Here is a 144,179-nt window from a genome sequence, read left to right as displayed (position 1 = left end):
TTTGTATTTCATGTATGGTGGCTTTAATTTTTGGCCAATAGGTCAATTTCTATATTGAAAACTTTTTTATTTATTTATTGAAATTTACATTTAAAAATATTGTAAGTGCTTCAACCTTTAAAATTCATTACAAAAATTATAACTTAATTTTCAAAAGGGATGTACAACAGGATAAGTGTGTTAAATTTATAAAAGTACTATATTTAGGTTGTTGAATAAAATGAGTCTTATTAATTTTCTATAAATGTTTTCTAAGAGAAAAGTAGAACGCTACTTTTATATTGTGAAAATGGAATTTAAGAAAAGTCTACAAGTTTTGTTTCGATAATACTACTCAAATTGTAATTTATTTATTAATTTATGTTCTTAGGAACAACAGTAGGAGGTCAGTTTTTACCCCTTTTTTTTTTTTTTTTTTTTTTAACTTTCAAGGAGTGACAAAAAATTATAAAATAAGAAAAGATAATAAATAATATCAGTAAAATTTGTTTTACTTATTTTTTAAACTTTATTATTTAAACATATGGGGGCCAGTTAGTCAGGAGGTATTATTAAGGCCGTACGAATTAGGCCTATGGCCCAATCTGAGGACATTATCCGAGAATGGCCAAATGAGGTTATAATGGGAATGGTATAAAAAGAAAAATAAAGATAGTATGAGACAAGTTCGACACACGTCCGAGGAGAAAAGCCATCTCGGAAACAAGGATCTGAGGTCAGTAGACAAGGGGTAAGTAAAGGGAGGCAACAAATATCTTCAAAAGCTGCTACCTCCACATTAAATGCCTCCCAACTAACTCTCTGGCCGCATTAATATGGAGGTGATATCTGAACAGATAAATCTGGGAGGTGTTGGATGAGACAAGAAGGAACTTCTAGAATCCAACCTACATGTGTATGGTAGGGATAACACCAAGATTGCAATATATAGCACGAGAAGGTGACCTAAAAGAGGGATCGGAAAAATCAAGAAATCTTTGTAAGAATACAGTGAACCCTTGTAACTTTGTCCAAATACTAGATATTATAACATAAGCTCCTCAAGCATTGCCGAGGATAGATTTTCTCATCTACTTGTGTTCAGTAATCTTAGTTCATCAACTTTTATTGTCCATCTTTTAGAGTAGAACTAGTTCTTTCACCCACGTTCTATAAATTCATTATTTGGGCTTGTTGGGCTTAAACCCAATCCTACACTGGGTCCAATCCAAATTCAGTCCTTACAAAACACATTGGTCACAAGGGAAAGAAAAACTAAAAAAATATATTACTTTGTTTAAAACTTAAAATAAATTTAAACTATACTTAAATAAAAAAATATTTATAAAAAAATATTATTTAATTAATTAATTGTCGTATCCTAAAAATATTATATCTTAGTTTAAAAAAAAATGTTGTGTTACTATATTGGGCGTCAGAGACAGAACTAGTAAGGGGCAGAGGGGGGCCATTCCCCCTCCCAATTTTTTTTTTTAATAGTAATAGTATACACATTTAATGAATAGTTTAACAATTGAGTCCAAAATAATTATTTTTGGCCCCCCTCCTCCCAATAAGTTACAAATTGGCCCATGAAAATAATAAAACCCAACTGGCAAACAATTATATTACAATATCTGTGTTGGCTGTTTCTTACTCTTTTTTCTTAGATCCAAGCTATTTTTTTTTATGAGTATTAAGATTAACTATTTGAATTTTCGTGAAAAAAGATATGACTATTTTTGCTGAAAAGAAAAAAAAAATGCGCAAAGAAAAAAAGAAGGAAGATAGATGAATACAAATTACAAACCAAGTTAACGTACTTGTAGTGAGTGAGAGTGGGGTGCGTTGGTGGCCATTAATCAATGTGTGGGGTGAGATGGCAGGTGTGTTTGGCTATTAATTTTTAACTTAAAATATTTAATTTTTTTTTTTTTAACTTACTACCTACTAGTTGGTTGTTTATTAGTAAATTAGTTTAATTTTATGTAGGGTAATATAGAATTGAATAGTTGCGTTAATAAATTGGTGCTAATGTGTAGTGTACAATCATTAATATTACAAATTTTATTATATAATTTTTATAAATTCATGTATCATTAATCAAAAGAAATTAGGATTGAAAGGGAGAATGTTGCGAATTTTAGTACAAAATCAACTATAGATGATTTTTGTTATTTAAAAGAATGTTGAATTCTATTTTAAAATTATTAATTTAAAATATATTAATAAACGGTTATTTTGTTTTTCCTCTCTTTTGTTGATATTTTCTTAACATTAAATATATGTTAATTTGTATTTTAAAGAATTTTTTTATTGAGGTTTTGGCCCCTCTCGTAAATTTTGATCCTAGTTCCGTCCTTGTTGGGCGTCATGTTTATTTATGTGCTACATAGGTGGCAAGTGCACAAAGACAAAAACTCTGTTTGGACTTTTTTTTTTTAGCTCAGTGTTTCTTGCACTGTTCATGTCTCATAAACAGTACCAATACCGGTTAAAAGTAAACCCTATATATGAACAGTACATTTATGCCAATGAACAGTAACCCACACCTCTACAATAACTTTTTTTATTGTTTTTAGTTTTTAAATTTCAGTTTTCTACAAAATACATGGTATCTAAATGCACACTAAATAAAAACTTCACCCATGTATTAATTGTTTCGTCAGCATTGTCATGTTAATTGGCTATAGTACCAATACCGGTTAAAAGCAGACCCTAGATACGATCGATCATGCCTTTCCATGGGCAGGACCCATTTCATTGTGCTAGCCAGCTAATTCAAAATATATTGTAACCTCGTTTTAGGGAATAGCCGAATAGGCAGGTCAAAAGTAATATCTCTTCCTGTCTTTTAGGGAACACCCACTAATTCTAGTTCTTGTACGTACTTTGGGCTGTTCCCTCCTTTTTAATGCAATTGTTATTCAATGCAAAAAAAGTTTTAGGATTAAAAATTATACTACAAAATTTTTATTACAACTTCGCCGTGATATATTGTAAATGGTTAATTACAGTATAACATACTCATAAATTTACTATTTTTTTCTTTTTCAATTATACTCTATCATGTCACATTTGTGGCAAAAAATTGTATAAATTTTTATGGTCTAGAAATTTTCAAAAAAATAAATCGTTACATAGGTGAGAGTGGTGGGAAAATATCAAAATATGAGGAAAAGAATGAAATCTTTATTCTCCGTGGACTAATGAAGTTTACTCTGGGATGTTTGAAATTTCAAATATAGTTATGAGAAACCAATGTTCAAGTTTTTCCACGCCATTAGTTTTATTGTGCAGTTAGAGGTATACTTTAGGGTAGTAAAGTACAATTTCTTTATTGTTTTTAAAGGACTAAGGAGGGGCAATTAGATATTTTTCACGTGATGTGATTTTTTTTCATCCAAATTAACAACAAACTTAATAATGATCATAGTTTTATGGTGCAAAGTGTAATAGGAGGTGATTGAAAAATGCAAAGTCTAGTTCGTCCATAAAGATCGTCCAAACCCAACAACATCCAAGATGAACCCTAAAGGAAAAATTAGAAAATAACAAGGAGCAAGTGCACAAAGACATTACAAGGGGCTCGACAATCGTGCTAGAGCACTATATACTCGTCCATACCACCCTTAGGTGTAGACGAGTATAAACACTTAGAAAATATTAAACATCCTAATTGTTCAACAAGAGTAACCAAATTTCAGTTTCCTAAACATGGGATAAACTCTTCAAAGTTCTCTCCCACATTCTACTAAGTCCACTTGTCTCTAATGCAATGCTCCACGAAATCCACATATCTCCATGACGTTAGTAGAACCAAACAAGTAGACCTACTCTAAGTTCTCTATAAAAGGGATCCACCCTCAACAAACTGAGTTATGTTCAACCAATTATACATTCTCCATACTTATTCCTTGAAAGAGAAAAACTAATTTAGCTATCGGAGGACTTTGGCCAGTACATCCCGATCTCTTTTGATAATTCTTTTCTTTTCAGGTCACGAAATTGTTGTTGAAACCTAGACCATTCAGCTTACTAATTTTTCAACATCATTAGGAGGTATAGTTTATAATTTAACTTTTATTTAAAAAAAAAAAAAAAAAAAAAAACTAGCTTTTTATTTTTTTTGTAATATATTTAACATAAAAGTCACAAAAATTATAATTATAACTTTTGATAAATACCATAAAAATAAGTTATTGAAAATAATCAAATTTCAAATAAACACTTTACATGGTAGGCTAAAAGGTTATTGTAGAATAAAAAATAATAAACAAATAAACTCGAAGGTGGTTCAATTAAAATCGCCTTTTAGATATGGAGATAGGTACCTTTAAAAAAAAATTTGTAAGTACTAATTTTTTTTAGAGAGTATTAACTTATAACGTTCACTTTTGTTGATAACTTTTTATTATCAGACCAAAATATTAATTGCTTTTTTAAGTAGGTGGAGATTGAATCTTAAATCTCTTATCCAACCATCAATGACTTTATTAATTGAATTAACTGAAATATTAACTAATTAGATATAAAAAAAAGAATAGCCTTCGTTAATATATACTTTTTAAAAATAATTATATTTTCATCCAAACATAGGACTTGTTTGGTACATATGTTTAAACACATGTTTTCAATTTTTAAACAATATTACACATTTTTTCATACATATTTTTATTCACACATATTTTCAAAAAATAAAAACAATATTACTAGAACAACATTGTCAAATCACTCCAGTATTTCCCTAAATTCAATAAACCAATTAAAATAATCTGAACAACAAACATTCAAAAAGCGGTAATCTCTTTCTCAAAATATAAAAGCGGTAATCTAAAAGTTTAAATTATACCTAACATAAGAGGAAAGTGAAAAGTTGAAAACTGTTGTCAGTGGCCCATAGATTGGATTGGGTATCAAGAAAGCCTAGTACTAGACTACTAGTAGGGAACACGAAATCTCTACCAAGCGAAGGGACCGGACCACCAAGCATTCACGTGCCTTGATTTTGAGACCAATTTAGTTAATTAATTATAAAAAGGTAGTGATCTGCTGGGGTCTTCTGTGTATATTATATGACTTGATGTTCATAGTTTGAATGACAGAATACCGTTCATCTCGTGATGAAGGGTCTGCATCGATGCACCCAAGTTAATATCATGTAGATCGTCGTCAAAACTTCCTTGTTCTCCCCTAAGTGCATATTGTAACCAAAAGATCAACAGAAGCGCGCGCTTTTCTAAAGCGCGTGAAGGATTTCCTATGGTAATTTTTTTTTTGGTTCCTATGTCACTAGTCAAGTATGCCACACCATATTTTACATAATTTTTGGTACGAATTGCCATAGAGTTGTGTAAAAATTATGTAAAATATTTATTATTAGATGAAAATATCAATTAATTTTAGTGTAAATATTAATAACTTTTTATTCTATATAATATACTAAAATTGTGATAAATATAATGTTATGAAAGTATAAATGAATGTATGATAGTTCTTTTTATTTGGATAAGCCTCAAAATATCAACGGATGGAAAAATTATTTACCCTTCACAAATGAAAGTCACTTTAACATTATGTTTGTTTCAGCAATGATATTTTCTAGAAAATGAGTTATTTTTCAAAAAATATTTTTTATAAAACTATCTCATTTTTTCTTTATTTGGTAGCAACCTTAAATGAGTTGAAAAATAATCTCATAAATTTCTTTATTTAGCTTGCTGTGAGATAGAGTTGTTTTCCAAAAAAAATTAGTAGAAAATAATCTCTTAAAATAAGTCATATTTTTTATGTTGATTAAAGATAGTTTTCCTTTAACTCATTTATTCTAATACTACCAACCACTAGAAAATACAGAAAACTATATTTACACAATGTTTTACTTCGAAACAAGCAGAGTGTAACATTCCTAATCCCATATATTTCATAAAATTGTGAATAATTCAAACTTTTTTAATCACTTTATTATAATATACCAAAAAAGAAAAATAAAAATTTCATAAAATAGAATAAATGGAAACACTATGGGTTATATTTATAACATCTTCACAAAAACAATCTCATGTATTTCATAAGTTCTCAAATTTTTGTTGTTGAGAATCCATTAAGTTCTTAAATTAAATTCAACTAGATAGTTGCATTGATTTTAATTTGTCACTAAAAAAATACTCTTTTTTTTATTATTATTATTTAGAATTATTTTGCTTAATGCAATTAGATGTTTGAATTTAAATTTTTTTTTAAATACTATAGTTAAGATAATACTTAATTTTACGGTAAGTGCACACAATTTCTTGGTGGTTTAAAAATTGTGAATGAGTTTCACATTTTATGTATGTAGGGATGAAAGGCTTGGATAAGGATATTGGGCTGTGGGCCGTACTCGAGGACGTCAAAGAGCCCGAGGATAGACAAGTATTAGTGAAGACAAGCAGATTGTTGGGGCCGAGGAAGAGGTCTGGTCATAATAAATAAGTGACGTTGTCTGAGGAGCCACCCTTCCTCGGCCAATAGAGTGGAAGCCTAAAGTCTGACCACCCATCAAGTACTGGGCAGTGGGCAACCGTGCTTGGGAGGATAAGTTTCAGAGAGAGGTGAGTCAACAAAAAATTGAGAAATATCTGGGAAGAAAGCTACCACCACCTCATTGAATGCTTTGCACCTAACCAACTGGCCGCATTAATGTGGAAGTGATGCCTGAATAGTGACTTCTAACCTTACAACTACCCACAAAGATTTCAAGAAGGTGCTGATGAGACAAATATCAAGGAGATGAAAGGCTCGGATAAGGATATTGGGCTGTGGGCCATACTCGAGGACGTCAAAGAGCCCGAGGATAGACAAGTATTAGTGAAGACAAGCAGATTGTTGGGGCCGAGGAAGAGGTCTGGTCATAATAAACAGGTGACGTTGTCCGAGGAGCCACCCTTCCTCGGCCAATAAAGTAAAAGCCTAAAGTCTGACCACCCATCAAGTTCTGGGTAGTGGGCAACCGTGCTTGGGAGGATAAGCTTTAGTTTAGAGAGAGGTGAGTCAACAGAAAATTGAGAAATATCTGGGAAGAAAGCTGCTACCACCTCATTCAATACTTTGCACCTAACCAACTAGCTGCATTAATGTTGGAAGTGATGCCTGAACAGTGACTTCTAACCTTACAACTACCCATAAAGATTTTAAGAAGGTGCTGATGGGACAAATATCAAGGAGTTAGCAATCTGATCTACACATGGAAGGCTAAGATAAAAGAAGGGAAGGAAGTATAAAAGGGGAGGATTCCATTACAGAAATGGCCAAGCTAAAGTAGTCAATAAAGTCATAGTGAATGGGCTTAAGAAGAGGTTAGATGAAGCAAAGGGTAGATGGGTGGAAGAGCTACCACACGTCCTTTGGACATATCGGATCACTCCTCGTTGGTTAACTGGGGAAACACCCTTTTCAATGACATATGGGTCCAAGGCCATGATCCCTCTAGAGTTTGGGTTTCCAACACTAAGGACAAACTTGTTCACCCCAGACAATAATGATTAGCTATTGGAGAGAAGTTTATATTTGGTTGATGAACGAAGAGAAGTAGCCATGGTTCAGCTAGCGTATTATTAGCAAAAGCTTAAACAGGAGTATGATAAAGGTGTGAGGGCAAGACCATTAGCACTAGGTGACCTGGTGTTGAGAAAAGTAGTGGGTACTGCAAAGAACCCATCATGGGGAAAGTTAGGGTCCAATTAAGAAGGGCCATATCGCATCACCTTGGTGGCTGGTGTAGGTGCCTACTTTTTGGAAGATTTAAATGAAAATATTGTACCACGTCCGTGGAATGTAAATAATCTATGAAGGTACTATTATTAATGAAACCATTTTCTGTTTCTACTATTATATGTTTTATTCCTATTCATTTAAGTGTTAAACAGAACCTCGATCATGCCTAATTCCTCGAACCACATACCCTGGGTAAATTAATACTTCCAATTATTCATTTTTATGTGTTAAACAAAATCTTGATCATGTCTGGTTTCTTGGACCACATACCTTAGGTAAATTAATACTTTTTACTCACCTAAGTGTTAAACAGAACATCGGTCATGTCTGGTTCCTCGGACCACATATTTTGGGTAAATTAATACTTTTGACTCACATAAGTGTTAAACAGAACCTCGGTCATGCCTGGTTTCTCGGACCACATACCTTGGGTAAATTAATGCTTTCTATATGACTAAGTGTTGAACGAAGTCCTGGCTATGTCTGGTTATTCAGACCATATGTCTTGAGCAGGTTAATGCCCTACACTTATGCGAAATTGTGAATGAAGCCTTAATCATATATAGCTTTTTGAGCTAAACATCTAAGGTACACTAATCCTAATTTCCGAGTTAGGTTGTTAGATTACCAATTGCATAGATGTTTGTCAAGGTTAAGAGCAGTATTATGCTCTAATTGGAGAGGCTTGTAATGGGTGCTTATAGTTGGGCAATTAAGCTATGTTCAACAATAAACAAATACATTGTAATTAACATAGAAATAGTGGTAATGTAAAGGAAGTTGGCATCTTTCATTAAATACAACCTTGAATAGGCTAAGGAAATACATGTAAAAAAAAAATCCTAATTAGTCTTGGATGGAGGAGGGTCGTCTGTGACTGCTGGTTGGGCAGAGGTTTCAGGCATTTTGGCTGGAGCCGCATCCTTCCCTTTGGAAACCTCCTTAGCCATCAAAGGAAGTTTAGCTGGTCCAGATGCTTGGCTTAGGGCTGCCCCTTTTTCCTTGGAGGATTCCTTGGGTGCAGGAAGGAGTTTGACTGGCTCAGAGGCCTTTTCCTTGGCTGGTTCCTTCTCCTTACCCACGGTGCTTGCTTGGTCAGCCTTTTTTGAAGGTTCAGTAGTGGCTGGAAGGGTGCTGGGGGGAGCAGCCTCACCATACTCAGGCCCTTTGGGAGTAATGTCTGCTCGAGAGCCAGGAGGGCCTATTATACGTTGGGCTGGGGGGTAGAAAACATTCTTTGCCCTTCTTAGTGCTGAAGAAGCGTCCATCCTAGCCCGGTTTAGCGCCTCAGTCCACACTTGGAGGGAGTAACCTCGACAGACACCAACGACTTAGGCCCTGAGTTTTTCTTCAGTTTCCTTCACCTCAGTGTTATAGCCTTCCTGCTCGGCTTGAGTTGCAGCCTCTTCTACCTTCTCCAACTTCTTCTTCAGAGCCTCTATCTGCCCCTTGGCAATGGCGAGCTAGTCCTCGTCTCCGTGTAGTTATAGGCGTTGGTCCTAGGCTTGTTTCTTAGCCCCAGCCAATGCAAACTCGGCGGTTTTCCTCTCCCTATCTGCCTCAGTCAATTTGGTGTTAAGGTCCTTTATTCTCTTTTCAGCCATCGTGAGCGTTTCGATGGTAGCTATGCACTGCCCCTCCTCGTCCTTCCATTTTTTGTGGGTATCATCTACCTACTCTTCAGTAATATTTGTCGTTTAGATCGCCTTTAAAAAAAAAAAGCGTTAAAGTGAATCCTTTAAAAGCAAAAATAGCATGTACACTTAGTAAAGATAAGGGGTTGAAAAACTTACCATGGCCAAGTCCCTTTTCAGGATTAGAAATACCTCGTGCTTCTTTAGTGTCCTCAAATCGACCATATCTTGAGGAAAAAGTAGGGGCTGCTCTAAAGTGTCTGCCATGTAGCTAGCTTTCTCCTTCTGAAAGTCTTCGATGGAGGAGTCCAAGAGGAGAGGAGCACCGTCCAACTCTAGGGGAGGGTTCCAGACCGGAACCCTAGGACGACGATTAGAAACCCTTTATGTGATTGCCCCTTCACCCGAAGACTTCCTTTGCGCCCCTTTGGCTATTTTTGCCCCTTTTTGGGGTTCAAGCTCTTTGAAGGGAATAACTTCACCCTCCTTGGCCACTTCCTTACCCTTCTTATCTCGCTTCCTCTTCTTATCTACCGGTTCAGAGGGTGAAGTATGTACGGGGAGGGGAGTTGGAGGTCGGGTCTGGATGGCTACCTCGGGGACAAACCCTCCTGCATATGATTCAAGGAGCTTTAGCAGGCTGGTCTTCAGCTTCCTTTGGAGCACCATAGCTTCAGGAATGTTGGATGTCTCTTGACTGCTGCTAACTTATGCGGGGGCAAGTGGGAGAAGAGATCGAGAAGGGACTCTGCAGTGGATGACTGGTTAAAAGCTCCAAAGCCCTCGTTGAAATCCTTGCTAGAGTCTGCGACCTCTATCACTTTGGTTATCTCTTCCTCGAGAGCTGGTTTTAAAGAGATCGCTTCTTCCTTGGGAGCTTGTTGAGCGGGCAATTCAACTAGATGAATGCCTGCGGGAGGAGGACCGGTGAGGAAATTGGGCATAGGGATATTAATTTGGTGCAGCCGAGGATCCTTTGCCTTTATGACGTACTTGGGAGCTTAGAAGCTTGTGGATATCGGCTTGTACCCAAGGATGAGGTGAGCTGCTCGTAGTTGCTCGTCGGTATGAACGAAGATCTCAGATTGAAGTATCCTCATCAGGTTAGGCTCGTTGACAAAATTAAAATTGGGGGCTGTAAAATGCTTATCTGCAAGAATCCCAAAAAGAAAAGTGTCATTAGAATGTGAGTTCATTAAATAAAGAATAGTTAGTATACGAATTACAAGAAGAGGAAAGGGAGACTGTGAGTTTACAATGTGCATTGTCAAAACAGGGAACTTAAGCCTAAGTACCCCACCTGGTTTCCCCTCTTGTGTTGGGTAATGAAGTCCATCATGTCATTCACTCGAGATAATCAGAAAATCTTGGTCCATGCCCTTGTTAGTTTCAGGAAGACACAAGATGAGTCTGACTTCAGGGAACCTAGTCTTAAGGTAGTAACCTGTGCTCTTAAGGAGCTGGCAGTTGTATGCCCAGTTAACATTGTGATGGGTGAGGTTTACACCCATCTTCTCGTTAAGGGAGTCTACGCTACCTAGTATCCTAAACATGTTTAGGGAACACTGGGTTAGGCAGAGTCTGTGGGCAATCAAGAAATCTCTAGTTACTCTACCCATAGGGATCCTCATCCCTCCTTCTATGAAGGCAATCATAGGAATTACCACCTCTCTTTCTGATCTCAAGGCATGCCATTCTCTTTGAAAGCAATGCCTGATGGAAACCCCGACTTGTATGTTATAACAAGCCTTAAATCTCTTTATGCCTTTTGGGGTGTTTATCAAGCTAGCAAATCTACCCATTTAAGACGTGAATGGAGGATGTTAGAACAATAAGGTGAAAATTAAGGCCGAGGAAGAAAAGGTCCTAAAAATAAGTACGTGTGCTAAAGGTTACTTACAAAAATATGGGGAAGAGCACCTCGGACTAGTTATTGAGAGTTGAAGATTCAAAAAGTGGGGCATCTGGATTCTTCGAGCAGTTTATATAGTAGGGGGATAGGGCGCCGTGTGGAGTAAATGCTGAAGCGTCCCAGATGCCGAAGCATTAGAAGCGTGCTTATTGCAGGTGAAAAGGCACTCACACGGGTGGAAACGTCATGAGTGTGGGAAGTGCAATAACACAAGGTCGAAACCCTATTTTTCTCTCGAGGGAAAGAAAGAACAGAGTTTTGAGGGACTATTGTAGGGATGAAAGGCCTAGATAAGGATATTGGGCTGTGGGCCATACCTGAGGACAGACAAGTATTAGTGAAGACAAGCATTTTGTTGGGCCGAGGAAGAGGTCTGGTCATAATAAACAGGTTACATTGTTCGAGGAGCCACCCTTCTTTAGCCAACAGAGTGGAAGCCTAAATTCCGACCACCCATCAAGTACTGGGCAATGGAAAATCGTGCTTTGGAGGATAAGCTTCAAAGAGAGGTGAGTCAACCGAGAATTGAGAAATATCTGGAAAGAAAGCTGCTACTACTACATTGAATGCTCTGCACCTAACCAATTGGCCACATTAATGTAGAATTGATATTTGAACAGTGACTTCTAGCCTTACAACTACCCACAAAAATTTCAGAAAAGTACTGATGGGACAAGTATCAAAGAAATTAGCAATCTAATCTACACGTGGAAGGCTAAGATGAAAGAAGGGAATGGAGTATAAAAGGGGAAGGATTCCATTACAGAAAGGATCATGAAAAACAAGAAAGAAAACTATTCAGTAACCAAGAACTTGAATATTTGTATAAGTCTAAGAGAAATATATATAAGAACATACCATCCTCGGACTTGATTGAGGAGTGTTTTTCTTTTCAACTTTTCGCTTTAGTCATCCCAACACCAACTAGCCTATTGTGATCAGCATTTTAACTCATTGGGCATTCAATAACAAATCCACTCTCTAACAAATCTATTGTTTTGTGCTTACTGGGCCATTGTCCAAATCTTTTGGGTTGTGGATTAAATCGGGTCCTTACAATGTACTTTTGTATTTTTATCTAAAATAAATGTACTTTTGTATTTGGCAGGATCCCAAAATGGTCACATTAAATAAGTAAATTGTTTATAAGTTATAACTAGAAACGGAGCCAAAACTTTAAGTTAGGGGGGCGGCTTTACTGTTGTCTATGTGCAAAGGTTTTAACCTTTGACTTTGCTACTACTTAGTTGTTGAGATTTTTTTTTTTTTTTTTTTTTTTTTTTTTGTGGGTAAGAACAAAATTATTTTTGTTTAGATTTTTGAAAAGGCAAGGTTGTTTATTTTAGATAAAATTGGTTAATTAAGCTTAATTTTTTTTTAGTTTTATTATTGATAATTTTTGTTGTTGAGCTTTTTTTTTTACTTGTATATTTTGTTTTAGATTTTAGATTTAGAAATTTTTTTATGGTCACTAAAATAAGGAAAATGTTAGAGCTACGAGCTTTTTTATAATTAATAATATGATAAGTGGTTACTTATAAGTAAAAAAATGATGTGAGTGGTGGGTCTATTAAGCGAACCAATAAGAATTTGCTACCAAAACAGTTTGTAAAAATGTTGTGGGGGCCATTGTCCCCCTAATCTAATGATGGCTTCGTCCCTGGTTATAACGCACTCTAATCTCACATATTTCATAAGATTGTGAACGACTCAAGCATTAATCGTGGACGCTATATTTTGAAACTCTATATAAAAATAAGTAAACATTTTTTTTAGAAACCAAAAAAAAAAAAAGCATTAATCTCTTGATTTAACATACTAGAGAGAGGAAAATTAACAATTCCTTAAAATAAAATAAATGGAAACTATATGGTCATATATAGAATATACTCACATTTAAAATTTAGATACAGTATTTTATGTACAATATATTATATTCTCCAATTAAATTTAAATACATAACTACATTAAATTTAATTATCTTCTTTATCATAATTTTTAAGTGGAGTTGTGGTGTACTTTTGTGTTAAAATTTATCTCCCTCTCCCTTATATAAGTTTGTTTCTTTAAAAAAAATAAATTATCTTTAAAAGGTATAACACTATCCATATTTTATTCATCTATACATGTTTCAATATATCTTGTTTGGTATACAATTTCAAATTCACATTTTATATAACATTATACACATTTTCATCCATACCAATTTCAAAAAACTACAAACAACATTACTCAAACTACTTTATCAAACAGCTCGTATTGTCTAAAAAAAAAAAAAAAAAAAAAAAAGGGGTTTGAATACAGTTATTTGTTCTGCACTCAAGATTCTCAACAGGTTAAAAAGGCGCGTGGTGTTTGTATTTTATGTTTTTTTTTTTTTCTTGGCGGCCCAAATAAATGAAGCTGTTGGGCAGGTTCAGATTCGCAGTCCCAAAGTCTTGTCCATGCCTTCTAGAATGTTGACCATTGAAAAATCCCATTTCGTTCTCCCCACTCAAACTCAACCGCTGACCGTTGTGTTGCCTGTTAGAAATACTGGAAGATTGTATTGTATTTCATAATAAGAGAATATACATCAGAGCCTTATATAGGAGGCGTAAGTGTGCGGTACAAGTAAAGTGTTGTACAAATAAGGTAATTGGGCCTAAAGCCCATAATATAATATAATATACATTCTTTCTTTCTCTCCGACACATATAAATCCCCAACGCTCTCTGCAACAAAGAAACAAACCTTACACCACAATCTACACACAAAACAGTACTAAACACACACACACACACACAAACACAATGCATAAGAGTGGTTCAGCATCATCACTTGGTCCAGGAGGGCTGGACCTAACCCCGACCTTCTTCAGGCAAATTCAACGCGCCGCCCCTCCTTCCCCAACTAAGCGACACACCAAAATCTCCGTCGTTGGAGCCGGCAACGTGGGCATGGCCATAGCTCAAACTATTCTGACCCAAGACGTAGCCGACGAGCTCGTCCTCATCGACGCCAAGGCCGACAAGCTACGTGGCGAGATGCTCGATCTTCAACACGCTGCTGCGTTTTTACCTCGCACCAAAATCCAGGCTTCTGTCGACTACGCACTCAGCGCTGGATCTGATCTCTGTATCGTCACTGCTGGGGCTCGCCAGATCCCAGGCGAGTCTAGGCTCAATCTGCTGCAGAGGAATGTGACTCTGTTTAGGAGTATTATTCCTCCGCTGGCGCGTTACTCGCCGGAGGCCATTTTGCTTATAGTTTCTAATCCCGTTGATGTGCTAACTTACGTGGCGTGGAAGCTATCCGGATTCCCTTCGAATCGGGTTATTGGGTCGGGTACGAACCTCGACTCCTCCAGGTTTCGGTTCCTCATCGCCGATCATCTCGACGTCAACGCTCAGGATGTGCAGGTCAGTCACTTGTCTTCTTCTTCTTTTTTTAAGATACTCTCACAAAAAAAAAGTAGTAATGCACTGATGCTTAGGGTTTGGCTAGAGTTTTGCGGATTATCTGCATTGGAGTTACAGAATTTCATATTGTATCTGGTTTATGTTATTCTTATTTTTTATATTTTATAACATATGTGATTAGGTTCTTCCTTAAAAAAAAAAGGAAAAAAAAAAAGGGGGTTAAGTTGTGAATTGAAAAGTGAAACATAAACGGACATGTCCGTATGTTGAAACTTGAAAGCCTTGTCCTAATTGAATAAACCTAGCTATCTCTAGCTGTAATTGGATTTTCTTTTTCCTCAGTCAACTTTCAAATTAACATCTGCTCAAAAAAAAAAAAAAAAAAAAAAACAATTATCAGCGAATTCAATTTACAATTATAGCCTCCAAATATATATATATATATATATATTTATTTATTGGTAATACTAATAGATTTGTTATTCTAACTTGTATTTTTTTATTGGGCCAACAGTCAACTATAAATTTAGTTAATTGACCATGCATTGACTATTAAGCGATAAATTTATTAGTCGATTTTCTTTCTCTCTCTCTCTCTCTCTCTCTCTCTCTCTCTCTCTCTTAATATATATATATATATATTTTAAAAATAAAAGAATGAAGGATATGAATGAGAGATTAACTAATTAAATTAATTTTGGTAATGCAATGGTACTTGCTTAATTTAGTAGACTCTACCTTGTTAATAAACTTGGTTGTAATAATTAATGCAGGCTTTCATAGTTGGGGAGCATGGTGATAGCTCAGTGGCACTATGGTCAAGCATTAGTGTCGGGGGCGTGCCGGTATTGAGCTTCCTAGAAAAGCAACAAATCGCATACGAAAAGGAGACCTTAGAGAATATCCACAAAGAAGTAATAGATAGTGCTTATGAAGTAATAAGCCTCAAAGGGTACACATCCTGGGCTATTGGGTACTCTGTGGCTAACTTGGCTCGATCCATACTAAGAGACCAGAGGAAGATCCACCCAGTCTCGGTCGTTGCTAGTGGGTTCTATGGGATTGAAGGTGGAGACGTGTTCTTGAGCTTGCCAGCCCAGCTTGCTAGGGGTGGAGTCTTGGGGGTGGCCAATGTGCATTTGACTGATGAGGAGGCTCACCAACTTAGGGACTCTGCTAAAACCATCTTGGAGGTGCAAAACCAGTTGGGAATATGAGTCACATCATAGTGGATCCCTACTTTTGAATCCCTTTCCATTTGAATGTTTTATTTTTAATTTTTTTTAGAGACGCAATATGCCTATTGTGTATGTTATCTTTTGGGGGTGGATTTCAAGTTTATGTTTAGTTGATCTAACTTTCTAAAGTAATGTTTTTATTTTAATCAATTAATTAGAATTAATAAAAGAAAGCGTATTGAATTTTTTAATGGTTTCCTAATCTATTTTACAGTATAGCAAGATTACTTGATATTGTGTATTTCATTTATATTGGCTTTAATTTTTGGCCAATAGGTCAATTTCTGTCTTGAAAACTTTTTTTTTTATTTTTATTGAAATTTATATTTAAAAATATTATAAGTGCTTTTTACAAAGGATCCGGACACACACTAACAAATCCATTTTAGGAAAAATTTTATTAGAAATTGAAAAAGTTGTCGATAAACTTTTTTCCAAAATTGGTTTACTATTGTGTGCTCTAAGGGCACACATTAGTAAAATTCTTTTTACAAAAGTTATAACTTTTCTAAAGGGATGTGCAACAGGTCCAGTGTGGTATAAAATATAGAAGGACTATATTGCAAACATTTGAATAAAATGAGTCTTTTTAATTTTATAAAGGCGAAAACACCATTTTAGTCCATACATTTTGAGGTTATGGTCAATTTGGTCCTTGTTATTTTTAACTTGTAGTTAATTTAGTCCCTACCGTTAATTCACCAACGGAAAATGTTTACGTGGCAAATAGTTTGCCTTGTTGGCGCACATGTAGCTAACATAATAATATAAAATCAATTAATTAAATATTATAAATGCCACATCAGCATTTTAATAATAAAAGAAATCCATGTCAGACAAAAAAATTCTGAAAAGATTAATTAAAAGAAAATGATTTTTTAAAAGAATCCTCACTTTCTTTTATTTTCTTTAGAATTCTTACACTTTCTTATTTTCCAAACACAATATACCGAGCAACACCCAACAACCAGCAACAACACAATATGAAATCAAATCCCAATACTGGGCCCGTTTGGTATATGTGTTTAAAAACTGAAAATTGTTGTTTGAAAACATTTGTGGAAATACGTGTGGGTGAAAAAGTGCGTTGAAATGCGTGAAATGTTGTTTAAAAACTGAAAATGGTTGTTTAAAAACACAAACCAAACACCCCCTGAGTGTTTAGCCAAAAAAAATCTCAACAATATTGGACCCGTTAAGATGATGACATGTGCCTATTTTTAGACACGTGTCATCATCTGACTGGGTCCAGTGCACTGGACCTAAACCAAGTCCGATATAGAATTCTATTTTAGAATATTTTAAGTATATATGTGTTCGAGTCTCACTTAAACTTCGCCCCTTATTTTTCATACTTCACAAAAATTTATACTTATAAACTGAACAAAAAGCATTCTAAAAGCAGTAATCTAATAAAATCTAAATTATACAAATTTCATAATGGAAAAGGAAAGTGAAAACTGTTGTTAGTCGCCCATAGACTAAATTGGGTATCAAGAAAAAGCTGGATCATCAATCATTTACTCCTTTGATATAGAAGGGTCAAATTTAGATCCAGTGTTTAGTAGTAATGGACTCGTTAAAATAATGACATGTGTCCATTTTTAGACATGTATCACCATCTGATTGGGTCTAATGCACTGGACCTAAAGTCCTAAACCCAGTCTGATATAGAATTATATTTTAAAATAATTTAAGTATATATATATATATATGTGTTCAAATCTCACTTAAACTTCGCCTCTTATTTTTCACATTTCACAAAAATTTATATTTATAAAATAACTATCGAACTATAAATAATATATACTTGTATAACAACTGCCACACTAAAAATAAGTGCTGATATGTCTCTTTGATTTGATGAGCAATGATCCAAGTTAGTACAAATTGATGTATCACAGTTCACATTTTCACTAATTATAATTTTTTTTAATATTTATTTATTTAGAAACGGTTGAACCGTTGAATAGTCCACCAGTCACACGTTTATTGTCCACTCAACACTAAAAACTTTCCTGATAGTCAGCAGCATCTACATAGAACAGGAAGAATAAAAGGAAAACATTGGGCCATTTCTTTGACCACTGAAAAACCCATTACGCAGCTCAACCATTGTTTTGCCAGCCTTCTTTCTTTTTTCTCGCTCTCCGTCTCCGACACATATAGAACCCCATAACCCCCTCTGCAACAAACAAAAGTTGGATCAGAATGCACCCCAGTGGTTCATCTTCGTCACTGGGTCCAGGAGGGCTGGACCTAACCCAGGCCTTCTTCAAGCCCATCCAACGCGCCGGCCTCCCATCCCCAGCTAAGCGCCACACCAAAATCTCCGTCATTGGAGCCGGCAACGTTGGCATGGCCATAGCTCAAACCATTCTGACCCAAGACTTAGCCGACGAGATCGTCCTCATCGACGCCAAGCCCGACAAGCTACGTGGCGAGATGCTCGACCTCCAACACGCTGCTGCGTTTTTACCTCGCACCAAAATCCATGCCTCTGTCGACTACGAGCTCACCGTTGGATCTGATCTCTGTATCGTCACTGCTGGGGCCCGCCAGAACCCGGGCGAGTCTAGGCTCGATCTGCTGCAGAGGAATGTGGCCCTGTTTAAGAATATCATTCCCCCTTTGGCTCGTTTCTCGCCTGACACTATTTTGCTTATCGTTTCCAATCCCGTTGATGTGCTCACTTACGTGTCCTGGAAGCTATCTGGGTTCCCTTCGAATCGGGTTATTGGGTCGGGCACCAATCTTGACTCCTCCAGGTTTCGGTTCCTCATCGCCGATCATCTTGACGTCAACGCTCAGGATGTGCAGGTCAGTCACTTGTCCCTCTTTTTTATTATAAATTTCTTAAGGAAAATTATTGAACAGTGAGAGTATACCATAATATGTTACTACCTAATAATTATCCCTTTCTTAATACTACCTACATTTATGGTACGCATTAAGGTGCTCTGACAAAAAAGTGGTTGAATTTTTAATCCATGTCCATTACATCATGTGAATAGCAGTTTCAAGAAAGAAACCATTACGTGGAGAGTCCCTTTGGAAAATGGAAATGGTGCTTTATAGTGGATGATCTGCATTGGATTAGAGTTTTTTTTTGTTGTTACAGAATTTTATATTGTAATTTGTTTATGTTATTCTTAATCTGATTCCATTAACTGTGATTAGGTTCTTCTTTATTACAGTATTAATTAACAAAACGTTAGGTGTTTTTTTTTTTTAATAATTATTATTATTAAAAACCTGTAATTGGAAATTCTTTTTCTAAAGTTATATTATTTATTGGACCAAGAGCCAAGTATAAATTGAGTCAACTGACCATGTATTGAATGCTAAATTTAGTACTAGGTCTTTTTGTTCTTTCCTATAGTTTGTAGGTAATAAAATAATGAGGAATGAGAATGCCAGGCCAACTAATTATCTTAATTGTTGTAATTCAATGTTACTTGCTTAATTTAGTAGACTGGACCTTGTTAATAATAAACTTGGTTGTAATAATTAATGCAGGCTTACATAGTTGGGGAGCATGGCGATAGCTCAGTGGCACTATGGTCAAGCATTAGTGTTGGAGGTGTGCCGATATTGAGCTTCCTAAAAAATCAACAAATTGCATACGAAAAGGCGACCTTGGAGAAGATCCACAAAGAAGTAATAGATAGTGCTTATGAAGTGATAAGCCTGAAAGGGTACACATCCTGGGCTATTGGGTACTCAGTGGCTAACCTGGCTCGATCCATACTGAGAGACCAGAGGAAGATCCACCCAGTCTCGGTTTTTGCTAAGGGCTTCTATGGGATTGAAGGTGGAGACGTGTTCTTGAGCTTGCCAGCCCAGCTTGGTAGGGGTGGAGTCCTGGGTGTGACCAATGTGCATCTCACGGATGAGGAGGCCGAACGGTTTAGAGACTCTGCTAATACCATCCTGGATGTGCAAAGCCAGTTGGGAATATGAGGCACATCATGGTTGACCTTTACTTCTAATTTGCATATTTGCATGTCTTTTGGGCCTTTCTGAACTTCTTTGGCTTGCTTTTATTTCACTATTGTCTAGTTTACTTATGATAGTCCTGTGTTTTTCTTAGAGACCCAATATGCCTATTGTGTATGTTATCTTTTGGGAGTGGATTTCAGGTTTATGTTTAGTAAACCCATTTAGTGCTTTTATTTTAATCAATTAATTAGTATTAAAAAGAAGGAAGGCTATTGAATTTTTTAATGGTGTACTGAACCTTTTATCCTTTGGGGTATTAAAAATTCATTGAACACCGATTAGAAAGAAGTAGACCAATATACAATCAAAATTCTACAGAGCCATGAAGCATACTACCTAACACTATTTCTCAGTCTTTCACAAGGGGTACAAGTATTAGAAACCTGTATTAAAGGTAATATACAAAATGTTTTAAAGCATCTTTGAGACTGAACTATCATTAGTGTTGAATCATTAGTTTGTAAGTTGCTAACAGGTTACACAGAATAACATTTTGGTGGATTTGGAGATTCACAAGAAATAAAAGATGCTCTCTGTTTCTCTACAACACAAAAAAATAACTACAGATTTACACCCTAAAAGCGCTTTTGATATGGTGATTTCAATCTGGGAGTATTGATCTACTAAAGTGTAACAAAATTATAACTTTTGATATTCTCAAAAAAGAAAGAGAGAAACAAAAAAAAGAGGAATTTGCTAACCTCAAAAAAATCTTTAAAAAAATTAAAAGAAAAGTTCCCCACTTATGTAAAGAATGGGATTGCCAAATTAGTGATGTTTCGAGTGCTATCATACTTGGTACTCTCTGCAATTTCCTTCAAACCAGTCCAAGTTTTTTTTCTTCGTTTATTTGACATGCTCACAGTTTTTTCTGCATCTATTGGGGTAGAATTGTTTTCAGCTCCAGGTGGTTTCTTGGATGCTGATCGGTTCCTCTTTCTCCTTCTTGACTCCAACAAGGTAGTACCAGTTTTCACCAATGGAGTTACAGGACTATCTGTAGTTGGAATTTCCTTAGCTAGTGCTGGTGAAGAAATCTCATCTGTTTTATTGACACCATCCTTGTCTCCGGTAACCTTCTCCAAGTTAGTGCACTTCCGAAGCCTGGATTTTGCAGGTTCTGATTTTAAAGATGTTTTGGCTTTTGAGGGACATATCTCTTTCATATGTCCTTTTGGGGTCCCTCTCTTCAGATTCCAATGTGAACAGAAGTGACATTTGTACACCACGTTGTTCTGTGTGAAATCATTAGTTTTCTTGCGTCTATGCCTTGCCCTTGCCCTATTCTTTTCAATTCGAACGGTGCAGTTAAACCCGGGCTGAAGAATTGTTTCACATCTGCAATTCAATTATGTGGCAATCAAGGCCACTCTACATGTTATTTACTATGAAAGAGGAGCTCAAAATTAAATTAAGTGCAAACCAGTGTTGGTGACATATTTTGCCACTAGAATTAACTCATAATAAGCACATGTTAGTGTAACATGAAAGTGGTAGAAAAAAATCCTTTTACCAAGTATATTGCATGGTTCTTGCTTCTATGTAAATAGGTAATCAACAAAAAAAATAAAGAAAGAAAGAAAGAGAAAATCATACAATCCATACAGTGGGAAGTAAAAACTGTTTGATGCTTCATATTTGCTAATCAATTTGAGACCAATGTTTTTATTTAAATTTCATAATCTTACATCTTACATGATATTATACTCTAAATGCAAGTCTTTTAATGAAAAAATCACCAAACTAATTAAAGCCACATTGAAAGAATAAGAAAGGAAGATCACTACAAAAATTTCTAGTCAAATCATATGTTCTAGCAAAAAACAAGAGGATGATGAATTAGGAAATGAGGCATTAATGCTTTATACTTCCAGTAGGCAGGAAACACACACCAATTCCATTTTTCGGGGAGTTTCCAGCAAGGTTGACTTAGCATTGTCATGGTAATGTGCATCTAATTTATCATTTCTAGATAAAGGTTGAGTAGTGACTCATAAAAAATGTTACTAAGATAAGTCAACACTGAACTAAGAAAACTTTGCACCAAAGAGACTTTGCTTTGCAAATGGGACAATGCTAGAAGTTCATTTGTTCATGATTAGAGATGCAAAACCCCAGGTGCATGTTCTAGTTGATGCCATGAAGCTTCATGATTTGCTTATTTTGATGGATGAGCCTGGGCACTGGGGATTGGACAGTAATTCCAGATGCCTATTTCCTCCATAGTCTTAGGGTGTTACGGAATTTCAAGATTCCCATGCAAGTTCTCACATAAACTTCATTTGCATTTGGGAATGGTTGTAATTCCAAATACTCTGCAAGTAACTGAAGGTGATGGAGACAATACCAACCACTTATCATATCAGTTTTCTCTAACCTATTTGAAGGCTAACTGCAAAAGAACATTCTCATTTAATCCAGTCTTTCAAACTTCATTAAAATGTCTTGCTATTTATGCACAGTAGAATGCCTAAAGCATACCTACTCCATACCTCCACCATATTTAATTTTTTAGCATTATCATTAGCTTGTACAACAAATAAACAAAATCTCTATTACAACCCTCCTCAATGCACAAAGACATAGGCCATGCATTGAAAGGTTCTTTTGCCAAAATCTCATAAGTATTTCAGTGTGTTTGAAAAGTTAGCATATATGCACCTCCATCCTCCATACACAAATAGAAAAGCATATTGTTCATTTGATAATTGAAACATGCACATTAACACTAATGGAACTTATATATGTTTGAAATCAGGTCAGTTTGGTCAGGCAGTTACTCATCCATCAGCTCCTCTAGTAGATCAGAGCAATTTTATTAAGTGTCTAAACATGGTTCACTTGCGATACTCACACACACACATAGAAACCTTCATTCTAACTACCAAAATTCTACATAGACAGCAAGTTGAACTCTAGGCATGAAAAATGTCTCTTTCTTATTATAAAATCCCTTTTACTGTACAGTGTACAACCTACACTAATTAAAACACAATACAGTTGCTCTCAGTTATCTATTTAGTAACACTTCAAAATTCAAACAAACAACAAACTCGTAGTGCAAAGAAGACCTTTCCATAAAATATCTCATATGTTCTTTAACTCCAAGCTCTACTTTTGCATTAACAAAAATATGGAAACAGTTTACCATTCAACAAGAAAAATTTTAAACTTCAGGCAAATGTAATTACAAGAAATATGTATGCATCCATCTATGCAAGAGCTAACCATCAAATAATCTTCAAACTGAGCTCAAGCCCCTACAAGCAATTACCAACTAAAAAAAAAAAAATAACTACAGTATAAATGCAAGTTAGATACAAACCTCTCACATGAAAACAGAGAAGGGTCAGCACGCTCCCCCATGGCCTCTGTTACAGTGGCCAAACGTTGCCCAAAAAAAGCACCTAATGAAGGAATAGCAGCCTCCCCACTGGCCCATGTCGCTAGCTTCTGCAAGTGCTCAAGTTTTAACATGGATTTAGCATTCTTAGAGCCAGCTTTGGTTTGCTTTCTTCCAGTAGCTTCTTCCCTCAGTGAGATTGGATTGTGTAACCCAGGTGACGACACATTTGGTGTTTTATTAGTCCTTCCTCTCTTGCCCATGTTTTCTCTTATTTTGTGCTCTCTCTCAATAATTTTATCAAGTAATTTTATCAAGCACCTGGTGAAGTAGCTTATTGGGGGTAAAACAAATCTAAACGGGTTTTGATAACTGGGGGTTTTAATAAAATAATATATTCAATTCAATAAACAACCACAACCATCACAAACCACAGCCACAAACCACCACCGCTTCAGCACAACCATAGCCAACAACCAACATAAACCACCACAGCGCAGTCATAGCCACCATCACCGGCACCCACAACCTTTACAAATCGGAACCCTCAACACCCAAAAACCAAGTCACAAACTCACCGAACCCACGTCACTAACACCACAAATCACAAATCACAAACCCACATTAAAAATCACAAAGTCACGCCACACCTTGGCCGAGATGAGCAGCGACAAGTCACTCTGAAAACCCAGCTGGGCGAAACGGAGGAGCTGGGCGAAGGGAGAGGGGGCAAGGCGGAGGGAGGGCTGGGCGAAGGGGAGAGAGGGCTAGGCGGAGGGAGGGCTAGGCGATGGTGGCATTGGCGTGAGAGAGGCACTGAAATAGGAGGCTGAGGGAGGGACGCTGCGTTTGTTTCTTCTGCGTGAGAGAGGGTACTTGTTACTGTTGTGGGGGAGGCTGAGCGTGTGTGAGAACTATCAGATACAGTGGGCAGCAAGCGTGTTGTTACTTGTTACTTGTTACTTGTTAGCGTTTGGGTTGCTAAAATGCAACCTCACGCTCTAAATTAAAAAAAAAAAAAAAAAAAAAAAAAAAAAAAAAAAAAAAAAAACCCCTAAAATGGGACTTTTTTTAATTAATTTTATTTTTATTTTTGTTTTTGAGAACTAAAACAAGTCGCTAAAATTCAAAAGCTATAAATATAAATGAGTCATGTTTATTTGATAAGTATGAAATAATTAAGAAAATGTGAAATTAGAAAATTCCAAAAAATTAACTTACCTAATTTAATTAATATATATTTATTCCAAATGAATTCAAGTTATGGTTTATATTAATTTTTGTAATTTGGAAAATACTATGGTTCTTAATATGTCTTACCACACATAATAGTTTATAAGGTAATGAGTTACAGTCTAATTTTTGAATGCTTTCAATGAAATGGTTTTGGAGAAGACAATTAAAAAGAGAATTACACAATAGATATTGAAGGATGGAAAACATGTTGTACTTGTGTATAGCATGTGTACTTGGGTAGTACCCTTTTTAGAGCATTTTCTTCAAGAGTTTTAAAAATTTTAGCATTTAGCACTTAAAAAACTAACTTTATAGTATTTAACACATCACTTTACAATACACTTAACATCAAAATTTCTATTTTTTTACCACTTCCTTAAAATATTATTTATTTATCATTTTTTATTCTATTTTATTCTCACCACACAAGCCACCACAGACCCACACAACCAATGCCCTCCACCACCAGCACAACCCATAGCACCAATCACGACACAACCAACCACCGGCCTCCACCCACGACACAACCCTTGCTTTTCCCTCTCATCCTCTCTCTGCCTCAACCTACGGCACACCAACCACCAAACCCACCTATTTCTTCTCAACCCAGCAAAACCCACATCCTCACACCCACTGCTAGCCACCAATAACCAACACCATTGAAAAAAAAAAAAAAAAAAAAAAAAAAAACCCACTCAACCACCGCCATAGCCACAACAACCACAACCACTGTCACCACCACCCATAACCTTAACCCCCAACCACCAAAATCACAACAAAATCTCAAACCTAAACCCACAACCGCATCATTAACAACAATTGGAAAAACATAAACAAAAGCCAATCAGGGATCAAAACACCATAAAAAATCAGAGAGAGGGATGTGGGTTGATTTGGGTTTCTAGATTCAACAATTTCACTATACATGGGTTAGGTTGATGGAAGTAGTGACTTCATGGAATGTGTGGTGAAGAAACGGTGGTTAAGAGAGATAGAGATGTAGATTGGGTTTTGAAGGAGAGAGGGGGCTGAGAGGGAGAGAGCGACAGAGGGAAATTTGAGACAAAGAGAGAGAGCAGAGAGCGTGAGATTTGAGAGGAGAGAGAGAAGGGGAATACCTCCAACATATTTAATTATTTAGCATTACCATTAGCTTGTACAACAAATAAACAAAATCTCTATTACAACTCTCCCCAATGCATAAAGACATAAGCTATGCATTGAAAGGTTCTTTTGCAAAAATCTCATAAGTATTTAAGTGAATTTAAAGAGCTTGCATGTATGCACCTCCATCCTCCATACACAAATAGAAAAGCATATTGTTCATTTGATGATTGAAACATGCAAATTAACGTTAATAATGCTTATATATGTTTGGATTAGGCCAGTTTGGTCAGGCCATTACTTGGGCTCTAAAGAAATGTAGTCATTAGAGAGTCAGTTATTGTTGATGACTCTAACGCCTCTTACAAAAACTAACTTATACATAATAAATTAATGTAAAACAAGGACATAGAACATCTTCTTCTCGCCCCCCTTTTCTCTATCTATTGCTTCTCTAAAAGGTTCTATATTGGACTCTAATATCTGATGTCATCAATAGGAATAAGGATATACATGTTTGTGTGTGTTTATGTTTAAACTTGCCTCATGTCCCAGATCAGTGCAATTCTATTAAGTGTCTAAACATGGTTCACTTGCTACACACACACACACACACACGTATATATAAAAACCTTCATTCTAACTACCAAAATTCTACGTAGACAGCAAGTTGAACTCTAGGCATGAAAAATGTATCTTTCTTATTATAAAATCCCTTTTAATGTACAGTGTACAACCTACAATAATTAAAACATAATAATGTTGCTCTCAGTTATCTATTTAGTAACACTTCAAAATTCAAACAAACAACAAACTCGTAATGCAAAGAAGACCTTTCCAAAAAATATCTCATATGTTCTCTAACTCAAAGCTCTACTTTTGCATTAACAAAAATATGGAAACAATTTACTATTCAACAAAAATTTTTTTAATCTTCAAGTGAATGTGATTGCAAGAAATATGTATGCATCCATCTATGCAAGAGCTAACCATAAAATAATCTTCAAATTGAGCTCAAGCCCCTACAAGCAATTACCAACTAAAAAAAAAAAAAAAAACTACAGCATAAATACGAGTTAGATACAAACCTTTCACATGAAAATAGAGAAGGGTCAACATGCTCCCCTATAGCATCTGTTACAGTGGCCAAACGTTACCCAAAAAAGGCACCTAATGAAGGAATAGTAGCCCCCCCACTGGCCTATGTCGCTAGCTACTGCAAGTGCTCATGTTTTAACATGGAATTAGCATTCTTAGAGCTGGCTTTGGTTTGCTTTCTCTTAATAAGATTGGATTATGAAACCTAGGTGACACATTTGGTGTTTTATTAGTCCTTCCCCTCTTGCTCATGTTTTCTCTTATTTTGTACTTTCTCGCAAGAATTTTATCAAGCACTAGGTGGAGTAGCTTATTGGAGGTAAAACAAGTCTACAAGGGTTTTGGTAACTGGGGACTCCTTAAACTAGATGCAAAAAAACAAGCTTTATGTGCTCCACACAATGGAGAAGGACTTCTCTGCACAAAACTAAACAAAACAGTATTGACCCTTTAAGTTCAGTCATAGTTTAATTGATCCTTAAAATTTAAAGAACTACAATCAAATCTCTAAAATTATAAAATTTTTATAATGGGAAATTCCTCCATGAAACAGAATTAAGGTTTTGAGGGATGAGGTTATATATAAAATCATAAAACAGTAGAAAAATGAATAATAACCAAACCCAAGGAATTAAAACAAACTCTTAGCACAAAAGAATAAAAAAGAAAGTAGTTACATGAAGGTTAAGCTGGATTGCATGAACAGAGATGGTTGAGGCTGCATAAAGAGGATGGTGGGTATGAGGACAAAGCTACACGACATGTCGTCGAAGAGGCAACGTCAAGCTCGAGTCCAGGGTGCTTTGCCTTTGCTGCTTTGTAAGTCCTTTTTGGGTGATAATTTGATTTGTTTGTTAGTAGTAAGACTGATAATAGTTTTACAAGTCGGATAGTCGAATTTTGGTTCTCTTTGTATTCTTTTGTAAAACAAAGAGATAGAACATCTTCTTCTCCCCCCCTCTTTTTTCTATCTATTGCTTCTCTAAAAGGTTCAATCTTGGATTCTAATATTTGATGTCATCAATGGGAATAAGGATATATGTGTTTGTGTGTGTTTATGTTTAAACTTGCTTCATGTCCCAGATCAAATTCAATGAATTGAAAGGGAAGCCTACTCATCCATCAGCTACTCTAGTAGATTAGTGCAATTCTATTAAGTGTCTAAACATGGTTCACTTGCTACACACACACACACACACACATATAAAAACCTTCATTCTAACTACCAAAATTATACGTAGTTAGCAAGTTGAACTCTAGGCATGAAAAATGTCTCTTTCTTATTATAAAATCCCTTTTACTGTATAGTGTACAACCTACACTAATTAAAACACAATACAGTTGCTCTCAATTATCCATTTAGTAGCACTTCAAAATTCGAACAAAAATCAAACTCGTAATGCAAAGAAGACCTTTCGATAAAATATCTCATATGTTCTCTAACTCAAAGCTCTACTTTTGCATTAACAAAAATATGGAAATAGTTTACTATTCAACAACAAAAATGTTAATCTTGAAGTGAATGTGATTGCAAGAAATATGTATGCATCCATCTATGTAAGAGCTAACCATCATATAATCTTCAAACTAAGCTCAAGCCCTTACAAGCAATTACCAACTAAAAAAAAAAAAAAGATAATTGCAGCATAAATGCGAGTTAGATACAAACCTCTCGCATGAAAACAGAGGAAGGTTAGCACTCTCCCCTATGGCCTCTATTACAGTGGCCAAACGCGGCCTAAAAAAGGTACCTAATGAAGGAATAGTACCGCCCCCCCCCCCCCCCCCACCCCCCCACTGGCCCATGTTGCTTGCTTTTGCAAGTGTTCATGTTTTAACATGGATTTAGCATTCTTAGAGCTGGTGTTGGTTTGCTTTCTCCCAATAGCTTCTTCCCTCATTGAGATTGGATTGTGAAACGCCGGTAACACAATTGGTGTTTTATTAGTCCTTCCTCTATTGCCCTTGTTTTCTCTTATTTTGTGCTCTCTCTCAGGAATTTTATCAAGCACCTGGTGGAGTAGCTCATTAGGGGTAAAGCAAATCTACAAAGGTTTTGGTAACTAGGGTCTCCTTCTTAAACTAGATGGGGAAAAAAAAAGGCTTTATATGCTCCACACAATGGGGAAAGACTTCTCTGCACAAAACTAAACAAAATAGTATTGATCCTTCAAATTTAGTCAGAGTTTAATTGATCCTTAAAATTTAAGGAACTACAATCAAATCTCTAAAATTATAAAATTGTTATAATGGGCAATTCCTCCATGAAACAAAATTAAGGTTTTAAGGGATGATGTTATATATAAAATCGTAAAATAGTAGGAAAATAAATAATAACCAAACCCTAAGAATCAAAACAAACTCTTAGCGCAAAAGAATAAAAAAGAAAGTAGTTACATGAAGGTTAAACTGAATTGCACGAATGAAGATGGTTAAGGCTGCATAAAGAGGATGGTGGGTACAAGGACAAAGCTACATGACGTGTTGTTGAAGAGGTAACGTCGAGCTTGAGTCCAAGGTGCTCAACCTCTGTTGCTCTATAAGTCCTTTTTGGATGATAATCTAATTTGTTTGTTAGCAGTAAGACCCATATTAGTTTTACAGGTCTGATGGTCGGATTCTGGGTCTCTTTATTTTCTTTTCTTTTGTTTTGTCTTTGTTTTTGTTTTTGTTTTTGTTTTTTTTTTTTTTTTTTTTTTTTTCCCGAAGTAAATGGTTTCCTGGAGAATGCACTGCTTGGTGCTTCTTTGATGTATATTGTGGTTGAAATACTCTATACCTCCAACATATTTAATTATTTAGCATTACCATTAGCTTGTACACAAATAAACAAAAGCTTTATTACAACTCTCCCCAATTCACAAAGACATAGGCCATGCATTGAAAGGTTCTTTTGACAAAATCTCATAAGTATTTCAATGAATTTAAAGGGTTTGCATATATGCACCTCCATCCTCCATACACAAACGGAAAAGCATATTGTTCATTTGATGATTGAAACATGCAAATTAATACTAATGGAACTTATATATGAATCGAATCAGGTCAGTTTGGTTAAGCAATTACTTGGGCTCTAAAGAAATGTAGTCATTGGAGAGTCAGTTATTGCTGATGACTCTAACACGCCTTACAAAAACTAACTTAAACATAATAAATTAATGTAAAAAGGGAGATAGAACATCTTCTTCTCCACCCTCTTTTCTCTATCTATTGCTTCTCTAAAAGGTTCCATCTTGGACTCTAATATTTGATGCCATCAATGGGAATAAGGATATACGTGTTTGTGCGTGTTTATGGTTAAACTTGCCTCATGTCCCACATCACATTCCATGAATTGAAAGGGGAAGCCTACTCATCCATCCGCTCCTCTAGTAGATTAGTGCAATTTTATTAAGTGTCTAAACATGGTTCACTTGCTATACATACACACATGCACACACACGCACGCATACACACACACGCACATACATACAGAAACCTTCATTTTAACTACCAAAATTCTACATAGACAACAAGTTGAAATCTAGGCATGAAAAATGTCGATTTCTTATTATAGAATCCCTTTAACTGTACAGTGTATAATTTACACTAATTAAAACACAATACAGTTACTCTTAGTTATCTACTTAGTAACATTTCAAAATTCAAACAAACATCAAACTCATAATGCAAAGAAGACATTTCTAGAAAATATCTCATATGTTCTCTAACTCCAAGCTCTAGTTTTGCATTCAAAAAAATATGGAAACAATTTACTATTCAACAAGAAAAATTTTAATCTTTAGGTGAATGTGATTGCATGAAATATGTTTGTATCCATCTATGCAAGAGCTAACCATCAAATAATCTTCAAACTAAGCTCAAGCCCTTTACAAGCAATTACCAACTAAAAAAAATAAAATAACTACAACATAAATGTGAGTTCGATACAAACCTCTCGCATGAAAACAGAGAAGGGTCAGTAGACTCCCCCATGGCCTCTGTTATAGTGGCCAAACACTGTCCAAAAAAGGCACTTAATGAAGGAATAACAGGCCCCCCATTGGCCCATGTTGCTAGTTACTGCAAGTGTTCAAGTTTTAACATGAATTTAGCATTCTTAGAGCTGGCTTTGGTTTGCTTTCTCCTAGTAGCTTCTTCCCTCAATGAGATTGGATTATGAAACCCAGGTGACACATTTGGTGTTTTGTTAGTTTTTCCTCTCTTACCCATGTTTTCTTTCATCTTGTGCTCTCTCTTAGGAATTTTATCAAGCACTTGGTGGAGTAGCTTATTGGGGGTAAAGCAAGTCTACAAGGGTTTTGATAATTGAGGCCTCCTTAGACTAGATGCAAAAAAACAAGTTTTATATGCTCTACACAATGGAGAAAGACTTCTTTGCACAAAACAAAATAAAATAGTATTGATCCTTCAAGTTTAGTCATAGTTTAATTGATTTTTAAAATTTAAAGAACTACAATGAAATCTCTAAAATTATAAAATTATTATAATAGGCAATTCCTCCATGAAACAGAATTAAGATTTTGAGGGATAATGTTATATATAAAATCATAAAATAGTAGGAAAATGAATAATAACCAAACCCTAGGAATTAAAACAAACTCTTAGCATAAAAGATTAAAAAAGAAAGTAGTTACATGAAGGTTAAGCTTGATTGCACAAACAAAGATGGTTGAAGTTGCACAAGGAGGATGGTGGGTATGAGGACAAAGCTGCACAACGTGTCGTCGAAGAGGTAACTTCAAGCTCGAGTCTAGGGTGCTCTACCTTTGTTGCTTTGTAAGTCCTTTTTGGGTGATAATCTGATTTGTTTGTTAGTAGTAGGACCCATAATAGTTTTACAGGTTGGATAATCGAATTCTGGGCCTCTTTGTTTTCTTTTATTTTTTTCGAAGTAAATGGTTTTCTAGAGAACGCACTGCTTGGTGCTTCTTTGATGTATATTGTGGTTGAAATACTCCATACCTCCAACATATTTAATTAATTAGCTATACCATTAGCTTGTACAACAAATAAACAAAATCTCTATTACAACTCTCCCCAATGCACAAGGACGTAGGCCATGCATTGAAAGGTTCTTTGGCCAAAATCTCATAAGTATTGCAATGAATTTAAAGAGTTTGCATATATGCACCTCCATCCTCCATACACAACAGAAAAGCATATTGTTCATTTGATGATTGAAACTTGCAAATTAAGGCTAATGAAACTTATATATGTTTGGAATCGAGTCAGTTTGGTCAGGCAGTTACTTGGGCTCTAAAGAAATGTAGTTACTGGAGATTCAGTTATTGCTGATGACTCTAACACCTCTTACAAAAACTAACTTATACATAATAAATTAATGTAAAACAAGGAGATAGAACATCTTCTTCTCTCCCTTCTTTTCTCTATCTATTGCTTCTTTAAAAGGTTCCATCTTGGACTCTAATATCTGATGTCATCAATCGGAATAAGGATATATGTGTTTGTGTGTGTTTATGTTTAAACTTGTCTCATGTCCGGATCACATTCAATGAATTGAAAGGGGAAGCCTACCCATCCATTAGCTCCTCTAGCAAACCAGTGCAATTTTATTAAGTGTCTAAACATGGTTCACTTGCTATATCCATGAGTTTGTTGCTAAATTCTTTGGGCTTCCTCGACCCTTTTACTACACCTTAACCTCTCATTACCTTTTTTGGCTTATTGGCCATTAAGCCAACCTATTGTGTTTACCAATTCATTCCTTGGGCTTTTCTGGCCCATTTACTTTTTCTTTACCTCTTATTATTTCCATGAGCTTACTATTTTATTCCTTGGGCTTCCTCTGCCCATTTACCCCTTCTTTACCTCTTTTTATTTTCATTGGATTGTTGGCTATCAATCCTGTTGCTTCAGCCTGCTAGGCTTGTTTCCTTGTTTCTTTACCATTTTGCCCCTCATTTCCTTCTCATCTTCTCTATTGTTGGGCCCTTTGTCAAAAGTGGGCATCAACAACGCTCATGTTAAAAATTAATATTATATTGGCATTTTAATTCTTGCATTAGGATGGAAGAAAAGAATCTCCTCTCTTTGACCTTGAACTATAAATTAAAAGAATTAGTACATATTGTTTCACTGAAATTTTAACCTCTTTTTTAAGAAACAAACTCACTGCTAAACATGCACACACACACTTAATTACACTCTCTTACTAAACTTAAACACATTACTTAATCTAAATTACTACTACAAAATGGCCTACTGAAAATTTAACCTAATTCCTTTATATTTTGTATTTTAGTGGATACTAATGAAATAAGTTTGTGAGAGAGAGTAGAATCTATAGCAGAATTGAAATTAGGATATTTTAGTGGATCCTAAAGAAATGAGTTTGTGAGAGAGTAGTATCTATAGCAGAATCGAAATTAAGATGGTTTTAAAGCCTTGTAGGTTGTAGCTTAATTAGATATTTAAGATTTAAATCTTTATTGATTTTTTTTTTTAAATTTATTTTTTGGACTGCCGTAAATTGAAGCGGGCCGGTTCACCTTGGACACGAGCCCAATACGGAGGAGAATGAAGATAGCTTCAGACGCTGTCGTTTAGACCGCTTTTCCTTTGATCACAATATATACAAATAGAAAAGAAAAGAAAAGCGAGTGTTTGGTGCTAGAGAGCAGAGAAAGAAGCAAATCAGGGGGAAAAGAACAAAAAAGAAAGGAAAATGGCAGGGAGATTGAGCAACGTAGCTTCTAGAATCATGGGCGGAAACGGTGTCGTATGCCGCTCCGTCGCCTCCTCTCTTCGCCTCCGCGCCGGTATGGGCCTCCCCGTCGGCAAACACATCGTCCCTGACAAACCGGTCAGTACCTCCGAAAATCACTAGATTTTCACTCTCTCTCACACACTTCAATAATATATATATATATATATATATTTTTTTTTTTTTTTTCCCTTCAAAATAGTTTTGAAAAGCATTGGAAACGAAGCCCTAAAAACATGATACTGTGTGTGTGTGTTGATGTTTCAGCTTCCAGTGAATGACGAACTAGTTTGGGACAACGGGACCCCATTTCCCGAGCCTTGCATAGATCGCATTGCTGATACTGTTGGAAAGGTAACACTATTGTCTTACCCAATTATCATATCCATTTCTTATTATCTATTTCAACATGGTTCAATTGTATTGTATTGTATTGGTCAATGCAGTCATAAGTTTTGCCCTTTTAGGATTTGGGTTAATTATTCGCAAAATCCATCCTATACTGTAAATTTTGAGCTGATTGGCAACAGATCAGTGGGCTAATTGGATGGTGGGATGCACTAATATGTCAGAATCAACTGATTAGTTTTCATTAAGCAACTATATCCACTCCAATCAGTCCATTAATTTTTGTTAATTTTAATGTTGATTTTGGATTGCGTGTTGGAAGTTGTGAAAAATCTTGAAAGTTTATAGCTTGGGGTGGGTATTGTAATTTGCAAATGACCCTATAGTTTAGGGTGGATAGCTACAATTAACCGTTTTCGTTTTTGTGGTTTTGGAAACAGTATGAAGCATTGGCTTGGCTTTGTGGAGGTTTGAGCTGTTTCGCAGGTTTGGGACTGTTGGCTGTGTGGAACGATAAAGCTTCTAAGATACCATTTGTAAGTCAAGAAGCTTGGATTTGATCTTTCATTTTGTGTTTTGAATTTGCAGAATACAGTGATTTTCTATGATATTTTGTAAGGTTATTATTTTATAATTTTGAACTTAGTTATGCTTTGCTATATCTTTATTGATCTCTTTTTGAATAACAAATAAAGAGGAAGTGAGTTTGTTGCCTTGTGTAGTCATTGGATGAGTTTCTTGCCATTTTTGATGGTGTAAAGGGTTAGTAATCCTTTTGTGAGTAATGGAATAGGTTGGAGAATCCCAAAGAGGGGTGCAATCAGGTACATGAGAAATATGCAAAAAATGGTTTTAGATGCTGTAAAAGATAGGTCTTTCCTCAATTACAATGATTTGAACAATTAGAAGGGTTCATGTAGCTGACCTGGATTAGCTGGGTCTAAGACTTCATTTACTAATTAGTCTGTAATTTTTTTTTTTTTTGGGAAAATAGGTTCCAATTTGAAATGGTAGAAATTGGAAAAAAAATCTTAATTTAATGCTAATATTAACGTGAACATCCAAGAAAATTCAATAGTCTTTTAAGCACTCCTTTTAGTTAATGTTTGTGATAAATTAGAGCTCCTGCATAGAGCCTTGAACAGAAATGTTATGTACTTGAAATATTTTTTAGATATCTTGGATTGTTATAGAATAGAAGAAAGGAAAACATGTGGCTGACCCTAACTAATATGTTGAGGATTCACAAAATTTTGGGATTAAGGCTTTGTTGTTGTTGTTGGATTGTTAACTTTAAATTTCATGCTCATGTGCTTAGTGTAGCAGTTTTTAACTTTGCTTTAATGTTCATATATTAACAGAGCTAAAAATATAGCAAAATTTGTGTTTGCTGTGACCCAAGTGAATCAATTTGGGACCAGATATTATGCATAATATATACTCTAAAATTATGGAACAAAATCAAGTCATCCACTTCTCTCCTTACTTATTGAACATAATGTACAAGTTGGGTTGATCTTTCTAATGAAAAAAGGATGATCAAGTACAATAATCTAATGTTATGAAGGTGATCTCCAACTCCTACACATTGAAATGTGACACTTCAGGAAAAAGAAAGGAATGAAGCTGGTCTTCGTAATTAGAACCTCTTGAAATGTGCCATCTTGGGCAAAAGAAAGGAATGAGTGGTTGGATTCAATAAACAATTCATTTTAAATTAAATTAAATAAAAAATTACCTTGAATTCCATTTTATTTTCTTCTTCTTCTTCTTCGTCTCTCTCTCTCTCTCTCTCTCTCTCTCTGTGGGCCAAGAAATTACAAAACAATAGACAAGGTTGATGGCTAGGCAATTATGTGTCATGTGCCGTTGGATTTACGGTGGTGCTCTGTTGGTTGATGGTGTTTATTTTATTTATTTATCATAATTATTTTTTTCACCTGATGGGATTGATTTGAAGGATTTTGACTTTGAAATTGTCTCATGCTTGAGTATTTTGGTTGGATTGTTGTGGTTGGTGAAGGAGGGCTTGGTAGGCGTCTAGGCGATCATTGAGGTTGCTTAATGAAGGATTAGAAGCCCAAGGTGGTAGTGGCATTGAATGGCACAACTGGCAATTGTGCCTTTTGGGTGGCAATTTGGATGATTTGGGATGTTGACTGTGGCTTGGGGTGTCATGGGTGCTCGGTGTTGGTTGGATTGTGGTAGTTTTTTTTTTTTTTTTTTTTTGTAGGCATAGGCTGGTGGCAGAGATTTCTTATGGCTGGCTGATTTGATGGAATTCCATGGTAGGGGTCTTGTGGTGAATGAGTCTTGGGCATGATGGTTTTGGACATGGTGTTTGTGGGTTTGATTGGTGAGACAATAGTGTGGCTAAAATTGGTGTGGTGGTGGTGTTGTTGCTGTGGGTGTGATTATTCAGCGATGTGCTGCTGTGGGGGTGTAATTTGGTTAGTTTTGTGTGGTGTTCGGTGTGGGAGGATTTGGCCAAGGGAGAAAGTGCTCAAGTGAATGGAGGAAGCCGGTTGTGTGGTGGTGAATTAATGGTGATGAGCTTATTGGGCTGTCAGTGGGGTTAGAGAAAGGTGGCTGTTTGGCAACTAGTTGGCCATAGAGGGTGGTGGTTGTTGGTGGTTTTAAAATTGGGCCATGGTGGCACCAGACGGAGGAAGACGAAGAAAGGAAGAAAAATTTTTAAGCAATTTTTTAAAATTATATTTGAATTTAAAAAGACATGTTTATTGAAATGCTGTCATGTGCACAGAGTGCGATAGTGTTCTTCCAGTAATCAATGGAATGATAACAAAAGGGTCAATTTTCTCAAAGTTTAGGGGTTTATAATTTCACATTGGAAGGATAGGAGGTTAGTTTGATTTTGACCTAGAAGTTCAGCGTGTGTTTTTGCATTTTTCCAAATAAAAAGAGAAAAAAGCCTAATTTCAAGTGCATCACTAGATCCAACACCAATTATCTTGCTAAAACTAGTTCAACGTGAAGGGAGTGTACTTCGTCTTTGAAGTAGTCTGGTGTCAGCGTTTGGTCGTCTTAAATCTTGTCTGTATATTCTATTCTATTTGACATTGTATATGTTTTACTCATTTCCTGATGTTTTTGTAGATCGTTTAATGCTTTCTGATGTTGAATTGTGACATTTCCCGTTTCTATTGAGCAGGCGCCAAAAGTCTATCCATACGACAACCTACGAGTGGAACTTGGCGGTGAACCATAGTTGGGTGCACGGGCAACTAATTGAACAGTTATTGTTGTTCCAGTTGTGCGTACTTTTTGTTTATTTGTATGGTTTTGGAGTTTGATTGGTTGAAATAATGCACCATGTTTATGTGTCGGCAAAACAAACATCTTCAGACAACTGGCAAAGTTTTCTTTTCTTCGTTATTATGTTGATTCTCATGACAAGATGCATAAATTCCATATTTTATTTGTGTTTGTTGCATAATGTAATGATTGCAGTACCGTAGTGTAGGGTACCATGTATTAAGGAAATGAAAATGATGGAAAAAGTAAAGGGTAAATTACAACTTATCCACTGTGGTTTGGCCTGAATTTAAGTTGCTTACTTTTGGTTTGAAATTTGACACTTTACTCACTTGAACTTTGCTCTATTAGGCTTTCATAACCCACTTCTTTATTTGCAGTTAGAAAAACACATTTTAATTTGAAAATATAACATTAAACGAATCAAAAGGATAGGGTTTGGAATTTTACAAAAAAATGGATGAACATTAGCCTTTTAATTTGTAACGTTCACATACATTACACCATCTCCCCAAGAAACCCATAAAGCAAACCCAGAATTCATATAGAAAGGAAAAAAAAAAAAATTGAGAACAAGTTTATAGAATAACCACATTCTACTTCGTCATCTTTGTACTCATTTTTAACAATAAACTCATTGCAAAAGCAAAACACAACCCAACTCAAAAATTTTATCTTTATTCTCTTAATCCAAGATGACCAATTCCTAAACCAAACCCAAATTTCTTTTAAATAAAACAGAAAGAAACAATGAAAACCCATATTCATGTAGGAAAAAAGAACCAACCAGACTTCATATTGAAAGGAAAAAGATAAAGCAAGAAAAAGAAACACCCTGATATTAAATATGGAAAAGAATTGAGAAGAAAGAGCAAAATTGTCCTAGTATAAGAAGGTTGTACTATGGCCGCTCAATTCCAAAGAGAAATCGACCATGACCACATACATCATGGGCTTTTAATGCACTCAAGCTTCTTCCTCTACCTTTGAAATTTCAAAATGTTCATAACCCTAGCTTTTTGATCTATCTTATTTTATGTTTTTGAATTAAAATGTGTTTTCTAACAATAAATGGAGAGGTGGGTTACGGAAGCCCAACAGAGTTTAGCTTAGGTGGGCAAAATGCCAAATTTCAAATCATATATAGAGAACTTAAATTCGGACCAAACCACAGGTGGGTAAATTGTAATTTAACCAAAAGTAAAATACTTAAATGCACAATTGGATAAAATGGAAGACCTATATTTGTTCTGAAGATTTACTTGGTGTGGCATGAATCAAGAGCAGCTGGTATGCTTTGGTCTCCACACATGGTCACCAATTCTATCTTTGAGGCGTTTTTATTTTTGATACCATGATGGTTAGTTAAAATTAGTTATTTTCTGATGATATCTACTTACCTGCATACTTAGCCTTTAATGTACTTCCGAATGTTTCATTCAAAACTCGGCAAAATTGTGAGAAGCATTTCTAATTACGTTGTGATTGGTTTTTTTTTTTTTTTTGATTGTTAATAATAGGGTTTGACTTATCTTTAGGTTTTTTTATTTTTATTTTTTTAACTGGACATATTATTTTGTTTTAAATATACAATGATAAGTAGTAGTGAGTTTTAATCTCAACATTTTATTTAGTTAGTGGATGACCTGACAGTCTCTTATTAAAACAAAAGAAGATTCTAATTAAAAAGTACTGAAAGTAAATCAAACACTTAATAATAAAGCAGCAATGGTTTTTGCTCTAAGAATGGTTTGTGCTCTGAAAATGGTTAATGATCCTCGGAGCTGATACAAATCGTGTTAATTTGGAACCTTAGAATGCAGAGAAAAGAACACGTTTGATTGACTAATGAAATGAAAGAGGATCTATTTCAAGCTGGAAGCCATTAATATAGAATTAAACAAAAATTGTCTTCTTGTAAACACATGCACAAACGCACAGACAGAGTACTTGAAACTTGAAAGAGATGGGACGAAACCAGAAACGGCAACAGTGCCATTGGTGAAAACTATGGCGACAAGAGATTGTTCGTTGCTTGGAAGGGAGGCTTTGGTTCCTAGATTTGTTTCAAATTGTTGTAATTGGTAGATATGAATGCTGCAAATTCTTGCAAGCCAAAAGTGTCAAACTCCACCGTTATGTCAACTTAAGCTCTTGCTTTAATTGATTTTCCTTTTCATTTAAAAAAAAAAAAAAAGCCCAAACAAACAAACAAACTACTTCAGCGTTAGTTTATTTTCTGTTCTGCCATTCATTACTTCATTTACCGACTGATTACCTCCATGTTCCTTCATTGACACTAATGCTCCGGAATGAGACCTTGATAAAGAAGGTCACAATGCAGCATTCAATGTCAAATCTAACTATGCTAGACCTTGACAATTGATTAACACCACCACGGATAGGTTTGTCATATTATATTGTAGCTACTAGCAAGTGTGTGGATATTAATCCATATTGAGCCTCCCATAGCTAGAATTGAAAATTGAGGTCAAAGTTATCGGTGTCACAGGATCATGTCTGAACTATGTGTAACATCAGTGCCCAAATCATCTCATTGGTGCATGAATAGTAGTGTGTCGACATAAGAATAATTGGTGGTGTGTCGACATAAGAATAATATAATAACAATAGAATTAGAGTCATGTTTGTTATATTAAGAGCCTTGTAATTCAATTGATTAGAATTTTTTGGTATTTCTTGTAAAGACATTTAGAGTTTAAATTTTCATCTCCCAATTATCAAATTATGAAAGAGTGAAGTATTAATCTTGATGGTTTCACACCTTTTTTTTTACCCTCATTGGATTAGGAGATTATGCCTACCAATTATTTGTCTTGATATTTGATGTGGTTCCATCTCGATGAAATGAAACCAAATATATGTTTAAACCTTTATGTTTCACTGCTTTTTTTAGCATCACATAGCTTGTACTTATCCCTAATCTGTGCATTTAGTCCTGAAAAGAGGCGAAAACCTACTCATTTTTTGTTGCTGTTTATTTTGGTTCTCGTTTTCTGTAGCATTTCACTTTTGCTATTCTTTTATCTTGTTTTCGCTATTACCTTCTTCCACCTTCAGTTTCAATCAATCACACATGTTTTCACATGGGTTTGCCGTTTTCTCTGAAAATTTTGAAAATATAAAATTGAATAGTCCCTCTATACTAGATCACTAAGATTCTTTGCATCAATTGGGTTGCTGTAAATCCAAGTGTAAATGACTCCAGCTTGGCATGACTCAGTAAGTTCCCAGTGAACTATGGCTTTCTTATTCTTCTTCCTTTTTTTTTTTTGTGTGACTGCATCCAGTGTCAATGAAGCATAAGAAAGCTACTACTTCAAAGTTAATCTTGAGCATGTACAGAGTACCATGACATGTGCTTCGCTGGCCAATTACAGCACACAACAAAGTGGGTTCCTACATTCCCATTTCTGCAAACTCATCAGTCATCAGTCACCAGTCACCATCCAATTTCCATTTTCACTACTTAGCTAAGTGACAAGAACAGCACCAGAGGCTCACATGCTTAATGATTTGGACGCATCTAGCTAGCATTCTGAATTGTAGTCAATATAACCGGTTTTGAGTGAGCAACGTTTTTTGTTTTTTGAGCAGCGAGTGAACCGCTAATAACCAGTAGCCATAATCACATGATAGATCGAGGTCCTAAATTTAGCCATAATTATCTTATAGGTTTGCAGTTTTTTTATACATGTGTATCGTTCGTGACTCCCTAGCTGCCAAATATCGCAACAAGTAAATTTTTTTGTGAGTTGATATCGACTAGTAATTGAAACATGCTTTAGTATATACTATATATGTTGGGAGTTTAGACCCATATTGATTCTTTTTACGAGAAAAACTGAATTGATTTTTTTTTTTTTTTTTTTTTTTTTTGGGGAAGGAAAAGCTGAATTGATTAATTAACCAATTATGTGTAATTGAATTAAATTATGGTTAATTTCACTACATAAATAAACATAAATAATATAACTAAAAGTAAAGTGTAGAAAATGAATAACAAATCAAAATATTTATGATATGAAAAATAAATCGCCAGCAACAACCAATGTAAAAAACACACCAAATTAAGGTTTATCTACCAACCCCAAGGAAAAATTCACTAAGTAGAATTGAATTTCGTACAATAAGAATCATTTGACCCTAATTTGTAATGCTATCTCCAATATTGATTTACTTACATGATCACACGCAACTCTAACCCGATTGGATTCTTTTACTTTGAATTCCACCACATGAACTCCCTATTCTTGACTTTAAGGACCATCTTGAGGTTTGCACATCAATTGCACTGTGATTATATAGTGGCTTTAGCTTCTTCATCAATTTTTTAGGAACTGATATTAATATTTTCAGTATCTTTGGTTTAATGGTGAATTGAAAGAACGTTGGTATAGAAACCCTAGTGTACACAAACAACTCTCTCTTCACTTTGTTTAGGTCAACTTTAATCAACCCTTATATACTCTAAGAAATAGGGCTTGAATTCCCAATTAGAAGTTGACTTGTAGGCCTAATAAAAATAATGTTTGACGCATCTCAATCGATCGAGACTTAATTGAGGTGGCTATCGCTAGCTTATCTCTATTGATCAAGTTAGCTATTGCTAGGACAAAAACATCATTTCTCTTCGGCTATTCTTTTGTCTTCAATCTTGATCTTAAAACGCACATCTTCAACAAACAAGACTTGAGCTTTATTTATTTATTTATTTTATTTTTAACATGATTTTTAGAACAAATTCATTAGTTAGCATGCTTATGAAACATATTTGTAAACTAGCATCTTTAATCTTTTAGACTTGAGATTGCTTATCAAACTCGAGCCTTTAAGGCTCGAGTTCTATACCAAAAACTCCACTGGTGGAAAGCCCCAACACCACAACCAACTAAGGTAAAAGAGAAAGTCCAAGGTATGAGAGAAAGAAAAGAGTCAGCCAAAAACAAACCCAATGTTAGCCAAAAACTTAGCCGGTGACAAGCCCCAACACCACAACCATCATTGCTGCTCGCCACCACTCCGTTGCCGAGATCGAAACCATAAAAAAAGGTCCGCTGCTTCATTATTGTGGGGTTGTGTTTTGATTTAGGTTTGGAAAAATTGGTATTTTCTGATTTTTGGGTTTATATATTTGAGAATTGGGTTTGGATGTTTGAAAAAGGAGAAGAAGAGATCTGGAGAAAGAAGAAAGAAGGAAGAAGAAAGCTGGAGAAAGAAGAAAGAAAAGAAAGAAGGAAGAAGAAAGCTGAGGAAGAAAGCAGAGGATTTAAGACTCAAGTTCCTTTAAGCAACTTGAGACCCACATACTCGAGATGCTACTTTGCAAAATAGTTTGCAATACTTGTTAACTTACGATATTGTTAGTAATTTTATGTTAAATGGAAAAAAACCCCCACAAGACTTATAGTTTGAGTTACAATTTGACACCGTTGCAAATACACTAAACTAAGGACCTAACAATGTATATGTCTAGCTAATTTGTTGCTTCCCTTACGAATGAGACTAATTGATGGCTTCTCTAGGGTTAGAGTTTCCCCTAAAAAAGAATACTATTGAATCATGTGATGTCGCGGTAGCTTAAAGAGAGCACACACAATACTCTCTTGATGGAACAGAAACTAAACTATTAGCTTTTGGTAATAAACCTCGAATCTACGAAAGAATTTCCCTAAATCTACAAGGAGATAAACTGGAATTCACCAGAGAAAGAATTTGACAAAATTCTGTGTTTATTGTTAATAGTATAATTTGCCTCTAACGGCTACAAAACATATAAACACTGAGAAAAAGTTCGAAACCCTAATTTGCACTAATTATGTGATTAGGTGACAAAATACCAAAATTTACCAAAAATAGAAAAATTGAGTTAAATACAGAATCATAAACTACTGACTTTAAGGGTCGTCCCAAAACAACCGGGACTTTATTCTGACTTTTGAGCAAAAAGTTATCAAGGAAACAAAAATTACTATAAACGGCAAAATTGCAATTTTTGGGGCCTAAATGAAGGAATTTGCCATTTTCAAGAGGTATCTTGTAGCAAAGTAATGACTATTGTTCAAAAGGCCGTTTTTCTTTGGCCTGCCAAATTTCATGCGATTCCAACTTTGAGGCCCATAATTTTTAATAATGTTTTTTTGCTTTGCGCGATGATTTCAAGTGCGTGTGAGAGTCCAAGAAGGTTATAGCGGTCTGTTCTGCTGTTCTACATCATCATGTGTACAGAATCTAATTTGATATGGTTTAGTCAATTATTTTGTTTTTCATATTCATCATAAGAGAACAAAGTACCAAATGCCAAAGATCAAGAAAACAGGAAACTATTAGCTATCAAATTTCAAATGTGATCTTCATCATTTAGTTAAAGTACAAAATATTATTTTTCACCCACTGACATTATTTTCTTTGTTAGAGAGTGAATTGACAACTACGAATTGCAGCACCAGAGGCCGACGCACCAAAAGTTTATTTCTTTAGGCCATGATAAAGAAAAAAAAAAGAGAAGGAAATAAAGTCACGAGCTCCCCCTATAAAACCCCTAGCTCACTTCATCAATTTCATCATTCACATTTCCTCTATACACCTTCCCTTATTTCACAACCCATCAAAAACTGTTGGTGTACGTCTTTGTGAAATATGGCTTCTAAGGCTCTAGCTTCCGCTGCCCTCCTCTCCCTCAACCTCCTTTTCTTCACCATGGTCAGCTCTAATTGTGTCCCTTGCTCATCACCCCCATCAAAGGGTCATAAACACCAACCCCCCCCGAAGAACCCACCATCAACTAAGCCCACTCCGCCCAAGAATCCACCATCAACTACTCCGCCCAAGAATCCACCATCAACTAAGCCCACTCCCCCCAAGAATCCACCATCAACTAAGCCCACTTGTCCCAAGGACGCCCTTAAGTTGGGTGTGTGTGCTGGCTTGTTGAATGACTTGATACACCTTGTTGTTGGTACTCCTCCTAACACCCCTTGCTGCAGCCTCATTGGGGGTCTTGTTGATCTTGAAGCCGCTGTTTGCCTTTGCACTGCCATCAAAGCTAATGTCCTGGGGATCAACCTAAACGTTCCTTTGTCATTGAGCTTGCTGCTAAACTTCTGTGGAAAGAAGGTCCCCTCTGGCTTCCAGTGCGCATAAATTTACACTAGATCTTACCATCGTTCTATCCTATAGCTGTTTTCCTATTTCACTTTTCCACTGGTGTGTTTGGAAATTTGCTTGTTTATTGGCGCACGCTATAAACATTTATCAATAATTTCCTTTTGGTGTTTTCGTTGTTTTGATCGATGGAATAAGGTCCCTCACCTTCTTCTGCTTTAGTAGAAATTGGGGCAATAAAGCTTTTAAAATAAACTCAGATATTGTTTCAAAAAGAAATGAATTTTTGTTCATTGTGTAACCTACTTGCTCTCTTTATATGGCTAATGATTACTTCTGATTAAATAAAAAGTAAATTATTCTTTGGAGGAGATTATGAGCAATTCTTGCATTTGCTTTAATTTTGGTACTACGGAAAGCAAGATCAATTAATGGTCACCAAGGGAGTGTCACCACTCCTGTGTTCCATCCAATCAAGAAAAGAGGAGAAAATTTGTTGTCCCCCCATGATGGAAGAGAGAAGCATTTATACATTTACATATTTTTTCATCGTTAACATTTGTTTCAGCTAGCTAACCGCTTCCCAACAGCTATCAATGAAAAAGTACTTTATTGATAGGATTGTTTAGACCTCAATGATTGATTTTAGCAGAATTCAACCAACTTTATTAAGTTCACCAATTATGATGTTCAATGGAATTCCAGTTAACTAGCCACAGTAAACAAATCACAAAAATAAAGGGTCTAATTGGTATATCAATTTAAATGGAAATGCTAATAAGTGTCCTTAGAACACTAGTTAAGAATCCAGTTAAAGAAAGTTTTTATGGGAAAAGAAAACAAAAATTAATGTTTGGACAATTTTTTTCATTTCCCATAAAAATGATGTTAAAACTTTCTTAAAATGAATTCTTAACCAGTGTCCTAAGGACACTCGTTAGCATGATCCCAATTTAAATACTTGTTTTTAGTTTTTAATCAATATTACACATATTTTCATACACTTTTTCACCAATATATATTTCAAAAAAAAAAACTGAAAACTGTTGTTTAAACACACGTACTAAGTGGACCCAAAGTAATGCATGGTAGAGTAAATAACACCAGTGATTTGTTGATGAAGTGAAATTAATGGACTAATTTAAAGGAAAAAAAAAAAATACTTCAAGGGTTACCACCAACCCTAAAGAAAATTTCATTATTAGAATTGAAATTTTACAATTAAAATAAACAAACCCTTATTTCTAACTGCTAATTATAGTAGAACTTATAGATGTGAACACACACTACTCTAGAGTAAATAACACCAGTGATTTGTTGATGAAGTGAAAAACCAACGGACTAATCCAAAGGAAAAAAAATACTTTGAGGGTTACCACCAACCCTAAAGAAAATTCCATTATTAGAATTGAAGTTTTACAATTAAAATAAACAAACCCTTATTTCCAATAATTGCTAATTATAGTAGAACTTATAGATGTGAACACATATTGCTCTAATCCACTTGGACTCTTCTAATTTGAAGTTCTCGACATGAATCTTACCTGTGATTTCAAGAACTGCCTTGAAAAATTCTTCTTTGCTATAAGCATGTAACACACTGAAGTTGTTGTTGCTTTAGCCTTGATCACTCACGCGAACAACCAATTTTTAAATTCACTTGATAATCTCATGATAGTGGTGAATTCAAAAGTTAAGGGTTTCTTTTGATGTCTCCAAAAATCTTTTTTTAGTTGACACTTACAGTGGCGGCTTTAGGAATTTTTTTTAAAGTGGTCATCAAGAAATTTAAATTATACAAAATTTAATAAAGCGATAACTTGAATATTTGCTACAATTGCGAGTCGAGTCACTAAGGAGGGCAAACTTGTCGTGATTGCAAAGCCAAAAAGAGTATAAACATCGTCACCATCAAAGAGAACTCACAACCACAATATTTTTCTTAGTACTATTTTTTAAGAAAAAATGAAATTAGAAATTATTTTATTGAATAGGTTGAACGATCTACAAATTTAAATAATTAGTGTAAGGACTGAGATTGAGCACTTCTGCTACTAGATGAGTGGACTTAAGCCCAATTAGCCCAATACAATAAATTTATAGAGAGCAGGTTTAGGAACTAGGTCTTAGTGAGGATTACAATAACTAGACACGGTTATGAATGGATTGAATAACAAGGATATGGACTAAAGTATGAAATTCTGTCCTTGGGCATTTTGTCCGAGGAACTTAGTGTTCTTCTCCTTTCTTTAGTGCTAGGTTACAAAGGTTTCCAAGATCATGCAAATTGCTACCGTATTCTCCTTTTTTCTCTCCCCCCTTTTTCCTGGAGGGGCTCTCACATTATATATCCCCTTCCAGTCGATCTTGGCCTTACATTTGTTGATCATGCAGGTCACTACTCGAGTGTTTGTCCCATCAGCCACCTTCCTAAACCTTCTGTGAGTTACGGCAACCAAGACTGCACTGTTCAGGGGTCATTTCCTCATTAATGCGGTCAGAACGTTAGTTGTGGGCATTTAATGCGGAGGTGACAGTTTCTCCTTGAACTGTTCCTACACCATGCTCCTATGGCTATCCTATGGTACTTGTCCTTTTTTCTTTGGACGCTCTGGTAGGCTGCCTTCGATAGTGTGCCGTTCTTCTCTTCTAGGATCTGGGTTGGCCGAGAACAGGATTGTCCTCGGCGATGTTTCTAGGCCATTTGGGCTTCCATCATTCATCCTTGGGCATTTCTTCCTCCTCAGCGTGGGTCTTGGGCTTAGTGTAAAGTGGGCCGGGGTTGCCAAATTCTCTGACCCCACAATTAGAAATTTTTATCTTTTTGTTTTATAATAGGCTTTTTGTTGAACAATTTGTTCACTTGTTGTTGTTTGGTCTTGTCTTATTTTTGTTTGGTTTATGTTTGTTGTTATTTGGGCTAATATTTTGAAAGTTCAAATATATGTATAAACACTCTTGAACGTTTAGACCCCCAAATTACAACTTAACCAATTCAAGCATTATGTCAAACAACTAGTGTGCGGAAAATTAACATAAGCTATAATATGGAATTGGTAAAACTATCTAAGCCAAATTAAAATCACAACCCACAGCAGATAATAAAAGGCAAAGATAAAAGGGAAGGAAGATGCAAACACAAAGACAACACGCGATGTGTTATCGAAGAGGAAACTGAAGCCCTCGGCGAAAAACCTCTCCGTCGCCCTCCAAGCGGTAAACAATCCACTAGAAAATATAGTTGGGATACATGGACAGCAATAGACCCTCCAAGCCTAATCTACCCAGTGCACCTAAGCCCTCCAAGGTTCTTGCTCCAACAAGGTTGCGCCGAACCTTTTTCTTTTCTAGCTTCCCGGATTCCGCTACTAGACCGTAGCATCAACCAATGAAGATTGGTTCCTTCCTAACTGCTTCCCAGAAATCCAAACAGCTTTCTCACAGTAATGAAAATGGTGAGAACAAGGTTTGGTAAGATACCTCTCAAGGATTTGACAATGGAGAGGAAGAGAGTTGAGGAATTTGAAGAGACTCTAATGTATAGATTGTGGATGAATCAATCTTGTTTTTCTTTAGGGTTTCTCTCTCAAAATTCTCTCTGGAAGCTCCCTTACATTTGTGGGTAAAAGGGGTATTTATACTGGAGTGAGAGAGGAATGTGAAACGTCAGGTTTTACAAAACAAGGGTGGCTCGCGGCTTGACCTCGCGGCTTGACTAAGTCACGAGATCCAGTCGCAAGATAACTGTATGGCCAGTTGTCCTGTTTTGTCTTGTAGTGCTTGTTAGGAATCCGGTGGTTCCTAATGAAGATTGATGAGAATTATAGGGGAATGGATGGGGATTGTAGGGAAATTGACTTAATTCGAGGTAATCACCCTCCATAGAGAAAGAGAGAGATTAAGAGAGAGAAATGCACTAACAAATTGGTTTATTCTTCATTGATTCCTCATATTGGATTACAATCATGTATTTATAGGAGACTAGCTCTAATCTCATTGGTCCACATGGCCTCATCCTATTGTTTCTATTATTCCCCATGTGCATTAATAATTCCAACATGTGCTAAATGTGATTAACATGCTTGGAATTGTAACTAACTAACTAACTAAATCTCAATACAACAATTATTATCCATATGCTTATAGCATTCCTAACATTTCCCTCCCCTTGAAAACACCTTGCCCACAAGGTGTTGTTGTGAAATAGCATCTTCATCAAAGGAGATCTTCCAATGGACCAATACCGTAGTGACATTTTGATCACCATATTCATGCATTTCTCTTTGACAAGCGGTCCGGTGCACATGAAGGTTTCTTCTTCGTAGATCTTCAAACTTTGCTCAAATTCTTGAGCCTTCAATGGTTCTTCAATCTTCAAGGTCTCATTGGTTCTTTGAACCTTGAAATGTTCTAGTATCCTCAAGACCTCATTTGATTCTAGAACCATTAGAATTCTTGGAGCTTGTATCTTGGATTCTTGGATCACCGACACTTGGATTGCCAATTCTTGAATCATAGACTCTTGAATGGAAGCCTCCATTGGTGCATCAAGAATGGGTTCTTGGAAGATCATCATCACCTTCTTTGTTGATTCTTTCGACTGAACTTCAAGGGCAGCATGTACATGTATATCATCATCCACTTTGACACAAAAATCAACATTTCAGCTTACAACAACAGTAGTAGATTCTTGGAACTTGATTTGTTCTTCGAGTTTCATTGAATCAAGAGATTGTAACTCCTCTTCCGTCATGTTCTCGAGACCCTCTTGCAATCTTGAGAGCTCCTCCTTCATGGCCATGTTAGATTCATCCAAGGCCTTCATCTTCTTTGAAATATCCTTAGCTTCTTCTAAGGCTTTGTTCAACATTCCTTGTATTTTTTTCAAAAGTTTTCTTTGATCACAATTGCTCGTCTCTGGATCAACAGCTCTGATACCACTTGTTAGGAACCCAGTGGTTCCTAATGGAGATTGATGGGAATTATAAGGGAATGGATGGGGATTGTAGGGAAATTGACTTAATTCGAGGTAGTCACCCTCCATAGAGAAAGAGAGAGATTAAGAGAGAGAAATGCACTAACAAATTGGTTTATTCTTCATTGATTCCTCATATTGGATTACAATCATGTATTTATAGGAGACTAGCTCTAATCTCATTGGTCCACATGGCCTCATCCTATTGGTTCTATTATTCCCCATGTGCATTAATAATTCCAACATGTGCTAAATGTGATTAACATGCTTGGAACTGTAACTAACTAACTAAATCTCAATACAACAATTATTATCCATATGCTTATAGTATTCCTAACAGTGCTCCAGCTAGCATGACTGTTCACCTTCCGGCATGCTTGGCACGTGTGCTGCGTCTGGCGGCTCGCAGCCGCGAGTTACCCGCGAGGCCAAACCGCGAGTCTTTGTTTTCTTGCACACTCTTGAGCAAACTTCACTCTATCTCACTCACTACCTTTACATCAAGCCCACCTAAATACAGGGTTACTAAATGCTGAAATACAAGCAAATTTGGCACGGAATAAAGCCAATTAGATGGTTGAATAAATTCAACCTTATAATCTCCCCCTTTGGCTATTCCGTGACAAAACCCTAAAACAGACTCTAGACTTAACATGTGAGTTGGGAACAGTTGAACAAAACTCACTCACATCTAACTCTAGAAGCTGTGAAGCACTTGAATCATATAAACATAATACTCTTGAAACACAACAATACACCATGATCATTGTAAGCAGAAAATTGTAAAATGCATATGAAACAGGCAATATGTGATCAAGCAAAGATGGAGTTAAGAAACAAACCATGGCTTGATCAACCAAGTAATCACTACAAATTAGTGACCATAATGCTCATTCACACTTGGAATGAACACAAGGACATACAAGCTAACAAGCACAAGGCAAGATACTTGTATGCTCAACACTCAACCAATGCATAATACACAAGGTATATGCATCTAGGAACAATCCTACAAGGGCACAAGAGTGACAGTACATAAATCAAAATGCAAGACATTTAGATTGAAGTACTGATTTCAACATAGCATAAAAGGCTGCATTAAGCAAGGTACATACCATAAAGCCTACAAACTATGTATAAAAACATTAACCCTAAAAGTTTACATAAGCACATGGGTACAAAGCACATTATATTGAATAAAAACTTAAACAATATAAACTAAAAGTGCTTAAAGTTTCTCCCCTTCAAAATGATGAGAAGCTGTGATGCACTAGGAACATATATACTTGTAACCTGAAACACTTACACAAAATACATTAGACCCTCAAGGTAAAGTAAGTAATAAAAGGACAAGTATAATGTAACAAGTAAATTGCGATCAAGTAAACATGATGTGAAACATGTGAGCAACTTGATCATACACCAAAACAGTTATATAGAAATGACTACAATGATCACATAGTAAAGCAAATGATCATCCGAACATGCATTCAATGAAGCACAATAGCATAGGAATATATGCATGTCCAAAACACAAACACGATGCAATACAAGAAAACAAACACAATAAAGTTTTATTGTTAACACAATGTCTTCTCCCCCTTGGTATATGCATCTCCCCTATGGAATATCTCTCCCCCTACAAATGTGCATGAGAAATAGAATTTCTCCCCCTAAGGATGTGCACAAGAGTCATATAGAAATGACAAAATACTCCGGTATATTCTCTAGAGTATACTCTCCCCCTTTTTGTCAGGAATAGACAAAGGGTCAAGAAGAAACGAGGGTAAGAGATGAAGGTACGAACAATGCTAATGATGCATGAGGGGTGCGAGATGAATGAGAAAATGAAGCTCAAACCCAAGACAAAGTAAAATGCTACAAAGCATAAGGTAAACATGACATGCTAGGATGAATAAGCAAGGTCTAGACCAATGCATGACAAGGGTAGCAAAGGTGTGTGCAAGAGGTGGCTAAGTGCAATGCATGACCAATGCATGAAAAATGCACATGTGGGGCAAAGTGTGCTAAATATACAACCAATGAACCAAACATGTTCCTAATGAGGAAACATGAGAAACCCCAAAATTTGGTACTCATTGGAGTCCAAACAAGCGAGAAAATGTCTAAGTGGTATTTTATCAAACACCTAGCATGCACACAATGAACAATAATGTGAAACAATGCATGAACATCATGAAATCCACCCTTAATACATGTTCTTTCTGCCACAAGGGGCCAACAACCAATGCAAATCAACAAAAGAAACCAATCCCATGAAGAAATTTGACAAAAATTACGTTTTCCCAACCCCTATGATAAAAATCCCAAGCAAGAGCACAAAACTCTCCAAAACATAATCCAAAGATCAAAATTAATGAAAAGAATTTATAATTACCTTAGAAATGTTAATGGAATGAAAAACCATTCAAATTGGTTGGGTTTTGATGTAAAAATATTGAAAGAGGGGTTTTAGAGAGGATGGGAGAGGTTTAAAACAAGTTTCCTACAAAAAGCCCTTTAAAAAGCTATTTCTGGGCGTTTCGCGACTGGGCGAGTCGCGAGGTTCAGTCGCGAAAATTTTCGCGAGTCGCGAGTGAGTCGCGAGCAAGCCACGAGTGAGTTGCCAAAAGCTTCTGGATGAACTCGCGATTGGGATTTCGCGACTGGCGAGTTGCTAGCTGAGCCGCGAAAAATTCTGACACCTGTTTTTCAATACAGAACATGGTTAATCAATGAAAAACAAAGTAAACACTAAACAAGAACACAAAGAGTGATAAAAATCACTTCCAAAAACATATAAAATGATCAAAAATCCTTTTGGATTGAACCATATATGATTGAGCACACACACATCACATTTATACAAGTACAATCTAACAAATGAATAAGACATTTATTGAACATTAGGCATGTGTGTTGTGTGTGTGTATCAAATGTGGAATAGTCCTTAGTCTAGAGTGAAGTTTCAATGATCAATTCAATCAAGTCATACACAACTAGTATTAAGTCAAGTGGTCTATCTCAATTATAGAAATGAACATATATGACCTCCCACAAGAAAATGATTACATAAGATTGAAGCTTTTCATTTGGCTTCTTACAATTCATATCATTTGATCATTTTGAATCAATACAACTCATTTTGAGCAATACATCTCATTTTTGAGATTGATGCCTGAAATTTTTGATATTTCAATTTGATGAACAAGCCTTTGGCTTTTGGGCATCAAACATTTTCAATACAAGTCGCTTTCCCTTTTTCCTAGTCAAATACTAATATATGCGACGGCTTTTGCAGCTCATTATCTCTTTTCATTTTGAGATTTACATTTATTGAGCTCTTTAAGCAATAAAAATAAAAGAGTGGGAAGAGATATAAGCACAAGTCTACGCATGTATCAAAACCAACATGACTATTGACAAATCATTCATGACAAGCTTGAAGATCGATTTACAATAATCACACAAAGATGTCAAGATTTTTCCCACAAAGATATAAGTGCAAAAATAACAAGCTAAGCTCGTAAATGCACAAAGCCATTTGTACAAAGGTACAAGGCCAAACTCACATGTGATATGTGCTCAAACATATACGATCAAACTTTTTAAATTTTTCACTTTTTATGTGGTTTTGGATTTTTACTCACACAAAATAGAAACATAAAAGTAAGATCAAAAACGAAACAATGCATAGAAATAAATGCAAGATGCACAAAATGCATGAAGTTATGACATTTAATGCATGAAGGGTCCTACAAAGATAGAAAGAATTAGATCAAGGACTAAAAGAGCAAAAGCTCAACCATAGGAACCCTTCCTCATCCAAACGGAATGATTGTTTGGAATGAGTGTCTCATGGGAAGTGAGACGAGGGTTGGAAGAATGAGAACCGGAGATGCACATAGACAAGGAGGTAAGAGCATTAACCACTTTTTTCAACAACTTACCATTTTCCATCCAATCCGGTTTAGCTTTCAAAGCACAACTTCCAAAAAGCTCAAGTTTCTCTTTTCTTTTGATTCTCTTAAGAACTTGAAACTTAGAGCAATGAGGTCTTAGATGACCAAAGGCACCACAATGGTGACAAACAATGTATTTAAGTCCATTAGGCTTTTTGGGAAGGGATCTAACAACAAAGGTTTGTTCTCTTTTTAACTTGGGGCATTGGGGTCTTATGTGATCGATCACACTGCAATTGTGACAAGTAGGAACAAACTTAGATTCACTCAATTCCCTAGATTGGGACCTAAACAGAGGCTTAGGCTTAAGAGCCTTTCTCTCCACTGTTTGATTTCTTTTGTGTGGAGGAATGTACATCGATTTGTCCTTTGTGGTAGAACACACAATAGGCACAACATCGGGTACCACAACATGATTGCAACATATATTTTCTTCCATTTTAGCAACAGGTTCAGCAATCAAACACTTGGCATGCATCTTAAGAGATTCATTTTCAGATTTAAGATCATCAACAAGTTTGTTAGACAAAACAAGTTTAGCATCCAAGTCCTTATTTAAACATTCAAACTCTTTCAGCTTTTCAAGAGAAATTTCAGCAAGGTTCTTATATTTCTCAACCAATTTGTTGGATTCATTGAGTTTAGCAATCAAATCATCATTTTCACAAACTAACTTGCTCAAATTCTTTTGAAACTTCTTAGCTCCTTTCTTCAAGAGTTTGTCAACAACACCCATAGATTCAAGTAACATGTCATCACAATTATGAGGATTAACACTCATAGAGGCATTTTCACAAACATATGGCATGTTACAATCAACAATATCCATAGAAGCATACAAAGCATTATCCATGGCAAAACACACAAGGGGTCAAGGATCACACTTAGGTAATAAAACCAAAACAAGTGTACCCGCTCTGATACCAATTGAAAGTTCAAATATGTGTATAAACACTCTTGAACGTTTAGACCCCCAAATTACAACTTAACCAATTCAAGCATTATGTCAAACAACTAGTGTGCGGAAAATTAACATAAGCTATAATATGGAATTGGTAAAACTATCTAAGCCAAATTAAAATCACAGCCCACAGCAGATAATAAAAGGCGAAGATAAAAGGGAAGGAAGATGCAAACACAAAGACAATATGCGATGTGTTATCGAAGAGGAAATCGAAACCCTCGGCGAAAAACCTCTCCGCCGCCCTCCAAGCGGTAAACAATCCACTAGAAAATATAGTTGGGATACATGGACAGCAATAGACCCTCCAAGCCTAATCTACCTAGTGCACCTAAGCCCTCCAAACTTCTTGCTCCAACGAGGTTGCGCCGAACTTTTTTCTTTTCTAGCTTCCCGGATTTCGCTACTAGACCGTAGCATCAACCAATGAAGATTGGTTCCTTCCTAACTGCTTCCCAGAAATCCAAACAGCTCTCTCACAGTAATGAAAATGGTGAGAACAAGGTTTGATAAGATGCCTCTCAAGGATTTGACAATGGAGAGGAAGAGAGTTAAGGAATTTGAAGAGACTCTAATGTATAGATTGTGGGTGAATCAATCTTGTTTTTCTTTAGGGTTTCTCTCTCAAAATTCTCTCTGGAAGCTCCCTTACATTTGTGGGTAAAAGGGGTATTTATACTGGAGTGGGAGAGGAATGTGAAACGTTAGGTTTTACAAAACAGGGGTGGCTCGCGGCTTGACCTCGCGGCTTGACTAAGTCGCGAGATCCAGTCGCAAGATAACCGTATGGCCAGTTGTCCTGTTTTGTCCTGTAGTGCTCCAGCTAGCATAACTGTTCACCTTCCGGCATGCTTGGCACGTGTGCTGCGTCTGGCGGCTTGCAGCCGCGAGTTACCCGTGAGGCCAAGCCGCGAGTTACCCATGAGGCCAAGCCGCAAGTCTCTATTTTCTTGCACACTCTTGAGCAAACTTCACTTTATCTCACTCACTACCCTTACATCAAACCCACCTAAATACAGGGTTACTAAATGTTGAAATACAAGCAAATTTGGCACGGAATAAAGCCAATTAGATGGTTGAATAAATTCAACCTTACATATTTATTGTTGTTATTTATTTATTTTTTAATTTATAAAAGGTATTAAGAATATGTTTGGGGGGGGGGGGAATTAATTTTGGAGTAATGCTACGTCCACAAAATTTTTACAATAAATCTTATACAAAAAACTATTATTGGTGGGTAAAAACATAATATCGGTATTTGGGTCAAATTAGAATTAGTAACAACTTACTACATTGAATTTGTTGTGAAATCATTGTAAAAATGTTGTGAATATAACATTATTCTTATTTTTATTGAACCCAAAATTTTGTAATTCTCAAGTCAGGATGTTTAATATTTTTATTAGGGTGGTCATAATAAATTAGTTTAGCATATAATATTTTTTAACAAGTGTGTATATATACATTTTTTTGCAAGTCAGGTGCAAGTCAGGGTGGTCCTGTGACTGCCTTGGCTTGCATGTGGAGCCGCCAGTGGACACTTTTGTACCCTTATATAGTTTTGCATCTGGAGTACTAAATCCCACTTAAACAGCTGACTTAATGGATTTGTTTAGAATTCTCAATTCTCAAACGATTGAGACTTGGTCGAGAGTTGATCGATTGATCTAGCTAGAGTCGATTGAGAGATTGTAGAGAAATCTGAGACTACCTTAATTAACTTGAGCAGAATCTTGGACTTGGTCTTGCACTTGAATATCTACATTACAACTCAAACAAACTAACATTGTCATGGATTTATCAACACTGTACCTAAAAAAAAAATCTCTCACAGCTATAATTTTTTTTGTTTGTTTGTTGAGAATAATCAAGTTAGGAGTTGAAGTAAAATTCACTGACAGCTATAATTTGTTTTTTGTTTGTTTGTTGCGAATCAAGTTAGGAGTCGAAATAAGATTGTAGGTTGTTGACGATTATAGAAGAAACATGAATTGCAAAAACTAGAAACTCTCTATGTGTATATGTATAAAATCAACTTGACTGCCCCTTGGTGGCTTCTCCGCCACAGATTATGACTGATATAATTATAACAGTAAGGTAATGAGTCTTTGACAGTCCACCATTAAGTTTGTTGATGATCAAAATAGTGGTCCATGTCTAGTTTTAGTCATTAATGTTAATGTCTAATTACGAATTAGTTGAATTAGCTAGGTTGAGTTGAAGTGAAGAGTTATCCTCACTAGTTAATCGTCATTACAAAAATATTTGTCCCGGTTTGATTGCTACAAGGATAGGACCCTTACGTGTGTGTGAGCTGGAGTGCATAGAATGGGAGGTCTAGACTCTAGAGGGGTTGAACTGTCCTTTACAGATGAAGTACTGACTTAATTAAAAAATTACCCTAGCCAATGCGTCGTTTGTTTGAAGGTTCATGCACAGAATCCTCCTATGCCAAACAGGGTGTCAGGTTGCCATTCATGAAGCCATGGGACTTTTAGTGTCGATGTAGAAAAACAATCGCTGGACTTTCGTATATGAGTTCTTGAAATGCGAAGCAATTGTCCTTTGGTATATAGGATGGAAAGATGCTATCATTATGTGAAATTTGTAACTTTGCTGCTTTTGTAATTTTCAAGCCCCCCTCAATTTGTAATAGAAATGTGATCTTATGTAGTTGGATTTGGACGATTCAATTCTCTTTTGTAGTTGGGAGAGGTTGGCATTGTTAGAGATAGTGTACAATTGGTGAAGACAAAGAACGTGGAGCCTTTGAAATCTAAGAATAAAGAGAAAGATGAAGTCTAACGGCTACTTCCCAATGGTAACTTAAATAGAATCAAAACGGTGTCATGTGGTTTAATGACTTAAATAGAAGGAAACACATTTAGTGAAACGGTGCGTTTCCATTAAATACAAACGCCATCGTTTTGATTCTATCTTCCTCAGAGTTCCAGCTTCCAGCTTCAAGACTCACTCTGTTCTTCCAAGAGTTCAAGGCAGAGGGGAAGTTACAGACTTTGATCATAACTGCCTTCCTTGATTTCAGGAGATGGTTATTGGGTTGTTACAATACAGTTAGGATTGAGCTTCTAGAAGGTTTAGATCTTTATGTATTCCCAGGCTCTATAAATTAGAGCTCCGTGTTATGTATTGCTCTCTGAGCTTGTATAATCAATTTTACTCAGTTTCCAAAAATTCTCTCTCTTCTCTCTCTCTCTCTCTCTCTCTCTCTCTCTCTCTCTCTCTCTCTCTCTCTCTCTCTCTCTCTCTCTCTCTCTCTCTCATTGATTCTTCACCATTGTTAAGCACCTTTAAGCTCCAAATTTTTCATGGTATCAAAGCCACAGATCCATGGCTTCAGCTACACCTACAGAATCTTCTCAATCCACTTCAATTCCATTATCCTCTACTCACACAACTCCATCTCTGTTACTGTTACTCTCCAATATGTCAAACCTAATGTCCATTAAGTTGGATTACACCAACTACATACCATGGAAACACCAGCTGATCACGATATTGGAAGCTTACTCATTGATTGAGCACATTGATGGTACAACTCTAAAACCATCTCCTTTTGTGCTTGATGCTACAGGAAATCCAACTTCAGTTGTGAATCCTGAGTTTCAATCTTGGAATATCAAAGATAACGCCTTGCTCTCTTTGATCAATTCTACTCTCACTCCTTAAGTTTTCTCATTTGTTGTTGGGATCACAAGCTCAAGGGAGTTTGGAATACTCTTGAATAGAGGTTCACCTCCACATCCAGAGCTAACATACTAAATCTCAAACTTGAGCTTCAAAGTCTCAAGAAAGGAAATGAGTCAGTAAATAGTTTTCTGCAGAAGATTAAAGTTGCTCGTGACAAGCTTCTTGCAATTGGAGTGGTTGTTGACAATGAAGAATTGATTTGCATTGTTCTTAGAGGACTTCATAGGGATTTTGCTCACTTTTGTTCTGCAATTCGCACTAGGAGTGGTCTTATCACTTATGAGTAACTAGCTATTATGTTGCAAAGTGAAGAACAAGCAATTATGGAGCACTCAGATTCGATTCCTCACTTTTTGGCCATGTTTGCCTCTAATAGCAAACCAAATGGCAATTCTCAGAATCCATCTCATAATCATGGATCTGGAAGAGGAAGGGGTAGAAACAACTCTAATAGAGGAAGAGGTGGTGGTAGATTCAACTCTAATGGAGGTCAACAGTTCATATCTTAGACACTTTAAGGTTTTTCTCCTCATAACAATCAAAATTCAACCTATCAGAGTCATGCACCTACTCATGCTCTTAAGGCTGATCGTCCTACATGTCAGATCTGTTGGAAATCTGGACATTCTGCTTTGGATTGTTACCACATAATGAATTTTGCTTATCAGGGAAAGAATCCCTCTAGCTAAACTAGTTGCCATGGCTAGTGCTACTAATGCTGCTATTACTGATAATCAGGATCCTTGGCTTACTGACTCTGGCACATCAGATCATCTTACTGCCAATCTTAACAACCTTGTAACTCAATCTCAATACAAAGGACCCAAACAAGTCACTATTGGCAATGGTTAGGCTCTACCAATCAATTACATAAGTAATACTACCCTTCCCACTAAATATCACAACTTTATACTTAAAGATGTCTTACATGTCCCTAGAATAGCCATGAATCTCCTTTCTGTTCATAAGTTTTGCCTTCACAATAATTTCTCTTGCTACTTTGATGCAAATGAACTTAAAATTCAAGATATACCTATAGGGAGACTCCTGTACATGGGCTTGAGTAAAAATGGAGTCTATCCAATTTACTCAAAGAATTTCCTCAAGCCAACTGTCTTCCACTCTACTTCAGTCCCACAATCTTCTTAATCTGCTCAACCTTCTTGTTTTCTTGCCGCTTTGCATGTAAATAAGGTTAATAAATGGCTGCTATGGCATCATAGGCTAGGGCACCCCAGTAATAAAGTGCTTACCAAAGCACTTTCTTTAGTTGATGCATCTTGTATTTTACCAATCAATGATTCTGTTACACATTGTAAACATTGTCTCAATGGAAAAATGCATCAATTACCTTTTGATAAATCTGAATTTAAAGCTTCTAAACCTCTTTAATTGATTCACTTTGATGTTTGGGGTCCAACACCCACTACTTCTATTAATGATTTTCAGTATTATGTTCTATTTGTTGATGATTACTCCAAATTTACCTGGCTTTTCCTTTTAAAGTTCAAGTTTGATGTGTTTGAAGTTTTAAATACTTTAAAGCTACAGTAGAAAATCAACTTGACTCCAAAATAAATATTTTGAGAACTGATAGAGGTGGTGAATTTACTTCAAATGTGTTTAAAAGATTTTGTTCCTCAAATGGTATTATCCAGCATCTCACCTGTCCTCATACTCTTTAGCAAAATGGGGTAGTTGAGAGGAAACACAGGCATTTAGTTGAATGTGCTCTGACTATGTTATCACACTCTCAACTACCATCCTTATATTGGTCCTATGCCATATCCACAGCAGTTCATATTATTAATAGACTTCCTACACTTAATTTTGAAAATCAAACTCCTTGGGAATTGTTATTCCTCACCAAACCTGACATTTCACATCTAAAGACCTTTGGCTGTATTTGCTTCCTTTTGCTTAAACCATACAATTCCAACAAGCTTTAACCACATACCACTTCCTGCATATTTCTTGGTTACCCTACTTATACCAAAGGTTACATTTGTTTGAATCCTGTTACCTCACAGATATATATATCCAGACATGTCTTATTCAATGAACAGGAATTTCTTCCCTCATTGTCTGTACCTACTAACTCCACTACACCACATCTCTCTGCCTAGTCACCTACACCTTCTTTTCTGTTTCCTGTGTCAGATAACACTATCCCAACCTCATCCATCCCATCTCAACCTAGTCTTCCTACACCTGCATCTATCACTCTTACCCCTACCCCTAATGACCCTACCTCTATTCCTACTGAACTAGTCACTGCACCAGTCACTGCATCTATACCTGAACTAGTCACTGCATCTATACCTGAACCAATCTCTGCACCTAGCCCTCATACTTTTGTATCTCGACCTACTCAGTCCTTATCCATTCCTACACTTGTTTCTCTTGTCTGCCCTTCTGTTCCACAGGTGGCTTCTATGTTTCAGGTTCCTTTTGTTACCAATACACATTCTATGGTTACAAGGTCTAAGGTTGGTACTTTTAAGCCAAAAGCACTTGCTGCTCAGGCAATTTCTGATGAGCCTCAGCCAGTGGTCAAGCCTGCAAAGCCCTCCAAGACTTCTTCTAAGGGCATTAAACCTGATTATACCTTGACTAAACCTCCCTCTTACAAGGTTGCAGTCCAATATCCTCAGTGGTGTGCTGTAATGGCTGAGGAGTTTGCTACCTTGAAAAGACAAGGGACTTGGTCTTTAGTCCCTTATTCTCCTTCTCAAAATGTGGTTGGTTGCAATTGGGTTTTCAAAATTAAACTCAATAGTGATGGTAGTATTAATAGGTATAAGGCTAGATTGGTTGCCAAGGGCTTTCATCAACAATATGGTATGGATTTTGAGGAGACTTTCAGCCCTGTTATTAAACCTCCCACAGTTAGAATCGTTCTTTCCCTTACTGTTCAGTTTGATTGGCCTTTGAGACAGTTGGATGTTAGGAATGCTTTTCTTCATGGTTATTTAAGGGAAGAAGTGTATATGGTGCAGCCTCCAGGGTATGTTGATCCCTTATGTCCTACTTATGTGTGCAGACTTTGGAAGTCTCTCTATGGGCTTAAACAGGCACCCAGGGCCTGGTTTGAAAGGTTTTCCACCCAACTGTTGCACATGGGGCTTCAAGCTTCTCTTGCTGATTCCTCTTTGTTCATTTTTCATCATGGCAAGCTTGTGGTTTATCTCTTGGTCTATGTAGATGACATAGTAATCACTGGGAACAATCCTAGGTTCTTAGATTCTTTGGTTGCTTAATTAAGTCAAGCCTTTAAGCTTAAAGATTTGGGTCCTCTTCACTACTTTATTGGGCTTCAAATAACCAGATCATCCAAAGGCCTGTTTCTTACTCAGACCAAATATGCTCAAGATTTGCTTCTTAGGCTCCAAATGTAGTCTTCCAAACCTGCCAGATCTCCTTGTGCTCCTTACCTCAGATTGGTGCCCAATGAGGGCTCTCTACTTTCAAATCCACATGAATATCGAAGCTTGGTTGGTTCTCTCCATTATTTAACTTTCACCAGACCTGATTTAAGTTTTGCTATAAACTAGGTTTGTTAGTTTATGTCTTTCCCTATAGACATTCACCTTACTGCTGCTAAGTGCATCCTCAGATACATTAATGGCACTCTCAATTTTGGCATTCTTCTTCAACCTGGTCCTATCTCTCTCTCTACCTTTTCTGACTTAGATTGGGTAGGTGATCCCTTTGATAGGCGATCTACTACTGGCTTCATTGCCTATCTTGGGTACAACCCTATTACCTAGAGTGCTAAGAAGCAAGACACAGTGTCCAGATCTTCTACTGAATCTGAGTACCGTGCCTTAGCTTCTACTGTTGTTGAGCTGTGCTGGCTTTGTCAAGTGTTCAAAGATCTGGGCATCTTCCTTCCTTTTGCTCCCAAGCTTTGGTGTGATAATGTATCTGCCGTAGCAATTGCCTCTAATCCTATCTTCCACGCCCGCACCAAACATTTGGAGGTTGATTACCATTTTGTTTGTGAGAAAGTTTTGTGTAGGGATCTTTAAGTTAAGTATATTGCCACTGGGGATCAACTCGTTGACATTTTCACTAAAAGCCTCTCTACCTCTTAGTTTGTTTTTCTCAGGTCCAAAATCATGGTGTCTGTTGACCCCATGGCTTTGATGGGGGATGCTAGAGATAGTGTACAATTGGTGAAGACAAAGGAGAAAGATGAAGTCTAATGGCTACTTCCCAACGATAACTTAAATAGAATCAAAACGGTGTTGTGTGGTTTAATGACTTAAATAGAAGGAAACACATTTAGTGAAATGGTGCGTTTCCAGTAAATACAAACGCCATCGTTTTGATTCTATCTTCCTCAGAGTTCCAGCTTCCAGCTTCAAGACTTACTTTGTTCTTCCAAGAGTTCAAGGCAGAGGGGAAGTTACAGACTTCGATCATAACTGCCTTCCTTGATTTCAGGAGATAGTTATTGGGTTGTTACAATACAGTTAGGATTGAGCTTCTAGAGGGTTTAGATCTTTATGTATTCCCCAGGCTCTATAAATTAGAGCTCTGTGTTATGTATTGCTCTCTGAGCTTGTATAATCAATTGTACTCAGTTTCCAGAAATTCTCTCTCTCTCTCTCTCTCTCTCTCTCTCTCTCTCTCTCTCTCTCTCTCTCTCTCTCTCTCTCTCTCTCTCTCTCTCTCTCTCTCTCTCTCTCTCTCTCTCTCTCTCTCTCTCTCTCTGTGTTATTGATTCTTCACCATTGTTAAGCACCTTCAAGCTCCAAATTTTGCAGGCATCGCATAACATCAAAATGGAAATTTTTTAATGTATTGGACAAATACTAAAAAAACAAGTGCCTTTTGTTTTATTATATTTTGAGTGATGTTAGAGATATATATACAACAAATTTGACTAACATAATCCTTATAAACTAATGTATTACAAAGCATACAAAATTAATTAACTCATACATTTATTTATTAGGTTTTTGAAATTTACCAATTATATTAATTCACTGTCACATACGTTTTTAAACGTACTTTCCTTTTCATTTTTTCCCCCATCGTACACGAACTATAGTGGAGCTCTATGACTAGGAAAGTCCCATAAAAAACAATGATCAACATGTGAAAACCATATAGAATATAGTGCACAAGTTACATTTTTTAATCATCATGGCAAATTCTACAAGAAACAAAATACTTTGTTTGAAGAAGAAACTTTTACGTTTACAAGGAAAACTCCAAAAAATTTGTCAATTAAAGCTCTAATGCCTTTGGGCTACAACCACTAATTTATATACAGAAACATTAGAGTAACTCTAGAAAGTCTAGGAAATTCTACAAGAAACAAAATACTTTGTTTGAACTTTGAAGAAGAAACTTTTACGATTACAAGGAAAACTCCAAAAAATTTGTCAATTAAAGCTCGAATGCCTTTGGGCTACAACCACTAATTTATATACAAAAACATTAGAGTAACTCTAGAAAGTCTAGGAAATTTTAAAGGAACCCATATTGTAGGCATGAAAATAGACTTAAAAGGAAGAAGGGAAAAATCATGAAAAAATATCTTAACAGGTTCTAATGAATACCCTGCCATGTAAGGAATCAAGTTTGACTAAAATAATCCTAAAAACCCTCTAAAACAAGGAAAATAAAATTATATTCTAGGAAATTTCGAAAATTACAAAAATATTAAAAATAATAAATAACAAAAATTAAACAATATATTCTATCCTACATCAAATTTCTCTCTTTAGTAAAACATGTCCTTTAGCTCATATTTGGGAAAAAATTGGCCTTTGCCCTTTTAAAAAAAAAAATCCAGCATTTTGCCCTCTTTCCCAAATTAATTAGGGAAATGCCCATTTTTTGAAATTCGATTTTCTCAAAATTGAGTTAAGCTCTATCGTGGTGTTTTTAAGGAGCCTATAATGACGTTTTAAGGACATATAGTGGCGTTTTGAAACTTGAGCTCCTTGAAATTGAGTTATAGGCAAAAAAAAAGAAAAAAAAATTGCATGTAACTCAACTTCATGGAGATCGAGTTACAAAATGCCACTACAGGTTCTTAAAACGTCACTATAGGCTCCTTAAAACGCCACTATAGGGCTCCAGATTTTTTTATTTTTTATTTTATTTTTTTAACTTGATTTTGAGAAAATCGAGTTTCAAAAGAGGGCATTTCCCTAATTAGTCAGGAAAGAGAGTAAAATGCTGGATATTTTTTTTGAAAGGGGCATTTGCCCATTTTCTCCCTCATATTTGGGATCCGTAATCTTTCATTCTATGAAAACAAATACCTTGAATATCTTAACTTTTTTTGACTTCTTCAGGCAACTGACAAGTTTCAACAAATAGAAATTGACAACCCAATTAAATATTTCAACCCCAATAAAATTAATAAACTTTGGTATGTTGCTTCCTACTAAAATAATAGGATCTTCATTTTTGAAATCATTTGATTTGATTTCATCAAGACCTTTGACATTTTTCTCAACAATTTCCACCTCTTGATCTTTTGCTTCACTATGATGTTCATCATTTGTCTCAAGAACATCCATTCTATCCTCTTTGACTTCAAAATAATTTTTATGCAAATAATTTTATTTTGCACAAAATTATTCGACTTGTGATACTAAGGCAATATTGTTTTTAGGAATGCATCTATAAATAGGTTTACCATTGTTGCCATGACTCTGATTTGCCTCTAATGTTGTCTTCCTAGCAAAGGAGATTGGTGAGTTCTCGCTACGTACACATTAACTTCAATTTACATCACGTATGGCTTGCTGGGTGTAACGTTGAAACTAAAGGAAATTGTTTCTCGTAAGAAGTTCTTTTTTGAGATCTTCGTTAATGGAATTGCTACGGTAACATTCATCAACCATCAGACTAGGATAAGGAACCAAACTTTGATATATATTGAAGTGGGTAAAATGGATACAACCTATTGAACCAGCCACTAGCGACAGTACATTTGGTTCATTTGGTTCATGATCAAGACGAGGGAAGAAGATGGGGGGCTTGTGCACAAGAGGACGGACCCAACATGACGGCTGGATCGGAAAGTCGACGGTAGCAAGGCCATGTGGCATCCCCATGGTTTAAGTAGTCCTCAAGAAACTTTAGAAGGAAATATCTTGCACCCCACGATCAACCCTAGCCAATGAACTCTTTATATGGAAAGAATCCCGTAAAATGTGTGCTCTAAAAAGGATCTTCTTTATAAGGAAAAATTCCCCTTCCCCAAAAAAGGGAAAAGTCAGTTCTACACTACTATAAAAACCCCAGAAGCACTCCCAAACGAAGGTACGCATAATTGACCCCAGCTCTAACACTCTAGGGTTGTGAGAAGATTTCTAATTTAACCTTTGGAGGGTCTTTGGCCGGTGCCACACTGGTACTCTCCTAAGGTCTCCTTGTTCTGTATTGTGCAGGTGTTGTTTCGAGTACGTAAGGACTGTGTGACTTACTGACGATTTTCGACATCATCAGTTGGCACTGTCTGTGGGAAAGAGGAGATAAGCCATACTTACTGCTTCTCGGGCAAAAAGTTGTATGGTACTTACTCGTTCGATGACAACAACCACTAACAATTAGGGTGACAAACTGCGCACCACTGCCCTGGAGAGATAGGTTCAAACTCTCGCAGTAGCAGTGGAACGCCTCACCAAGCAGAATCATGACTTATAGGAGCAGTTGCGATAGAAGAACATAGTGCTTAACACCTAGGAGGAGGACTAGGAAGGAACCAATGCTGAAAGAAGGAACCAAGAAGGGCTGGAAGGAAGTAATGCCCCATTCAGACAAGAGCGGCAGAATACATGCCGTCCATCCGCCACAGATATGGCTCCGCCTCACATAGTAGCAGAGATGCAGATGATGAAGGAACGGATGGACTTCATGATAAATGCCCTCAGAGGACGGGTGTTTAGTGACCTCGATGACTTGGTCCATCGAACTGATTCACCATTCATTGCAACTGTCACGTCATTTCCCTTTCCACCAAAGTTCCGTATGCCTCAGGTGGAAAGCTATGATGAATCAAAGGACCCCCTAGATCACTTGGAGTCCTTTAAGACTCTGATGCACCTACAAGGAGTGGTAGACAGGATTATGTGTAGGTTTTCCTCACTACGTTGAAAGGCCTCGCAAGGATTTGGTTCAGCAGGTTGACACCCAATTCCATTAGTACCTTTAAGGAGCTGAACGCCCAATTTGCCTTACATTTTATCGGGGAACACAGGTATAAGAAGTCCACTGAATGCCTAATGAACATTAAGCAACGGGAAGATGAGATGCTGAGGTCTTACATAGCTTGCTTTAACAAGGAGGTGCTCTCGATTGATAAAGTTGACGACAAGATACTTGTGGCTGCGTTCACGAATGGGCTGCGGAAGGGTAAGTTTCTATTTTCCTTGTATAAGAATGACCCAAAAACCATGTCGGATGTGCTTTACAGGGCTACTAAGTACATGAACGCGGAAGACGCACTGCTGACCTGCGAAGAGAAGCCTAAAAAGAGAGAGAGACATGAGGAAGCATGATAGGATAGGGGGTGAAAGATGGCCAGGACAGGAGGAGATAGAAGGGAAGATAGACGCTCCAAGCCTCTCATTGGAAGATTCACAAGCTTTACCCCTCTGAACACCTTAATTAATCAAGTCCTGATGCGGATTAAGGACGAAGGAGCCCTGATATTGCCTGGCAAGTTGAAGGGACACCCTAGCAAAAGGTCTAGAGACAAGTACTTCTGTTTCAACCGCGATCATGGTCATGATATGTCCGAGTGCTATGACTTAAAGTAGCAGATGGAAGCTCTTATCAGGTAAGGGAAGTTGCAAAGGTTCATCGGTAAGGAAGGGACGGAATAGCCCCAATGATAGCCTGCCTAAATAGAAAATGAATGCCCTAGGCCACATTTGGGAGACATAGGGATGATTATAGGAGGCAGTGTGGCTTCTAGTTCTTCGAAGAAGGCACGCAAGACCTACCTATGGATGGTTCAGAACGTCCAGCTGACGGGGAACGTCCCAAAGATGACACGAATTGACAACCCCATAATTGGGTTCACGGAGGAAGATGCTCGACGTCTCCATCACCCACATGATGACGCACTTGTAGTTAGCATACGTGTAGGGGATTACAACACACACCTAGTCCTTGTAGACAACAGGAGCTCTGCCAACATCCTCTACTACCTAGTGTTCCAGCAGATGAGGATTGATAGGGAACGATTGATCCCAGTTAATGTGCCGCTTGTCGTATTCGGAGGAACAAGGGTACACCTACTAGGAGTAGTCACTTTGTCCATAACAGTTGGGGATTACCCGCAATAGATCACCAAGGATGTCACGTTCCTAGTTTTCGACTGTTCATTCGCTTACAATACCATTTTGGGTCGTCCAACCCTTAACTCATAGAAGGCTGTAACTTTGACTTACCACCTAATGATAAAATTCCCAACCAAGTACGGAGTGGGGGAAGTACGGGGAGATCAAGTGGCGGTGCACGAGTGCTACATTGCCATGTTGGAGATGGATGACCATTTGCAGACTATGTGTGATGTGCATTGATAATAGCTTAATTTTGCATATTTATATCATTATTAGAAATTATTATCATACTTATTTTGAGTTAATTCATGCATTTTATATTTGGTTTTGGAATAGTGTTGAATAATCAATTTTGTGTTTAATTGAATCTTATTGCATGAATTTGTCTTTTGTAGGAGAATGGAATTAAATAAGTGGATTTGTGCAAAGAAGAAAGCTAATGGAATTTACTTTTACAAGGGCCATGATGAAGTTAAAGAAGGCCAACACAATTAAATTTAAGTCTAATTGGAGCAGGGAATCAAAGAAAATTTGCATCAAATCCAAGTCCAATTTGGATTAGGATTCCGGCCTGCACATCAGTTAGTATTTTTAGCATAACTTTCAGCTTAGATGTATAATTGAGATGATTCAAGTTGGGCTGGAAAGTTAACTTAAAGGTCTACAACTTTATAGTTTACCAAAATTCCTAATTCTGATATTAAATGGGCCAAAATAGTCAGTTAAGTGAAGCCTAAAAATTTGAGATTTTCTCCAAACGGGAATTCAACTTGTAATAGGATTCCTTGACCTATTTAAAGGCTCTTTAGGGAAAAATTCAGAGGAGGCTAGTGCTAGGTAGGGGTCTGAACATAGAGAGTGCGGCTACTTCTTTGGTTTTCTTCCATGAAAGTTAGTTTTATTTATTTGTCTAGTTTAATGCTTAGTATTTTATTTTTGTGTTTTCTTTCAATTACTATGAGTAGCTAAATTTATAATTAAGGTTGAGGATGAAACATTGTTAAGGATTATCAGTAATATTTATGTGATTTGATTTTTCCCACAATAGTTGTTTTTTAGTGATTTAAATTGTTCTTACTTCATATCAATTGACTAAGATGGGATTTTAGATATGAGTTCAATAATGTTTTTCTCATGATTTAGGATTTGTCTTAATTAATTGAATGCTTGGATTATTAATTCTTGATTATAAAATTGGATATTGTTTGTGATTTGTCTACCAATGGATACAATTTATGATTTGATTTTTAGAATTGGATATATCTTGTTGTAGGGTCACAATTTGGGGCCCAAGCCCAACAGGTATGGGGTCTTGGTCCAAGGAGCCTAGAAACAATGAATTTGTAGAGAGTGGGCTATAGAACTAGGCCTTAGCGAAGTGGACAATAGTTAAGGTTGGGCTATACAACAATTAAACAAAAGCAGATCCTCTTAACGTCCATAGATTCTCAGTCCGAGGAGATGAGATGGATGTATGTTTGAGCCACACTTGTCACGTCCAAGGAGACGTTTCTCCTCGAACCGCCCTTTAAATGTCTTCATGTCCACGAGAACTGGGCTGGGAGCCCTTTTGGCACCCACTTCTTCTCCTCGGATGTGGTTGATCTTCCTGTATGGGGCCCAAGGCCCATTGTTTGATTTTGGGCCTTTGCCCCTACACTTGTGATTTGTTTGGCTTCGGATACAATTGATGATTTGATTTTATACTTCAGAAGAGAAGAAGAACATGCTTTTGATTTTTAAAATAAGGATTTTAATGAGAATATTTTCCATGATAGCAAGATTGATTTCTAGATTATCATGTAGTGAGTTGGGAAAAATTAATGATCATAAATATATGTTGATATGACTTACAATGTGGATTCCAAAACCTTAAGTCCTTTCTCTTGATTGTTTACATCTTTTTAGTGCTTTATATCTTTTGCTTAGTTTAACTATTTGCTTAATTTTATTATTTGTTTAGTATATTTAATTGCAAACAACCAATTTTTATTAAACTAGGATTAATTTGGTTAAGGTTTAATTAATTTTCCTATGTTCATACAAGTCCCTGTGAGTTCGACCTCGTTCTTATCCCACTATACTTCGGTACGGTTTGTACACTTGCGAGTACTTTAAAATTTCACAAGAAGTTTTTGGCGCCGTTGCCGAGGATTTGGTTAGGAAAATAAACTAGGTCTTAATTGAATTTTTCCTTCTACTAGTTGTAGTTAAAATTTATATATTTTTTAAAATAGAAAAAAAAAACAATATATTTTTTTTAAATTTCTTTGTGCATGGTGTATGAGAACTTGGATACGTGATAAAGAAAATCATTTTGTTAGTTTTGATTTTTCATTCGCCATGGGAGAAATAGGAGATGATTCAAAAACTCTTAGAGAGTTGTTCTCACCTATTACCATCAATCCTTCATCTTACATAGTATTGCCTGCAACCTGCTACACATTTTGAGTTGAAGCCACAAATAATTCACCTTCTTCCTACTTTTCATGGATTGGATAGAGAAGACCCTTATATGCATGTAAAGGATTTCTTGAGATTTGTGCTACTAGTAAGTTCCAAAATTTCACTGATGACTTTGTTTGCTTGCATTTATTCCCTTTTTCCTTGAAGGATAAGGCAAAAGCATGGCTTAATTCTCTTTCACCTGGATCTATCACTTCATGGGTACTGTTGGTCACAAAATTCCTCTCTAAATTTTTCCAAATGGCCAAGACCAATGCTTTGAGGAGAGAAATTGCAGATTTTTATCAGGATGAACAAGAGAAATTTTATGAGAGTTGGGAGAGATTTAAGGACTTGATCTTAAAGTGTCCTCATCATGGTTTTGAAACATGGAGACTAGTACAATATTTTTATAATGTTTTGACTTAGACAAATCGTAACATGATTGAGTCCATGAATGGTGGTGGATTTTTGAGTCTTATGGATGATGAGGCATACAAATTTCTTGAGAATTTATCCGAAAGCTCACAAAAATGGGATTTTTCCAATTGTAGAGAGAGATCTATCCCTACAATTAAGAAAGGAGGATTGTATGAAATTAGTGAAGATTTAGACATAAAAGTTAGTTTGGACAATATCACTCGTAAGGTTGAAGCTTTAGCTTTAGGTAGAGGGATGAATTCTATCAATCAACTTCAAAGAGAAGCATGCTCTATTTGTGCAAGTCCTATGCATACAACACAAATGTGTCCTTCCATAGCTGGTTACCCTAATTTTTATACTAAGCAAGCAAATGCACTGAATAATTGTGGAAAACCACTTGCTAGTCCATTTTTAGAGACACACAATCCAAATTGGCAAAATCATCCTAATTTCTCTTGGAGGCAGAACCATTCCCCCACAAATATAGGTGGACAACAAGTGCATCAACAAAGTCAATTTCATCCACCTACTGAAGCATTTCCTCCCATTCTTCAACCAACTCCTCAATTTATGGCACCACCAAGAAAAAATCATCTTTGGAGGAGTCTCTCAAAACTTTCATGCAATCAACTAGTCAAGACATTCAAGAGATAAAAAGTTCCACCCATTTGAATACTCAAGCTATTTCAAAGTTGGAAAATCAAGTTGGCCAGTTAGCAACCCAAGTTGGAGAGAGGGAAAATGGAAAGTTTCCTAGCCAACCTATACCTAACCCAAAAGGGCAGTATGCAATTAATGGTTCTTCTAGTTCTACTCATGCACATGAATCTATTCAGTCTATTACTACCCTTAGGTTTGGTAAACAAGTTGATAATCAAGTGAAAATGCCAGAAGTGGAGGATAATGAAAATACTGTGTTAGAGGAAAAAGGAGTTCATAGTTCACAAGATGATCATAAAGAAAAGAAGGGCAACTCAACCTCAATTCCAATTCAGGATCTTAGTTCTCCCCTTGATAGGAGGTTTGTTCCTAAAGCTCCATTCCCTCAAAGTTTAATCAGTCCTTAGAAAAGTGCACAATTTGGAGATATTTTAGAGGTTTTTAAGCAAGTGCAAATAAACATTTCATTTCTTGATGCAATTCAACAAGTTCCTGCTTATGCCAAGTTTCTAAAAGATCTTGTGACAACGAAGAGAAAGACAAATGTCCCTAAAAGGCATTTTTGACAGAGCAAGTCAGTTCAATCATTCAGAATAAATATTCAGTGAAATGTAAGGACCTTGGATCTCCTACAATTTCATGCAAGATTGGGGATCATCTCATTGAGCGAGCTTTATTAGATTTGGGGGCAAGTGTGAACCTAATGCCATATTCAGTTTATTTACAACTAGGTTTGGGGGAGCTGAAACCCACAACCATGATACTCAAGTTAGCTGACAGATCTGTGAAAATTCCTAAAGGTATTGTTGAGGATGTGTTGATTAAGGTGGATGCATTCTATTTTCCTGTTGATTTTGTTGTGTTAGACACTGAGCCTGCTTTCAATGGCAATACACAAATCCATGTCATTTTGGGTCGCCCTTTCTTAGCGACATCCAATGCTTTGATCAATTGTGGGAGTGGTGTGATGAAGATTTCTTTTAAGAATATGACTGTTGAGCTTAATATCTTTGAAATAAGTAAGCAAGTACTAGACAATAAGGATATATGCGAGGTTAACATGATTGGGAGCCTAGTCCATGATACTTTCATACAATCAAGTTGTGAGGATCCCCTAAAGGCTTGCTTAACCCTTCTTTTTTTTGAAATTTGGATATTGAAAAATCAATTGAGGAGGTCAATGCATTGTTGGATTCTGTTCCTCTCTTAAGTATTGATAGCTGGCAGCCAAAAGTGGTCCCTTTTCCACTTTCTTCATCCCCATTCCTATCTATTGCACCAAAGTTGGATGACTTTTGGGAACACCAATTGAAAAGTGTACTTCAAGAGCATAAGGAAGCTATGGATTGGAAAATTGTTGATATTAAGGGTATTAGTTTCTCTGTGGTTATGCAAAGAATTCACTTGGAAGACACTGCAAAAGCTTCCTAACATGTTTTTGACCTAGGTAAGTTACAATCTCATTGGACTAGTCCATTCATAATATGCATTATTTATCTCCATGGTGTTGTTGAGGTTTGGATGGTCCTGTTTATCAGGATTGATCTCCAATTGTGTTAAATCTTTTTGCAACCAAAAAAATAATATATATATATATATATATATATATATATTTTCTTGTTTATTTTCTGCTTTTAGATTAAAATTTGTGTTTATTTTCTTGTTTATTTTCTAGCTGATATTTGACAGAAATTAATTTTATAACAATCAGCTTGATCAAGGTACGTCTCCTCCTTCTCCTTACCTTACTTGTTTCTACTTGATTCTCATGTTGCATATTAATAGTTTTCTCTCTTTTCATTCAAGACATATATTTGAGAGTATCATTTTTAACATTGAGGACAATGTTTGGTTTAGGTTTTTTTGGGGGGGGGGGGGGGGGTGGGGAGGGGGGATGTATATAGATTTCTATCTTTTTGTTTTGTTTTGTTTAGTTGTGTTAAAAAAAAAAAAAATTTTGCCTAGCTTGAGGTTTATGTTTGGAGTTCATTATACTACTCTTGCTTAAAGAATTTCATTGCTTTCATGCTCAATTCATTGTACATGCATGTAGCCACTCAGACACAACTTATTGTTGAAGGATAAAAGTGATTAGAAAATCTTGAAGATAACAATGTGGAGATTGTAACCCTTGTGAGTTTTGAGCCAATCATTATTTTTGGAGGGTTATTTATTGTTCCTAATCTTAAAGTTCATTTGGAAGTGCGTAACATATTTCCCTTGTTGTAGTCTCACTATTCTTTCTTTTGGCCAATAATTTTTTTTTTTTTTTTTAATTTTATGCCACACTAGAATCTTTTGAAGTCATTGATGTTGAATGAACTATACTAGTCTTTGAGAGATGAGATTAGGCCATTTTTGTCTACTTTGAGCCATATATGTGTTTTTCTTTTTTGATACATTATCGCTAGTCACCCCGTTGAGCCTTTTAATTGGCCTTTCGCTTCTTAAAGCCCTCATCTAGTGTTTCATGATGGAATTTGATCAATTTGTTTCAATATGGTGGTTTGTGTGAGAATTCAAAGAAAAAAAAAATTCAAAAAAATTCAAAAAAAGAGGAAAAATGTCAAAAAGAAGAAAATAAAAAGGGTTCTCATCAAATTTTGAGAAGTGAAATGGAAGGAAGGAGTACTGCTTTGAAGAAGAAGAGATGGAAAAAAAAAATAGTTGAATGGAAATTCCAAAAAGAATTGACATTCCAACTAATCTTGAAAACACTTCTTATATTTACATTCACCCATTTTTATTTCATTCCCTTTGCTTTTACCCTACATTACGTCCTAATAAAGTCCTTATTTGATCTTGAAGATTGTGTAGTTCAGATATTGATATGACTGAATAAAAAGTGTGGTATAAATTCTTTTTGGCATCCTTTCATGAGACTACTTGTTTTTTTTTGATTGAGCGTTTTTTATGTGATTTATATGTGAGGTGTTTGATTTTGCTTACATTATTCTACTCACATATATTGTTGAGAGTGTTACATCCCATTTCAAAGTGATTTCATTTGTTGATTGATAACACCGGAAATATTTGAGTTGAAGCATACTTTCAAATAGAGATTCGAGTCAAGTTTATTCTAAAACTAAGAGTATGTTTGGGTTGGCTACCACTTTTCACTCACATTGAGTTTTGATGGCATGAGAAATTTCTTTAGCATTTGTAGTGTTTTTGAACTTGAACTAATCCTCTTTGCAAAAGGCAATTGAAAAAAAAAGTTTGATTTTCTTTGTTTTGTTTATTTTTTTAGTATTCATTCTCAGAATTTTGTGGGTATATTCCCTGCAAACTCTCACGAGACTACAACTCATCCACTAGTGTAAGCTAGGGGTTTAAAGGCTTGTTGCATATGATAAATGCAATCGAAAATTCCAGCGAAAGTGGATTAGTTAGGATTTCATTTTTCTTTATTTTGTTTTACTCTTTATCTCGTTGTCGACTGTTCATCCGCTTACAATGCCATATTGGGTCGTCCAATCCTTAACTCATGGAAGGCTGTAACTTTGACTTGCCACCTAATGATAAAATTCCCAACTGAGTATGGAGTGGGGGAAGTACGGGGAGATCAAGTGGTGGTGCACGAGTGCTACATTGCCATGTTGGAGATGGATGACCATTTGCAGACTATGTGTATAGAGGAATAGCGGACCGTGGTGGAATTGGTAAAGGAGTTGGAAGAGGTAATCTTGGACGATGCCTGGCCCGAACGAGTGACCAGGGTCGGAACTCTGGCTAGCTTGCCGATTCGTTAGGCACTTACGATATTTCTGAGGGAGAACCAGGACGTATTCGCCTAGAGCCATGAGGACATGCCCGGAATTGATCCTTCAATTATAGTCCACAAGTTAAATGTATCGCTTTCCTTCTCTCCAGTCTGTTAGAAGAAGTGAGTGTTCACAGGAATGGGACAAGGCCATATCTAAAAAAGTTCGTAAGCTACAGGAACCAGACTTCATTCGAGAAGTATTCTACCCCGACTGGTTGGCCAACGTAGTGATGGTTAAAAAGGCCAACATAAAGTGGAGGATATGCGTAGACTTCACAAACTTGAACAAGGCATGCCTCAAAGATAGCTACTTTCTTTTGTGGATTGATGTTTTGGTAGAATTGACTACAAGACACCGGTTGTTGAGCTTCACGGATGCATTCTCTAGGTATAACTAGATCAAGCTGGACACAGCTGACCAGGAGAAAACTTCATTCGTTACCAGCTAGGGCCTTTTCTGTTACAAGGTGATGCCATTTGGACTAAAGATCGCAGGCGCTACGTATCAAAGGTTGATGAACAAAATGTTCGCGCACCAGATTGGGAAGAATGGGGAGGTCTACGTGGATGACATGTTGGTAAAAGGCATATGGGAGGACAACCACCTGAACGACCTCCAAGATACCTTTGACACCCTCCGATCTTATAACATGAAATTGAACCTAGGAAAATGTGCGTTTGGAGTAACGATAGGAAAATTCCTAGGGTTCATGGTATCCTAAAGGGGTATTGAGGTCAACCTGGACAAGATTTAGGCCATAATAAAGTTAGCTCCACCAAAGACTGTCAAGGAGGTACAGTGCCTGAACGGTAAGGTTGCTGCCCTAAACAGGTTTGTCTCAAGAGCAACGGATAAGTGCCTACCTTTCTTCCGTACATTGAAGAAATCATTTGAATGGACGACTGAGTGCTAGCAAGTTTTCGAAGACCTGAAGACGTATCTTTTTTCCCCGCCGTTACTAAGTCCATCAAAACCAGGGGAAGTATTATTCCTATGCCTAGCCGTCTCCCCCGTCGCTGTTAGCGTGGCCTTAGTTAGAGAAGAGAACAGAGTGTAGAAACCAGTGTATTTCACAAGCCGAGTATTTTGAAGAGCGGAAGAAAGATACCCCTCGATGGAAAAGCTTGCCTTTGCATTAGTAATTGCGGCCTGAAAGCTCAAACCATATTTCCAGGCACATATTGTGATTGTCCTAATAGACAAACCCCTTTGAAGGGCAATGAGCAGCCCTGAAGCCGTTGGACGGGTGGCACTATGGGCAATAGAGTTGAGTAAATTTGATATACAGTACCAACCACATATGGCTATAAAGGGACAAGTTATTGCTGACTTCATTGCAGAATTCACCCTCGCGAAAGAACAGGGGGCACAAGAGATTCCCCAATGGAGCATCCACACGGACGGATCATCCAATAAGCAAGCAAGCAAAGCTGGTGTAGTACTCCAAAGCCTAGAATGGGATAAAGTCGAATGCATGATCCGTCTTGATTTCCCTAAAACTAATAACGAGGCAGAGTACAAAGCTCTAATAGCAGGGGTGGATCTTGCCAAAGCGGTAGGAGCTACAAATACGGTCGTATACTGCGATTCCCAAATAGTAACCAACTAGGTCAATGGTGACTACGAATGCAAGAATGTGCGGATGAAGAAGTATCCTGAGCAAGTGAAGGATCGAGTTAATGACCTCCAAGTGAAGTTTGTTCAAATACCAAGGGAGGAGAACAAGCACGTCGACTGCCTTGCCAAAGCTACCTGAGCAGAGCACATGCTCATCCCTGGTTAGGTACTATCCTTTGTTCAAATTTCATCCTTGATAGACGGCATCAGTGTGCAGGAAATAGATTCCGAGAGCTATTGGATGACACCGATAACCTCTTACCTGAAGGACGGAGTGTTGCCTGAAGGTAAGGAGGCTACAAAGAAGCTGAAGGTTCAAGCAGCGCGCTTCGTTTTGATTAAAGGCGTTCTATACAAAAGGGGCTTCTTTAGACCGTATATGAGGTGTCTCATCCTCGAAATGGCAGACTATGTAATGCGAGAGGTCCACAAAGGAGTTTGTGGGAACCATTCTAGGTCTCAATCATTGGTGCACAAACTCATCCAGGCAGGATACTACTGGCCTACCATGCAGAACGATGCCATTGCATATGTTAAAGCCTGTGACAAGTGCTAGAGGTTTACTAACCTCATCCGGCAACTAGCGGGAGAACTCACTCCATTAACGGCCTCATGACCTTTCGCATAGTGGGGGTTGGACATCATGGGTCCGTTCCCAATAACAGTTAGACAGTTGAAGTTTCTTGTAGTCAGAATAGACTACTTCATGAAATGGGTAGAAGTCGAAGCCCTAGCCTCCATCATGGGAAGGAATGTGCGAAGCTTTGTATGGAAGAACATCATTTGCAGGTACGGTATACTTAGAGTATTGGTCTCAGACAACGGGAAGCAGTTCAACAATGACGCATTCAGAGACTTTTGTTCACAACTAGGGGTCAAGAATCACTACTCATCACCTGCCCACCCTCAAGCCAACGGATAGGTTGAGGTTATGAACTGATCCTTGCTTAAAATCATCAAGACTCGGCTTGAGGGGGCAAAATGTATCTAGCCTGAAGTACTACCCAGCGTCCTATGGGCTTACAGGACGACTGTAAGGACACCTACAGGAGATACGCCGTTTCGTTTAGCGTATGGAAGCGAGGCAGTCATCTCGGTCGAAGTGGGACTCACAAGCTATCGAGTAGAAAACCATGACGAGGGAAGGAACGATGAAGCACTACGTGTTCAGCTTGATCTAGTGGACGAGGTCAGAGCAACGACCGAGTAAAGCTTAGCACGGTACCAAGATCTCATGGCTAAGTACTACAACTCCAGGGTTAGGCATAAGGGCTTCAAGGTTGGAGATCTTGTCTTGAGAAAGGTGATGGGCGCCATAAAAGACACCTCCCAAGGGAAGTTAGGATCTAATTGGGAAGGACCGTATAGAATTGCCTTATGGCATAGGAAAGGGACCTTCCACCTAGAGACACTGGACGAACAAAGGCTACAGCGCCTATGAAACACAGAACACCTGAAGAAGTACTACCAGTAGATAGTAACAAAGTGATGCCATTCGGACTCAAGAACGCAGGCGCTACATATCAAAGGCTGATGAACAAAATGTTCGCACACCAGATTGGGAGGAATGTGGAGGTCTACGTGGATGACATGTTGGTAAAAAGCATATGGGAGGACGACCACCTGAACGACCTTTAAGAGACCTTTGACACCCTCCAATCTTATAACATGAAATTGAACCTAGGAAAATGTGCGTTTGGGGTAACGACAGGAAAATTCTTAGGGTTCATGGTATACCAAAGGGGTATTGAGGTCAACCTGGACAAGATTCAGGCCATAATGAAGTTAGCCCTTCCAAAGACTGTCAAGGAGGTACAGAGCTTGAACGGTAAGGTTGCTGCCCTAAACAGGTTTGTCTTAAGAGCAACAGATAAGTGCCTACCTTTCTTCCGTACATTGAAGAAATCATTCGAATGGACGACCAAGTGCCAGCAAGCTTTCGAAGACCTGAAGACGTATCTTTCTTCCCAGCTGTTACTAAGTCCATCAAAACTTTTGCGGTAATTATCTATTTATATATAACTGAAACCTTTGAAACTCCCACAATTTTTCACGTCAGCACAATATTAAAAAAAAAAAAAACGTAATAAAACTTTTCCAAACCCGATGTTTTGCCTCCCGATGCAAACCAACAGCAGAGCATTGCATTGCATAAAGACCCACAGATTCCTCAATTAAAACCCACCATACCCCCCATACCCACAAACCAATAGCCATCTTCTTCCTTAGAACAGAGGTCGATCTCCTTCCTCAGACCACCCATTTGCCACAAACCACCCACATCCAACTTCTACAACCCAAAAACGGCGCCCCATTTTCTGTGGGTCTCATCCAGCCCATGGCCACCAATTCCTTAATCAAAACCCACCAATGGAGCTTACAGTCCCATAAAAACCAAACCCATTTTTATTTTTTTCAACTCCACTCACACACAACTCTGAAATTCTCATTCTTCTCAAGCTTCCTAAGAACCCCAGGTCCAAAAATTCCCACCACATACCCAATTTTCGTGTTCTAGCTTCTGCGAACCCAATGGGTCTGATGGGCTTTCATGGCTGAGTCTGACTCGGTCTGTCCGGCGTGGCTCTATTGTAGGGAAAAGAAAAGAAAAATTAAAAAAATGGAAAAGATAGGAGAGCGATACGGAGTGACAGCTAGAGAGAAACTTCTTGACAATGTATATGTAAATATCATTTCAACTGTCTCCCAATAGTCTTAATAAAATATGTGTTATTTATTTATTTATAACTTCTACTCCAACAATAACTCTAACCCCAACGTGACTCTATTTATTATTTTTTTTTCTTTCTTTTATCTCCAACAACAACACTAACCCCCAGCGTGATTCTATTTAGTATTTTTTTTTAATCTTTTATCTCAAATTTTTATTTTTATTTTATTTTATTATTATTATTTTTTTTTTTTTACAGTTACTTGAATTTGGTGTGGCTTAATTTCTAAACATTTTCACTATTTAACAAAAAAAAAAAAAAAAAAAAAACTTACAAAAAAAGAACAGCCCAAACTGTTGGAAATTTAGATGACATTTCATTTTTCAATAGGCACATTTTAATATATCTATTATTATGAAGAGTTATGACATTTCAATAAGAATCTTTTGGTAGGCACCTTTTTATTCAATAAACACATTTTCATTCAATATGCACATTTTCGGCTAATAGACACTTTTTCGGTTAACAAGCACATTTTCAGCCAATAGACACTTTTTGGCATATATATTAACCTATCTTTTATATATCTATATATACAACACAAACTAAACTAGAGACGCAACATTCTATCTTTTATTCATTTCCACAAAAGAAAAAAAAAAAAAAACTAATAAATAAAACAACATTACTTCCTTCTATCTAACTAATAAAACTTTATGCTATTTCTTTCAATATCATTTTTTTTTTTTAATTTCATGCATTTTTACTTATTACTCCAACTCAAAAATAATGGCTTTTCCTTTTTTTCTTGAAACTCATTCAGTAACTATTCTCGTGCATCGCACAAATTAGTAACTAGTTGAATTAGTGACTAGTTGAATTAAAAAAGAATTTTTTTTTGGACTGCCATAACTTGAAGTGGGCCGGTTCACCTTGTACACGTGCCCAATACGAAGGGGAATGAAGATAACTTCGGATGCTGTCGTTTAGACCGCTTTTCCTTTGATCATAATATATACAAATAGAAAAGAAAAGAAAAGCGAGTGTTTGGTGCTAGAGAGTAGAGAAACAAGCAAATCAGGGGGAAAAGAACAAAAAAGAAAGGAAAATGGCAGGGAGATTGAGCAACGTAGCTTCTAGAATCATGGGCGGAAACGGCATCGTATGCCGCTCCATCGCCTCCTCTCTTCGCCTCTGCGTCGGTATGGGCCTCCCCGTCGGTGGACAAGTCTTGGGCATGATGGTTTTGGACATGGTGTTTGTGGGTTTGATTGGTGAGACAATAAAGTGTGGCTAAAATTGGTGTGGTGGTGGTGTTGTTGCTGTGGGTGTGATTATTCAGCGATGTGTTGCTGTGGGGGTGTAATTTGGTTAGTTTTGTGTGGTGTTCGGTGTGGTAGGATTTGGCCAAGGGAGAAAGTGCTCAAGTGAATGGAGGAAGCCGGTTGTGTAGTGGTGAATGGCGATGAGCTTAATGGGTTGTCAGTGGGGTTAGCAAAAGGTGGCTGTTTGGCAACTAGTTGGCCATAGAGGGTGGTGGTTTTAAAATTGGGCCATGGTGGCACCAGACGGAAGAAGACGAAGAAAGGAAGAAAAATTTTTAAGCAATTTTTTAAAATTATATTTGAATTTAAAAAGACATGTTTATTGAAATGCTGTCATGTGCACAGAGTGCGATAGTGTTCTGCCAATAATCAATGGTGTTAGAGATATATTAGCCCATTAGCATAGGCCCAAGCCTAATTCTACTTTGTGTGCAAGTCAAGTTTCCTACTTGTACTAAAAGTCTATTAGTCTAGGGTTTAGTCTACTATATATACACATGTTATGATTCATTGTAACACAAGATTTGTACTACACTATAATATATTATTGATGTAGCCCTTTAGGGTTTCCTCCATGAATGTAGGCTGTTAGGCTAAACCACGTAACTCTCATGTGTTACTGTGTTCTATACTTTATGCTTTTGCTTCTGCATTTATACTAGCATATTCAATATGGTGTATCAATGCTAATATTTAACATGATATCAGAGCTAGGTTCCTATGGCTATGGTTTTCTGTCCTTACGGTATATTTAAGAGCAATCTTTGTATTCCTCGGTGTTTTTTTTCTCGCTGCGTTCATCTTCTTTGGCTTCCTACTGCTGCTGTCAAAACTCTCCGGTATAGTCAAGCCACTGTTAGAAGTCGCATCAACACTACAAGACCATTGCCTTCCTCAAACTACCATCACAGAGCCAAATTTCATTCAAGGGATCTTGTCAACCTTATCAAATCTCAAGATTTCATCAAGCTTCCATCTTGAGTTTGAGAGGGGGTGTTAGAGATATATTAGCCCATTAGCATAGGCCCAAGCCTAATTCTACTTTATGTGCAAACCAAGTCTCCTACTTATACTAAAAGTCTATTAGTCTAGGGTTTAGTCTACCTCACCTTGAGCCTGGGTCCCCTGCTCCTGCTTCGCCTGAAGATCCTCCACAAGACATTCCACCTCGCCACTCAACCCGGGTAAGATCCATTCCTGCACATTTACTTGACTATCATTGTTACACTGCCCTTGCTACTCTTCACAAGCCTCAAACCTATCGTGAGGCCTCCACTGACCATTTATGACAGATTGCAATGAAAGAGGAACTTGATGCATTAACCAAAAACCATATTTGGGATCTGGTCACTCTCCTTCCTGGACAGTCTATGGTTGGTTGTAAGTGGATCTATAAGATCAAGACTCGCTTTGATAGGTCCATTGAGCGCTACAAGGCTCGTCTTGTTGCAAAAGGTTTTACATAGGAGTATGGGATTGATTATGAAGAAACTTTTGCTCCAGTGGCTCGTATCTCATCTGTTCGTGCCCTCTTAGCTGTTGCTGCTACTAGTAAATGGGATCTTTTTCAGATAGATGTTAAAAATGCCTTCCTTAAGAGGGATTTGAGTGAAGAAGTCTATATGCAACCTCCTCCTAGTCTCTTTGTTGAATCAAACAAGGTTTGTCACCTTCGACGTGCACTTTATGGCCTTAAACAAGCTCCACAAGCTTGGTTTGCCAAGTTCAGCTCCACTATCTTTCGCTTGGGTTACACTGCCAGTCCATATGATTTTACCTTATTTCTTCGTCGTACTGATAAAGGCACCATTTTGCTTCTTCTATATGTGGATAATATGATCATAACTGGTGATGACCTCAGTGGCATTCAAGAACTCAAGGATTTTCTCAATTAGTAGTTTGAGATGAAAGATCTTGGACATCTCAGCTATTTCTTAGGTCTTGAAATTACTCACTCCACAGATGGTCTTTATATTACTCAAGCCAAGTATGCCTCTGACCTTTTGTCTTGAGTTGGACTCACTGACAGCAAAACTGTTGACACTCTAGTTGAGCTTAATGCGCATTTGACACCATCGGGGGGGTGGGGGGGGGGGGGAAACCATTGTCTAATCCTTCTCTTTAAAGATGATTGGTTGGCAGCCTAGTTTATCTCACAATTACTCGTCTAGACATCTCTTATGCTGTTCATCAGGTGAGCCAGTATCTGTCTGCCCCACGATCAACTCACTATGCTATAGTTCTGCGCATTCTTCGATACCTAAAGGGCACTCTCTTCCATGGCCTTTTCTACTCAGCTCAGTCTCCTCTTGTACTTCGTGCATTCTCTGATGCTGATTGGGTAGGAGATCCTATTGATCGCAGGACCACTACAGGTTATTGCTTTCTCCTTGGTTCTTCTTTGATTTCTTGGTGAAGTAAGAAACAAACTTTCGTTGGCCCGTTCCAGTACTGAAGCAAAATATCGTGCTCTTGTTGATACCACATCTTAGCTCCTTTGGCTACGATGGCTTCTTAAGGATTTGGGTGTGTCCACATCCTCTGCTACTCCCCTTTATTGTGACAACCAAAGTGCCATTCATATTGCTCACAATGATGTTTTCCGTGAATGGACTAAACACATCGAGATTGATTGTCATTTTATCTGTTATCATCTTGTCTATGGTGCTCTCAAGCTTTTCTCCGTCTCCTCCAAAGATCAACTGGCAGATATTTTCACCAAGTCACTTCCTAAGGGATGCACTCGTGATTTGGTTGACAACCTCAAGTTGGTCTCACATCCACCTTGAGTTTGAGGGGGGCTGTTAATGTATTTTATGTTATGGGCTTTAGGCCCAGCTAGTTTACTTGTACTTGTACTACACTTGTACCGCACACATATGCTTACTTGTACTGCACACATATGCCTCCTATATAAAGGCACTCATGTATATTCTTTTATTCATGAAATACAATACAATCATTCTGTATTGTAAAAAAAAAAAAAAATGTTAGAGATATATTAGCCCATTAGCATAGGCTCAAGCCTAATTCTACTTTTAGTACAAGTAGGAGACTTGGCTTACACACAAAGTAGAATTAGGCTTGGACCTATGCTAATGGGCTAATATATCTCTAACAAATGGATGATAACAAAAGGGTCAATTTTCTCAAAGTTTAGGGGTTTATAATTTCACATTGGAAGGATAGGAGGTTAGTTTGATTTTGACCTAGATGTTCAGCGTGTGTTTTTGTATTTTTCCAAATAAAAAGAGAAAAAAGCCTAATTTCAAGTGCATCACTAGATCCAACACCAATTATCTTGCTAAAACTAGTTCAACGTGAAGGGAGTGTACTTCGTCTTTGAAGTAGTCTGGTGTCAGCGTTTGGTCGTCTTAAATCTTGTCTGTATATTCCTCTCTATTTGACATTGTATATGTTTTACTCATTTCCTGATGTTTTTGTAGATCATTTAATGCTTTCTAATGCTGAATTGTGACATTTCCCTTTTCTGTTGAGCAGGCGCCAAAAGTCTATCCATACGACAACCTACGAGTGGAGCTTGGCGGTGAACCATAGTTGGTTTTGAAACATTGTATATGTTTTACTCATAGTTATTGTTGTTCCAGTTGTGCGTACTTTTTGTTTATTTGTATGGTTTTGGAGTTTGATTGGTTGAAATAATGCAACATGTTTATGTGTCGGCAAAACAAACATCTTTAGACAACTGGCAAAGTTTTCTTTTCTTCGTCATTATGTTGATTCTCATGACAAGATGCATAAATTCCATGTTTTATTTGTGTTTGTTGCATAATGTAATGATTGCAGTACCGTAGTGTAGGGTACCATGTATTAAGGAAATGAAAATGAAGGAAAAAGTAAAGGGCAAATTATAACTTACCCACTATGATTTGACCCGAATTTAAGTTGCTTACCTTTGTTTTGATATTTGACACCTTATCCACTTGAGCTTTGATCCGTTAAGTTTTTGTAACCCACTTCTTTATTTGCAGTTAGAAAAACACATTTTAAATTGAAAATATAACATTAAACGAATCAAAAGGTTAGGGTTTGAAATTTTACAAAAAAAAATGTATGAACATTAGCCTTTTAATTTGTAACATTCACATACATTACACCATCTCCCCAAGAAACCCACAAAGCAAACCCATAATTCATATAGAACAAAAAAAAAAAAAAAAAAAAAAAAAAAAAAAAAATTGAGAACAAGTTTATAGAATAACCACATTTTACTTCATCATCTTTGTACTCATTTTTAACAATAAACTCATTGCAAAAGCAAAACACAACCCAACTCAAAATTTTTATCTCTATTCTCTTAATCCAAGATGACCAATTCCTAAACCAAACCCAAATTTCTTTCATATAAAACAGAAAGAAACAATGAAAACCCATATTCTTTTAGGAAAAAAGAACCAACCAGACTTCATATTGCAAGGAAAAAGATAAAGTAAGAAAAAGAAACACCCTGATATTAAATATGGAAAAGAATTGAGAAGAAAGAGCAAAATTGTCCTAGTATTTGAAGGTTGTACTATGCCCGCTCAATTCCAAAGAGAAATCGACCATGACCACATACCTCATGGGCTTTTCATGCACTCAAGCTTTTTTCTCTACCTTTGAAATTTCAAAATGTTCATAACCCTAGCTTTTTGATCTATCTTACTTTATGTTTTTGAGTTAAAATGTGTTTCCTAACAATAAATGGAGAGGTGGGTTACGGAAGCCCAACAGAGTTAAGTTTAGGTGGGCAAAGTGCCAAATTTCAAACCACAAGTAGAGAACTTAAATTCGGGCCAAATCATAAGTAGATAAGTTGTAATTTACCCAAAAGTAAAACACTCAAATGTGCAACTGGATAAAATGGAAGACCTATATTTTTTTTGAAGATTTACATGGTGTGGCATGAATCAAGAGCAGTTAGTATGCTTTGGTCTCCACACATGGTCACCAATTCTATCTTTGAGGTTATTTTAATTTTGATACCATGATGGTTAGTTAAAATAGTTATTTTCTGATGATATCTGCTTACCTGCATACTTAGCCTTTAATGTACTTCGAATGTTTTGTTCAAAACTCAACAAAATTGTGAGAAGCATTTCCAATTACATTGTGATTGTTAATAATAGGGTTTGACTTATCTTTAGTGCCTTTTCAACTGGACATATCATTTTGTTTTAAATATACAATGACAAGTAGTAGTGAGTTTTAATCTTAACATTTTATTTAGTTAGTGGATGACCTGACAGTCTTTCATTAAAACAAAAGGAGATTCCAGTTAAAAAAGTACTGGAGGTAAGTAAAACCCTTAATCCCAATAAGTAGTAGATATGAATGCTACTAATTCTAAAAGTGTCAAACTTCACTGTTATGTCAACTTAAGCTCTTGCTTTAATTGATTTTCCTTTTCATTAAAAAAAAAAAAAAAAAAAAAAACCCAAACAAACAAGCAAACTACTTCAACGTTAGTTTTTTTTCTGTTCTGCCATTCATTACTTCATTTATCGACTGATTACCTCCATGTTCCTTCATTGACACTGAAGGGGATAAAAATCAAAGCGTGACAGATACATGAGCCTGACGACACTAAATTAGGTAAGATGACGGATTGCGGTTTTGGACGGAAAGAATGCATGACGGGTAGTCCTATGTGGATGGAATCCTTGGTGTATGGATATGAGGGTGATTGATGTGAAGACCACGTGGCACCCACATGGCTTAAGTGAACTCCAAGGAATCCTAAATAGAAATATCTTGCACTATACGTTTGACCTTGGTCAAGGAACCCCTATATGGGAAGAATCCCACAAAATACGCACATTTATTGGGATTCTCTCCATACGGAGATACCTTCTTGCCTAAGAAACAGAAATTGATTCTACTCTACTATAAAAACCTCAAGCCCTCAAAAAACAAGGTACGCATAATTTTCTCCAACTCTAGCACTCTAGAGTTGTGAAAGTTTTCTAACTTAACTTTTGGAGGGTCTTTGGCCGGTACCACACCGGTACTCTCCTAAGATCTTCTTGTTCTGTGTCGCGCAAGTGTCATTTCGAGTATGTGAGGATTGTGTGAATTACTGACGATTTTCAGCATCATCAGTTGGTGCCATTTGTAGGAAAAAAACTAAGGTACACTACCACTTCCTGGACAAAAAGTTGTATGATACTTACTCGCTCGATGGCGATCACCAACAACATTCAAGGTGACGAACCACGCACCACTGCCCTTGAGAGACAGGTTCAGACTCTCGCTACAGCAGTGGAATGCCTCACTAAGCAAAATCATGACCTAGAGGAGCAGCTGTGCCAGAAGAACGCAGTACTTAACATCCAGGAGGAGGACTTGGAAGGAACCAGCATTGAGAGAAGGAACTAGGAGGGGCCGGAAGGCAGCAACGCCTCGAGCAGACAAGAATGATAGGATGCCAGCCATTTGTTTGCCACAGATATTGTTCCATCGCATGTGGTCGCGGAGATGCAAATGATGAAAGAGAGGATGGGCCTCATGATGAACGCCTTTAGAGGATGGGTGTCAAGCGACCTTGATGAGCTAGTTCATAGGATGGACTTGCCCTTGACTGCACCAGTCACATCATTCCCCCTTCCACCGAAATTCCGCATGCCACAGGTAGAAACTTACTACAGTTCCAAGGATCCCTTGGATTACGTAGAGTCTTTCAAGACCCTAATGCACCTGTAAGGAGTGGCAGATGAGATTATGTGTAGGGCCTTCCCCACTATGTTGAAACGCCCAACTCTATCAATACCTTTAAGGAGTTAAGCGCTCAGTTTGCCTCACACTTTATCGAGGGGCATAGGTACAAGAAGTCTACTGCGTGCCTGATGAACATTAAGCAATGGAAGGACGAGACGCTGAGGTCTTACATAACCTGCTTTAACAAAGAGACCCTCTCCATCAATGAAACTGACGACAAAATACTTATGGCTACATTCACGAATGGACTACGGAAGGGTAAGTTTCTATTCTCTTTATGCAAGGAGTGGCGGTGAGATCATGTGTAGGGCCTTCCCCACTACGCTGAAGGGCCCTGCAAGGATTTGGTTTAGCAGGTTGACACCCAACTCCATCGATACCTTTAAGGAGTTAAGCGCCTAGTTTGCCTCACACTTTATCGAGGGGCATAGGTACAAGAAGTCCACTACGTGCCTGATGAACATTAAGCAACGAAAGGACGAGACGTTGAGGTCTTATATAACCTGCTTTAACAAAGAGGCCCTCTCCATCGATGAAGCTGACGACAAAATACTTGTGGCTGCATTCACGAATGGACTACGGAAAGGTAAGTTCCTATTTTCTTTATACAAAAACGACCCAAAAACCATGTCGGATGTACTTTACAAGGCTACTAAGTATATGAACGTGGAGGATGCCCTACTAGCTCATGAAGAGAAGCTCAAGAAGAGGGAAAGACAAGAGGACCCATGACAGGATAGGGGGCGGAAGATGGCTAGGATCAGAGAATAGTGGGAGGATAGGCGTTCCAAACTCCCCGTAGGGAGGTTCACAAGCTTTATTTTGTTGAACACCCTGATTGATCAAGTCTTGATGCAAATCAAGGACGAAGGAGCCCTAACCTTCCTTGGTAAGTTGAAGGGTGACCTTAGTAAACGATCCAAAGACAAGTACTGCCATTTCCACCACAATCATGGTCATGATACATCTGATTGCTATGACTTGAAGTAGCAGATAGAAGCTTTTATCAGGCAAGGGAAGTTGCATAGATTCGTCGGTAAGGAAAGAACAGACCAGCTTTAGGAGCAACATCCAAGGAAAGAAAACGAGCGTCCCAAACCTCCCCTACGAGACATAAGGATGATCGTAGGGGGAACCACAACATTCAATTCGTCCAAGAAGGCACGAAAAACCTATCTACAGATTGTTCAGAATGTCCAGTTGATGGGCTTCGTCCCGAAGATGGCACGAATCGACAACTCTGTCGTTAGGTTCATAAAGGAAGATGCCAGGCATCTCCATCACCCACACGACGATGCGCTTGTAATTAGCATGCGGGTGGGGAACTACAACACCCACCAAGTCCTGGTGGATAATGGGAGTTCTACTAACATCCTCTACTACCCAGCGTTCCAACAGGTGAGAATTGATAGAGAGCGGCTGGTCCCAGTTAACGCACCCGTCGTTGGATTCAGAGGAACAAGAGTACATCCCCTCGGTGTGGTCACTTTGTTTGTAATGGTTGGTGACTACCCTTAGCGGATTACCAAGGATGTCACCTTCTTGGTTGTCGACTGTTCATTTGCTTACAATGCCATCCTGGGTCGTCTTACCCTTAACTCTTGGAAGGCCATGACTTCAATTTACCACCTAATGATCAAGTTCCCAACCGAGTATGGAGTGGGAGAGGTAGAGATCAAGTGGTAGCGCGTGAGTGCTACATCATTATGCTGAACAAGGACGATCATTTACAAACCATGTGTATAGAAGAACAATAGATGGTGGTGGAACTAGTGGAAGGATTGGAAGAGGTAATCCTGGACGACGCTAGACCTGAGATAACAACTAGGATCGGAACTCTGGCTAGCTCCCTAGTCCATCAGGTGCTCACAACGTTTCTAAGGGAGAACCAGGACGTGTTTGCCTGGAGCCATGAAGACATGCCCGAAATTGACCCTTCGATCATAGTCCACCAGTTGAATGTGTCACCCTCCTTCCCTCCCATTCGTCAGAAAAAACGAGTTTTCGCACATGAGCAAGATAAAGCCATAGCAAACAAGGTTCGCAAATTACAAGAAACATAGTTCATACGTGAAGTGTATTACCCTGACTGGTTGGCTAACGTAGTAATGGTTAAGAAAGCCAATGGGAAGTGGAGAATGTGTATGGGCTTCACAGACCTTAACAGGACTTGCCCTAAGGAGAACTATCCTCTCCCACAGATTGATATCTTGGTAAACTCAATTGCAAGGCACTAGTTGCTAAGCTTCATGGACGTGTTCTCTGGTTATAACCAGATCAAGTTGGACGAGGCCGACCAAGAGAAAAATTTATTTGTCACCAGTTAAGGTCTCTTTTGCTACAAGGTAATGCCGTTTGGACTCAAGAATGTAGGCGCCATGTACCAAAGACTGATGAATAAAATGTTCGCGCATCAGATTGGGAGGAATGTGCAAGTCTACATGGACGACATGTTGGTGAAAAGCGCATGAGAGGACGACCACTTGAGTGACCTCAAAGAGACCTTTGACACCCTTCGATCTTATAACATGAAGCTGAACCCAAACAACTGCGCGTTCGAGGTGACAGAAGGAAAATTCCTGGGGTTCATGGTGTCCTAAAAAGGTGTTGAGGTCAACCCAGATAAAGTGCAGGCCATAATGAATTTAGCCCCACTGAAGATTGTCAAAGTGGTGCAGATCCTGAATGGCAAGGTCACTGCGTTGAATAGGTTTGTCTCAAGAGCAATGGATAAGTGCCTACCTTTCTTCTGCACATTAAAAAAGTCCTTTAAGTGGACGACTGAGTGTCAGCAAGCATTTGAAGACCTGAAGGCCTACCTTTCTTCCCTGCCGTTACTGAGCCCGTAAAAATTAGGGGAAGAATTATTCTTATACGTAGCCGTCTCCCTAGCCGCTGTGAGTGTAGCTTTAGTTAGAGAGGAGGATGGGGTGCAAAAACCTATATACTTCACGAGCCGAGCACTACGAGGAGTAGAAGAGAGATACCCCCCGATGGAGAAACTCGCTTTTGCATTGGTAATAGCGGCACAAAAGCTCAAGCCATACTTCCTGGCGCACACTGTGATCGTCCTTACAAACAAGCCCCTACGGAGAGCAATGAGCAGCCTTGAAGCTACTAGACAGATGGCACTATGGTCGATTGAGTTAAGTGAATTTGACATACAGTATTGACCATGTACGGCTATAAAAAGACAAGTTATCGCCGACTTCATCGTAGAATTCAACATCTTGGAAGGCCAGGGGGTAGGCGATAACCAACAATGGATCGTCCATACAGATGGATCTTTTAATAGGCAAGCCGGTGGAGCTGGTGTGATACTCCACATCTCGGAAGGGGATAAGGTTGAATGCATGGTTCTACTTGATTTCTTTACAACAAAAAACGAGGCAGAATATGAAGCCTTGATAGCAGGGTTGGATCTAGCAAAAGCGGCAGGAGCCATGGATGTGGTAGTATACTGTGACTCTCAAGTAGTCACCAGTCAGGTTAATGGCGACTACGAATGCAAGGGCGAACGCATGAAGAAGTACCTGGAGCAAGTAAAGGATCGAGTGAATAACCTCCAAGCGAAGTTCGTTCAAGTCCCAAGGGAATAGAAGGAGCCAACCGATCGTTTCTCCAAGGCTACATCAGCAGAGCCTATGATTATCCTTAGACAGGTACTATTCTTCGTTCAAATCTCACAGCTAATAGATGGCAACAGTGTGGAGGAGGCAGGTTCTAAGAACTATTAGTCGACACCAATAACATTCTACCTGAAGGATGGAGTGCTACATGACGATAAGGAGGTTGCAAGGAAATTGAAGGTTTAAGCAGCGTGCTTCATTCTGATTAAAGACACTTCTCCCGACCGTACTTGAGGTGCCTCATCCCTAAAGAAGCAGATTATGTCATGCGAGAAGTCCACGAAGGGGTTTGTGGAAACCATTTGGGATCACGATTATTAGTGCACAATCTAATTTGTGCAGGATACTATTGGCCTACCATGCAGAAGGATGCCCACGTATAAGTCAAAGCTTGCGACAAGTGCCAGAGATCTGGCAACCTCATTAGGCAACCAACAGAGGATCTCACCCCAATGATAGCCCCATGGCCTTTCGTTCAATGGGGGCTGGATATCATGGGCCCATTCCCAATAGCAGCTAGACAATTGAAGTTCCTAGTTGTCGGCATAGACTACTTCACCAAGTGGGTGGAAGCCGAAGCCCTGACCACCATCACGGAAAAGAATGTACGAAGCTTCGTATGGAAGAACATCATCTGCAGGTACGGTATACCTAGACTACTGGTCTCAGACAATGGAAAACAGTTCGACAACGACGCCTTTAAAGACTTCTGCTCGCAGCTAAGGATTAAGAATCATTACTCGTCACCCGCCCACCCCCTAAGCCAATGGGCAAGTTGAGGTCACAAACCGATCCTTGCTTAAAATCACCAAGATTTGGCTCAAGGGGGTGAAGGGTATATGGCCGAAAGAATTGCCAAGCGTCTTATAGGTGTACAGGACAATGGCTAGGACGCTTACAAGAGAGACACCATTTTGACTAGCGTATGGTAGCAAGGTAGTCATCCCGGCTGAAGTAGGACTTACAAGCTACAGAGTGGGAAATCATGACGGAGGTAGGAATGACGAAGCTATGTGCATGCAGCTGGATTTGTTGGACTAGGTCAGAGCAACGGTTGAGCAAAGTCTAGCACGGTACTAGAACCTCATGGCCAAACACTTTAACTCCAGAGTCAGACACCAAGACTTCCAGGTTGGAGATTTTGTCTTGTGAAAGGTGATAGGCGCCACAAAAGATGCTTCCCAAGGGAAGCTAGGACCGAATTGGGAGGGATCATATAGAATCGCCTCATGGTACATGAAGGGAACTTACCACCTAGAAACATTGGACGGACAAAGTTTGTGCCACCCATGGAACATAGAGCACCTAAAGAAGTACTACTAGTAGGCAACAACATGGACAATAATAATACTCCTCATTTCCAGTTTATTGCTTTCTAGTTAAATTTTTATTATCTACAGTTTCTTTTAAGGCCGAAGGGCAGGTTTTTTAAGAACAATTTTTACATGTATGTTTACCACAATAAGAGGAGTTATTCAGAAATGTCATATGTATGCTATCTACGTGTCTACATGTTCATTATAAAGTCCAAAGTGGACGGGCTCATCCCACAAGGGATGATTTGAAATTTTAAAGTCCACACACTGGATGGGTTCATCCTAAAGGGGTGATTTAAAAATATTAAGTCCACACAGTGGACAGGTTCATCCACAAGGGATGATTTGAAGTTGTTAAGTCCACACAGTGGACGGGTTCATCTCACAAAGGGTGATTTGAAATTATTAAGCCCAAAGTGGACAGGCTCATCCCAAAAGGGATGATTGAAAATTTTGAGTCCAAAATAGATGGGCTCATCCCATAAGGGATGATTTGAAATTATTAACTCCAAAGTGGATGGGCCCATCCCAAAAGGGATGATCTAAAATATTGAGTCCAAAATAGACCGGCTCATCCCACAAGGGATGTTTGAAATTGTTAAGTCCAGAGTGGACGGGCTCATCCCAAAAGGGATGATTGAAAACATTGAGTCCAAAATGGACGGGTTCACCCAAAGGGGGTGATTTGAGATTATTAATGCCCACAAGGTAGACGGGTCCAACCTAGACGCCATCTTGGAGGGTTGACTTATATCAATCAAGTCAGCAAAGAGAATGAATTCACCATAAATGGATCACTTATATTTGTCAATTCCATGCTAGGACGGATTCATCTCAAAGGGTGGGCCAAAAAGTGTTAAGTAAACGAGTTCATATTAAGTCCAAATGTGGACGGGTTCATACTAGATCCACACATGGACGGGCTCATCTCAATTGCGACCAAAATTGTCACTAAGATACGAAGGCACCCCAAGGAAAGATTCAAGAGTTGACCCACAAAACGGACGGATCCAACTAATGACTCCATCCCATGAAACTGACGGAAGCATTAAGATATCTAAATTGGTATATATATAAATGGAAGAAACAAGGAGAAATAAGTAAATAGCTTGTGAAAGGCAAATTGTTTACAAACACCCAAAAACAAGGGTGACGAAAGGAATAAAAATTGTTTTCTCCACATAAACAAAAAGTGATAATACACAAAGTAAAGAGGTAACAATAAAAACTACTGCTGAATATTAGGGGTTTCATCATGCCTCTCTTCAATCGTCTGGTCCCCATCAAGTGGACGTGCCTCCTCTCCTTAAGCTTCGACTTGGCCTTTGAAAGAAGCAGTCTCTTTATCACCATGAGGGTCGTCAACAAAGGTATCATCAGCAAATAATTCATCAGTGCTCTCGAAATGGACGGGCTGAGCTGGAGTCTGGGCCTGGGCATCTATGGAAACACAGGACAGGTTCAAGTCTGGGAAAGAAGTTTTGACTTGACGGAAGCAGTCGTCAAAGCTGTCTACAAAAGAGCCATCAAGCTCTGCTAGGAGGGCGTCGGAGTCGCAATACTCCCGTATCGCGTCTTCCTTGGCCTGACAGAGCTAATCCTTGACAGTTTTAATCTCCTTTTCTTTATCCTCAAGGACTTGTTTCACCACCTTCGTCTGCTTCTCCAGCTCACCTTGGACTTGCTCCAACAAGGCAAGTTTCTTTTCCTGGACCGTCTTCCAGGCTTTCAACTCCCCCAGCTTCGCCTTTGTTGCCTGTTCCTTTTCCCTGACATGGTCTAGTGCCGTCTCGTGGGATAGGCAACAACCCATTAACCCTTTCATCATTAGCATCACCTGGAAACAAAAGAGGGTTTAAATATGGCAATTTGAAAGAAAGAGAAGGAAGACGGACACAGTTACCTACGCAATGCTAAAAAGACCCGTCTCCCTCATAGCTTTAGTTGCATGGTTGCTTAAGTACTTATAATCGCCAGTTGTGATGATGGATGAAAGCTGTTCAAGCGCATACCGAGAATCCTCGTAGAGGAGGATAGGTGGTTTTTCAGTGACTGAAACATGACTCATCATAAGTCCTTTGCCCCTCCCTTGGGCAGGCGGAGTAGTCATCTTTTTTGTCTCAGCCTTCAACTAGATGGTTGACTCTGGTGTAACTTTGGGCTTTTTTGGAGGACGGTCGGTCTTCACCGACGGGTTAGCTTGACCCCCAACTTTAGGAGGCAAACTTCCCTCCTGTTTTTTCTTCGCAGTAGTTTACTACTTTATGAAGGCCCTTCTCTTGCTTTCCTCCATTTCTGCATAAAGATGGACAGGTGAAAAGAGTTAGGTAATTTACCTAAAAGCAAAAAAGAAAACAAGTATGAGGTGACGAACTCACGTGTGTTTACTCGTTCGTCGTAGCGACAGGCAACCTTGGTTGGTTTGGGACCGTCACAGTACTAGCGGAGGGTATCCAAAGTTACCAGTTTCGACCATAACCTTTCTGACAACTTAGTGGTCATGAAGATCCTCTCCAAAAAGCTCCACTCTTCAAGAGTGACTTGAGGATGGTCCCTAGCTGCAAAAAGAAATGGTTAGAATATCAAATAAACATAAGGGAATAAAAGCCTAATATAGACGGACACATACCAAATGGGGGCATGATATCCCAGGTTTTGTCTACTGGCATGTACTCTTCGTCACTTGGGTGACACATCCAATTGTTCCCTTGAATAAAGAAATAACGACTCTTCCAGTTTCTGTTAGAGTCCGGGGTGTCACACACCAGCTTGAGCAATGGACTCCTTGGCACGAAATTGTACATACTTTTTGATTGAGTAATCTCGGATTGACGATAGAAGAACTCTTCCACCGTCATCCTGCGTGCCCTGTCAGACATGACTTCGTACAGGACTTCCGCACCTAGGAAGACTCTCCAAGCGTTTGGAGAGATTTGGGTGACGACCAGTCCAAGGTACTATAGTAGATGACGGTGAAGAGCACTTAAGGGGAACCTAAGTCCCACTTTCAGGTGTTGCTCATACACTCCTACGTCTTTTACACCCTTGTAGTAACACTTTTCACACTTAAAAGGTAGATGCATTGGGATGTTGACTGATATTTGGTACTTCTCCCTAAGCATGTTGAAGTATGTTTGTTTGACGGAGGAGTTGAAGTCATTTATTGTCCACAATAGTAGCATAATGAACTTCCTAAATCCATTAGGGCCTACGACAGGCCGAATAGGTGGTTCACCAATATCTACATCATCACTGTTTGAGTCTCCCTTCAACCCATCCACGTCCATGTCCTCATCCCCTGTGGAAGGAGATGTGGCCGACGGTTCCCTTTCATCACTTGAGGTGTCGGGGTCATCAAGACCTGACAGAAACGCCTCATCATAGCCCATTCCCTCGCGGACACACGATTGTTCACTCGACACACTAGACATCTGTCACCTACGCGTGATGGATAAACCCTAAAACTCTGACGGTCTACATAGACGACGGGGGTGCAAAAGTTTAAATAAGTAGTAAAGAAATTCAACATAAGGTAAAAATACTTACTAGCTGGAGAAAGTAACAAGGAGTGGCTGACGATTGCAAGGAGTAGACGATATGCCAATTTAGTAAGGATGACGGTAGCGCTTTGGTTGTAAATTCGTTGAGGAAAGTAAAAATGAAAGGTAAAGGAGTGTGTATATATAGAGGGAACGACATAGAAGACGAAGGGACGCTTCGGTCCGAGTGATTAACCACTAAAAACATGCCATGTGCCCCTACAACATTTATGGCCCTAGGCTAGTCTAGTTTGTCAATCAAAGTACGTTCCTCAAAAGATGAGTTAGACCGTCACTCCACAGGTCCGTCCGTAAAGGAAAGTGATGGACCTATGGAGTGAGGAGGTAGTTGAAGGGGATAAAAATAAAAGCATGACAGATAGATGAGCCTGATGGCACTAACTTATGTAAGACGACGGATCGAGGTTTTGGGACAGAAAGAATGCATGATGGGTAGTCCTATGCGGACGGAATCCTTGGTGTATGGGCATGAAGGCGATTGATGTTAAGGCCACGTGGCACCCACATGACTTAAGTGAACTCCAAGGAATCCTAAATGGAAATATCTTGCACTATACATTTGACCCTAGTCAAGGAACCCCTATATGGGAAGAATCCTACAAAATACGTATATTTATTGGGATCCTCTCCATAAGGAGATACCTTCTTGCCCAAGAAATAGAAGTCAATTCTACTATACTATAAAAACCTCAAGCCCTCAAAAAATAAGGTACGCATAATTTTCCTCAGCTCTAGCACTCTAGAGTTGTGAAAGTTTTCTAACTTAACCTTTAGAGGGTATTTGACCAGTACCACACCGGTACTCTCCTAAAATCTTCTTGTTCTATGTTACACAGGTGTCGTTTCGAGCACGTAAGGATTGTGTGACTTTGCTGATGATTTTCAGCATCATCAGACACTAATGCTCCAGAATGAGACTTTGATAAGGAAGGTCACAATGCAGCATTCAATGTCAAATCTAACTATGCTAGACCTTGACAATTGATTAACACCACCACGGATAGGTTTATCATATTATATTGTAGCTACTAGCTAGTGGGTGGATATTAATGCATATTGAGCCTCCCATAGCTAGAATTGAAAATTGAGGTCAAAGTTATCGGTGCCACAGGATCATGTCTAAACTATGTGTAACATCAATGCCCATAGCATCTCAAAGAGGACATCTTGATTCTTGGTGCATGAATAGTAGTGTGTCGACATAAGAATAATTGGCTATGTGTCGACATAAGAACAATATAATTACAATAGAATTAGAGTCATGTTTATTATATCAAGACAAGAGCCTTGTAATTTAATTGATTAGAATTTTTTGGTATTTCTTGTAAAGACATTTAGAGTTTAAATTTCCATGTTCCAACTATTGAATTATAAAAGAGTGATGTATTAATCTTGATGGTTTCACACTTTTTTTTACCCTCATTGGATTAGGAGATTATGCCTACCACTTATTTGTCTTGATATTTGATGTGGTTCCATCTCGATGAAATGAAACCGAATATATGTTTAAACCTTTATATTTCACTGCTTTTTTTAGCATCACATACCTTGTACTTATCCCTAGTCTGTGCATTTAGTCCTGAAAAGAGGCGAAAACCTACTCATTTGTTTTGTTGTTTATTTTGGTTCTCGTTTTCTGTAGCATTTCTCTTTTTGCTTCTCTTTTATCTTGTTTTGGCTATTACCTCCTTCCACCTTCAGTTTCAATCAATCACACATGTTTTCTCATGGGTTTGCCGTTTTCTCTAAAAATTTTGAAAATATAAAATTGAATAGTCCCTCTATACTAGATCAGCAAGATTCTTTGCATCAATTGGGTTGCTGTAAACCCAAGTGTAAATGACTCCAGCTTGGCATGACACAGTAAGTTCCCAGTGAACTATGGCTTTCTTATTCTTCCCTTTTTTTTTTTGTGTGACTGCATCCAGTGTCAATGAAGCATAAGAAAGCTACTACTTCATAGTTAATCTTGAGCATGTACAGAGTACCATGACATGTGCTTCCCTGGCCAATTACGGCACACAACAAAGTGGGTTCCTACGTTCCCATTTCTGCGAACTCATCTGTCATCAGTCACCATCCAATTTCCATTTTCACTACCTAGCTAAGTGACAAACAGCACCAGGGCCTCACATGCTTAATGATTTGGACGTCTCTAGCTAGCAATCTGAATTGTAGTCAATATATAACCGGTTTTGAGTGAGCAGCGTTTTTTGTTTATTGAGAAGCGAGTGAACCGCTAATAACCAGTATCCATAATCACATGATAGATCGAGGACCTAAATTTAGCCATAATTATCTTATAGGTTTGCAGTTTTTTTATACGTGTATCGTTAGTTACTCCCTAGCTGCCGAATATCTCAACAAGTAATTTTTTTTTGTGAGTTGATATCGACAAGTAATTGAAACATGCTTAGTATATACTATATAGGTTGGGAGTTTAGACCCATATTGATTCTTTTTACGAGAAAAGCTGAATTGATTTTTTTTTTTTTTTTTTGGGGGTGGGGGGGGGGGGGGGGGGGGGGGGATAGGAAAAGCTGAATTGATTAATTAACCAATTATGTATAATTGACTTAAATTATGGTTAATTTCACTACATAAATAAACATAAATAATATAACTAAAAGTAAAGTGCAGAAAATAAATAACAAATCAAAATATTTATGATGTGAAAAATAAATGGCCAGCAACAACCAATGTAAAAAAACACACCAAATTAAGGTTTATCTAGCAACCCCAAGGAAAAATTCACTAAGTAGAATTGAATTTCGTACAATAAAAATCAATTGACCCTAATTTGTAATGCTATCTCCAATATTGATTAATCACATGATCACACGCAACTCTAACCCGATTGGATTCTTTTACTTTGAATTCCACCACATGAACAACCTATTCTTGACTTTAAGGACTATCTTGAGGTTTGCACATCAATTGCATTGTGATTATATCGTGGCTTTAGCTTCTTCATCAATTTTTTAGGAACTGATATTAATATTTTTAGTATCTTTGGTTTGATGGTGAACTGAGAGAACTTTGGTATAGAAACCCTAGTGTACACAAACAACTCTCTCTTCACTTTGTTTAGGTCAACTTTAATCAACCCTCATATACTCTAAAAAATAGGGCTTGAATTCCCAATTAGAAGTTGACTTGTAGGCCTAATAAAAATAATGTTTGACGCATCTTAATTGATCGAGACTTAATTGAGGTGGCTATTGCTAGCTTATCTCTATTGATCAAGGTGGCTATTGCTAGGACAAAAACATCATTTCACTTCAGCTATTCTTTTGTCTTCAATCTTGATCTTAAAACGCACATCTTCAACAAACAAGACTTGAGCTTTATTTATTTATTTTATTTTTAACATGATTTTCAGAACAAATTCGTTAGTTAGCATGCTAATGAAACATATTTGTAAACTAGCATCTTTAATCTTTTAGACTCGAGATTGCTTATCAAACTCCAGCCTTTAAGGCTCGAGTTCTATACCAAAAACTCCGCTGGTGGAGAGCTCCAACACCACAACCATCTAAGGTAAGAGAGAAAGTCCAAGGTATGAGGGAAAGAAAAGAGTCAGCCAAAAATAAACCCAATGTTAGCCAAAAACTTAGTTGATGGAAACCCCAACACCACAGCCATCATTGCTGCTCGCCACGGCTTTGATGCCGAGATCAAAACCATAAAAAAAGGTCCACTGCTTCAGTATCGTGGTGTTGTGTTTTGATTTGGGTTTGGAAAAATGGGTATTTTCTGATTTTTGGGTTTAGATATTTGAGAATTGGGTTTGGATGCTTGAGAAAGGAGAAGAAGAGATCTGGAGAAAGAAGAAAGAAGGAAGAAGAAAGCTAGAGAAAGAAGAAAGAAAAGAAAGAAGGAAGAAGAAAGCTGAGGAAGAAAGTAGAGGAACAAAAAGAGTCTAAGACTCGAGTTCCTTCAAGCAACTCGGGACCCACATACTCGAGATGCTACTTTGCAAAATAGTTTGCAATACTTGTTAACTCACAATATTGTTAGTAATTTTATGTTAAATGGCAAGAAAACCCCCACAAGACTTATAGTTTGAGTTACAATTTGACACCGTTGCAAATACACTAAACTAAGGACCTAACAATGTATATGTCTAGCTAATTTGTCGCTTCCCTTACAAATGAGACTAATTGATGGCTTCTCTAGGGTTAGAGTTTCCCCTGAAAGAGAATACAATTGAATCATGTAATATCACAGAAGCTTAAAGAGAGCACACACAATACTCTTTTGATGGAATAGAAACTAAACTATTAGATTTTGGTAGTAAACCTCGAATCCATGAGAGATTTTCCCTGAATCTACAAGGACATAAACTGGAATCCACCAAAGAAGGAATTTGACAAAATTCTGTGTTTATTGTTAATAGTCTAATTTGCCTTTGATGACTACAAAACATATACATACTGAGAAAAAGTCTGAAACCCTAATTCGCACTAATTATGCGATTAGGTGACAAAATACCAAAATTTACTAAAAATAGTAAAATTGAGTTAAATACAGAATCGTAAACTACTGACCTTAAAGGTCGTCCGAAAACAAATGAGACCTTATTCTGACTTTTGAGCAAAAAATTATTAAGGAAACAAAAATTACTATATACGGCAAAGTTGTAGTTTTTGGGGCCTAAATGAAGGAATTTGCCATTTTCAGGAGGTATCACGTAGCAAAACAATGACTATTGTTCAGAAGATCATTTCTCTTTAGCCTACCAAATTTCATGTGATTTCAACTCCGAGACCCATAATTTTTATTAGTGTTTTTTTACCTTGTTTGATGATTTCAAATGCGCATGAGAGTCCAGGAAGGTTATAACGGTCTATTTTGCATCTGTTCTACATCATCATGTGTACAGAATCTAATTTGATATGGTTTAGTCAATTATTTTGTTTTTCATAATCATCATAAGAGGACAAAGTACTAAATGCCAAAGATCAAGAAAACAGGAAACTATTAGCTATCAAATTTCAAATCTGATCTTCATCACTCAGTTAAAGTACAAAATATTATTTTTCACCCATTGACATTATTTTCTTTGTTAGAGAGTGAATTGACAACTACGAATTGCAGCACCAGAGGCCGACGCACCCAAAGTTTTATCCTTCATGCTGCACTGCCAGGTCGCGCTGGCCGCTAGGTATTACATTCCAATGTGCCCACATGTGTTTTCCATTCTAATTTCTTTAGGCAAGATAAAGAAAGCAAAAAAAGAAAGAAAAAATAAAGCCACGAGCTCCCCCTATAAAACCCCTAGCTCACTTCATCAATTTCATCATTCACATTTCCTCTATACCCCCCTTATTTCACAACCCATCAAAAACTGTTGGTGTCTTTGTGAAATATGGCTTCTAAGTCTCTAGCTTCCACTGCCCTCCTCCTCTCCCTCAACCTCCTTTTCTTCACCATGGTCAGCTCTACTTATGTCCCTTGCCCACCACCCCCATCAAAGGGTCATAAACACCCAGCTCCCCCCAAGAACCCACCATCAACTAAGCCCACTCCCCCCAAGAACCCACCATCAACTACTCCGCCCAAGAATCCACCATCAACTAAGCCCACTTGTCCCAAGGACGCCCTTAAGTTGGGTGTGTGTGCTGGCTTGTTGAATGACTTGATACACCTTGTTGTCGGTACTCCTCCTAACACCCCTTGCTGCAGCCTCATTGGGGGTCTTGTTGATCTTGAAGCCGCTGTTTGCCTTTGCACTGCCATCAAAGCTAATGTCCTGGGGATCAACCTAAACGTTCCTTTGTCATTGAGCTTGCTGCTAAACTTCTGTGGAAAGAAGGTCCCCTCTGGCTTCCAGTGCGCATAAATTTACACTAGATCTTACCATCGTTCTATCCTATAGCTGTTTTCCTATTTCACTTTTCCGCTGGTGTGTTTGGAAATTTGCTTGTTTATTGGCGCACGCTATAAACATTTATCAATAATTTCCTTTTGGTGTTTTCGTTGTTTTGATCGATGGAATAAGGTCCCTCACCTTCTTCTGCTTTAGTAGAAATTGGGGCAATAAAGCTTTAAAATAAACTCAGATATTGTTTCAAAAAGAAATGAATTTTTGTTCATTGTGTTACCTACTTGCTCTCTTTATATAGCTAATGATTACTTCTGATTAAATAAAAAGTAAATTATTCTTTGGAGGAGATTGTGAGCAATTCTTGCATTTGCTTTAATTTTGGTACTACGGAAAGCTAGATCAATTAATGGTCACCGAGGGAGTGTCACTACTTCTGTGTTCCATCCAATCAAGAAAAGAGGAAGAAAATTTGTTGTTCCCCCATGATGGAAGAGAGAAGCATTTATACATTTACATATTTTTTCATCATTAACATTTGTTTCAGCTAGCTAGCCGCCTTCCAACAGCTATCAATGAAAAAGTACTTTATTGATAGGATTGTTTAGACCTCAATGATTGATTTTAGCAGAATTCATTCAACTTTATTAAGTTAACCAATTATGATGTTCAATGGAGTTCCAGGTAACTAGCCACAGTAAACAAATCACAAAAATAAAGTAATGCATAGTAGAGTAAATAATACAAGTGATTTGTTGATGAAGTGAAATTAATGGACTAATCTAAAGGAAAAAAAAAAATAATAATAATACTTCAAGGGTTACCACTAACCCTGAAGAAAATTCCATTATTAGAAGTGAAGTTTTACAATTAAAATAAACAAATCCTTATTTCCAATTGCTAACTATAGTAGAACTTATAGATGTGAACACACACTACTCTAGAGTAAATAACACCAGTGATTTGTTGATGTAGTGAAAAACCAATAGACTAATCCAAAAGAAAAAAAAAAAATACTTCGAGGGTTACCACCAACCCTAAAGAAAATTCCATTATTAGAATTGAAGTTTTACAATTAAAATAAACAAACCCTTATTTCCAATTGCTAATTATAGTAGAACTTATAGATGTGAACACACACTACTCTAGAGTAAATAACACCAATGATTTGTTGATGAAGTGAAAAACCAATGGACTAATCCAAAAGAAAAAAAAAATACTTCGAGAGTTACCACCAACCCTAAAGAAATTTCCATTATTAGAATTGAAGTTTTACAATTAAAATAAACAAACCCTTACTTCCAATAATTGCTAATTATAGTAGAACTTATAGATGTGAACAGATACTACTCTAATCCACTTGGACTCTTCTAATTTGAAGTTCTCGACATGAATCTTATCTGTGATTTCAAGAACTGCCTTGAAAAATTCTTCTCTACAATAAGCATGTAACACATTGAAGTTGTTGTTGCTTCAGCCTTGATCACTCACGTGAACAACCAATTTTTAAATTCACTTGATTATCTCATGATAGTGGTGAATTCAAAAGTTTAGGGTTTCTTTTGATGTTTCCAAAAATCTTTTTTTAGTTGACACTTACAGTGGCTGCTCTAGGATTTTTTTTTTTTTTTTTTTTTTTTTAAGTGGTCATCAAGAAATTTAAATTATACAAAATCTAATAAAGTGATAACTTGAATATTTGCTACAATTGCGAGTCAAGTCACTAAGGAGAGCAAAATTGTTGTGATTGCAAAGCCAAAAAGAGTATAACTATCATCACCATCAAAGAGAACTCACAGCCACAATATTTTTCTTAGTACTATTTTTTAAGGAAAAATGAAATTAGAAATTATTTTATTGAATAGGTTGAATGATCTATAAATTTAAATGATTAGCAATTTTTATCTTTTTGTTTTGTAATAGGCTTTTTGTTGAACAATTTATTCACTTGTTGTTTGGTCTTGTCTTATTTTTTTTTGGTTTATGTTTGTTGTTATTTGGGCTAATAATTATTGTTGTTATTTAATTTTTTTTTAAAATTTATAAAAGGGATTAAGAATATGTTGGGGGAGGGGGGGAATAATTAATTTTGGAGTAATGCTACGTCCACAAAATGTTTACAATAAATCTTATGCAAAAAACTGTTATTGGTGGGTAAAAAAATAATATATGTATTTGGATCAAATTAAAATTAGTAATAGCTTACTACATTGAATTTATTGCGAAATTATTGTAAAAATGCTATGAATGTAACATTACTCTTATTTTTATTGAACCCAAATTTTTGTAATTTTCAAGTCAGGGTGTTCAATATTTTTATTAGGGTGGTCACAATAAGTTAGTTTAGCATATAATATTTTTTTAACAAGTGTGCATATATACATTTTTTTTGCAAGTCAGGTGTAAGTCAGGGTGGTCCTGTGACCACCCTGGCTCGCATGTGGAACCGCCAGTGGACACTTTTGTACCCTTATATAGCTTTGCATATATCTAGGGTACTAAATCCCACTTAAACAGCTGACTTAATGGATTTGTTTAGAATTCTCAATTCTCAAACGATTGAGACTTAGTCGAGAGTTGATCGATTGATCTAGCTAGAGTCGATTGAGAGATTGTAGAAAAATCTGAGACTACCTTAATTAACTTGAGCTTAATCTTGGACTTGGTCTTGCACTTGAATATCTACATTTCAACTCAAACAAACTAAAATTGTCATGGATTTATCAACACTGTACCTAAAAAAAAAAAAAAAAAATTCTCTCACGGCTATAATTTTTTTTGTTTGTTTGTTGAGAATCAAGTTAGGAGTTGAAGTAAAATCCACTCACAGCTATAAATTTTTTTTTTTTTGTTTGTTTGCTGCGAATCAAGTTAGGAGTTGAAATAAGATTGTAGGTTGTTGACGATTATAGAAGAAACATGAATTGCAAATACTAGAAACTCTCTATGTGTATATGTATAAAATCAACTTAACTGCCCCTTGGTGGCTTCTCCGCCACAGATTATGAATGATATAATTATAACAGTAAGGTAATGAGTCTTTGACAATCCACCATTAAGTTTGTTGATGATCAAAATAGTGGTCTATGTCTAGCTTTAGTCATTAATGTTAATGTCTAATTAAGAAGTTGAATTAGCTAGGCTGAGTTGAAGTGAAGAGTTGTCCTCGATCACTAGCTAAACGTCATTACAAAAAAACTTTGTCCCGGTTTGATTGCTACAAGGATAGGATGGTTGCGACATGACAGTCCATTATAAGTTGGTCAAAAATCCAAATTTGATCCTTATGTGTGTGTGAGCTGGAGTGCATGGAATGGGAGGTCTAGACTCTAGAGGGGTTGAGCTGTCCTTTACTGATGAAATACTGAATTAAAAAATTACCCTAGCCAATGCATGGTTTGTTTGTAGGTTCATGCACAGAATCCTCAAATGCCAAACAGAGTGTCAGGTTGCCATTCATGAAAGCCATGGGGCTTTTAGTGTCGATGTAGAAAAACTATCGCTGGACTTTCGTATATGAGTTCTTGAAATGCGAAGCAATTGTCCTTTGGTATATAGGACGGAAAGATGCTATCATTATGTGAAATTTGTAACTTTGCTGCTTTTGTAATTTTCAAGCCCCCCCTCCTCAATTTGTAATAGAAATGTGATTTTATGTATGCTCTGTTTGTTTCAGCATTAATGTTTTTTGAAAAATTGTTTATTTTTCAAGGTGTATTTTCTAGAAAATTGTCTCATCTTCCAGTATTTGGTAACGACCTTGAAAATGAGATTAAGAATGTTTTTTGGTATTTGGTATGCAATTATTTTTAAAATATTTCTTGTATAATTTAAAACATGTTTATTATGTAAACTAGCTAATGTAATCATTATAAATAAAAAACCAAGAATGAATTTGTTTTTCATACTAAAATTTTGACAATAGATACAATCAAAATTAATTAGTTGTCAAATTTTTATGATCTCTACCACTCTTCTTGTTTTTATATATATAGATAGTAACGTACGTACATACACACATATCAACCATTTGTGTGTATATATATATATATATATATAAATTTGGCAGAGGAATACATTTTCAATAAGTATGGTAACAATAACTTTTAATTGTCTACTCTTTTTGTTGGTATACTAATTGTTTACTATGGTCAACCACAAGTCTTCAATATTACTCTAAATTATGTATTTACATAATGAATTGTGTTCCTAAAAAAAAAAAAAAAAAAAAAAAAAACATAGTGTACTGTATACTATATTACTGCATAGTATCTGTCAACAAAAAAAGTATTTGCCAACAAATGTACTTCTCCTAAACAATTATCATTCATTATATAACAATATTATTAGTCCATTGTAAAAATTGTCTCATGTAAAAGCAATTTAAAGCAATATAGGTACTATGTTTAAAATTTTCATCTTTTACTTCATTCATTCTTTCTTCTTCTTCTTCTTTTTATTTTATTTTATTTTATTTTTTGCACTTTATGTATGAAAAAGAAGTAATTTCTGCCTAGAATCCATCAAACCGAAAATTTCTTAGAGAAAAAAGAAAATCAAGCTTGAAATTCAAAGTAAAGAATTGAGATTTTGGTAGAGAGGAATGAAATAATTACCAGTACTGCAAATTTGTTCTCCTTTGCAAGTCAGAGCTATTGACCGATCAGTGAAGGAAAAAAAAAATCTAATCAGAGAATTGTACGTGTTACAGAGGGGAAGAGAAACATGGAGAAAAGAGAAAAGAGATACAGTTAGAGAGAGACAGAGAGAGAGAGATCTATGGGAAGAGAAGAGATCAGAGGTAGTGACAGTGAGGGTATGAAGAGAGAAAAAGCAAAGGGAAGAGAGAAAAAGTGAAAAAACTTACCATGAGAGAGAGAAGGCACCAAAAAATTATGTTTCTCATGGCTATAGACGAAGATAATATTTATAGGAGATGCAATGCATGAGAGAGAGATTGTTTTCTAATTTTTTTTTTTTTGAAAAAGAACCTATAAAAAATAAGCCTTATTTTTATTAGGGTTTTCCATTGACCAAAGATAGTTTTCCATCGACTGGGTTTTTTTTGTACTACCAAATACTGGAAAATGTGAAAAACTATCTTTACAGAAGGTTTTTTAGCGAAACAAATGGAACGATAGTTGGATTTGGACAATTCAATTTTGTTTTGTAGTTGGGAGAGGTTGGCATCGCATAACATCAAAATGGAAATTTTTTAGTGTATTGGACAAATACTAAAAAAACAAGAACCTTCTGGTTTTTTTTTTTTTTTTTTTTTTTTTTTTTTTTGTGATGTTAGAAATATAAATATAAATATATATATATATATATATATATATATATACAACAAATTTGACTAACATAATCCTTATAAACTAATGTATTACAAAGCATACAAAATTAATTAACTCATACATTTATTTATTACGTTTTTGAAATTTACCAATTATATTAATTCACTGTCACATACGTTTTTAAACGTACTTCCTTTTTATTTTTTCCCCATCGTACACGAAATATAGTGGAGCTCTATGACTATAGGACAGTCCCATAAAAAACAATGATCAACATGTGAAAACCATATAGACTATAGTGCATAAGTTACATTTTTTAATCATCATGACAAATTCTACAAGAAACAAAATACTTTGTTTGAAGAAGAAACTTTTACGTTTACAAGGAAAACTCCAAAAAATTTGTCAATTAAAGCTCGAATGCCTTTGGGCTACAACCACTAATTTATATAAAAAAACATTAGAGTAACTCTAGAAAGTCTAGGAAATTCAACAAGAAACAAAATACTTTGTTTGAAGAAGAAACTTTTACGTTTACAAGGAAAACTCCAAAAATTTGTCAATTAAAGCTCGAATGCCTTTGGGCTACAACGACTAATTTATCTACAAAAACATTAGAGTAACCTTAGATAGTCTAGGAAATTTTAAAGGAACCCAAATTCGTGGTAGGCGTGAAAATAGACTTAAAAAGAAAGAGGGAAAAATCATGAAAAAATATCTTAACAGGTTCTAATGAATACCCTGCCACTCCCATAGGAATCAAGTTTGACTAAAATAAGAATAATATTATAGACACAAACTATTTTATAACATTTTTACAAATTGTTGATATGATAAATTCTTACTAGTTTTAATATGGATCCATCGTTAACATTACATTTTTACTTATGATAACTATTTGGAAAATGCTAAAACCACATCAACAATTTGTAAAAATACTGTAAACTAGCTTGTGTTTGTAGCATTACTCCTAAAATAATCCTAAAAACCCTCTAAAACAAGGAAAATAAAATTATATTCTAGGAAATTTCAAAAATTTCAAAAATATTAAAAATAATAAATAGCAAAAATTAAACAATATATTCTATCCTACGTCAAATTTCTCTCTTTAGTAAAACACGTCCTATTTAGCTCATATTTGGGATCCGTAATCTTCCATTCTACGTAAACAAATACCTCGAATATCTTAGCTTTTTTGACTTCTTCAGGCAACTGGCAAGTTTCAACAAATAGAAATTGACAACCCAATTAAATATTTTAACCCCAATAAAATTAATAAACTTTGGTACGTTGCTTCCTACTAAAATATCTTCATTTTTGAAATCATTTGATTTGATTTCATCAAGACCTTTGACATTTTTCTCAATAATTTCCACCTCTTGATCTTTTGCTTCACTATGATGTTCATCATTTGTCTCAAGAACATCCATTCTATCCTCTTTGACTTCAAAATAATTTTTATGCAAATTATTTTATTTTGCACAAAATTATTCGACTTGTGATACTAAGGCAATATTGTTTTTAGGAATGCATCTATAAATAGGTTTACCATTGTTGCCACGACTCTGATTTGCCTCTAATGTCGTCTTCCTAGCAAAGGAGAGTGGTGAGTTCTTGCTACGTACACATTAACTTCAATTTACATCACGTATGGCTTGCTGGGTGTAACGTTGAAACTAAAGGAAATCGTTTCTTGTAAGAAGTTCTTTTTTGACATCTTCGTTAATGGAATTGCTACGGTCACATTCATCAACCATCAGACTAGGATAAGGAGCCATACTTTGATATATATCAACATGCATAGCAGGTCACCACAAGAAACCAAATACACTTGTCTCAAGAATAAAATTTTTAAATCCTAAAGGCTTGACTGAAGCATTTACAGACGAGCGATGGTCGATTTCAAAGAAAACAGTGCGTGGCGGTGACAGTCTAACGTTTCAAAAACCGAAGCTATTGAGTCAAGTAGTGGGTTCAACCAAAACCTGATTCGACTTAACCCGTGGACACTCTAGATACATCTAAGATTAAAGAAAATTGAAAGTAAGGAAAGAAGAAGACAAGAGTAAGAAAAGTACTAATTCAGTACAAAAAATTGACCCACAAGGTGTCATCAAAACTATGTGCCACATTTTTACAGCTCACGCTGAAAAAAAAACAGGAAATAAGTAGAAAATAAAAGAAAAAGTATAAGAAAGCTATTTGGATGTTTCCTAATTTCGACTTCAAGTCCAAGTGTACAGCCTCTACTGGTACACAATTAGACACCGAAAGCTAGATAAGCAACACTTGGCACATTAAGGGGACCTGTATGTAAGTGCATCTGCTATTTCAAATAAGGATAATAAAAAAATTGCTTCTATAAAATAAAAGTTTTCTTAAGATCCATTTGCCACGAATTTTTTGATTTATTTTTTGAAAGCTTTTTTTATTTAAAATTTAACTTATTTTATCTATGCAAAACCTCACTTTTAAAGTATATTTTAGTCTACTTTCAATTATAAATAATCATAAAAATCCAAATAAATTACTAAACGAATACTTAGTCGTTTTTATGTGTGACTAATATGTATACAAGTATCAATAAACACATTACCGTTTATTAAAATAAGAATAATAATCATTTATTAGAAATAAAAAAATTTGCAGTTGTTTTCTTCTAGGGGAAGGAGAGAGTTATACGTAAAGAAAATCTAAAACGTAGTGATGGAGAGAAAAAATTGGGTTTTGGGGGGGGGGGGGGGGGGGTGGGGGGGTAGTGGGGGGTGTAGACCTGAGCTAGTTATAAATTTTTTATTATTTTTAATTACAATTTAGTAAATTTCTATATATAATAACGTTACAATTTGTCATTTACTAAAAAAATTATTTATTCACGAACGGTTTTATAAAGATAAATTATATCAAAATTCATGATTAAAAATTACGTGAGAGAGACTAAGAAAGTTTAGCATAGATAAGATGGATACATGTGGTGCCTGAATAAATCCAATGCACTCTTATTCATTAAAAAATAAAATAAAACAATGTGATGTAGTTCATAAATATTTTAGGGAGAAGATTTAGTTTGAAGCCTTCAATTTTTTTTTTCCTGCCCCTAAGCAACAGAAAAGGACAATTTTATATATTACTCGCATTATATAATTTTAGAGCTATAGTGAATCACTTTTTATTGTTAATTTTAGATGTTTCTAGTAGCATTAAAGAGTGTACAAAGTACATAATTGTAATAATATATATATATATATATATATAACCGAAACCTTTGAAACTCCCACAATTTTCCACGTCAACACAATATTTAAATAAAATTATTTTTGTTTAGTCCAAACTTAACAAGGAGTAAAACTCTATCTTTTTAACAAGTCCAACTTAAACTCAAACTCATCATTATCATTAATATGTAAATAAAATTATCATTTTATCTATATAAAAAAGGCTACTATCTCTCCCCTCCTAAAAAGAGAATATTGTCTATCATTCAAATTTTAATACATCCAAAAAAGATAATATTGAAAAAATAAAAAGAGGTTGTCTATCATTCAAATTCTAATACATCCAAGAGATAACATATAAATTCTACTAATTTTCGGCTCAAGAAGAGCACAACACACCCCACGTCCACAACATAACAGTTTTAGGATTTATCTCCCAATCTCCTTTCATTCTCTCACTCTCACACTTTTGCACAATCAGAAAGAAACCTAGAAACCGATCTCCAATTTAGCCTAGACTACGATGGCATGAATGCGCAGTAAGTTTGAAAAAATGGTCATAATTGATGGCAAATCATTATCATTAATATTTAAATAAATTATCATTTTATCTATATAAAAAAGGCTACTATCTCTCCCCTCCTAAAAAAAGATTGTCTATCATTCAAATTTTAATACATCCAAGAAAGATAAATATTGAAAAAATAAAAAGAGGTTGTCTATCATTCAAAGTCTAATACATCCAAGAGATAACATATAAATTTTTTGGCTCAAGAAGAGCACAGCACACCCCATGTCCACAACACAACAGTTTTATGATTTATCTCCCAACCTCCTTTCATTCTCTCACTCACGTTTTTACACAAACAGAAAGAAACCTAGAAACCGATCTCCAATTCAGCCTAGACTACGATTGCATGAATCGACAGTAAGTTTGGAAAAACGGTCATAATTGATGGCAAAGTATATGAATATATAGCAAAGCGTGAATAAATAAAAAAAAAAAAATTTTTTTTTTTGATAGGACTAAAAAAAAAAAAAGGACACATTGAAAATAGGACTCAAAAAACAATTACCACCTTTATATTATTATTAATAGAATTTCAATTCAACACATGCGAATATTTGTTTATATTGTTATTAATGAATTTTATCTTTTAAGTTGAATTTCTTATTTGCTTTCATATGTGCCTGAGCTTTTCTTTCTATCTTATTCTTTTATTATGCTTAGAATTGATTTTCTTTTAAGCATTTGGGTAAATCTCCACATTTATATTGACATTGTTTTCATGGGTTTGGTTTTTGGGTTGGTATTTCTACTAATTATTTTATATTGTATATGTCAGATAAAGAATCTCTAATTTTTTGGAGAAAAATCAAAACTGCAACCTATGTCTTCCAATAAATTTTTATTTGATATGTTATATATAAATTTGTTGAATTTGGTTGGTTTTGAAGTAGAATTTGGAGATTTTATAAATTTTGAAGTTTTAGGTCTGGAGTTTTTGGTATTTGCATTTCAGTAGGTTGATCTTAATTCTTCACCTTAAATGTTTTTTATTTAGGGTCATGTGATTTTTGGTTGATTAATTATTTGTTTGGATTAATTTCAATTAATTATTTGTTTGGATTCAAAATAAAAGATAATGGAATTAGGTATTATAATTTTGATATTGTTACATGTTTTGAATTGTTTATATTGTTATTACTATAAGAAAGTCATATTGCTACTCAAATTTGAAATTTGATATGTCTTCCTTGTAACATGGTCTTTGTTTATATCTTTACAGTATATATTAGTTTTGAGTGTGTGTGTATAGATATATACATAACTATTGGGAGTTTTGCCTTATTAATTTAAGAATTGTAATTTACTTTGTAGATTTGGTAACTATGCACTTACAACTTAATGTCATTCTATGTTAGACAACACTTCTAAACTATATAGAAGTTAAATATTTTTTCATTTTAAAAAAAATACTAATTAGCAAAACGCCTAATTGCTCATTATTGGATTTTTTATTTCATAGTCAATAATTTTTTCATATATCGCATGGGTTAGCGACTAGTTAGGATAAAGAAAGAAGAAAAAATGCAGGCCGTTCACATGTTCACATCGTGAAATGAACTCAAAAATAATGCAAGTCTTCACTGCAAACCCTAAGCTATATCTGCTCAACCTCATGGGTCATGCCTTGCTGTAGCTTCAGAAGTATAGTTCAAAACTATGCAAAATCATTATCAAAAGACAGCACACAGAGAGTGAGGATATATAAATTAAAGAAACCCACAAAAACAAGACTCTAAGAAAGAAAGATAAATTATAAAAAAAAAGAAAAAAAGAAATAAAAGAGAGAAAGATAGAAATAGTAAATTAAGGAAAAAAAAAAAAAAAAAGACAGTAGGGGCCATGGAAATCTGTGAAACTGAACGGGTTCTGAAATCGAACACGGTCACAGTTGTACTGATCAGGCAGTCACGGATTTGGTTTCGATATTCGCAAAGTACCAACAACACTACAAACTCTCCAATTTAATTTCACCATGGAACTATTGGGAATCCTCTAAAATTTTCCATGTTTTTTAGCAATTTAGTTTTCTAATTTCATAGGGCCCTCATTTTTTGATTTTTGCTTCCAGCCATGTCAGAAGAAATAATCACGGGTTGCTCATAAAATTCAGCTATATAATCCTAGGCTCAAACTCAATAGGAATTAGAACTAATAGTAAGCTTGTAGAGCCCCAAAGCCATGACGAGTCCAAAGATTACAGCCATGTTCTTCATCATCCTGATTTTCATGTTGAACGTGTTGCCACCAATACAAGCTTGTACTCCATCATGTTCACAGCCACACCCACCTTCCCATCATCCAAAAAACCCTCACCCAAAACCACCAACTACAAAACACCCACCACAGCATGGATCGGGACACCCGGAAAACCCTCCTGTAGTTGTTTCACCCCCAATAGTTACACCACCTTCTACTCCCTACCCACCTTACACTGGTAATCCTCCTTCTGGAGGAGGTGGTGGCGGTGGAGGTGGTGGAGGAGGAGGAGGTGGAGGTGGAGGTGGAGGTGGTGGCGGCGGCGGCGGCGGCGGTGTTCCTGGTTTCAATCCTCCACCTTCTACACAACCAACTTGTCCCATCAATGCACTTAAACTAGGGCTTTGTGTAGATGTGCTTGGTGGTTTGGTGCATATTGGATTAGGCGACCCAGTTGAGAATGTTTGCTGTCCGGTGCTTAAAGGTCTGCTAGAGCTTGAGGCGGCTATTTGTCTTTGCACTACGATAAGGCTTAAGCTTCTCAACCTCAACATTTTTATTCCTCTTGCTCTTCAAGTTCTAATTACCTGTGGGATAACTCCTCCCCCTGGTTTTGTGTGTCCTCCTCTCTAAGTGTTTTTTCATTTTCAAACTGGGTACGAGATTACTATGAGGTTAACTAAGGCTAGCTGTTTGTTTTAAACAATGTTTTTTTTTTTTTTTTTTTTTTGGGCGTGGTATATTGTGTGACTTGAACTAGCTGCTAGTGTCGGAGATCTTCTTAGTCTCTTGAGTGAATGCCTCATTCAATAATTGATTATGGGATAGGAAGGAAAGGTGTAACCTGTGTTGCTTTAGAGGATGGCGATCCATTAAGTGCATTTGAAAAGAGCATAGTTGTAGAGCCATCAAGGGATCGAACTGCATGCCGTCTTAGAATTCTCGGATGTTCTAAATTTTGGGAGTTGATGTTCATTATTTGTTTTTCTTCTTTTTGATGGATAGGACTCTGTATACTTCCTGTATACTTAGGGTTGATCCTTTTCTAAGCTTTATAAAATCCAAGTCATAAAAAATTTCACGTGTGATGAGTTTATTTTTACTTCTGCTTGATGACTGTTAATCTCGCTCTCTCTCTCTCTCTCTCTCTCTCAAACCATAGCTAGTTAATATGATATTAAACGGGTTTACAAAATGGTTAAGAAAGGTATATCTCTGAGTTTAGTGCATAGCGAAAGTTTATAATTTTGGATAAGTTCAGAGCCTCCTTTGGCCCTGAAAACTTTTTACAATGTTAATATTTTTACAACCTCTTTTTAAGTATTAGATCCCAGAAATAAGAGTTGGCTCCTCAAAAAGAAAAATAAGAGATCTCCACCAAAAAGAAAAAAGAAAAAGAAAAAGAAAAAAACAGTGGCGACTCTAGAAATTTTGTTTAGGGTGGTCATTAAGAAATTTAAATTAAGCAAAATTTCATAAAAATAAAATTTGAATATATTGAGGTAAAAAAAACAATCGCAAATAAATAAAGTTTTAAAATTTCATTGTACAAGTTTTTCATATTTGAAATTGTTGTATGATAGCTTCATGATTAATGCTATCAACTACATTTTTTTTCCAATATACACAGTCAAGTAATCATTAAACTACTGATCTCCCTTTCGATTACCAACATCTTACCTAAATAAGTAACAATATAAACAAAATGCATCATCCTTTTTTATGATATGTTCCAACCTATATTTCGTATTCTTTAAACTAATCAGGATTAAATTAATGCAGCGCTCCACTAATTTCTTTTTTAGGGAAATCATGGCAAAGAGGTTGATAAGAACATCTTTGTAAATATACTCTTTTTATTTTCTCTCGATTATTAGGATGAAAAGATGAGAACTTTTCTCATAGTCTAGGATCTAAAGGAAGATTATTCAAGTAAATACGAATTTACTTAGAAGATAAATTTTGTAATAAAAGTGATTTCCTTATAAGAATTTTGTCCATAGTGATAATAAAAAAAATAAAGGGTAAGTTACAAGTTCCTTCAACGTATTCAACTTAGGCATTAAACCATTACATTAATCATGTTCAATAAAATATTGAGGTATTATTTTAGTGCATACGTGTATGTACAAGATGTATCATATAAATATAATAAATTTATCTAAAGGCTAAAGCAAGTACTAACTGACTAGCTATTGGAAAATATGCATTTTTTATTTATTTATAAAAAAATAGCAGTTTTAAAACATATCTTTTGTAAACATAATTTAAAATATCACAATTAAACATTTGATTTGGGATTTTAGGCTAATTTGTTTGTTTGGACAATTTTTGAGAAATGCTACGTCTACAATATTTTTACAACAAATCCTAGTTGGCAATTGTTACTAGTTTTAATTTACATATCATTAAAATTGTTTTTTTTTTCCTACCAGTAACAATCTACCACTTAAGATTTGTTATGAAAGTGTTGAGGACATATTGTGAACATAGCACTTCTCACAATTTTTTTGGTTCAATCTTCAATGGACCAAAATTTTGGAGAAGTCAAATTCTATTTTTAATGGACAAATTTTTATTTAGGATATTCAAGTTTTTTTTAGGGTGGTCAAGTTTTTTTTTTTAGGGTGATCAACAATCCATATTAATTTAGAATTTTTTTTTTTTTAGGTATAAAATTTATTTATTTTTCAAGTTTGAGGGTGGTCCTGTGAGGCTGTGACCACCCTCAATTATATATGGCGCCGCCCCTGAAAAGAAGTGGTCTCCAAAACACAGTTGTCCGAATGATTGCATTCAAAGAAAGACTGAGTTTTTTAGTTGGGAACTGCACAATGCACGTGCAAGTTCAACATAATAGGATTTGGTTTATATTATATTAGTAATGTAAATTTATATAGTAGATACATAAAATAAAATGTGTACTGGTATATGTTTGCAAAAATTGTACAACATTATCTTTTTTTTTTTTTTTGAAACTATTGTACAACATTATCAGTACAATGTAAAATAGAATTTTTTCTTTATCTTTAAACTTTTTTTTTTACTAAATATGAATTTGATAACTATGATAAATATTAATAGAAATTTATTATAATTACGTTTACAAAATATAGAACTATCTATTTTAGTATTATGCATTTATTATTATTGTGTTTATATATAGAATTATATAATTTATTATTTTAAAAAATTGATGTATCAAAATTCTAATGGAAGCTTATATATATATATATATATATATTATATATATGCTTATTTTTAACTCACCATAAAAAAGAGTAATACTAGAATAAAATTTATTGGTTTAGCTTTTTCATCTTTAGTATGATGAGTCTATCTTGTTGTTGAATCCAATTAGTAAATGTTTAATAAGAACAACTTTTCTCTTATACCTATCAACTTTGAATCATTCATGGGTTGGGGACTTCATCAGCTCCAATATGGATTTTTCTTCTGTAAATAAGTTTGATTTATGGATGTGTAATATATGCAACTAGTCGGAAACCCGTGCAACGCATGGGAACTTACCTATTTATAATAGACTAAAATAATTTTATAAAATTTTAAATTGATTATGAAACTATACTATTGCGTGAATTGCTCCTATCTTTTTGAGTTACAATTTGATGAATAAGCCATTGCTTGAACATGCAATGGGTTGCAAAAAATCTAGCTAAAAAATTTAGATATTGAAAAAAAAATAACTAAAAAATTCTGATGTTAAAACGTCCGAAAGGGAAAAAAAAAATCAGAAAATTTACTGGCACTGCCTAGAAATTATTGAAACAAAACAAAATATATATGACTACCAAATAGAGAAATATAAGAGAAAGATAGGTTACCTTCAAGAGAATAATCCATAGTAATAACAATTGAAATTTGATAAACTGTTTCAAATATTGCAAAAAATTGAACCCAAAAATTTAGATGGTCAAACTTTCAAAAGACAATAAAATTAAAAATCAAAAGATTCAGAACCTAGAAATTATTTTTTTAAAAAAAAAAGTCATTATTGCGAGACAATTTTAGTAAGGATGGAAAGCTTTTCTAAATTTTTTTTATCCAATTCTTCCTAATTGATGAAAAATTTGGTTTGAACATTGTCAAACACTTTGAAGGTGCAAATAATATGGGCTTCCAACATAATCTTTAATTAATAAACAAAGAAGCATGACACCATAAGAGAAAACATAAGATAACATATAGTGCATATACCTTACTCCACAGTTGTGAAAAAATATCCACACAAAAGGAATTGAAAACTTGTACAATAAGCAATAAGCTACTTCTGATGTGAGACAACCTAACATACGTCTCCATAAGGTAAAGCTTAAGGTTATATAATCTAAAATAATATAGAATATAGCATCTTTGAACCACACAAAAAGTTAGCAAACTTACTACAATACTTGTAGTTATGCTATATATTGTAAAGTACTACTCCATCGCCAATGAAAGTCATGTAAAATCTCATGGGGCCTGGAAGAACAGACAGCCGCAAGATCACCTCCACCAGAAAAAACAAAAGCAAAAAAAATTTATTCACAAAAAAGAGAAAAAGCAATAGCAAGCATACCAAATAAATTGAAACTTAGGGTTTTCTCTCTTAGTGGAGACGGACAGAGGAGATTGCTTTAGGGTTTTCAAAGATTTTGTCTTATATATATATATATATATATATATATATAAGACTTCTGTTAGGACTCTCTCACTATTTAGTTTTAAAAATTAAAATTATGAGAGTTTCAAAGGTTTCGGTTTTATATATATATATATATATATATAGATTTTAGATTTAAAAAAAAAAAATTTATTTAGGGCTAAGACTATTGTTGTTAAGTTTGGTTGAGATTCAAAATATTAAATGAAAAAGCTAAGTAAAGGAGATTTAATGTTAAAAATGTTTCAAAGAAGAAGATAGATTTTAAAAAATTTAAATATAAAATGATGGTGATTTTTTTTTAAACATACCTATAGCAAGCTAATAAACTTGTTTATACTTAATTGTCAAAAAAAAAAAAAAAAAAAAAAAAACTTGTTTATACTCGTTATAGTTCAAAAAAATGATAAGTTTTCAAGTATAATGTCATCAATAAGGCAATCATCATGCATCGCGAAAAAAAGAAGAAGAAAAAGAATCACCATAGCATTTGCTTTATTTTGTGGGTTTTAAATTTCCATGGTCAAAGTTTCCTTATTTATATTATAAGAAAAATTTATTTATATATATTTTTAAATTTGATAGTTATAATAAATGAGAAGCAAATATATGAACTTTGACTATCTTTTTTTTTGAGACAATGAACTTTAACTATCTTAGTAAAGGAGAATAGGTTATGCTATTGAGCTAACATGCTTTTGGCAAAATTCACCATAGTAACAAAATACGCAATACTACAAAATCACTAGTCACGAACTTTCTATTTTTAAAAAGACAAAATTTAGTGGCAACGAAATATTTTCTATAAATTTCTTTTTCTTTTCTATTCTTAGTGATAAATTATAAATTCTTCCAAAAGTTTAAAGGCTTAGATTTCCCTATAATAAAGGGGTCAAACACATAAATTTTTTAGCTTTTTAAATGAGAGGTAGAGTGAGGATAGAGTTTGAACTAAAGACTATTCACTTTGATATTTTGGCTTAAATTATTTAGGATTTTTTTTTCTTTTTTGGTTTTTTTGTTGTGGTAAACAGGGATTGTATTAAAGCAAACTAAGTACTAGCCACAGGGGTCATACGCATTAAGGGTCCGTTTGGATATAACTTATTTTATTGAAAACTGAAAATACTGTAGCAAAATAAATTTTAAATGTGTGAATAGTGCCGTGGGACTAATTTTTAATGAAAAAATTGCTTAATAAAGAGGTTTGTAGGTCCCATGAACAGTACACGGGACCCATTGAAAACTGAAAACAGCCACAGAAACGCGCTTTTCCAAAAAAAAAAAGAAAAAGAAAAAAGAAATGCAGACGTTTGCCGCAGATGCGTATCCAAACACATACTAAGTACCTGTTTGGATACAGCTTTTCCCATGTCTACGTTTGCGTCTACGTTTTTTTTTTTTAAGCATGTTTCTGACTTTTTGTGGCTGTGGTGGTTTTCCAGTGGGTCCGTGCACTGTTCACAGGACCCACAAACCTCTTTTTTCAACACAACTTTCATTAAAAAAGAGTCTCACGGCACTATTCACATATTTAAAAATTATTTTATTACAGTATTTTTAGTTAGTAAAATAAGCAGTATCCAAACGGACCTAAGTTACAAATACTGTTCCAAAATAGGCCATAAAAGTAACGAAGCAGCAGGTGTTACAACTGCACAGCGCGAAGTGTATGTCTAACCTACAAAAGCTGCTTTGAATTTAATCACTTACTATTATTCTAACACTTTGACTAACCTTTCTTTTACATTTTTTTTTTCCATGTTTATAATTAGTGACTGCCCATTATGAACTTATAATAATTCTATAAATGATTTTAAAACTTTATTTTTTGAATTTACCATATATTTTTAGGATTATGATCTTAAAATGGAGATATTTTATTTCACTGTAAATACTTATTATTTCACAAATCTAAAAAAATTAGTGTCATATTATTTAAAATCTATAATTATCATATTTTATGAGTCGGGATTTTAAGTCAAGTGACATTATATATACTTTTCAGTTAATGAAATACTAAATAAATTTCTAATTTTCATGAAATGAATTCTCTATATTTCAAGGCACAGAGAAATCCTTTTCCGAGTTTTAGAATCAAAATCATGTAAATTTTTGTCGTTGGTTATATTGTTTATCATTGTGACTATTTAACGTTGCTTAACCGAAAAACATATATGCTGGGACGTCGTAGGTCTAATTATTTGGTTTCTCTTTTCCTGGTAAAAACAGCTAATCGTGATTAATATATTTTCTTGGCAGATATATCTATGGGATTATACCATATCTTATACGATCAGTCGAGGGGAGAAGAAACATATTAATCCCATAAAGTTCATATACCATTTATGAACAAAATATTCACATGGATTTTTCTATTCATCCATATATGGAATTAATTAGTAATGAGTAGCTTGAAAAGTCATTTATCTTTTGCTCTGTCTGTTATTTTATAGGCTTGTTGACAAAAAATGTCACGGGAGTGAAGTGGTAGTTATTGGGGACCATCTATTTTTTTTTTTTTTTTTGAGAAAGACCATCTAATTAATTAATCTATAGAATCAAGAATGTTCAAGAGGAAAATTAGAAATCTACAATTAATGGATTGTAGATCCTGACTTCTTACACGGAAAAAATGGTTTCTGAGTAGATGATCAGATGAGACGTTAAAAACAACAACAACAAAAACAGAAGTAAAAATAATAAGACTTTGTGCATATCAAATTATTGATTACTTCTATCATATCATAAAGCATGGTGAGTCAAATTGAATCACCCCTTTCCCCTTCAGCTCGAATCCTTTCCTCATTAGACCTTTAAAAATGACGAGATGCTAGTTAATTAAGTTTCAAAACTCTTGACTCTTGGCTTATTATTACTAAAACTAAGTACGCTTAATCCAATTAAATTTAGTGGTAAATAGCATCTTTTGCATAAGATTACTAAACAAATTTGGTGAGCTGAATAGCATTACCAAAATCTCTCCCGGCCACATTCGCGTCCCGTTACCAAACCACAGGCAAGAAAGTTTCCAACCTCTTGTCCAGATTATTGGTATGATTAATAGTTTGAACTTAAGAATCGTCGGAAAGTCGAAATCAAATCATGGAGCACGGAATCTTTCTTTTGTACAGGATGATGAAGAGAAATGAACATTCGTTCTTCCTTCTCCCATGTGATACGTTTACATTTTCCACACCTAATTCTCAGTCACGGGGAGAACAGTTCTAGTGGTTTCCCATTTGCCATTAACTTTTTTACAATTCATGGCCCATAAATGAAGCAAAAAAAGTAGTACAGTGCCTAAAGCTAGAAAGGTGTATCTCTAATTCTCTAGTACTCCCAAGGAATAAACGACATTTTAGAACATCATTGATGTGTTTTGATGATCCTACCATCCACTTTGTGGGCCAAATGGCTGGATTATGTCTAGCTTGCGTGAATTATATGACCAACTTTAACGTATGAGAATTTTTTTTTTGGGGTCTAAAGTCCATCTAAAATACTTTCCTTAATTATCATATCACTCATACTTTGTCATATAACAATTCACATTAGATCAAATTAATTGTTAGGAGGCTCTTTTTATTTTATTTTATTTAATTAATTTATTTTTTAAATGGGAGAAAGAGATTTGAATCCTAAAAATATTTTGTTGAGAACGCTAAGAAATATCATTCGATTTAAAGTTCGTTGATGTTAAGAGACTCCATTATGTTGTGTGATTTCAAGTTAGTTCATCTGTTTCCTAGCCAAATATTTTAATTAGGTAGATACTTAGGATGCTTGATCAATAATATTTTTTTTACTTTGTTTCAAGCATGAGATGAAATGCAATTGTAGCACCAATGACTGAATGTTATTCATATATTATTCCTTCTCTCTTATGGAGCTCGCCACCTAGTGAAGGCAAGCTATTAGACAAATTAACAATAAGCTCTTTGGTGAGGAGTGACAATTGAGTGATCACTTCTCGCTGTATGTACTGTAAAAGTCAAGTTTCATGGTCAAAATGGACAATGGACCTTATGTGGCATGCAATATCAGTGCACGTACAGTGACATGGTTCTACTTCAGAGGATGATATTTCTCCAAAAGTGACTGAAACTTTTTCTCAATAAAATCAAAAAAAAAAAAGAAAAGAAAGAAATAAAAAAGAAAGAGAGAGAGAGAAAAAGAAAGACTTGATAAATTTATTCCATTTCCCATCGAGAGGTACATAGGCAAACATCACAAAGGGAAACTTATTCATAACTATCACACAAATCAGACAACTACTATATCTAGGGAAACGAGCAATTCCCTATTGCACCACACACACACTTGCCATGTAAGTTTAAAGTTGCAAAACAAGCAAAAGCCATAGTATGAAAATTAAGAAACGAAATTATAAAGTGCTTCTATGCACACTTGAAACCATTTGGAACATTCCTTGAACAAACATTGAGAAGCAAGCTGAGCGAAATTGGGATGTTGAGGTTAATGCCCAAAATATTAGCTCTGATGGCAGTGCAAAGGCAGACAGCAGCCTCCAGATCGGCAAGGCCTTGAATGAGAGAGCAGCAAGGAGTTACTGGTGGGGTGCCAAGGGTAACATTAAGCAAACCGCTGAGTAAATTGGCACACACGCCTAGTTTTAGGGCATCCCTAGGGCATGAAGCTTGGCCAGAAGGACCAGGGTTAGGGTTGGGGTTGGGGTTGGGGTTGGGGTTGGGGTTTGGGCCTCTTCCTGGGTTAGGACCACGGCATGTGTTACATGCACTAGTCACAAGTGCAAAGAAGAGAAGGTTGAGTGAGAGGAAGAGAGCAAATGAGGCAGAGGTTTTGGAAGCCATTTCCCAACCCTAGTTGTTGTTAGAACAATAGAAAAAGGTAAAAGTAGTACAGATGAGGATGGAGTATTCGAAGTGAGAGGAGGGTTTTTATAGGGTTCAAGCAGGGTGAGGTATTTGATGTGATGTTATGAGAATATACTTAAATTATTATCACGAAATAAACCCTGACACCATGTTTCTTACACATCTTGAAATTTTAGCTGGCAAAAGCAAGCAAATTCAAGGCCAAGTTTTGGATGCATGTGAGGTGGGTCTTGACAAATTGCCATGTTACTAAGGCCTAGACCTGGCATCAATCGTGGGATCTATTTGAACTACTGTGATCCCCTAATCTAGTGCACCTCACAGAATCAAGATGTTTGAATTTGAATCTCTCTTGGTAGCATCATTCGTGGGATCATTAATTTCCCTGGCCTTCTGATCAAAAGCCGATTCTTCTAACGGTTCCTTCCAAATCAGGCTACATCATAATTGTATACTTCCAACGACTAATAGAAAATCCAGTTAATTTTTACTTTTCATTGCGAGAATAAAAGTCTTCTTTGATGTCACTTCACAATCTATTTCACAGATCGCTCACTCTCACGTTTTTCTATTTTTGTTTTCCTGCCAATCTTGACCGTACTTAATGATCAACCTTGCAGCTATAGCCAAACGAATCTAATTAAACTTCCAGAAAACTTAATTACATCATGATCATCCAAAGAGAACTTCCCTGAAGGGCTATGAACAATTAATATGATGGTGAAAGACTTTCAATTTAATGGAAGAACATCTTCCATATTGCAATTGGTTTAAACTTGTGCATTCACTTAACTTGTTCACCTTATAAACAAATTAAGCTATTAGCTATTCCTTTCTTGTTGAGTATCAATTTAACTAACTGGTAATAAGTTTGCTTTCTTCTTATATATAGCAGTTTGCTAAGGGTATGTTTGTTTGGAGGGATTTTAGGGAGGATAGAAAATTTAGGAGAGAAAAGTGGAGAGAGAAATTTTAATGGGTGTTTGGTTGAGAGGGGGAGGGGAAAAAAATGTGATGGGGCCTGTGTGTTTTCTTCTCAGAACCAACAAAATATTTTTTCCCCAAAATATAGAGAAAACTGAAGGGGAGAGTTTGATTTGCTTGATTGACAAAAATACCCATGTGCACTTGGATTTCGTCCAATTGTCTTTTTTATTTTTATTTTTAAGTTTTTGCTTTCCTAGACAACGATGGCTCTTCTTTTATTTTATTTTTTTCTTTTGCTTTTCTGGACATTGCCCCCCCCCCCCCCCCCTTTTTTTTTCAGGGCCATGGCATGACAATACTTTGTTTTGTTTTATTGTTTAACTAGATATGATTTTTTTTTTACATCATTTTTTATTTTTTAATAAATTTGGGCAAATTTTTTTTTTCTTTTGGTTGTTTGTCACTTTTTGTTTTAATTGGCAGCATTTCATCCCTCCACATTTTCACTTTTCTATTGCTAAAAAGCCTTCAAGGTTGGCATGTTCTAATCAGAAGTTGCTGATGCAAGAAGTGTCACGGGCAGCCCTAAAACCAACCACGGGCTCCATTAATAATATTATATTGCACTTTATACAAAATTGTGCATCTGGCCGAAAATCCCTTGTCAAACAATGTCTAGAGTATATATGTTATTTTTTCTCTAATCCATACCAGGTGGAGCCATCTTAATTCTACTAGCTATAAGATAATACCCTATATTGTTTTGTTTGGTGCAAAGGAAAATTGCAATATTATATTAATCTAAAGTTTATAATACGTCCCTTCGTACATCCATTGTCATGATGCGTAGCGAATGGGAAGTTTGTTGCTTCCACGGTACTTATTAGGAACTAAAGGTCTGTTTGTATTGCACGTTATTTAGGCCGATGAACAATGTCAAACAGTAATAAACAGTAAAAAAAATTATTTTTTTATTGTTTTCAGTTTTCAGCAAAATAAGCTGTATCCAAACGTAGACTAATAAGATGAAACCTATTGACCTTTTTTTAAAATTTTTTTTAATTTTTTATTTTTTCAATTGGATATGAAGAATTACCCTCCAATAATGGATGGGGCATACCCTTTAACAGAAGGATGAGAGGCAAGTTGAGACGGCCTCTCGTTGTAGCATGGCACAACCAAAACTACAAGATCTTGTGTGCCATGCGGGATAGATCAACAACTACCTCATCCCATATAGCTGGTTCCAACTATAAGGTTGAATTTAATCAACCATGTATTGGCTTTATTCCGTGACAAATTTGCTTGTAATACAACATTTAGAAACCCTGTATTTAGGTGGGAATCATGTAAGGGTAGTGTGTGAGAGAGTGTGAAGAAATGCTCAAGACTGTGCAGTGAAGCAGGGACTCGCGGTTGGATCTCGCGGGAGGCTCGCGGCTTGCAAGCCGCCAAAAGTTGCACACGCACAGAGCATGCAGGGGAGCTGAACAGTCATGCCAGCTGGAGCTCTGCAGGACAAAAATCCAGACTGGCCACTCAGTTAGCTCGCGGCTTGAACTCGCGACTCAGTTAAGTCGCGAGGTCAAGTCGCCAGCCAGCCCTGTTTTGGAAAAACTGACTCTTCGCATTCCATTCTCACACCAGTATAAATACCCCTCATTCCCACAAAATATAAATGGCCATTTAGAAAGAAAAACCCTAAGAGAGGTTTCTTAAAAACACCCACCCAATTAGAGAGAGTTACTCATTCTTAGAGAGAAATCTTTGTAGTCTCTTCTCATTCCTTCTCTCATTGTCATACCTATTGAGAGGAGATTTCTATCCAAACACTACCCACACCCATTTAGAGTGTTGAGTGTTTTTGGAACTTTGGAAAGTATTGGAAGATGCCAAGGATGGCGGATGCTATGGATTATAGCGGAATCCGGTAAGCTAGAAAAGAAAAAGGTTCGACGCAACCTCGTTGGAGCAAGAAGCTTGGAGGGCTTAGGTACATCGGGTAGATTAGGCTTGGAGGGTCTATTGCTGTTCATGTATCCCAACTACATTTTCTAGTGGATTATTGACCGCTTGGAGGGCGGCGAAGAGGTTTTACGCCGAGGGCTTTGGTTTTCTCTTCGATAACACATCGAGTGTTGTCCTTGTGTTTGCATCTCTCTTCCCTTTATCTTTGCCTTTTATTTTCTGCTATGAATGTGGTTTTAATTGGCATAGATTGTTTACCAATTTTGTATTAAGCTTTTGTTCATGTTCCGCACATTAATTGTTTGATATAAAGCTTGAATTGGTAATTTGTAAATTGGGGGTCTAAATGTTCAAGGGTGTTTATACACATATTTGAACTTTCAATTGGTATTAGAGCAGGTACACTTGTTGTGGTTTAAATACCTAAGTGTGATCCTTGACCCCTTGTGTTTATTTGCCATGGATTGTGCTTTGTATGCCTCTTTGTATGATTTGGTTGGTGATGAATGTAACATGCCACGTGTTTGTGAAAATGCCTCTATGAGTGTTAATCCTCATAAGTGTGATGACATGTTATTTGAATCTATGGGTGTTGTTGACAAACTCTTGAAGAAAAATGCTAAGAAGTTTCAAAAGAATTTGAGCAAGTTATTTTTTGAAAATGATGATTTGATTGCTAAGCTCAATGAATCCAACAAATTGGTTGAGAAATATAAAAAACTTGCTGAAATTTCTCTTGAAAAGCTGAAAGAGTTTGAATGTTTGAATATGGACTTGGATGCTAAACTTGTTTTGTTTAACAAACTTGTTGATGATCTTAAATGTGAAAATGAATCTCTTAAGATGCATGCCAAGTGTTTGATTGCTGAACCTATTGTTAAAAATGATGAAAATATTTGTTGCAATCATGTTGTGGTACCCGATTTTGTGCCTAGTGTGTGTTCTACCTTAAAGGACAAATCGATGTACATTCCTCCACATAAAAGAAATCAAAAGGTGGAGAGAAAGGCTGTTAAGTCAAAGCCTTCGTTTAGGTCTCAATCTAAGGTTTTGAATGAATCTAAGTTTGTTCCAACTTGCCACCATTGCGGTGTGATTGGTCATATAAGACCTCAATGTCATAAGTTGAAGAGGGAACAAAACCATGGGAGATTCTGGCCTTTTACCCTTAATTTTTTTTAAAAATTGGCAATATGCCCTTGTTTGCAAACTATATAGGAGCGTGCCCCTGTTTCGATACTCGATTATCCTAAAATCGAGTTCAATTAAATACTTGATTTGTAGAAAATCGAGTTATGCCCGATCAAACTTAAAAAAAATATAAAAAGAAAAAAAAAATTTGCATGGAACTCGAGTTTTAGGAAATCGAGTTCCAGGCGAAAAAAAAATTTTATAAGTATGATCGCCCCATATTCAAGGAGCTCTATAGTGGCGTTTTTAAGCCCTATAGTGACGTTTTAAAGTCCTATAGCAGCGTTTTCCTGCAAATTTTTTTATAAGTGTGATTGGCCCATACTCAAGGTGCCCTATAGTGGCGTTTTTAAGCCCTAAAGTGACGTTTTAAATCCCTATAGCGGCGTTTTCCTGCAAATTTTTTTTATGAGTGTACTCGCCCTGTTCTGGGAGCCCTATAGTGGCGTTTTTAAGCCCTATAGTGACGTTTTAGGGCCCTATAGCGGCGTTTTCCTGCAAAATTTTTTTATAAGTCCCCATACCAGGTTCAAGGGGCCCTATAGTGGCGTTTTTAAGCCCTATAATGACGTTTTGGAACTCGACTTCCCTAAAATCGAGTTCCATGCTTTTTTTTTTTTTAGTTTTATTCGGCATAACTCGATTTTCTATGAATCGAGTATTTTATTGAAACTCGATTTTAAGTTAATCGAGTATCGAAACAGGGGCATATCCCTATATAGTTTCGAAATAGGGGCATATTGCTAAATTTTTAAAAAATTAAGGGCAAAAGGCTAGAATCTCCCAAAACCATGTTGCTAGATCCCTTCCCAAAAAGCCTAGTGGACCTAAACACATTGTTTGTCACCATTGTGGTGCCTTTGGTTATCTAAGACCTCAATGCTCTAAGTTTCATGCTTTTAAAAGAATCAAAAGAAAAGAAAAACTTGAGCTTTTTGGAAGTTGTGCTAAAAAGAGTAAACCGGTTTTGAGTGAAAATAGCATGTTGTTAAAGAAAATGTTTAATGCTCTTAACTCCTTGACTATGTGCATCTCCGGTTCTCATTCTTCCAACCCTCGTCTCGCTTCTCTTGAGACACTCATTCCAAACAATCGTTCCGTTTGGATGAGGAAGGGTTCATATGGTTGAGCTTGTGCTCTTTTTGGTCCTTGATTTAATTTTTTCGATCTTTGTAGGACCTTTCATGCATTAAATGTCATATCATCATGCATTTTATGGTCAAGTCGCCAGCTAGTCCTGTTTTGGAAAAACTGACTCTTCGCATTCCATTCTCACACCAGTATAAATACCCCTCATTCTCACAAAATATGAGTGACCATTCAAAAAGAAAAACCCTAAGAGAGGTTTCTTAAAAACACTCACCCAATTAGAGAGAGCTACTCATTCTTAGAGAGAAATTTTTGTAGTCTCTTCTCATTCCCTCTCTCATTGTCATACCTATTGAGAGGAGATTTCTATCCAAACACTACCCACACCCATTTAGAGTGTTGAGTGTTTTTGGAGCTTTGGGAAGCATTGGAAGATGCCAAGGATGGTGGATGCTATGGATTATAGCGGAATCCGGTAAGCTAGAAAAGAAAAAGGTTCGGCGCAACCTCATTGGAGTAGGAAGCTTGGAGGGCTTAGGTACATCGGGTAGATTAGACTTGGAGGGTCTATTGCTGTTCGTGTATCCCAACTACATTTTCTAGTGGATTATTGACCGCTTGAAGGGCGGCGGAGAGGTTTTACGCCGAGGGCTTTGGTTTCCTCTTCGATAACACATCGAGTGTTGTCTTTGTGTTTGCATCTTTCTTCCCTTTATCTTTGCCTTTTATTTTCTGCTATGGATGTGTTTTTAATTGGCATAGATTGTTTACCAATTCTGTATTAAGCTTTTGTTCATGTTCCACACATTAATTGTTTGATATAAAGCTTGAATTGATAATTTGTAAATTGGGGGTCTAAACGTTCAAGGGTATTTATACACATATTTGAACTTTCACCAACCTACCTACCTTTAACTATTTTATTGCCCCATTTGGTTACACGCTTACATTAATTACTAATCTTAGCTATTTTGATATATTTCTTAAATATTTTATTTATGATATTTGACTACCCACACCAGGGCGAGGGAAAGTTGAGACAGACTCTCGTTATAGCACGGCACGGCCAAAATCATAGCATGACCAGAACCACAAGACCCTGTATACCATGCGGGACAAACTAATAGTCACCTCATCCCACCTCTAGCTGGATCCACCCTACTTAAACTACTTTAATGCTCCATTTGGTTACAAACTTATGTTACTAAGCTTGGCTATTGATCAATTTTCTTAATATATTATGTGTGATATTTGACTACCAATGTTGTGGTAGAGGGGATTAATTGTTGTTTAACCCAAGGGTAAGGGGCAAGTTGAGAGGGCCCCCTGTTATAGCATGGCACGGCCAGAACCGCAAGACCCTGTGTGCCATGTATGATAGACCAACACCCACCTCATCCCACTTAGCTGATTTCACCCTACCTTCAACAACTTTAATGCCCCTTCAACTACTTTAATGCTCTAGATAGTTACACGCTCATGTTACTAAGTTCGGAAATTAATCTATTTCCTAAGTAGTATGCATGATTTCTTACTACTTATATACATGACTGGCTTGCACAAACAATATCAATTCGTTAAATCTCTTGTTGCAATAGGTTTGTGCTTGGTTTGAATATTTAATTAGCTAGCAGATTATAATAATAGAATTCCTAATTGTTCCACCATTACATTTTAGATGCATGTGTGGTCTGAACGGTGGATATGTTTAATGAGCAAAGTTTCTCTCCAAACTTGTTTGGAGAGAAACTTTTCAAACCTCTCATATATCTCTTTTTTTGGTGTGAATTTTAAAAATTTAACCATTGAATTTCATGTTTCTATCGAGATTTAAAAGTTGTTGAAGCCCATGACTCGACAGCTAGCTCGATAGATGGCTATCTATTGAGGTTATGAAGTTCAGTTTTTCAAGCTGATTTTCATCCAATCCGTGAATGTATGTTTGGGCTTTCTTTTCTTACAACCCTAAACATATATAAAGATTATTTTGAGGGCCGTAAAAGGTTACAGAAGTTGCACAAGAGCACAATTCCATAGTGTGAAGAAAGGTGTGACCGGAAATCTAGTTTTGCCCTAATTCTTCTTTCTCTTGAAGAAGCTGCTGTGTTTTGTACACCATAGGGTTTTGTAAGCAAGCAACTTCATGATCTTCATCGTGTGATGAACTAAAGAACTTTGCAGCCAACATCCTTCTCAAGATGGTGATCAAGTCGCGTATTGGGATCCGCGCAATTGGTTAGTCATGTACTGGGAGCCGTGCATTGAAAGGAGAGATTGTCACTACAAAACAAGTCCAATTAGGTATTGGGGTAAAGGTTCAACTGTAAGTTGGTATAAGGTATTGGGATTCCTTTATTTGTAACCGCTTGTTGTGATAATAGTGGATTCTCAGGAGTGGTGACCTTAAAATCATCCGGTTGGGTTTTTACCTTGTAGGTTTTTCCTATTCGTAAATAAATTACTGTGTCAATTTATTTTCCGCTGCATACTTTAGTTTATTGGTGATTTGTTTGTGCTACCACATACAATTGCATGTTAATTTGATTAATTAATAAACTTGGCTAATTAATCAATTAATTCATCACAAGAGGTCAATACATTTTTGGCCTATCAAATGGTATTAGAGTAGGCACACTTTGATTAGGGTTAATCTTTGTTGTGTGATCCATTGACCCCTGTTTGTCATGGATAGAGGACAGTCTCTTATTATACCTTCATTATTTGATGGCACTAACTATGTATACTGGAAAGTACGCATGAGAGTTTTCTTACAGTCTTTAGATAAGAAAGTGTGACAAGTTGTAGAGATAGGCTGGACCAAGCCTATAGAAGTGCTGGCCGATTGGGATGATGTTAAGATCAAGGCGGCAAACTTCAACAACAGGGCATTGAATGCTCTATTCAGTGCAGTCACGAATAAGGAGTTCAAGAAGATATCCTCCACTGAAACTGCAAAGGAAGCATGGACCATCTTCTAGACAACCTATGAAGGAACCAAGGCTGTCAAGGATTCAAAACTTCTGAGGCTCATTACAAGCTTTGAAGAGATCAAGATGGAGGAGGATGAGTCGTTTGATGAGTTCTATGCCAAGCTCAAGGACATAGTGAACTCAGATTTTAATCTTAGGGAAACCATTCCTGAACCCAAGATTGTGAGAAAGGTGCTCAAATATCTACCCAAGAGATTCCATGCCAAGATCACTGCCATTGAGGAATCAAAGGACATTGACAAGATTCCTTTGACTGAGTTGGTTGGAAATCTACAGACCTATGAGTTGGGTTTGACGAGGATAGGGAAATCAAGCAAGAGCAAGAGCATGGCTTTGAAAGCCAAGAGCAGTGATATTGATGAGTCTTTTGATGATGAAGATTCTAAGATGAAGTCCTACATCACCAGGGAATTCAAGAAGTTTATGAAGAATGCCAATGCAAAGGGCTTTGACAAGGACCGTAGACAGTCGAGTTCTTCTCAGTCTAAGAGCCAAGACAAAGGGAAGAAGGATGCTAGGGATGGCGGTTAGTACACTGTTCCCTCAGGACTAAAGTGCTTTGGGTGTTAAGGTTTCGGTCACATGAAACAAGTGTGCCCTACTTATCTCAAGCCCATTGGAAAAAGTAAGGCACTTGCTGCTACCTTGAGCGACATTAAGCCTAAGAATGACTCCAATAATGAGGACAATGGAATCCTAAATTCCTTCACTACTACCGTAAATCCTACTAAAGAGATTATTGAAGATGTGGATAAAGAGGAAGAATTGGTAGAGTCTAAGTTTGAGAAGATGGATGAACAAGATGACATGCACACAGCCTATGCAAAGTTATACAAGGTATCAGAAAAGCATGAGAAATTGTATAGGTTAGCCACCAAGAAGCTTAGTGATAAGGAGCTTGACTAAGAAGAAATCTCTACAAAGTTTGATGAAGCCAATCAGACTATTGGAGCATTGAGATTTAAGAATAATTTCTTGGCTGAGAAGATCAAGAAGCCTGAGGCAGAACTGTTCCAAGTTGGAGCTCAATTGGAAAGGACTTCAAGTGCTAAGCTCGATGAGATGCTCAGACTTCAGAAATCGGCTTCCGATCGAATCGGTTTAGGGTATGATTTCTCTTCTTCTAGTATTGCTTCTACTAGTACTACTGTTTTTGTTCCTTCTGCTAATAATATTGAAACTGAGAATAATAATGTTAAAAATGAATTAGCTAGTGAGAACATAGACAAGGGTAAATCTATCTTAGGAGCACCCCCTAAGCTTGATAAGAAAGAGATTAAAAACCCTAGGGCTAAGAAGGGAAACTCTTAAAAGCCTAAACAGAAAAAGCAACATTTATGCCATCACTGTGGCGCAGCTGGACATACTCGACCTAGTTGCTAAAAGTGGTTAGCCACTCAAAAGAGCAACAGCATGATCGCGTCAGGAGACTAGAGTCAGTTTCCATCCTCTTTTACTCCTCTTGGAGATCTTCTCAAAATCCTAATGTTCCTTTCGAACTTCAACGGTTTTAACTCTTCCTCCTTACCACTGGATCAAGGGTTCGCTAAATGAAAAGGTTCTTCTAAGGTGTGGAAGGAAAATGGCTCCAAGTGATTCCATCACTTATTCTCTCTCCCCTTTGTATTTTTGTTTTACATTACTTGTGTGTTTTGCTTTATTGTTTTGAGTCAGTATAGTTTTATGCATTGTTTTGTTTAATTTTTTTTTTGTTTGTTTTCTTTTCAGATTTGTTTTTTTTTTTTTTTCATATAAAAAAAATTGAAAAATCAGAAAAATACAAAAACAGTGTGTGTATGTGTACATTGGTACTTGTGTACCTTGGATAACCATTGAAACAAAGTTTTCTAAACTTTGTATCTTTTGTAGCTTAGATGAGCATCTCTATGCACAACTAAGCAAGTGAGCTTTGTGGCTCGTGTTTGTGATGAGTAAGATTAAGTGATCTCTTATACTTAACACTCGTATCACTCTTTTTGACGGGAAAGACTAGAAAATCCTAAGAGAAAGGCATAAATAACCATCTCATCATTGTTACCCGCCAATCATGAAATGACATTTGTATGCTTCGGCATAGCAAAAGTGGAATGTCAAATGCTTAACATAATTGGGTATTTCTTTTCTCTCTCTTATATGCTCATGCATGGTTTGCTTAAAAAGAAAAATATGCAAAGAAAAATAAAAGAAAAAAAATATCAAAATACTTTATATATGATTGCCAGCATGTATTCTAGGAGATGTGGGAGTTATAGGAGGTACCTCGAAGGTGATAGTTCCCATCAAACAGTTATGATTGTGTGTGAGTTAAAGTGATTTTCTCATATCTCAAATCGTCATAACACGTAGACACTTATGCAATCTTGCAATGTTTTTCACACACAACACGCAATATTCTTTGCTACTCTTGATACATGTGCAGGTACAATGTGATTTGGCCATCACACGGAATACTTGTGTTAATGTATGCTCACTAAACTGTCTTAACTTATTTTTGAAATATAAAATTGGTTAGACTTATTGTGTGTGTGTGTGTGTGTGTTTTGGATCTAAAATGGCGGTCATTTTTATTGTTGAGAGATGATTTTGAAAGCATAAAATGTTGTTTGAATCTTTGTTTGAGTAGCATGTTTGATTGCATTCATATCTGTGTTTTTCTCTTCTTTGAAAAACTATTTTTAAGCAATCTCGATAGCTTCTCGATAGCTCTTGATAGATAAGCTATCTATCGAGACCCTTTAGCTTCTTTTTATCGCATTCTCGATAGCTAGTTTGATCAATCGAGAAACTTTTTGTCTCCTCGATAGGTGCTTGATAGCTACCTCGATCCATCGAGCCTCTTTGTGTTGAAAACCTCCTTTCTAATCCTTGATAGCAAGTTCGACAGCTGGAACACGCGTTTTAAACTTTTATAGCTTCTCGACAGCTCTCAATCGATCGAGATTTATGGACTCCTATATAAGGAGCCATCGCGATTTCAGATCTCACACCCTTGATCTCTCTCGACAGTTTTCAAGCTTTTCACCTTCCAAACTCACTTTTCTCTCTCTAAACCTTCACTCCACGTGATTTTCGGCCTGTTGTTGCTTCTAATCACTTGGTATGACCTTTCTACCTCTCATTTTTCATGCATTTCATGCATTTAGATCTAGGTTTTGGGTTGTTTGAAAAATTTTGGGGCTTTTCAAAATTGATGAAAGTTTTGCGAAATTTTTGGGATGGGAGTTGCTTAAGTGAGTTTTAAACCTCATGCATTGCATCACACTTGCATTGTAACAATGTTTCAAGCATTTAGATGTGTGTTTACTTTACTACTATGTTGTGTGCTGGTAGGTTTGGATTGGGCTGAGCCTATGATGTATTTAAATTTGCATGTCACATGTTCATGCATTTTCATGCATACATACCTTCCTGTTTTTATCATTTGATATTAAAATTGCTTGGTACTCTTCTGATTGTCTCCCTCTCTTTCTTTCTTTCCCTTTTATATTAGTTGCATTATGGCACCTAAGCGTAAGTCTATTGCGTCCCGAAACCCTTTTCGTTCCGAGGCATCTTCTTTTTCTTCTCCTTCTGACCCCACTCCCTCTCACGTCCGGTTCTGTGATGAGAAGGCCAAATCATACTTCTTTGAGAACTTTTCACGATGCGGCATTCATTTGGAACGCTAAGTTGTTCTGTCAGACTTCTTTAACATTGACCTACCCACTGTCATCTACAGTAGGGGTTGGGAGTCACTATGTGGCACCCCCGTCATGTGCCCTTCCATGATCATACAAGAGTTCTACTCCAATATGCATGGATTTGATTACTCTATACCCCAGTTTTCTACTCGCGTTCGGGTTACGCACATGGTAGTTACTCCGGAGATTGTCTCCGAGGTACTACATGTGCCTAGGGTAGCGCATCCTGACTGCCCTAGCTGTCAGTGTTTGAGGACAGTGTCCAAGGACGAACTCTCGTCTTTGTTTTGTGAGACACCTTCTTTATGGGGTGACTATCAAAACACCTCATGCTCGGCCTTTGCTAAAGGTCTGAGATTCCTAAACATGGTGATGACATTTATTCTTCGTCCATTGTCTTACTATAACACTATCACAAAGCCTCGTGCTTGATTTTTGTTGTCTTTCATTGAGGGTCTCACTATTGACTTCCCCTCACACTTTATACTCTCCCATATAGATATCTATAAGGACATGACGACTCATGATAAGCTCATTTTTCCTTCAGCTATCACGAGACTCCTTCGCCACTTTTCTGTCTCCTATCCTAAGTCTCCCTATTTCTTGTATATGTGTGTCATTGACATCGCTACTGTGAAGCGAAGTTTTGCACAGCTTCGCTCGAGGTAGCCCCATACACAGATGGCCGCACCTCCAGCTTCTACCACTCCATCCACCTCTTCTCCTTCTTCAGTAGCGAGTGGAGTGACACTTGAGGCCATCATGGTACAACTTGTCCACATGGATGCTCACCTTAACACTCTTAGTGATGAGTTGTGTCAGGTGAACACCCGTATCAGTCGTATTGCGTGACGACATGCTGTGATGGGTGGTTTCACAATGGCTTCCTCTCCTTCTTCCAAGGATTCTGAGAGTGATGATGGCTCCGGCAGTGCTGATGATGATGGCTCACCGAGTGATGGTGAGATGTCTACTTGATGTACTTACCTTTTTGTCACTTGCGACAAAAAGGGGGAGTAGTTTTGAGATGAGAGTAGTCATACTCATAGGGGGAAGGTTACTTTAGGAGATAGGGAGAGTGTACATTGAGGGATGTAGAGAGAACTTGTATGTATCTTTTTCTTTTCTCTCTATTTTAGATACATTACATCTTGTATATTGGTCTTGTGACCATTTTGACATACATTGTACTCATATTTGATTTATATATATTGATGTATGTTCTTTCACCTATCTCTTCATGTGTTGTTTCTTTTCTATCTTTATACCCATGTTTCTTATATAATGCATGCAATCTATTATTTCTGTTTCACACTAAGATACCTTGATGAGTTTTGTTTAAAGTGTTTCAGAAATACAAGTTATCAAAGTCTACTTGCCATAAACTCTCTTCTTGCAAAGTTTTTCAAGAGTTTGTGTTAGAATAGATTTTATTGTATTCAACAAGTGAGTATGAGTTGAGTGATTTATGACTTCTCTCATATGTTCATTTGTTTGTTGTGGTTTTGTCACGGATTGCCAAAGGGGGAGATTATTAGGACATATGTGATTCAATGTTAGGAACATATGTCACTATTTTATGTAATCGGCTAATCCTTTGACAAAATGCACTTTACTTATAATTGGGTAGATCTAGGATGTGTTTAATACTTCAAGAAACAAGGTTTTAAGTTCAAGTGTAAAAGGCATGCAAGTCTGTCCAAGAATTAAGTGAGAAAATGCAAGATTTTAAAACTCGACAGCTAGCATCTATCGAGATTTAAAAGCTGCTGAAGCCCGTGGCTTGATAGCTAGCTCGATAGATATCTATCTATCGAGGTTTATGAAGTTCAGTTTTTCAAGTTGATTTTCATCCAATCTGTGAATGTATACTTGGGCTTTCTTTTCTCACAACCCTAAACATATATAAAGATTATTTTGAGAATTGTAAAAGGTTACAAAAGTTGCACAAGAGTACAATTCCATAGTGTGAAGAAAGGTATGACCGAAAACTTAGTTTTGCCCTAGCTCTTCTTTCTCTTGAAGAAGCTGTTGTGTTTTGTACACCATAGGGTTTTGTGACCAAGCAACTTCATGATCTTCATCATGTGATGAACTGAAGAACTTTATAGCCAACATCCTTCTCAAGTTGGTGATCAAGTCGCGTACTGGGATCCGCACAATTGGTTAGTCACGTACTGGGAGCCGTGCATTGAAAGGAGAGATTATCACTACAGAACAAGTCCAATTGGGTATTGGGGTAAGGGTTCAACTATAGGTTGGTATAAGGTACTGAGATTCCTTTACTTGTAACCGCTTATTGTAATAATAGTAGATTCTCGGGAGTGGTGACCTTAAAATCATTCGGTGGGGTTTTTGCCGTGTAAGTTTTCCCCAATTGTAAACAAATCATTGTGTCAATTTATTTTCCGTTGCATATTTTAGTTTATTGGTGATTTGTTTGTGCTACCATGTACAATTGCATGTTAATTTGATTAATTAATAAACTTGGCTAATTAATCAATTAATTTATCACAAGGAGTCAATACGTTTTTTGGCCTATCAATGATTACTCTCATTTATTGCCCTTATGGGTAAGGTTACTTAAAAATATATATCACCACTCACCACCAGTCAAAATCCCTTCTACCATCAAAACATCACAACTTTCATAACACCAATTACATAATTCGAATAAACAGCTCTTACCCCATGCTGGGTGGGATCATAGACATAACGTAATGGCAAAAGATTCCATTATGGTGGGTACAAACAATATCAATTTAGGCTTGGAAAGCCAATAGCTCAAGAAGTCAAGAGTAATATGAGATTTAAATGTATCTTAATAATCAATGATACGTCCAATATGTAAAATCCCAATGCCTTAAGGATATTCAAGAAACTTGAAAATTGGTCAATAATGAATATCGAATGGGTTCACGTTCATCAATGAATATGGATGCAAAGGGAGTAGCGTGCAAAGTCGGTTTCATAATCAAGCAATGAGAGGGTCTGTTAGAAATACAGAATAATTGTATTGTGTTTCATAAAATAAAAGAATATACATCACTGCCTTTATATAGGAGGCATATGTGTGCAGTACAAGTAGAATGTAGTACAAGTACAAGTGTGCTATACAAGTAACCTAATTGGGCCTAAAGCCCATAACATAATATACATTAACAGCCCCCCTCAAACTCAAGGTGGATGTGAGACCAACTTGAGGTTGTCAACCAAATCACAAGTGCGTCCCTTAGGAAGTGACTTGGTGAAGATATCTGCAAGTTGATCTTTGGAGGAGACGGAGAAAAGCTTAAGAGCACCATGGACAAGATGATAACAGATAAAATGACAATCAATCTCGATGTGTTTAGTCCGTTCATGAAAGACATCATTATGAGCAATATGAATGGCACTCTGGTTGTCACAATAAAGGGGAGTAGCAGAGGAGGTGGACACACCCAAATCCTTAAGGAGCCATCGTAACCAAAGGAGCTCAGATGTGGTATCAGCAAGAGCACGATACTCTGCTTCAGTACTGGAGCGGACCACAAAAGTTTGTTTCTTACTTCGCCAAGAAATCAAAGAAGAACCAAGGAGAAAACAGTAACCTGTAGTAGACCTGCGATCAGTAGGATCTCCTGCCCAATCAGCATCAGAGAATGCACGGAGTACAAGAGGAGACTGAGCTAAGTAGAAAATGCCATGAAAGAGGGTGCCCTTCAAGTATCGAAGAATGCGCAGAACAGCAACATAGTGAGTTGATCGTGGAGCAGACAGATACTGGCTCACCTGATGAACATCATAGGAGATATCTGGACGAGTAACTGTGAGATAAACTAGGCTGCCAACCAATCGTCTGTAAAGAGAGGGATTAGACAATGGTTTCCCCCCTGAGGGAGTCAGATGCGCATTAAGCTCAACTGGAGTGTCAACAGTCTTGCTATCAGTGAGTCCAGCTCGAGACAAGAGTTTAGAAGCATACTTAGCTTGAGTAAGATAAAGTCCATCAGTAGAATGAGTGATTTCAAGACCCAAGAAGTAGCTGAGATGTCCAAGATCTTTCATCTCAAATTGCTGACTGAGAAAATTCTTGAGTTTTTGAATGCCATTGAGGTCATCACCAGTTATGATCATATCATCCACATACAGGAGAAGTAAAATAGTGCCTTTGTCAATGCGACGAAGAAATAAGGCAGAATCATAATGACTGGCCATGTAACTCAAATGAGAGATGGTAGAGCTGAATTTGGCAAACCAAGCTCGTGGAGCTTGTTTAAGGCCAAAAAGTGCACGTCGAAGGTAACAAACCTTGTTTGAGTCAACAGAGAGACCAGGAGGAGGTTGCATATAAACTTCTTCATGTAAATCCCCATTAAGGAATGCATTTTTGACATCCATCTGAAAAAGATCCCATTTACGGGCAGCAGTAACAGCTAAAAGGGCACGGACAGATGAGATACGAGCAACCGGAGCAAAGGTCTCTTCATAATCAATCCCATACTCCTGTGTAAAACCTTTTGCAACAAGACGAGCTTTGTAGCGCTCAATGGACCCATCAGAGCGAGTCTTAATCTTGTAGATCCACTTACAACCAACCACAGTTTTCCCGGGAGGGAGTGTCACCAAATCCCAAGTATGGTTTTTAGATAATGCATCAAGTTCCTCTTTCATTGCAATCTGCCATAAAGGGTCAGTGGAAGCCTCACGATAGGTGTGAGGCTCATGTAATGTAGCAAGAGTAGTGTAACAATGATAGTCAAGTAAATGTGTAGGAATAGGTCTTACTCGAGTTGAGTGACGAGGTGGAATGTCTTGTGCAAGATCTTCAGGCGGAGCAGGAGCAGGGGACCCAAGCTCAGGGTTGGGGTTGGGTAGCTCGTCTTCAACCTGTTCATCTTCCACCTGTTCATTAAAGGGTGAACTAGGAAAGGGATCAGTGATATCTGGTGGTTGGACAGAGAAGTCTACAAGAGAATCAGGAGCAACTACAGGAGGATCAGGAGCAGCTACAGAAGGAATATGTGCCTCATCTGGAAAAAGATATAAAACAGAGGAGGAAGATAGGGAGGCACGAAAGTGAAAGAGCTCGACAAAGAGGCGATGTTTCCAAAAGACAACATTGTGGGAAACACGAAGACGATGAGAGACAGGGTCATAACACCGATACCCCTTTTGAGTTTTGCCATAGCCAAGAAAACAACAAAGCCTTGACCGAGGCTCAAGTTTGTTATGCTCATGTGGCTGAAGAAGAACGAAACAAGCAGAACCAAAGGAGCGAAGGTGGTGATAGTCTGGAGATGACCCAAAAAGGCGCTCATATGGAGTTTGATTTTGGATAACCGGACTCGGAATGCGATTAATAGTATGAACAGCATGAAGAGCAGCTTCGCCCCAAAAAGGAGCAGAAACTTTGGCAGAGAGAAGAAGAGCACGAACAGTGTCAAGAATATGACGAAGTTTCCGTTCGGCTCTACCATTTTGCTGAGAGGTACCTGGACAAGTTAGTTGATGAACAGTGCCATAGGAATGCAAAACAGCTTGGAAAGCATATTGAGTATATTCAAGAGCATTATCAAATCGAAAAATTTTGATGCATTTGGAAAACTGAGTTTCAACCATTTTTGCAAAATTAGAATATACTTGCAATAATTCAGAACGATGTTTCATATTAAAAATCCAGCTATAGCGAGAGTAATCATCAACAAAGACAACAAAAATATCGAGACCCACCAATACTAGAGATAGAAGAAGGGCCCCAAACATCAGAATGAATAAGGTCAAAGATATCAGTGGATATTGATTCACTAGTATTGAAAGGCAAAGCTGGTTGTTTTCCTAATTGGCACGAAACACAATCAAAATTTTTTGTAGACACTGAACCTAACAAACCTCTAGAAGCTAATTGTTGTACCCGAGAGGAAGATGCATGACCAAGTCGAGCATGCCAAAGTGCAAGGGAAGGAATTGAAGAAGCTGTAGTAGCTGCAGCAACAGAAACAGGAGCAACAAGTGGAAGACGAAGGTTGTCCATGGGAAACATACGCCCAACTCTGGGACCAGTCCCAAGCTCCTGTCCCGTCCTCGGATCCTGCACAATACACCTAGAATAATCAAAGATAATGCGATAACCCAACTCAACTAATTGTCCAACAGAAAATAAATTATAAGAAAGGTCAGGAATATTAAAGACTCCAGGAACCGAGAGATTGGAGGTCACAACGAAACCTATATTATGACCAGACATTGTGGAACCATTTGCTGTGCGAATATTAAGAGGGTGCGGTGCAGGTTTAAGGTCAGAAAATAAGGACGAGTGAGGTGTCATGTGATTGCAACAAGTAGAATCCATAAGCCAAGAGGTAGGAGACATACCAGATAAAGCTGAGAGAGAAGAGGAATAAGATACATTACCAACCGTACAAATGACATTGGCGATGATATTTATAAGGTCATCTCTGGAAATGGTGAAAGTGGATCCAGAAGACTGAGACTTTGCAGAGACGAGAGCCATAGGTTGGACACTCTCAGTGTTAGCAACAGTAGCAGCAGAAATGGAAACAGCTGATTTGTTGCGTTTATAGCAAGTCTCAATATTATGGCCAAAACGTTTGCAAAAATTGCAAAAACGTTTGTTGGATTGTCGGCAACGATTGTTGCAAGAGGAAGAAGACTTGTCCTTATTCTTCATTTTGAAGCAAAATATGCAAAAATAGACTTCACAAATGAAATCTACGCGAAAAACTGGGTAAGGAGAACCTGGACAGAAAAGTCAACCCTGGAAAAGTCAACGGTCAACGGCTGGTCAACGGTCAATGGTCAGTCAACGGTTAACGGTCAGCAAATGACGTCACAGGATGACGTGGCGATGATGTCAGCAGAACAGTGGATGCTGACGCAGCTAGGGCTGACGTGGTTGAGGGGATGACGTCAGCAAACCAGGTTCCGGCACGTGAAAGCGCGTGTCAGCGCGTGGCGGTGCGTGAACGGCGCGTGCAAGGAAACTGCGGCGCGTGGTGGCGCGTGATCAGCGTCGCAGCAGCTTTGAGCAGCGCGTGGGGGCACGTGTGGTCTCCGATGGCGGGGAGGCTTCCACGAATGTGTAGATCGGCGCAGGACGATCTCAGTGGTACCTTCAAAAATGAAATTGGAGCAATATTCGCAGCGGTGATGCAAGGAGCAATGGTCTGTGCAGTGTGAAACTCCTTAACGACGGCGGCTGTAGGTTCGGAACCCAAGGACGACGGCTGGATGACGTCGGAGGTTCAACGGCGAGAGGCTGCGGCGGCAGTTGTGATGGCGGAAGCGTTAGTAAAAGAAAGGAAGTCACACTAATGAAGACAAGACTGCTAAGAAAAGGTCAGAGCAGTGGCTCTGATACCATGTTAGAAATACATAATAATTGTATTGTATTTCATAAAATAAAAGAATATACATCACTGCCTTTATATAGGAGGCATATGTGTGCAGTACAAGTAGAATGTAGTACAAGTACAAGTGTGCTATACAAGTAACCTAATTGGGCCTAAAGCCCATAACATAATATACATTAACAGGGTCGGCCAAAAAGAGTTGACATCAGTGTGTAAGGACTCAATTAATTCTTGTCTTATCTAATATGAGTCCTAACAAATATTGAAATATGGCCGCCAGGTTGATAACAAACTACAAATTTACTTTTCATCTAAGTAACCTGAGTAGGTTTTATAAACAAGCGATGAGAGCGTTGGCAGAAGAGTTTTCAACGTTTAAGACTCAATTACCATCTTTTATCTACTAGGCATGGGTTATCGGAATTGACAAACACGGGCTTAATTAAATTCTTTTTTTTTTATCTGCTGGCTTAATTAACTTGAGAGAGAGAAAATAAAGAGGGGGTTGGCAGCTATCAATATACAGAGTGATAGGACAACACCAAAGTAGAATAAATAAATAAGCAGTACAGGCAATAACAGTTTAAGTCTATTTCCCAAAGTATCCCTTCTTGAATCACCTTTTTTTTTTTTTTTTTCCCTCTAAAAAAAATCACCTTTTTTTTTAAATAATTTTTTTATTTTAAAGAAGAGAAAAAGGATGTTTTGCTCAAGTACAACCAATGACTAAAAACTAATATGATCTTAATTTTTTTATTATCTAATAATAAATTATAAAAATGAGAAATAATATTAAAAGTTTTGAGATGTCACATTTATGAAATTTCTTAAGAATAAAAATCAATTCTCATTAACTTGACAAATAATGATTACAGAGTAGTTTATATACAATCAGAGAGAGAGGGAGAGACTAACTACTATAACTAACTTGCTTAACAACTAATAATAACTTGTAACTAACTAAAAAACAGAGAAGCACAACTAACTACACTCATGCTTCTCACGTGCTCACTTAATAGGGGCTTTGCTAAAGACTACTCAAAAACTACTTGCCATTTAGCCTACATCCTTTTCTGCAGCTTCTCAACTTCCTTTTCTACAGCTTCTACATACTTCTCTTTTCTGTTTCTTTAACTTTTGATACTCCTCCTCAAGATGGACATCATGAGAATGAATATTGAGAATGCCCATCCTAGTAAGAAGACTATAAAATTGGTTCAAATTCAAAGCCTTGGTCAAGAGATCTGCCAACTAGGATTGTGTCCTAATGTCCATGAGCTTTATAACACCAGCTTGCACTTTATCTCTTACAATGTGGCAATTTATCTCTATGTGTTTTGTAGGCTTATGGAACACTGGATTAGTGCCTATATGAATTGTTGCTTGACTATCACTAAATAGTAAGGCAGCTTGATCTTACTTGACATTCAAATCCTTAAGAAAATACAAAATCCAAGTCACTCACACATTGCAATTGCGATTGCTCTGTATTTTGCTTCTGCTGTAGATCTTGACACTGTATTTTGCTTCTTTGATTTCCAGGAAACTAAAAAATCACCAAGGAAAACACAATAACCTGTAATGGATCTCCTTAAGTCAATGCATGCTGCCCAATCTGCATTAGCAAATGCTTTTTTATGTAGAAAGGATTTGGATGAAGAAGAAAAAACAGCCCTTGACCTGGGGTTCCTTTGAGGTACTAAATCACCCTATATGCTGCCTTGAGGTGAGGCTTTCTAGGCTTAGACATAAACTGACTTAATCTGTGCATAGAGTAAGTAATGTCTGGTTTGGAAATAGTAAGGAACAACAACCTTCCTATTAACCTTCTATACATACCAGCATCAGGCAGCAACTTCCCGTCATCATTGTTGAGCCTTAAATAGACTTCCATGGGAGTTTTCATAGGCTTACAGCCAAGCATCCCAACATCATTGATTATTTCAAGTGCATATTTCCTCTGACACAATGATATACCTTTCTCAGATCTGGAAACCTCCAAACATAGGAAATATTTCAAGCTTCCCAGGTCCTTCAACTTAAATTTCTTGTCCAAGACCACCTTCAAATCTGCTACAGCTTGAGGATCATTGCTGGCAATGAGTATATCAACTATATATACCAAAAGTGCCATGAAAGAAGTGCTAGTCTACTTGATGAACAAGGAGTAATTTGCTTTTGATTGCAGAAAACCATGCTGCAATAGAGTAGTTAAAAATTTCAAATACCATTGTCTTGAGGCTTGCTTAAAGCCATATAAAGACTTATTCAATTTACAAACAAGCTCCCCCCTGCTGTGCAGGCCAAGATGAAGAGACATGTACACTTCTTCATGTAAATCACCATGAAGAAAAGCATTGTTGACATCTAATTGATGAAGAGTCTAGCCATGCATAACAGCCAAAGCCAAGAAGAGTTTAACAATCACCATCTTTGCAACAGGTGAGAAGGTTTCAATGTAGTCTAAACCCTCTTTTTGAGTATAACCCTTGGCAACCAACCTTGCTTTGTACCTTTCCACACTGCCATCTGACTTGTACTTGATTTTGAACACCCACTTTCAACCAACAACTCATTTATTGGGTGGCAAAGTGACAAGAGACTTTGTGTTATTGACTTCTAAGGCCTAAAGTTTAGCTGCCATGGTAGCATCCCAATTTGGATCACCAACTGCTTAATGGTAATACACATGTACTTTGAGAGCAGAAATACTATTGCAAAAATGGGAATAGGTAGAAGACAATTTAAGATTGGAAAAATAATTGGCAATAAGATATTTGGTAGAAACAGCATTGCACTTATAGGCTTGAAGATAAGCAGGTGGTTTGGAAAGCCTAGTAGACCTCTTAGGTAAAGGATCAGCAGGCATAGCAAGAGTGGAAATAGGTAAAGAATCAGCAGGCATGACAGGAGTGGATTCAAAAACAGAATTGTCAAGGATGGACTCAGAATTGAGAGAAGTAGTATCAGCAATATCATTAGGAATAAAGATAGAAAAATCATTAGGGAGATCAATGAAGTGATCTTCAAGAAATTGATTGTCAATAGGTGCTAAAGGATCTGGAATATGTGTAGAATGATGAATGGAATCAGTGATAGGTAATGGTGGTGCATCA

At 36.7% G+C, this 144,179-nt stretch overlaps 9 protein-coding genes and 1 non-coding gene across 12 annotated transcripts; 6 read left to right on the top strand and 4 right to left on the bottom strand.

The window, feature by feature from the left end:
• The first annotated feature begins 15,448 nt into the window (after positions 1-15,448).
• LOC126708388 (L-lactate dehydrogenase B-like) lies at positions 15,449-15,898 on the top strand. Its single transcript, XM_050408178.1, has one exon. It carries the CDS (start codon positions 15,449-15,451, stop codon positions 15,896-15,898), a length of 450 nt encoding a protein of 149 aa, XP_050264135.1.
• A 2,054-nt stretch (positions 15,899-17,952) lies between these two features.
• Positions 17,953-20,141, top strand: LOC126710393 (L-lactate dehydrogenase B-like). Its single transcript, XM_050410823.1, has 2 exons — positions 17,953-18,739; positions 19,439-20,141. Exons 1-2 carry the CDS (start codon positions 18,131-18,133, stop codon positions 19,880-19,882), a joined length of 1,053 nt encoding a protein of 350 aa, XP_050266780.1. The 5' UTR covers positions 17,953-18,130; the 3' UTR covers positions 19,883-20,141.
• Positions 20,142-20,355: 214 nt separating this feature from the next.
• Positions 20,356-24,213, bottom strand: LOC126710395 (uncharacterized). Its single transcript, XM_050410825.1, has 2 exons — positions 23,247-24,213; positions 20,356-21,259 (listed from the first exon to the last, which is right to left on the bottom strand). Exons 1-2 carry the CDS (start codon positions 23,525-23,527, stop codon positions 20,665-20,667), a joined length of 876 nt encoding a protein of 291 aa, XP_050266782.1. The 5' UTR covers positions 23,528-24,213; the 3' UTR covers positions 20,356-20,664.
• A 9,086-nt stretch (positions 24,214-33,299) lies between these two features.
• LOC126707974 (NADH dehydrogenase [ubiquinone] 1 beta subcomplex subunit 8, mitochondrial) lies at positions 33,300-83,802 on the top strand. 3 transcript variants are annotated; one of them, XM_050407749.1, is made up of 4 exons: positions 33,300-33,528; positions 33,697-33,783; positions 34,218-34,313; positions 83,521-83,802. In XM_050407749.1, exons 1-4 carry the CDS (start codon positions 33,391-33,393, stop codon positions 83,575-83,577), a joined length of 378 nt encoding a protein of 125 aa, XP_050263706.1. In that variant the 5' UTR covers positions 33,300-33,390; the 3' UTR covers positions 83,578-83,802. The 3 variants fall into 3 exon arrangements, with proteins under 3 accessions (XP_050263706.1, XP_050263705.1, XP_050263707.1); XM_050407748.1 differs by lacking the exon at positions 83,521-83,802 and adding an exon at positions 36,950-37,224; XM_050407750.1 differs by lacking the exon at positions 83,521-83,802 and adding an exon at positions 34,500-34,559.
• Positions 43,622-44,549, top strand: LOC126707971 (pEARLI1-like lipid transfer protein 1). Its single transcript, XM_050407746.1, has one exon. The coding sequence runs from the start codon at positions 43,714-43,716 to the stop codon at positions 44,215-44,217; it is 504 nt and encodes a 167-aa protein (XP_050263703.1). The 5' UTR covers positions 43,622-43,713; the 3' UTR covers positions 44,218-44,549.
• On the bottom strand, positions 69,830-69,938 carry LOC126710643 (small nucleolar RNA R71). The gene has a single exon (XR_007649705.1). It is a non-coding gene; the product is annotated as a small nucleolar RNA R71 (small nucleolar RNA).
• A 16,714-nt stretch (positions 83,803-100,516) lies between the features above and the next one.
• On the top strand, positions 100,517-101,347 carry LOC126707972 (14 kDa proline-rich protein DC2.15-like). The gene has a single exon (XM_050407747.1). It carries the CDS (start codon positions 100,613-100,615, stop codon positions 101,084-101,086), a length of 474 nt encoding a protein of 157 aa, XP_050263704.1. The 5' UTR covers positions 100,517-100,612; the 3' UTR covers positions 101,087-101,347.
• Positions 101,348-112,187: 10,840 nt separating this feature from the next.
• LOC126709965 (36.4 kDa proline-rich protein-like) lies at positions 112,188-113,446 on the top strand. The gene has a single exon (XM_050410348.1). The coding sequence runs from the start codon at positions 112,327-112,329 to the stop codon at positions 112,975-112,977; it is 651 nt and encodes a 216-aa protein (XP_050266305.1). The 5' UTR covers positions 112,188-112,326; the 3' UTR covers positions 112,978-113,446.
• Positions 113,447-121,178: 7,732 nt separating this feature from the next.
• On the bottom strand, positions 121,179-121,915 carry LOC126709649 (14 kDa proline-rich protein DC2.15-like). The gene has a single exon (XM_050409958.1). The coding sequence runs from the start codon at positions 121,840-121,842 to the stop codon at positions 121,408-121,410; it is 435 nt and encodes a 144-aa protein (XP_050265915.1). The 5' UTR covers positions 121,843-121,915; the 3' UTR covers positions 121,179-121,407.
• A 20,605-nt stretch (positions 121,916-142,520) lies between these two features.
• On the bottom strand, positions 142,521-143,197 carry LOC126708387 (uncharacterized mitochondrial protein AtMg00810-like). The gene is made up of 2 exons (XM_050408176.1): positions 142,903-143,197; positions 142,521-142,609 (listed from the first exon to the last, which is right to left on the bottom strand). The coding sequence occupies exons 1-2, from the start codon at positions 143,195-143,197 to the stop codon at positions 142,521-142,523; spliced, it is 384 nt and encodes a 127-aa protein (XP_050264133.1).
• Positions 143,198-144,179: the final 982 nt, after the last annotated feature.

This window comes from Quercus robur, chromosome 12, assembly GCF_932294415.1.
Source record: "Quercus robur chromosome 12, dhQueRobu3.1, whole genome shotgun sequence".
Classification (NCBI taxonomy): domain Eukaryota; kingdom Viridiplantae; phylum Streptophyta; class Magnoliopsida; order Fagales; family Fagaceae; genus Quercus; species Quercus robur.
This window is presented reverse-complemented; position numbering and strand designations above follow the sequence as displayed.

Excerpts from the sequence above, each read along its gene's own strand:
- LOC126707972 (XM_050407747.1), top strand. The coding sequence starts at position 100,613 with ATGGCTTCTAAGTCTCTAGCTTCCACTGCCCTCCTCCTCTCCCTCAAC.
- LOC126708388 (XM_050408178.1), top strand. The coding sequence starts at position 15,449 with ATGCAGGCTTTCATAGTTGGGGAGCATGGTGATAGCTCAGTGGCACTA.
- LOC126707971 (XM_050407746.1), top strand. The coding sequence starts at position 43,714 with ATGGCTTCTAAGGCTCTAGCTTCCGCTGCCCTCCTCTCCCTCAACCTC.
- LOC126709965 (XM_050410348.1), top strand. The coding sequence starts at position 112,327 with ATGACGAGTCCAAAGATTACAGCCATGTTCTTCATCATCCTGATTTTC.
- LOC126710393 (XM_050410823.1), top strand. The coding sequence starts at position 18,131 with ATGCACCCCAGTGGTTCATCTTCGTCACTGGGTCCAGGAGGGCTGGAC. Across the intron at positions 18,740-19,438 it reads TCAACGCTCAGGATGTGCAG|GCTTACATAGTTGGGGAGCA; the intron begins GTCAGTCACTTG and ends TAATTAATGCAG.
- LOC126707974 (XM_050407749.1), top strand. The coding sequence starts at position 33,391 with ATGGCAGGGAGATTGAGCAACGTAGCTTCTAGAATCATGGGCGGAAAC. Across the intron at positions 33,529-33,696 it reads ACATCGTCCCTGACAAACCG|CTTCCAGTGAATGACGAACT; the intron begins GTCAGTACCTCC and ends TTGATGTTTCAG. Across the intron at positions 34,314-83,520 it reads AAGCTTCTAAGATACCATTT|GCGCCAAAAGTCTATCCATA; the intron begins GTAAGTCAAGAA and ends TCTGTTGAGCAG.
- LOC126709649 (XM_050409958.1), bottom strand. The coding sequence starts at position 121,842 with ATGGCTTCCAAAACCTCTGCCTCATTTGCTCTCTTCCTCTCACTCAAC.
- LOC126710395 (XM_050410825.1), bottom strand. The coding sequence starts at position 23,527 with ATGGGCAAGAGAGGAAGGACTAATAAAACACCAAATGTGTCGTCACCT. Across the intron at positions 21,260-23,246 it reads TCTCTGTTTTCATGTGAGAG|ATGTGAAACAATTCTTCAGC; the intron begins GTTTGTATCTAA and ends ATTGAATTGCAG.
- LOC126708387 (XM_050408176.1), bottom strand. The coding sequence starts at position 143,197 with ATGGCACTTTTGGTATATATAGTTGATATACTCATTGCCAGCAATGAT. Across the intron at positions 142,610-142,902 it reads GAAGTTGCTGCCTGATGCTG|TTTCCTGGAAATCAAAGAAG; the intron begins GTATGTATAGAA and ends GTGATTTTTTAG.